At 39.9% G+C, this 144179-nt stretch overlaps 2 protein-coding genes and 1 long non-coding RNA gene across 6 annotated transcripts; 2 read left to right on the top strand and 1 right to left on the bottom strand.

The window, feature by feature from the left end:
- Positions 1-31348: 31348 nt before the first annotated feature.
- On the top strand, positions 31349-32466 carry LOC144022965 (uncharacterized). Its single transcript, XR_013284451.1, has 3 exons — positions 31349-31497; positions 31911-32141; positions 32413-32466. It is a non-coding gene; the product is annotated as an uncharacterized LOC144022965 (long non-coding RNA).
- A 12197-nt stretch (positions 32467-44663) lies between these two features.
- LOC144022196 (prostaglandin reductase 3-like) lies at positions 44664-48587 on the bottom strand. The gene is made up of 2 exons (XM_077526783.1): positions 47597-48587; positions 44664-45774 (listed from the first exon to the last, which is right to left on the bottom strand). Exons 1-2 carry the CDS (start codon positions 47884-47886, stop codon positions 44844-44846), a joined length of 1221 nt encoding a protein of 406 aa, XP_077382909.1. The 5' UTR covers positions 47887-48587; the 3' UTR covers positions 44664-44843.
- Positions 47318-93766, top strand: tshz1 (teashirt zinc finger homeobox 1). Of its 4 annotated transcripts, none has more exons than XM_077526778.1 (3): positions 47318-47475; positions 49348-49870; positions 89022-93766. In XM_077526778.1, exons 2-3 carry the CDS (start codon positions 49831-49833, stop codon positions 92555-92557), a joined length of 3576 nt encoding a protein of 1191 aa, XP_077382904.1. In that variant the 5' UTR covers positions 47318-47475; positions 49348-49830; the 3' UTR covers positions 92558-93766. The 4 variants fall into 4 exon arrangements, with proteins under 4 accessions (XP_077382904.1, XP_077382907.1, XP_077382908.1 ...); XM_077526781.1 differs by having other exon boundaries at positions 47318-47479; XM_077526782.1 differs by lacking the exon at positions 47318-47475 and adding an exon at positions 48091-48207.
- The last annotated feature ends 50413 nt before the right edge of the window (positions 93767-144179 follow it).

Here is a 144179-nt window from a genome sequence, read left to right as displayed (position 1 = left end):
TGGCTTTGTGGGGGTGGGATTTTGTTTTCTTTTGGTGTTTTTGGTCGTTTGTCATGTATTCCTTGTCTCTTCCCTTGTCCCGTTATGTGTAACCATGTTCACCTGAGTGTGTCTTCCCTTCCCACTGTGTTGACCAATCAGCTCCCCAAGCCTCTTGTATCTTGCCCAGGTGTCTGTTGTTTTCTCGTTACCATGTGTATTTAGTTACCCTGCTTTCTTTCAGTTCTTGTTGAGTCATTGTTGTTGTGCCTGTCATTGTTACTGTTATTGTCCCTGTTCCTGTTATCCATGCCATGCCTTGTGTTTGTTTTTGACCTTGTTAATTTGTATTTTTCCATAGTACCTTGTTTACATTTTTTGTTAATTAAACCTATTTTTTACTTGCATCCCTGCCTTGCCCTGTTTTTGTTGCCCCCTGCATTTTGGTCCTGCCTCCTACACCCCCCCATCGTGACACTTGCACACTCAAAATTGCAGAGCTGCCAGCTTAAAGAAACTTACTTCCCGAACAATTCCTGTGATTTTTTTCCCCCCCTTCTCTCTTTATAGTTTTAAATTCATGCCAATCACGTCAAAGGGGGTACCATAACGGTTTACATTCCAACATTTACCTCTTAATATTCTTTACTTGCTGTGAAACGACAAAGTACTGTAACGCACTGAATTGATATTTTTACCCACCCCTTTTACACACTCATATTTCATTAAACTACACATTGCCCTGTCTTACTGATGTACCCCCCCCACCCCCCAATCCCTCTCTCACTCCCACTTCTTCACACTCATATTTTGCTAAACTCGTCCATCTTTAACAACTGCAGTCCTATGAAGCCCTTTGAGTCTTTTTTTTAATGATGAAGTGCACAAATTAATTTGCTTAACTGTTGTACAAATAAATTTGACTTACCTGTTGTACAAATAAATTTGACTTAACTTTACACTTACAACTGATGTAGTATGAACTAACTTAGCATGCATTGAGAACAAAAATAAATTTGGACAATTTTGTATATGAGGTTTTGTGGTTTTCCTTGTACGGTTAGAGGTTTAGATCAGTTGATTTTACTCATCTTTGTCAACTCAGCGTCAAATTCCTAAAGCCCCTTGAAAGTCTTTTGATTAATGGCTACACAAATACATTTGACTTAATGGTATACTTATAATTGATGTAGTTGTAACTAATACTTAGCTTTGGTTGGTAACAAATTAAAATTTGGTAAGTTTGAAATATTTAATTAACACCGCCATTTAAATAGATATCAGTATTTGCAATTTAAAAATATATAATCAAAACACTTGAAGATTACTCATACCCCAAGGGTCTGTGCTAGGTCCTAAACTATTTATACTGTACATAAATGATATCTGTTGTTTCTCAAAAATATTCAAAAGTGTCTTATTTGCTGATGACATAACTCTACTGTTCAGGAGAAAACCTGAAGCAGCTTCTGACTATTGTGGGGTATGAATCGAATACATTCAAAAATTGGTTTGACATGAACAAATTATCATTACATTTATATAAAACCAAGTTCATAGATTTTGGCACGAGACAAATCACTCATCAAGTCAAAATTATGGTGAATTCAAATAAAATAGAAAGGGTGTATGAAAATAAATTCCTTGGAGTAGTTATTGATGATAAATTATGTTGGAAGCCACACATAGAAAATGTCAAAAGTCATAGGGATACTCTATAAAACTAAGGATGTCTTAAACGTGAAATCATTATATACATTATACAGTTCATTATTATTTCCATATTTTACTTGTGTGGAAATCAGGGGAAACGCAAATAAAACAAATACCAACCCTGTTTTCAAGAGCCATAAGAATTATTAATCAATTAAAATATACATATTCAACACATTCACTATTTATTAATTTAAATACAATGGAATTTTATGACTTGTGTGAGTTTAAAATAGAAAAAGTATGTATGTTTGGATAGGTCTGATGCCAGTGAACATTTTGAGTGGTGGAAAGTAAAAGAATATTCATAAATTACTTAGTTATCACACTTAGAATGAGTTTACAATTGAATGTTGTCATAGAGAGGCCTTCGGGCCTCGATTATAAACATACATGTCAAGTTTGGAATTTTTTGGAGCATGTACCGGCGAGTTATTAAGCATATCCTTTTTCATTGCGAACCGTGTTTACAATGTTTGTAAAAATATAGTTTTTTTAATTTTTTTTATGGATGCCTCAAGGGCTAGGTGGCGCTACATATATAACTGAATGTTGTCATAGAGATACCTTCAGGCCTTTACTATAAACATACATGTCAAGTTTGGGATTTTTTGAAACATGTACCGGGGAGTTATTAAGCATATCCTTTTTTATCTGAAAACACAAAATTTGATGTCCCACCCTCATCATATAGTACTCCGAAAAGTCAATATTTTTTCCCCTGTCGTTGGCTCAGGTCTTGACATGGTCCAGGTCAGGTTTGAAGCAAATTAGATGAAACGCGTAGGAGAAGTGGGGAAAAGTATGCCCCCAGTAAATGTGCAAAAATCGTCAAAATGGGACATTCAAAAATTTGTAGCTCACTTCCTGTTCATTTTAGCATATGGGTCCAAGAGACTTTTTTGTAGGTCTTGGGCTCCCTCATACACCTAAAAATTTCTGTAGATCTTGCTTAAACGTACAAACGGGGCTGCTTCATTAAAAATTTCTTTTTTGTAAAAATGGCACAGTCCTCGATAAAATATTGCTCATTTTGCCATTCCAGATGTGTGTGCCAAGTTTCATGTGTTTCTGTGCCAGTTTAGGCCCTCAAAATTGGCGTTGTTTTCTTGGCGAATAGCGCTTAGCCACGACCACAGCGATTCGCGAAAACTGACAAACTTCATGTTGTGACATCATGAAGGCCGAAACCCTCATCTGAGCAAATATGAGGCAGGTCCAGTTAACGTGGTTGGAGAAAAACTTTTAAGAAAAAAAAATCGCCACGAGGTGGCGCTATCAGTAAGCTGAAATATAAGTTCGTAGATGTCTTAAGGGCTGGACTCTCATCAAATGTGTGAAATTTTGAGAAGATAGGATCATTTGGGTCAAGTTTGGCGAAAAGTTACAATATTCGCTGCAGGGCATGATCAACATCTTAAGGCTTTTCTGACCAATTTTTAACTGTATCCCTTCAACGAGCTTGGCACAACAGATAAAAATGTAAAGTATGACATTTATTGTCACCACTAGGCGCGCTATATGTGTAACTGAATTTTATCATATAGATGTTTTTAGGCCGTGACTAGGCCAGGAGCTTGTACATGGGAGTTATTAAGCATTTGCTCTTTTTGGACAAATGAAATTTTGAAGGCAATATTTGATGCTCCGCCCCCGCCATATAGTTTTTCGAAAAGTCAGGATTTTTTTGCCCAGATTTTGTGTCTGGTGTTGAGATGATACATGCCAAGTTTGAAGTCAATCGGATGAAAACTGTTTGCAAACGGGGAAAAAGTATGACCACCGTGAATGTGCCAAAATGGGCCACAATTGGACATTCAAAAATTCATAGCTCATGTCCTGTACATTTTAGGAAATGGCTTCCACTGACTTTTTTTGTGCGTCTCGGGGTGCTACACGTGCCTGCCAATTTTCGTAGCTCTAGGTCAAACGGGCCGGGATTGGTTTTTATTTTTCTACGCTAGGGGGCGCTATAGACTCGCGTTGTTATGACAACTTCATAATATAAAATTTTACGCCGGGCCCGAAGAGATTGCAAAATGTTTAGGCACTCAAAAATGCGATCGTTTGCGGAGAAGAAGCAGAAGAAGAAGAAGAAGAATTCTTACAAAAACAAGAGGGACCTCGCAGCGTTCGCTGCTCAGGCCCTAATAATCCAATCGAAAAACAATAGGGACCTCGCAGCGTTCGCTGCTCGGGCCCTAATAAATGAAAACACTTTTAGATTATAGTTTTTTCAAAATAAAAATAAGCCACCCTTTGCTCTGATTACGGCTTGGCACATTCTTGGCATTCTCATCTCTGGGAACTCCTTCAATACGATTGGAAAACTATTTCAGGTGACTCTCTTGAAGCTCATCGAGGGAATGCCAAGAATGTGCAAAAAAAAAATAAAAAATCAGCGCAAAGTGACTATTTTGAAGAAACTAGAATTTTGCTATTTCACCCTTTTTTTAAGTGCATAACTCCACGTGTTCATTCATATTTTGATACCTTCAGTGAGAATCTACAATGTAAATAGTACTGAAAATAAAGAAAATGCATTGCATGAAGGGTGTGTCCAAACCTTTGGCCTGGACTGTATATATGGGCGAGTACCGATATCAGGTGGTGGTATTGGGCTGATACTCAGCCTTATTTCAAGATTTTGGTAGGCGCGATTACGATCAGGAAGTAGAAATTAGGAATTATAAAAACAGAAAATCAATAAATTGCTATTAATATCATACAATTTGAAAATGTTTCATTGGGATATATAGGTCTTCCTTTAAAATTATCTCTGATTATTATGTGTCACAACATTATCGCTACGTTTAGGAGCTAGAAATTAGAAAAATGCCATAAGTCCAGACAATTTATATATAAATACACACACACACACACATATATATATATATATATATATATATATATATATATATATATATATATATATATATATATATATGGTGTATGTATATATACTATTTCTCAAATATTTGGACCCATTTCTTTTTTGTGTGTGTGTGTGTGTGTGGGGCTCAACCCCAAGATAATGGGACCTGGAGCGGAACATAGGGGATATTGTCATTCTTATTATTTATTCTTGTGTCTGTCAATAAGTGTTCAATTCAATTTTTTTGTGTGTATCCAATCAGGTGAGCAGTGATGATAAGCAAAGGACAAATCATTAAAAACATAATTCAAACAATGCGCGTATATAATGATTGATACACATAAAACTTTTGCCAAGATTATGGTCAAGCAAAACACACAAGACACCATTATCATTGAGAGAACTAAAATCAATAGCAACTTCAAAAGTGCTGCGATTGGCTGGCAACCAGTTCAGGGTGTACCCTGCCTACTGCCTGAAGCCAGCTGACATAGGCTCCAGCACCCCTCGCGACCCTTGTGAGGAATAAGCGGTCAAGAAAATGGATGAATGGAACTTCAAAAGTGTTTCTATGAACAACAATAACTTACACTTCAAATGATTAACATAATGTTACTTAAAAAGTTGTCTTGTGGCCAAAGACCATAGACATAGGGGCATATTCACTAAGAATGCGCTGCGTCCAGTAATAGCACGAAATATTGCACCACAACTGCACCCGCAGTCTGCGCCCAGTTACCAACCTATTCACTAAGGATATTGCTCTAATGATATTCCGGCGCAAACACGCCCACAAAACTGACAGCTTGGAGCAAATTTGTATCTGATTTACCACACATGGCAACGGATTTGCGTCAAGAACTTGGTTGTTATAGTAACAGTTGTGAGAAAGATGACATTATCAGAAAGCGAGGTTGGACCGAGAGTAAGCGTTTAGAGCGCCATTAAGCTGTACAGAGCAGAGAGGACGACAACGACGTCATTCATTCATAAAGTACAAATTATTGGTGCGATCGTGTTTTAAAAATATATTTTCAGAGGTTGGAGTGGGCGTACAGTATGCATCTGGCAGTTAAGAATGATCGTAAAATGCCTCCCCGCCATTGCCGATCAGCCCGGGTTACGTTATGTGTCCTAAACTAACACGGAAATGTTTCCCCCTCTCGCTCTCTTTCTCTCTTCTCTGCTTGATCAGCTGCGCATGTTGTGCGGCAAATGGCATGCACTGCCGGAAATTGAGGTGCGTCAGGTTAATACATGCTTTCCAAAAACGTTATTTGCGTCACGCAAACGCGGTGTGGCTATTTGCGCTGGCGTTAGACACTGTTTGTCAATGAGTCTCATTTGCATTGGGTGGCCGTATTTTGCGTCAAATGTATGCAAATTACCTCATTTACATACGCGCAAATAACACCGGCGCACCGTGACGCAATCTGTTCGGCAGAGCACTTAGTAACGGATTTCCCCAGCTGCGCGTGTTTAGTGAATTAGGCGCTCCCTAGTTGCTCCATTTTTGCCGGTTAGCGCGGTGCTAAGGCGACGCAAACCTTTAGTGAATAGGCCCCATAGTTGTTTAATGATCATTATTATCTTGTGGCGGATACAAATCCATTTGAAATCCAGACAAGTCAAAGGTAAACAGCCTCTTTCAGTCTTTACAAATGAATGGCAAATACACAATGTAATATAGTTCTGTATGTGTTAATTTCTTTCAAACAGAAGCAATCTGGCAAATAAGTCAGATGCCCATCAGTGATGCTGTGACGTGAATTGTTTTTATGTGGACACCAGCTCGGGGAAGGCGGACGCGTGGAGAGCTGCAGTGCTCTGCTGCAGAAGCATCCCTGAGATGATAAAGAGAGGAAAGTGAAAAGTCACATCCTGTCACGTCTCATGATCTGCAGGCTGAAATGCGAGGCCTGCAGGGCCTTGAGGGTGACATCCTCTATATACCAACACGCCACAACGTACACCAGAGCATGAAGGAGGCGGAGAGATGCGTGCAGCTCGGATACTATAGTATATGGAGGGAGTCAAAAAAGAGATGGAGGATCCAATGGTAAATAAGAACGTGTTATGTCAACTGATCATGTCCCTTCCCATCTCTGCAAAAAAAGCTCCACTTCTCTTTTTCTATCTCTCCCTCTCAATCGCTGTCGCTGTGAGACAGATACCCCACCTCAAAGTGACAGGCCCTCAAACGACTTGGCGAGGAAACCAAGCATTAATTAAGTCATTGCCGGACTGTAATTTCCTTGAGAAGTGAAAAAATGCACGAGAAAAGGTTACTGAGACCTTTTCTGTGTCAAAATTACCATTTGTCATGAATATTAATGCACCTAATGAAGACAACCTTTGCTTCATCAAGAATGTTCTGGAGCAGGGTGCCACACTGATAGACTCTCCCTGGCTGTTTTTCTCCTTCAGTCAGAAGGAGAAAGTGGCACACGCACACACACACTCTGTGGTTTACACATATGAGTCACGCACATACATCGTTTTCCTTATATGCTGCACCATAGCCTTCAAATGGAAGATTCTGCATTTGATCAAAAAGACCACTGAAGCTGGAATCCAGTGCAGATGCTGTTTTAAGTCAATAGCGAAACAGAAACACACATTTGAATAAATTTTATAACAATAAACAATAACAAAACAAAAAATTATTCATTTTTATAATAACTTTTTTTATGATGTAACGGAGCTGTAAATGCTTTTTTAATGTTGTGTGGAAAAGGTAACTAACTTAAAATGATGTTCATGTATTATAAGTGATATCTTCAGATATATTTGATTTGATCTAAATGGCCTTGTCTACAGTGCTTAAGAAAGTGATAATACCAACACCACTTATTTGTGTCCATGACAATCCAGCATCATGAGGTGCGCTCATTTTCAATGAGCTTTCAACATTTTACCTTATGAGCAAGTCAAGTCAGTTTCAATTATCAACACAACATAATCTTGAGGCCCTTTCCATTCGGAACAAGTCTAAAAGCACACTGCATGCTTAAAAAAAAACAACTTAACACTACTTGATGAAATACTCTGGCGGTAGAGGCCGGCGGGAAACTACCTCAAAGAAAGAAATCCTTGAACAGGATTAATTTCGCAAAGTGCAGCCTAACCGTCTTCTAGTATATTCCTATACTAGCACAGGTAGTCTTTGCACTGTACTTGTGGGAGTGAACACAGCCAATCAAAATGGCTCCCCTCATTCCTCTTAAATTCAGCACAGAGAGTCACATGGTCTATATGGCATGTGGATGCAGATCAGGGGATGCAAGTAGATTTAAAAGGAAATGGAAGATGCTCTCTACTTTAGGATGATGCAAAGTCATAAAGTGCAGACGGACATTTGGAGACCGTCTTCCACTCCCAATCATGTTGTGTCCAAAGGCCTAGCTGATTTTGTCAGTCCAACAAACATGTCCCAAACACTGTGAGCAGGAAAATGAAGATGTGCCTGTTTTTACACTGAGGGTTGTCTATGAAAATAGGGCCGCTTGACCCGTTGGGTTGAGATGGAAACAGTGAATGGGAACAAATGGTTCAGTGAGAGAAAGATAGAGGCATTAGGAATGAGAAGAACATGTGTTCAATAACAATGGTATATATGCAATAATGCTATGATTACTAGCAGTAATTAGGAGATATTTTTTTCACATTACTGTTATTGGTATTACAAAAATATTATAGGTGATGGCATTGCTGCTGTTGCCTGCACCTCTGCAAGTAATTGCTCCATAGAGTACATTACAATACATAGATGGGGAGGACCCAGCAATGAACATACAATAGCTGCAACTGTCATGTTGTAAAAAGCAATCCATTCATATTCTTCTGCTAGAAGAGAGATGGATGCTGAATGCTGAACTAATTGCAACTAGTAGCTAGTTTACAAAGTACTATCCAAAACTTTAGCTGAAAGTGCCACAAGGTGCCTATAGCTGACACCTACTTGATGTCTCAATACTTAATGCATGTATATTGTAAAGTTGATCTAGCCACTTCCTTTTAAAACGTTAGCCTCCTTCCAGTCATCAAGTGCTGGCTAAATATTCACATGGACTGTGACCGATTTATATACAGACTTACCTTTTTTTCGACTAAAAAATGAATGCAAGGTTATTACCATTTCTTTTGAATTTATGGTACTACTACTCTGTAACGGCAATGATTTTTTTTTTTTTACATATTCAAATAGGACAGGTAGTGTTGAACAAAATAATTTTCATCTTAATCTATCACAGTTTAATCCATTTAGATGAGAAGCAAACAATATATTGATAAAACTGGCCAAAACCCCAAAGGATGAGCACTCACTAAAGAATAGTTTCATTTATTATCAAGATGGGAAACGTGCATGCTGGGAGCATCATTCCTCATATGACATCGTAATCTGTCTAAGCCAGATTGATCAAATACACCTTTTAGATGGATTTAGCGCGGTATCATTTAACTACGCTCCAAATAATGGACCTTAAAACAATCGTCACTCATAACAAGCATGAACATCCCTGGAGATGATCCTTTCTTGTTAAAACTGTGAGTTTATGGTGCCATTTCTTGAATCTTTATGAAGACAAGTTTGAGTCTGCAAGATTACGTTACATTGAATGCTGAACTACAGCAAATCATTTGATATTTGGAACCTGGCAGGTTTTACAGTTTGTATGCAGACGGAAAAACAGATTGAAGACATGCTCACCCCCTCACCAGCACCATCACAAGGGGAGAGATGCACTCATCAACTAATTTTACAACTTGAAGGTACATTTTAACACTCCCATTTACAAGTAAAGCAATGAGAAAGTGTGACTTTTAGCAACACGAGACATACCACAAACTTCATTATGCCTCCTGTTATGTGTGATACTTATTTAAATGTATCATCCATACTCTGCAGTCTATTAAAGAGCCTTGACCACAAAGATAATGAAGATACTTTTGATTAGTGTTGCAACTTTTTGTATGTTTTGCAAGCATACAAATAAAAGCAGTTTTGTCTAAGTAACAAACACTGTGAGATTGGGTCTCATTTTAAACTTGCATGAAGGCTTACTATGTTCATGTTCATCAAATCATCTCATCATATGGATATGTAGTCTTATCCAACAAACATGATTAATGTGTCCACTGACCAGTTAGCTGAAATTGTAATCTGCCGATCACATCGGGCATGACGTCACTCACATTGATTGCTGCCGGTTGAATGTAAACAAACAACTGCAGTTTTCCAATAGCCGTTCGTTAACTATTGATGAGTAACCATACATTCATCAATGATCAATAAAAACAAACAATTTAACTTGAACAGAAATTAATTGTCCCTTTCTGTATCTCCACTGACATGAAAATGGGGAACAAAGTCAGGCAGTATTAATTAATATTCTCCAACAACACATCTAGGACTGAACAAAAAAAGGAAATATATTGCTATGCTTCAAAGTCAAACTGTTTTTACAGAGTGTATAGTATTTAATATTTCATTTCATTCCAATGCCTCCCATTTTGTCTCCATGCCAGTAGTACCATTCGTGCTGCATGTGTGTTGGCTCAATGTCTAAAGTAGGAAACACAAATCCAACTCAGTACAAGAAGTTTACCTTATGCAATTAATAAAGTAAAATAAATATTATTATTAATTTAGTATTCCAAGCAGATGTGATTTCGGTGCCAACATCACGGGAGTTAATGTGTCAGATGAAATTATTGACGAAAAAAATGAAATGTTAGGCTATTAGTTGAGACAACTTACTCGGATTTAGTTTTCAAATGCCTGAAAATACATGGATAAATACAGAAGAATCTTATTTGTCAGCTGCAAAATCTGTGCATAAACTCCCAGATACAGACCAGAGATGGTGAGCAGATGAACATGGTGACAGCAGTCTCATATAAATGGCACCATCAGTGGTTAGCTGGCTGATCAATAAAACCACAAATCAAGAAGTCTCCAATTTGAGAGGAGCGTTTGACTCAGCTGCTTCATGTTGGCATCGCAGAGACATTTTTGTATCTCTATTGTAAGAAAACGTGTTTACAAACAATACAATCCACCCAGAAGTGTAATGTACACAATGTCTACCCTTGCGTTCCTTTTGTGGACTTCAGCTGAGTTTAAAGTTAGCCTTTAGGCCCATTGAGGTTCTCCGTTCTCCCTTAAGTAAAGAAAAATGGATTTTTCAAGTAAAAGTTGCACCAAGACATCCCTTTGCTTGAGGAGTGTGAAAGGGAAAATGAAATGTTCCATCAATTGTCAAAGTGCGACTTTTTGTTTAATTATTCCGTTCATTCTGAGATGCTGTAAGATGGAAAAAATAATAATTGGTCATTTTGAGGTGCAAATAAATAAATAAATAAAATAAAATAAAATCTTTGTTGCGAATCTGCATACCAGTTACAGCCATACATTATCATGAATAATACATCCAGATCTCATTGATAGCCACGGGTGGTAGGGATTAGATAAAGCCCCATAAATAAGCTTCAAAGCTCACTGTATGCCATTTTGTTACACCTCCATGGCGGCTTTGCTTTAATCACAAACGTAGCCTTAACTGGTGCGGCCCTTTTGTTGTGATCGCTGGTGTCGCCATTAGTGCTGGGTGGCACCGTCCGTACACACACCGTCATTTACCCAATTAACACTGGGCTCACACTGGGAGTCAACAGAGAACAAAGCTTGGGGAAGAAGCTTTGCTTCTTACTAATGCATGCCATAAGAATGACTCTGAACTAAAGAAAAGACATTAGCATTGTTTTTTTTTTTATTATTATTAAGATCCATGATGAATTGACAGTCAAATACAAGCAGCAGCTTCATCTTTTTAGTCTGTTAAAAGTTATAAATGTTTGTTCTTGGAAAGTATTTCCTCACATTTGTTGTAAATTATGCCTGTATGCCTTACTGCGGTGAGACTTGCAACGTTCGTTGGGGTGTTATAGGAATGAAATTCTTATTCAGATCAGACACAATTGTCTGAACAGAAACAGACTTTTGCCATCCTCCCGTTGCTTCGAACAAATGACAGCATCGTAACGTGACGGCATAATCCAAATGATCAGTACAAGTCCTCCAACAATAACGACCATTTTGGTCGTTTTACTATGCACCAAAATACGACCAAGTGTTGCGTATTGTAATTTAGCGACCTCTGTCAGCCATGTTAAATAGCGAAAAAATCCAAAACTAAGATTCGAACCCAGATCATCAGTGCAAAAAGCTAACATCTATCTTACTGAGCTAACCGTGCAGAAACAAGCTTCGTGTTCATTTTTAGTTTTGAAATTTACCTCAATTCAACATACTAAAGGTTAGGATGACGTTTTCAGTGAGGTTGTACAGTACATGGTACGTCTTTACATGGGACACTAATGGTTGAGATTAGGAAAAGGCACAGTGAGGTTGTAGACCATTAGAAAACATGTTGTAAACACAAACAATCACTGGACGTTTACATGGAACACTAATGGTGAGATTAGGAAAAGGCAGCTGTACAAGACGTAGTCATAACTAACAAAACATGTCAACAGTAAAACAATCACTGGACAAATAGCTCAAATTACATTATGTAAAAGAAGACTATTATGAAAGGACATTATGAAATAAAATTTAACTGTGTAAAAAAAAAAAAAAAAAAAAAAAAAGTATGACGTTAAAATGATCATTATGAAATATTTAATCAAAATAAAATATGTGTTACATATTAAAGAATAGTACAACACTTTTCATAGTAATATAGTAATATTAACACCTCATTTTAAAATTTAATGGCCATATTACATAATTGTCTGTTATGTATCTACAGGATAGTTATTTCAAAACCTTTTTATTTATTGAATTTTGACACTTTTGGGCTTCCATACAGATCCACCCACCATCACATTTTTTGGTGAACCAAAATATGGTCACTCTACACAAAACAGTTTTGACAAAGAAAGCACAAAGGTCAGTAATGAGGTAAAGTGATACAGTAGGTTTGTGTATTACATCAGAATTGAGCATGTGCTATTTACTAAAACTACATGTTACAACACATGCACATTTTCACACATATTAATTACATGTGGCTGGATGTTACATCAGCAGCCAATTATCACCTGAGTACAGTGAGTCAGTTAGCCTCAGTTGGCCATGAGCTCCCCCCTTTGTTTCTTTGCATGTCTTCCCTGAAACCCATCGACTCCAAGCAAATAGGATGAGGCCAGGGAAACATATTACCACCTAAACACACAGTGGCAACAAATATGCAATGACAGTAATAGTTGAAGTAATCTAGCGGGAAGAATGAGGAATGCAGAATGCACCACGGTCAGAAAGTTGTCGAACATTCAGAGACTGGAGTGGTGAGAGGTAAATGACTGATGTGTTTAAGTTTCAATTGTCCAGCAAAGTGATAAAACAATCTTGGATTAATCTGTGATGGTTGTACTGGAATTGAAGTGGTTTGAATTTCTAACAAGTGAAGAAAAAAAGTACAACCTTTGTGTCATTGATTTTCAGTAGCAGTAATAATTTGTGTTGGTCATTTTGGAGCAGCGCCTCTGTAAATTGTGCTTGGGCGGGCACAGGTGTGAGCAATGAACTGCTCTACGGGTGAGGCCAAATCAGTATGTTATGAAACAACTGTTTGTGCAGGAACTAGAACTTTTTGTTTGGGTCTGGGTTTTGGTTTGGTATTTTTTGGTCATGTTTTCCTTGTGTCCTTTTCTGTCAATGTCTCGTCAAGTTTTATCATGTCCTCCTGTGCTTGTTTTCCCATTCCCTTGTGTTATCCAATCAGCTCCCCAAGCCACTTGTGTCCTGTCCAGGTGTCTCTTGTTCTCTCGTTACTATGTGTATTTAGTTCCCTGCTTTCGTTCAATCTTGTTGAATCTTTGTTGTCGTAACACCCTGTTTCCTGTGCCTCTAAGTCCTGCCCGTTTAGTTTGCTACTATTTCCCAGCTTTTGGTTTGCACTTTGTATTTTGTGTTATACTTTGTTTGTTTTGAGTTTGAATTAAAACATGTTTAAGAGCACCCCTGCCACACCTTTCTTTGCCTTCCTCCACTTGGGTCCACAATCTCCCGCAAACCCTGACAACTTCTTGTAGTATAATACTGTATATCATAAGATCTGCAGTTTTCTTTTAGTAAAGTTGAGCCTATAACTCACGCAAAGGCTCATGGGAGCTAGAAATATGATAATAGCAACATTTGATGTTAAAATGCTTTTACAATGTTTTTTTAATGGTCCACAATTTGAAGAAGTTTTTCAAAACATTGGTATTGTTTCCATGATATCACTGAAAATGGGGTTCTGTGAAATAAGGTTAAGATGAGCATCCTCCAGCAAAGTGTACATGTAGGACTTCAAACAGTAGATCAACTTTTTTTTTTTTTTTTCTCTCTCCCATAATTCACATCTTAAACCCAGGATATAATGATGTATGGTATTCCAAAAGTTTAGCATCGTATTTAGTAAGACTGTGAAGCACAAAAAGTAAAGCAAAAAGTTATTTTTCTTTTAATTTTTTGGGTTTTTTTTAAAGCACAATAAAGTTAACGTACATAGGCTTTGCTGCTTGAGAGTGACATAACTACTGGCTGGAATGCATTTTTTTTAATTTTTTTTTGTCAGGATCACTTTGAGAAATTTTTTTTGTCCGTACATTAAACTTTTCAAAAACATAAATTACAACATTAACTTTTTACTAGATTGCTATATATACTGCAAAACAAAATATGATGCCAAAAATTATTATGGTTATGGAAGGCAATTGCAGTTAATCTGATGTCAACATTTGACCGTAAAGACAATTCCAAGGATGGACTCAGCAGACATTAGCAGGGATAGCGGATATTTTTAGGCAATTTCAGTGAACCTACATTTGCCAGCAGCCTGAGCTCACTCTCTCATAAATGATCTTTGTTGCCCTGGAGGCTGACAAAACAAGTGTGGACTATTTTTGAATTAGTATCTGCCAAAATGCATGTGGCCCCAGGATCAACAGGGAATCTATAGTCTTCACATTTGTCTTGCATTGGTCCAGTTACGTTGTCATGTGTCCATCCGTAGGTTTACACATACAGATCATTTGATGTGATTGCTAGTGTGTGTGTGGGGGGGGGGGGGGGGGCATGTGCTTGCGTACGTGCGTGCATGTGTGTCTGCGCGGGAGTGCGTGCACACATCTGTCTGTATACCTTCATGATGTGTCATGGGAGGAAGAAAAAGATGTTGTATAGAACAAAAGCTAGCCACTGCGTTTGAACTGCTCTATTAAAACAATCTTTGTTTTTGATACACAGAAGGAGAAAACGAGCAAGGCTGATGGCGCACAGGCTGCATGTCAATCTAAAAGAGGAGTTTTGTTGTTTGATTTTGGTTTTCTTGAAATTTAGTTTCTCATTACTGTGCAAGGCCTCACAGAGGGGAGAAAACTGAAGCAGAGCAACAGTGTCTGTGCCCAGGGGCCCCAGGAACCACAGGGGTCCCTACTTTGATGGAGGCCTGAGCATCATTAGAACAGATAGCAAGATGGCGTCCAAAAATATGTAAACCCCAAGCAACTAAGGTTACATGCAGCTTTTATTGTGACTTGTTCTGATATAGAACATTTTTTTTTTTTTACTTTTTTTTTTTACAGCACACACAGTCTGCAAAGACAAAAAAAGATGAATTAATAAAAAGAGTGGGGCAGGAGAATATCTGAAATGAAAAAAAAAAAAAAAAAAAAAAAAAGGAAATAATAATGTCAATCATTGATCTTCTCCAGCAAATTGAAGTCTTCCATGAAAAAAATGACTGCAAGCGCCTCTGTTATTGGCTCAATCAAAAAAAAAAACAATGGTGTTGCATTTAAATTGTTTAATAAAGTGACTGGGGGCATTAAAATAGACTGGCATATGTTAATACTTCCAAGAGGAGCAGGCTGTCCAAACAGCAAAGAGAAGGAACAATTGTGCTTTAAACCATCCCGAGCCCTCAAAGGTCAACCATATTTTTGGAGTATCAGTGTGAGGGCCGACACTAAATCTGTCCAAAGAAATAGGGAGGCTACCAATGAGAAAGTGTGGGCGATAAAATTTGGCGCCTGCCTTATTACCACACTATATATAAGTGGGAGGATTCTGAAGGATTTTTTTCATGTTTCATAGTGTGACTTTATGTGAGGCACTGTCAAGTTATAACATGACATAGAAGGAACATTTGTGAGGCCGATATTTAACATTTTATAAATTGCTCACAAGAAGACTGCACCATAACTAATCACGGCTCAAAGTAGAATACAGAATTCTACACAGGAGGAAAATGAAAAACTAACTAAGGATTAGTCCGACTGGTATTCGTGACAGCAAAAAATGATGGCCCACTTGACTGTGATCTCCACAAACAAATGTTCAGTGTCATAAAATGCAAAAATCTGATATACTCGTTTTGGTGTTAAAATTATTCATTAAGTTATAGTACAGTCCAACTAGAATGCCAGTCAGCAAAGAGAACACCACCAAGAATCCTGAACAAGTGATCGAAAAATTGTTAAACATCGTATTTGCGTTTCTTTGTTTATCAGTTTATTTAGCAGACTACTTCCTGTTTCACGCAGGATGACACCAATGCCATAATTATTCGGCAGGGTGGACTGTTCCATTGATCCCATATTGACTCAAATGGTAAAAATCCATTTCTATAATTATACGTTTGTTCATATTCTCAAATATATTGTTGCTTCTTCTTTGGAAGTAAGTCAATTTTATTCATCTATAACTGCTTCAAACATCAAAGTGTATGTAGTAGGGATAAAAAATGTTGAATTGTTGTAATTGTATTGTATCGTTGTTAATGATTATTATGTAATGTTTGTATTGTTGTGTTTCTGTAAAGCGCTTTGTGACAGTTAAGGATGTTTGAAAGAGCTATAAATAAAGATGACGACTTATATAGCACCTTTCACAGACAAAAGGTCACAAAGTGCTTCACAGGTAAAAAATGATCACATAGATAAAAACAATCAAATACAAAATAGAAGAAGTACTTTGGCCCAGTTGTCACCCTTACAAAGTTTTGTGGAAATGTTTTTTTGTAGTTTTTACCTGTCCTACTATTTATTCATTGTGTGTGGGGGTGTCTGCGTGTGTGTGAGAATGTGAGCCTTTGTAAAGCGCTTTGAGCACTATACGTGTAAACAAATCTGACTTACTGCCGGCAATGCGGACGATCTTCGGAGGTACAGGAGCAAACAGCCCGTATCAGGGAGTCCAGTACCCCGTACTCCAGAAGCACCCCTCCACCCCCGCAGAAGTCCCTGAGGGACACAGTTGAACGGCGTCTCCAAGTCCACAAAACACAAAACCACATGTAGATTGGTTGGGCGAACTCCCATGCCCCCTGGTGGACCCTGCTGAGGGTGTAGATTTGGTTCACTGTTGCACGGCCATGATGAAAACCACACAGCTTTTGAAGTTTCCCAAGTGTCCACTTCCCAGGAAGCCTGAGGATTGAGATCCCTCTGTAATTGGAAATTTGGAACACACAGTCCACCACCCCGGTCTAACAATCTAGAGGCAATGTCCACGCGATGTGGTATAGGCGCGTCAGCCACCACAGCCTCACAACATCCAGAGCGTTTCCGAAAGCCAGGCAGATCTCATCCATCCCGAGGGCCTTGCCATCGAGGAGATTTCCAACCACCTCGGTGACATCAACACCAGAGATAGACTCTGCTTCCTCAAAAGAAAGGCGTGTTGGTGGAAATGAGGAGGTCTTCGAAGTATTCTCCCCACCGACTCACAATGCCCCCAGTCAAGCTCATCTTAACTATATCGTGTTAATGGTGCACTACTTTCCTCTCCTGAGACGCCGGATTGGTGGACCAGAATTTCCTGGAAGCTTGTCTGGAAGTCATTTTCCATGTCCTCGCTGAAGTCCTCTCATGCCCGAGTTTTTGCTTCAGAGACCACTGAAGCTGCATTCCACTCAGCCAATGCCTGTGAGCTGCCTCCATACTCCCAACGGCATCCCTTACCGCTTGCGTCCACCAGCAGGTTTGTAGATTTCTGCCATGACACAGACCACCTTAACAATGGAAACGCGGAACATGGTCCACTTAGACTCAATGTCCCCATGCCTCCCCCCCCGGTACATCAGCTCCGCGAATTTCTGTCGGAGGTGGGAGTTGAAACTTTTTCTGACGGGGGATTCTGTCAGACATTACGAGCAAACCCTCTTGCTAGGTCTACCCGGCATCTTCCCACACCATTAGAGCCACACCATCAGGTGATCTATTGACAGCTCTGCCCTTCTCTTCACTTTAGTGTCCAAAATATGCGGCCACAAATCTGATGACACAACCGCAAAGTCGATCATCAAACTGCGGCCTGTCCTGATGCCAAGTGCACATATGGACACCCTTAAGCTTGAACATGGTGTTGGTTATGGATAAGCAGTGACGAGCACAGAAGTCCAGTAACAAAAGACCGCTCGGGTTCTGATCAGGAGAGGCTTTCCTTTCAATCAGGCCCTTCCAGGTCTCTGTTAAGTCTCAGGTTTTGGGTCATGTGAGTGAGACTGACCAGTTTTGCAAGCGGTACTTGAAAAAAGCAATTTGTTATAGTTACTCATTACTTGCTAACAAAAGTAACTGAGGTAATAACTGAATTACTTAAAAGTAACTTGTTACCAGGCAAAGTAACTATTTTCACTACTTTAAAAAATGTTTACTATAAAATAATTTTGATTTTTATATTCTATATTGTTATCATCATCATTGTTATTTTTTTTATTATTATTATTATTATTCATATTAATAATAATAATAATAATATCATTATTTTCTTTATACAAGGAATTCAAATTATGTCCATGCTATATATGGTGTTTTCATATATTTTTGTGAATATTTAATCACACACATACCTCACTACCATATACTGTATTTTCCACCACTGCCCTTTACTACTAACCTAGCAATAGCCAGTGTACCTCTCCACAGTAATTTTGTCGGGAAAAGGCGGGACATTCAGTACAATAATTCGAACTGATTAGACGATGCGACATTCTACATGTTTGTTTTACAGCCACGGGTGAAAATTTCCAAACGTCATCTCTGTTCATGTCGAAGGGGGGAAATGTTGTGTGCTGAGAGGTTTGGATCCCAAAGGTGCAGACTCAAATAAGATTTTATCTATTTATTCACATCGAGAGGCAGAAACTCAGAGACGCTGTACACAGGAACAGGTGGACAATAACCCGACAAAGAACACATGCTACTCGGACAGCTTATATAGAGAATCTCTCAATCTTATCATAGAGCGTGGTTCTCCTATTGGCTGTCGACCCAAACATCACACAGTACCAAAGATTCCTGACACCACACACATCATCTAAAGGATTCAAAACTAGTTGAAACTAGAGTGGTTATATCACGGTCACATCAGTACAAAACAGACACTTGACCTCACGGTCGAGAACCCAACTTAACAGGACAACTCAAACATCACTTCAGTTGACACTTGATGATGGCCACATAAAACAAATGTCATGACAGCATCATGACAGGAAAAGCATCTTAATATCTAGAAATGCACGTAGCGCCCCTCGCTGTTCAACATTCAACAAGGAAACGGTGAGTCATTCTGCAAGAACAGAATTAATTGCAGCGTCCATTCGTCCATGTTGGATTTGTTTGTAAGCCCCTGCGTCGACGCTGGCTTCCTGGTTTCGTCACAGTTGCATATCCCACCCCAAACACAATATTGCTCCGTGATTGGTCCGAACCGGCGGTTATCTGTTGTAGTGGTACAAGATGTATTCTCCGGAGTTTGTGAACTCACAAATACAGCGAGAATTCATCTTGTGAGAGCAAGGTTACTTTACTACAGCAATCATAATAATAATAATGATATATGGTGATATATGTCACCTTCATGTAATTTTTGTACAGTCATAGCACAGACGGTTAAGAGATATAAAATTGTGGGCTCTATTAATTACACTAGGTGTGGGTTGCTATGTGACTTAAATTTATCGCTGGCATAGTGCTTCTGGAGTTGCGATGTTAGTGGTTGTTGGTGGAACAGAATTGTCAACAAATCGCTCCTCATGGCGGCCGTTTTTCGGCAGATCTCTACTGTTATTTTGAACTACGTCAGTCTTGTCAAAGTTGTCAAACCACGAATGAGTTCCAGGCGAGGGACGTGGACTTGCTAAAACGCTAACATGTTTATTGTGAAGGAAGACACATCGTGACCCGCTTCTTGTGGTACCTTCAAAATTAAAGTCACGACACATTCCAGCTGTCGAGACACCTTTATTGTGACGGGATGTGACAACAGTCCCTCTAACTGTGCGCAAAAGACATTTTCATAAATGGACTTACTGTAAGCTTACTTACTTCGAGGCTTGAAACTAATAAAGAAATTGTAACGCAATGCATTTCACATACAATAACAAAAACGAAGTTTCAAATATGGGGAGCATAATTAGTTAGATTAGTCCGTTGATGAAAAAGAACGGAGTAACCTAATGCCGTTATTCTAAACACTGTTATTCCCAACACTGCTCATGACAGTGGGGTGTAGCATTTTCTCAGACTAAGTATGATTTCTTGATGCGTTCAATAAAGTTGAGCAATGCCAATTCGCCCTTATATACTACAATTTTTCTGTATGCCGCCCTCTGGAAAAAAAAAAAAAAAAAGTCTAGACACCCCTGACTATGAAGGAGAAAAAAAATACCAAGAACTTCTCATTCGATCCAAACTCTTTATTAACGGAATCTTAACGTCAAGTGGATGCACAGATTGTAAATCTAATTTGCTAAACACATCAAAATGGAGTTTTAACTCCAATGGAGTCCCGATAGTATACTGCATGTTTTATTCCCTCTGTTTATGTATGTGTGTGTGGCTGTGAGTATGTTGCCGATTTCTGAAGACTTCTCTTTTTCTCTTTCTTACTCCCTGCGTTTACTAGTATGTGTGTGTTCCCAGTCGGTGATGAGCCCCTGTCTCTGACACGATGCTGCTCCGTTAAGGTCAAGCCCTACAGAATGTCAAGGATGATGACACGCACTGAAAGGTTTCATCTAATCCCGCCGATCCCCCAATCGGACCCCCACCCCCTCCATCTCGGGCTCGCTCACTCACAAGACAGACATATACCAGCCTTCACCTACCGCCTGCGTCAAGACTCGTTGTGGGTGTTTGTCGGCCTGTGTATAAATAGTGTACAGGCAGGCCATCCCACTTGTGAGGGCAAGTCAGCATGTTTGAGCCGGTCTCATAAAGATGCACCCAATACTTTTGACACACCTCACTTTCTTACTATATTCAACCTAGAACTTTGGATGCATGGAAATATTCCTTAGCATACATGTATGATACATGTTTAAATAAGTGCAAATGTCATTTCTTGAATCAAAACACAAATTAAGCTCTGAATTTTCATAGTAATTCACGGACTGAGCACCGACTGAAGCAGGTTTTTATTTGTTGATCCGGCTCAGTACAGAGAGTCCTTCTCAGTCCGTGCACTTTTTCAAGGCTTAATGTCATAAAGCCAACATAAAGCCCCAACCACCGGGCCGCGGACCGGTACTGAGCCGGGGGCCACTTTGGACTAGGCTACACAGTTGATAGAATAAAAAAAACTTCACGTACTTTAGCATTATGGTGAGTTATTCAGGGACTTCAGATTTGTTATGTTGGTGCATTTAAGTAGGATGCTGCTAATATAGTTACAGAAAAATATGGTTTTTGTGTTGCTCGTATCATTCATTATAAGCGTTAGCATATTGAGCATATTAAAGTGTTGCTGTTAGCCTTGTTATGGTTTTTGTGCTGCGAGTACAGGTATATGAAAATACACAGATTCACATTTGTTGTTGCAGCCTTATATTAATCAGCTGCCACAGAGCCATACGTTTGACACCCCTGATTTAAGCAGTTCATACATGTGCTAGACTTACAAACATACGTGATTAACAGTTGCAAGTTTAGCGGAGTGTGTTTGCTACATATTCGGCAGACATGCCCACAGCATCGAATAACTGCAACAATATTTTCACATTTTTTAAGTCCCATTTTATAAACTTGACAATTGTCTATTCATTCAAACTTGACTGGCTTGTTAATAACATGTTTGTCTCTGTGTGCCCTGCGATTGGCTGGCAACCAGTTCAGGGTGTACCCCGCCTACTGCCCGAAGCCGGCTGGGATTGGCTCCATCGACCCCTGTGAGGAATAAGTGGTCATGAAAATGGATGCATAAATGTTTACAACATACAAAATAGGATTAGGGCCAGTGAAGGGGAAAAAAAGGTTGTCAGGATTCTCACTTTATTCTCAAAATGCTGACATTAAAAGTGAGAATTCTCACTTTACAGTCAGAATTCTGACTTTAATCTCAGAATTCTGATTTGAAAGTGAGATTACTGAGATTAAAGTGAGAATTCTGAAATAAAAGTGAGAATCTTTCCCACCTTTTTATTTTTTTTCTTCACTGTCCCTATTCCTCTTCTGTTGTACAAACAATTCCACTCTGTGGTGTGTCAAACTTATAAGACATTTTTATTTTCACTTTACACGGGCTGTGCATGCAACTTAAAATAATAATAATAATAATACAAACTGTTGTATATAAATGCATCAATTATGAGAGACTTGAATTAAAAAAAATGTTAATTGAGAATTTCAAAGGAATTATTAATGAACCGAACATGCATGTATTTGGAATGTGGGTGGAAATCGGAGTAGAAAATCATGCAAGCACAGAGAGAACATGCAAACTCCACACAGAGACGAGAAACCCCAACCTCAGAACTGCTAGGAAGACGTACTAACCTGACTAGATCTAAACCAATTTTGAAGAGGATGTATGTACTAGTAAAATCTCTTTCTGTTTATAAATTCACACAAACATGGAACCAGTCAATTTTATAGCTCTTTGTTTTATTCCCCCGAAAGGTACATTAACATTTCCTCAAAAAGCAACTATCTTGGCACTTAAAGATGTCCACACCATGGCCTCAAACATCCGAGATCTACTTTAGTCCAGGCATAGTTTGGTACAGTGTCTCAATGTTGCTTTGTAGTCTGGTCAAAGTAATGAAATAATGCTAGCAGCTTCAAGATGTCTGGCTTCCTCTGCGCTTCCTCAAGCTGTCATTTATCCTCTCACCTCTGTGGATTGCGTCTGGAACAGTGGAAGGCTGGTGGAGATAGAAAGAGCAGAGGGAAAGGGGGGAAATGAAGGATTATATGAAGAAGCAGCAGCACTTGACGGTAACTGGTTGAGATTAGTGCCTTAGGGGTACAGCAGTGGCTGTGATTTTGATACTGCGCCCCCAGCTAAACGCTGAAGGCCGCCTTGCCTGGAGGAGTCTGCCTTCACCCACAGGCAGTCAAAGATTGTTTTCTTACCATCGCCTCCTCCTCCACCACCCCACAGACACCTGTCATCTTCAATGTCAAAATTCCACTCAGAAAGGAAAAGACAATGCAAAGAATAAACAAAAGAAACATGTTTTTTTGGTGTGTGTGTGTGTGGTTTTAAATGGCACACTCCGCATACAGATTTGTGAGGCAGAGACTTGCAAGAGCTCAAATCAATTCAAGTCACCACAAACACTGCTCTGATGGCCAGGTAAGAAATCTTCATTAACAATTTTAGTTCGCAAAATTACACGAAGAAAAAGAACCAGTGGAAAAATAAAAAGGTTTTGTCAATGCTAAAAAAAAATAAAAAAAAATGTTGTTGTTTCTGTGGTCTGATTGGACATTGCTCCTGTCAGTTAAAGATGCATTCAAGAATCTTTTGTCGCTGCATATAATTGGTTCTCGATCATGTCTATCAATCAGACATAACGACATTGTACATGTGCACATCGAGTGTTTGTAGCATGTAGCCGGTGAGTCCATATTTTCCCTCTGAATAACCATTAAATTAACCATTAAAGCTGCTTAATGTAGCAATTTGCCCCAAAACATCTTTACAATAGCCTTTTTGACAATTTATGACTCAAATTTCATCTAATTTGCAGATTAACACTTTTGCTGTTCACAATGGGTACTCCTGTAAGCTTCTGGCTAATGATTTTAAGACTGGATTTGGGTTCGAATTTCCCACCCTCGGTCTGCAGGTGTGATGTTAAGCACACATTTTGTAGCCTTACGTGCAAAAGTGTGTGTGCAGTTTCATTTTTAAGCCACACGGAGCAATAGTGATTCAATTTTCTGCATTGAGCAGCGTTAACTGCAATCTGATTCCCAAAGCCACAAAACATTGCCTCTATCCTGTAGCATGACTTCATCGGCCGGCGTGCGGGCCACTGAACGACCCCGTCACATCTGGTACCGACACCATAACGTGGGCCACCTGACTGGGGACCAATGCCTCACTCCAAGGTTTAGTCAAAAGTTGACAGCCCTGTCATTATTGTGGTTACACAAAGCAATCGATCTAGATACAGTACATGCACTGTCAGCATCAGCAACATTTTTTTTAATACCATATAAATAAATGTAATATTATTTATTTATTTTTTTTGTACATCAAAATTATAAACCGCCACAACCAAGATGAATTTGCAATGAGTTTTTGATGGTCTCCGAAGGTGAAAATTGTTACCTGGGCTGACTTAAGCTGTTTCGTAGCACCGTTAGCAAAGTCTTCTTTCTCCATTTGCTTACTGAAACGATGTACACCAGCGATGAGAAGCTGAAAGAAAAGACTTTCAACTTTCAAAGAGCCAAAATACGGGACAAACGATAATTGCAATTTAAAACGGTAGTACGGTGTACCTTTTGCAGTTTCAACCCTGTTGAGCAATACACACTCATTAGTGAAAAGCAATTAGTCAAAGTCATTTTTCATTGTTACACCGACAATTTAGATCTTGGGCATGCTAGGGATAAGGATACATTTCAGAAATGCACACATTTACCTCAACTTTTTCGTCACAATGGAACTGCTCGATAAATTCAAATGATTGGGTCACATTTTACAGTCAAACAAAGAAGGTGATTCTCCATTTATTCTCTCTATTAACACCTCACCCTGAGTTCAGACAGAGTTAATCCTTTGATTCTGTTTGAACTGAGGTCTTGTGAGGCCTGCTGATGTCTTGTGCCGGACAAATGACAAGATCTCGGGGGTGTTAACTTAAAAGGTTGTCCTGCAATAACGAACTATTCTCTTATAAAATAACCATAATGATCTGCTATTTTGGTCTCCTCACAGTGCCTATTAAAAATGGAGCTGACTTTTGGTGAGCGAGGTAAAGATAGTAACTCAAGATTTAAGAGCCTGGGCCACCTTGAGCAAAGACAACAAGGCGAACAGAAAGAAACATTTAGGTGATCACGGTGGTGAAATCTTCCTTGCGGATGCGCGAGTTGACGTGACATTGGCAACCTCGCCAGGCGGTGTTGTAGCAGCCAATGGGGGGCAGAGGACACAAGTGAGAGTAATGGCTGCTACATGTCATCAAGCTCACACTGACAACAACACACTGCCATGTTTCCTCTGCTCTCTTTTTTTCTCTCCGTTTTAATTCCTTCTGTTTGTTTGTTTGTCGACCTTGCTGTGTCAGCTGACCTCCCTCCATCCAGGGCCATGAAGAGAGGAGGGGGACGCTGACATTTCTGCGCAGAGAAGGAAAAAAACAGCATATACAAAATGGCCCCCACCCCCTCCCCTTAGATACATTTCCTCCAAAATATGTGCGTGCCTTGGATGTCTGCGGCTGTCCTGATGCTTCTCTTCCGCCATTGCCAAGGAAGTGTCACAGCATTGTGACAACTTCAGCGGCTGCAGAGGCGATGGGTGACCCACGGCCGACAGAGGGGGTTGTGCTGAATCCCCCACCCACCCTGGATCCTGACAGATGTCATATACCTCCTCCATGGGCACCTTCTGTTTCCTGTTCACCTTTCTCCATCCTGCAGCGTTAGGGCTCCTGTCTCTCCCTCGTCAAAGTGCACACACACATAAACACAAAGAGCAAGGAGGGGCACTGTTTTCAAACACCGTGGGGTTTTACTTGTTGGTATGTTTGGATTGACAATCATAACATTGTCCACAAATGAATGAATATTTCCCACTTAAATCATCATCTTGAGTGCACAGCTGCACCACCATATCTTTCTAGTCAACGTGTTTTTGATAAAACACCAACATTGGCTTGATGCTTCCATTTTATTCAGTTCATCTGTTTGCACTGAATCATTTTATTTATTTATGTGTTTAAATACGTGTTTTAATAGACAGTCTTGCGTCTGTGCTCTCTGGCATTCATATCGCCTTCTCAAGGGTCGTTTCCTGTTATTTACCAAAGGATTTTTTACTGAGAACAGTTGGTATTTTAGGCTTAGCACACCCCACTCAAAACCTGTTTGCACAGATTTTCCCATCATCCTTCAGACCAGTTTGACAGAAACACTTCAAAAATATGAGATTCTGCCTCGTTACATTGTCTTATATCAAACATGTTGCCTGCCCACTCTTTGAATAACAAGTCCAACACACAAAAAAAAGGCTCATATTAGATTTCCATAAAGCTTTTGCTGGCTGCCTCCTTGCACACATTGTGCATCATTCACTCCAAATGTGCAGAGTAAATCAGATCATGGCGCTAGATAATGTTCACTTCGCACTCTGAAACAGTGACACGGGTACGAGGTAAAGGGGATCTTGTGACTAAACCATCAGTCATGCTGACATTTGGCACGAGTGATGGATATTCTAATTTCCATTTTCTATACAGGTGCGATGGATGGATGGATGGTGATTACTGGTTGTCAAGGTTATTTTAACTAAACAAAGGAAGAAGCCTCCAGCATCACGGTAAAGCAAGGAAAGTCGTTTTCCTGAGCTTTGACAATGATACCTCACATTTGGGACTTGATTCAGGATTAATGAGCAACTACAATGTAAACATCAGCAGTTGACGAAGGTGTTGCTAACACAATTGCCTTCATTCCGATGGGACCTATCACAAGTTCTACAGTCACCTCTATGATGGGCCTTGACACCCTCACCTCATTTTCACACAACCTGTTTTTCACATGTTGTCATTGTTACCACCTCCATAATTATTTTTCTTTTTACTTTCACTGCTTCAAAGCGCATAGACCACAATTTATTTACAACAGCATCCTCCTCAGGCCGACTCCTCCAACGCTTATCCGTCAAACTCTTCAAAGACAGAGTTGTGCCAGTGATGTGTTTGATGAAATCCTCTGACATATCAGTGCTGTAGGCTTGTTTCGCTATTCACAAGTTTGAACTTTCTTTTTCTCTGCTTGAAACCAGTTTCATATTGGTGAGCTTAACTCTTGACAGCACTGCATGTATAACCATTTGAGGAGGATACAGTACATACAGCATTTCTACTAAACTAAATGGCCTAACGTAGTATAATGAAAATATTTACAGTCCATATAGGGCTGGGTTTAAAAAAAATATATAAAAAAAATAATCAAATAATCAATATTGAATCGATTTTACTTTTCAAGCCCAATATTTATTCATAAAACCATGAATCAGTTATTTTATATATACCTTCTCTTTACCATGAATTGTTAAGAAATTACAATTTTAAAGACCGGTTTATTTTTTTGTATCTTACTGTTTTCTTGAAATTTGCTGCTTTAAAGCTGTGAAAGGGACGTGTAATACTGTCAACTTTCCTTTTAAAACCTCTCAATAAGCATTTGGGAACTAAAGACACCAATTGCTGTAGCTTTGTACATGGATTCTTTCTGATTATTGCTTGATGTACAACTTCAGTTGCTCGATAGCCTTGAATGTCATATTTTGTGCACCACACATTTTCAATGGGAGACAGGTTTGGACTGCTGGCAGGCCAGTTGAGTACTCACACTCTTATACTCTGAAGTCATGCTGTTGAGACACAAAGTTATGTGGACTCGTCAGACCACAGCACACTTTGCACCAGTCCATCACAGATTAGCTCGGGCCAAAAGAAGTTGGCAGCATTTTATGTGTGTTTTGATATGTGGCTTTTGATTTGCATGGCATAGTTTTAACTGTTGACATTCATAGATGTAGTGGTGAACTGACAGTGGTTCACTGAAATGTTGCTGAGGCCTTGAGACAATATCCAGGGTTCACCAATTCTGGTCCTCGAGGTCCGGAGTCCTGCAGAATTTAGATGTTTCCGCCCACTACCACACCAGATTCATATCATCAGCTTATCAGCATGCCTGATAATGATCTGGATCTTTAGTATCAGGTGTGTTGGTGAGTAGAAACATCTAAAACCTGCAGAACTCCAGACCTCGAGGACCAGAATTGGTGAACCCTGCTTTACACAATGGTACCAGTTTTTAATGCAGTGCCTCGAAGGTCATGGGGGATTTTGTCATGGTCGTGGGGATTGGTTTGAAACCTTGCCACTTATGCAGATTTCTCCAGATTCTCTGAATCAATCATAGATGATGATGTTGGGAAACACTGTGGTAAACTGTTGGGCTATTTGCTCACGTGGTTGCTCATGAAGTGGGGAACCTCGTCTCATCCTTGCTTGCTTTATAAATAAATTTGAGTTGAGTTCCCTCTGAAAGAGTCTATAACATACTATTTTAAGCTCCTCCACAGTTAACTATTGGCATATATATGATTATGTATTAGCTTTGGCACAATAGCAATGTCATTTCTTATAAATATGAGATGTTTTGGTGGCTATATTTCTAACCCTAAACTAAAATGCCTGGCTGCATAAATCTCTGCCTCTCGCTGAGTGGCTGCCACGTCTTTTTAATGAAATCGGCCTTGCATGCACCGCCCACGAAACTCTAAAGTTTTGGAGTCCGGAGAGCTCCGGACGCTGACCTGGCACCAGTATTTGGACGGATGGCTCATCCGTCCTGGAGGTCGCTCTCAAGCACCGGGAAGCCTACCATCAAGTGCACCAGCGCCGCCCAAGACGCCCCACAATCCACCCATCGACTTGTCGCCATCCCCTCATCACCGGCCCGTGGATACGGAGGCAGGATGATAATGATGATAAACCTTCCAAGCTTTTGTATGATCGCAAGGACTCACCATTGTATGTCAACTTCTTCCCATCTGCCCTCATGATAGTTTAAAAAGCACTTCTGGTGCTTGATAGAAATGTGTAATAGCCAACCTGTCCAGCTTGCACATGTATCATACAATGCCCCGTTTCGTCTAAGTGAGATGTGAATTCGCTTGAACGCAATGTTGACTGATAAACACAATTTTACCACAGCTCTCCATTTTAAGACCTTTGACTGCATGCAGCCTCTACTATCCTTTGAGCATGGCTGCGTAAACAAATGCACGCAGGCAGTAGTCATGAGACGTCTGGGAGTTTGAAGAAAATGGACGTGTGTGTTTATTCTGCAGGGACGGTACGGGTGTTGTCACTCACTTTTCTACGTCAAAGTGAGAATCCAGTCGTTTTCTTGGATTGGATGAGGCTGGTTCTTAGAGAGCAGAAATGCTCAGTGATGAGTAAATGGAAGAAAACTTTAGGGGTGGTTTTGGTGAGGAATTAGCGTTTTAACATTGCTAAAAGCTCAAAATAGTTGATTTTGCATGATACTGGCCCTTTAACCTTTAAAGATGTGCTTTCTGAGCATCAGTTCACTTTCCCTTTTTTTTTTTTTTTTTTTTTAACCCTTGTTCCAGCTTTTTGAAATTTGTTCAAGGCATCAAATTAAAGATGAGAAAATGTTTAAAAAAAAAAAAAAAAACAATAACGTTCATCAGTTTGAACATTAAATATCTTGAATTTATTATGTATGCAATTATATAGGTTGAAAAGGATTTGCAAATCATTATATTATGTAGATTATGTGTTTTATACAACTTCCCAGCTTCATTGGGATTGGGATTTGTAGCTACATGAGAGAAAAAAATATGAGAAAAAGCTGTCAGTCTAATGCAGCCACAATAGTTGTTAAATTAAATTCACTTTGACAATGTGGATCATAACTGAACATTATCATTTTGATACAACTAAAGTTTTGCATTTTGGTTTTTGCTTGTGATTTGGTGCTCCACAGTACATATTTAATAGTAAAACAGATTTGTGATTTCTTGTGATTTATGTCCCCTAACTGCACTCAGCTCCTTTGGCGGACGACGGACACAAAGCATTTCCTTTGTGATTTCCAATTCATCCTTTCACGGCTGACACTGGACAAGAGCATTCATAAAGCATCCAGCACTTGAGACTTTTCACAATACTGAGATCTCTCTTCCACCTCTGTCCTTCTGCCTCTCTCTCTCACTATCACACTTTATCTCTCACTCTCCATCCATCCCCCCCATCCTGTGTCCAAAGCTGTCCACCCGGCCATCTGTCATGTAATGTTTATGAGGCCTTTTGCTTTTGTGTCTTGATGACCACTGTCACGGAGAGCTACCCATTACCGATGCAGCCTGATGAACGATGTTACCCAAACGCGTAGCTGACACCCTTGTGTCCTTGGCCGCAGAGAACGCTGTCTGGCTAGCCTTCTCGGCCAGTAAAGAATGAGGACAGGGGGACCTAGGGGAACAACTGAGGACCTGTCTGTTATCCTGTCGACAGGATGCTCATATTTCTCTCTTCTTCCCAGCACCGTCTCTCATTTCCTCTTTATCCGGCCAATGGAACTCGAGGGCTGGGCAGCAAGGCAACAGGGATGATGCCGTCATTAATTGCAAAAGTGTTGAATAGTGCCCTTACCTTTCACCTTAATACAAAGTACATATCTACGTTGCCACAGATGCAGTTGGGGAAGCAGACCCCCTCCAGCGGCTGCCACAAGGGTTAACAAAGGGCTAATATAGGTGTGAAAATGATGAATGTGGTGTGCGATTTCATCTGTCGAATGGAATTGTTTGTTTGCTTGTATCTTTTTGCAGGCTGCGCAGCCACTAAAAGCAAGTTTTTATCACACTGTATTGGTGTTATATGATTCATTTACCATGCAGCTGTGGTATATTGCTAAAGCAGTGTTGTGAAAATGCTTTTGCACTTGGCCGCGACCACCCTTGCATCTTTGGTCTTCGCTTTTGAGATTAAGAGGTTCAGACACACAATGCGCATTTTTCAAGCCTATTATCACATTTAATTTACTATGTAGCAGGTAGGTTCGACAGACTCGAACACTGAACTCGAGTAGGGACCGATCCCAAATACTGTTAACACAACTAGTATTTATACATTAAAATGTCCACCACCAAAACATAAAAATTGTAAAGAAACACTATATATAGCATTTTGTCATTAAAACCACCACAATAGGCCAGTATCGGCCACCGTCGTGAGAACACACATTAAAATAAGGCTGGTATCGGCACCGATACCTGGTATCAGTACTTGCCCATTCCTACCATATAGTATTAATATGTATTATACTTAATATCGAGATGATGGTCACTGCCGATAAAAGTCTGGTCAAATATTTGCCAAGAAGAAAACCATAGTGAACAGATACAACTCCCATTATTCTTCAGATAACTACAGCCTAGTTTGATGCTGTCATCGATTAAATTATTTCAATTAAATTCTTCAATAATTACTTTTGTCAAGCTTGCTGATTAATGTATTGTTAAAGCTATGAAATACATTTTGGCTCCCCTTGAAATGCCTGTTTTCTTGCAATAGGTCGCTTGCACATGTCGTCACTTCCGCCTCGGATTTCTCGTAGTCGCCATGCTGGGTGGCCTCCATTTACGTAGCGATTCGGTCTAACACGTATCTATCACGTCTGTTGTCTGCGTTTAAAATGGTACATTGTTGCTGCATCGTTGGCTGTTCGAACAAAGCCAAGAGGGAAAATGGTCGGCCTTTCTTCCGAATTCCGAAAGTAATTAGGAACCAGGGCCTGGAGACAGAGGAGTGCGGACTCCGGAGGGAAGTCGTTACTTTGGGCTCGTGTGTGCAGCGATCACTTTGTGAGCGGTAAGCTTGTTTACCTTTATTTAATGCATGAGGATTAATAACGTTTCGACCGCCCATATATGGGCAAGTTGCTTATGTTTTGGATTCATGAGCAAGAAAGTTCGGTAGTACAAGCTGGCTAGCGGACGTTAGCCGAAAGCTAACATCGAACATTTTCACCCAAGTAGTGCCAGTGCAAAGTGTTTACTGCTGAAATTGGATTGATTAGTCTTGGGCTCTTAATGCCGATGACATGTTTTTTGGTGGCAAAATGTAAACTTGGAAAAAAAAGAGACAGAAGGGGCTGATGCAAGAAAACAGACCCCCGGTAGCCTACACATCATGCTAAATAACTTATTCACGGCCACCCTACTGCGGTAAAATAACCAGTCTTTCCATATTTTATTTGTTTATATATTTGTTTATTTTAACAGGTCGCCCTGCGCCCGTTTTTCTGTCCAATCATCCCGACTGGGCTCCAACATTAAAGTTGGGTCCCAAGTTACAACATCTATGTCTCAGCCCAGTCGGTGCCAAGATATGAACGTGCACAGGAGAGACAAGCAAAGAAAAGACGACTCGAAGTGGCAGAGATTGTTGCAGTTATGCAGCCAGATGGCTCCAGTAACCTGTACCCTCAAGTACTGCTGACATCATTGACTCTGGTATGCCACTCAGAATTCATTACATGATATATTGTATGCATGAGTGAATGTATGTGTTTGTTTGTGTGTGTACACGCACCTTATATTTTAGAGACATTTGGAAGTGTTTATAGAAATAAGTATTTGCCTGTAGCAATGTTCATACATTAAAAAATGCAACAAAATGTGTACATTTCTTTTACACTGACAAAAAAACTATACTACTTTACTATATTAAACCTATTACTGGTGCCGTATTTTTTTTTTATTTTTTCTTTATTTTTTTCTTTAGGGATCTCATGCCACACCGACTTGATTGCCAATGACATGATGGAAACGAAGGCAACCATCAAAGCAATGGAGGAGGACAACATGCGACTGTTTGTTTGGCGCTAATAAAGGCAGCGTTTATACAAATTCTATTGTTGGGTTTGTTTACAAAGCTATACATAATACAAATGACAGGATTTGACTCAATGTGCAATATGGTCCCTCTTAAAGTAATGGCATAAATCTCTATTATTTCTAAAAGCACAAAAAATGAAGTGAATAATGATTAGATGTAGTAATTTCAGGGTTAAAAATTGAACTGTTAATTAATGTAGTTTATTTTAGCACAGGTGCCTACCATCCTGAGATGACGGTATGATGTAATGTTGATGGGGTACGCAATGACTTTCATTATGCTATGTACAGAGGAAAAAGTTGCTCTCTTTTAAATTTGTTTAATGTAAGACAAGTACCAGTACTGTGTTACAGTTTTCCCAATAATCCTTGTTTCACACTTGTCACAAAACCACTGTCCTTTTGGCAGTCTAGATTGGCACACTTCAAGTGATATCATTTGATTTTACAATCTGCTGCAGCACAAAAAACTACTTTATTCCGCATCTTTGAAGTACATGAGCAAGTGGTAGGTGACAGCGGCTGAGCAGGAACACTGGAAGTCCACTGCTGATCTAGTAAATGCTCTCCCGAGCAGTTCAGGTAAGGAGGGGATTTTGGGGAAAAAAAACTCTGGCTTTTCCAACTGGCCAAAACGAGCGATCTGGGTGGACTCGCTCAATCACACTTTGTCCACACCACAAAGTCGCAGAAGTCCGTCCAGTTAAACTCATCTGTGCCTGAATCTGAAAATATTACAAACATTGTAATGAAAATATGAAACATAGAATTAAATAAGAAACTACAAAAAGTAAAGCCATACATACCTGGTAATACTATTGGTGTTGTCGTGACAAGTGATGGGAATTGTTGCCATCTGGCACCAGACAGAAATTGGGTGTTGTGACAGCCTCCTTAACCGTGAGATCATAAGAAAAGCTGTCAGTATGCTCAGTAGTTACCATGAACACGTTTTATTGTACTGGAAACTGAAACTAAAAATACGTCCTCTGAGAGTGGTTAACCTTAACCATTTAGAATAAGTTGATTAAGTAACATGTAACTAGTGAAAGGGTAGCATTAAATTTAATTAAGCCACGGGGAGGCTGTGCAGTTACTTTTTATTCTTATACGCTCTGCCATATTTGCCTGTTATAAAATGATTAGAAAAACCACATCAGGTAAACCCAGCTGTGCATGCAAACACAATGATAACAGGAAGCCTGAGAACAAATCAACATTTTTGTGTGCAGAATTACCAACACCATGTGGTTTACTTACGTGCAACAGCAACCGTTTCTTCTGATGCGATGTTAAAGTTTACACTCTGTATCCACCCGCTTACAAAATAATTGTAAGCCTCCAGGGATTTGTTGGCGTGTTATGGAGCATGTTGTCAACACGAGGTAGGGAAAGATGTCCAGAGATGTCACATTTGGCCAGCAAGCTTTCTCCGTCAAAAAAAAAATCACCCTTGGTCAGGACGTAATTAGGATCAATCCCGCCACACAGAGACACCTTCTGCCTGTATCGTTGTTTTTGATCTTCCGGTAAATCGTGAAAATACTGCGAAAATTACATCAGGTTGATAAGCTCTACCGTGTAACTCGCGAGTGTACCTTGTGAACCGGCGGACACCCAAGATGGCGCCCGAAGGAAAAACTCCCATGATGCATTACGATGTGCAAGCGACCTATATAACACAATCCGCACAATCCAAGAATCCATCTTTTTATTTTCTGTACTGCTTGTCCTTGTTAATCTGGAATCTATCCCAGCAAACTTCGAGTAAGAAACAGGAAACATAGTGACAGGACAGCGTCCACACTCAACTACTCACTTTTGGAAAATTTAGAACGTGTTAAATACAAATCTTAAAGGGCCACTAATAATTTTGTCACTGAGTCAGTTATCGCTGTCAGGTCACATGCAATTACACTGTAAAAAATAAATGTCAAATGTCTTTTTCATTCAAAACCACAACAAAAGTGGGAAGTAAAACAAAATGTCATTTTCATTCTTATATAGGTTATATTAGATTCAGTAGTTGAAAATTGAGAGGATTCATTTCCTGTTGATGTTTGCTTTCAAAAGTGTTGTCCATCACTTCAGTCATTCATATTTTAATTATTTCTTAATCTGAGACAAGCTTCTTGTTCTTAACCAAACTCCACACAACACTATGAACACTCTATTGCTTTTTGTTTTGGTATTATAGATGTGACAAGAATCTTGTCTATTGCTCGATATGATGATTTCAATGTATTTTATTTATGCTGTTCTTAAATATAGAATTTGAGTAAATGACTTCAAAATTCCTATACCTTGTCTTATACTGCAGTTTAAAATTGGAAATCTTCATCACAGCTTTTTTAGTCTCCTGGTATATTAAACATGTTAGTCTTGTACTGGCAAGAGGGAGAATTAACATATTTTCAGTCCGTTTTTCTTTTGACTGTTCACTTTTGTTTTAGCAGCTGACTTTGAACACCTATTTTCACGCAATGTAGGCTCCTACAGATGGCAAAGTGTCCGTCAACAATGCCGATTATTTGAAAAAGACAAGGGAAAGTTAAGAATTGCACACACAACAGTTAACTGTGAGAAACCGGTTGTCTCGTTACATTGAGATAAGTCCCAGGACTCATCTACAAACCCAATTCCAAGAAAGTAGGGACATTATACAAATAAGCGAAGTGCGCATCTCGAATTCAAGGTGCATTGTGGGTAGTTTTGTGGTGCATTGTAGGTAGGCGAAACTACCAAATGTTCATTGAAAATTAATTGGATCCAATGGAATTGGCTCTGAAAGAAACGTTTCAACTATTGGAAAGTTGCTGTTTTTATTAACATGCATAGCATGTGGTTTACTGACATTGGGGAAGTTGACTTGCAAGCTTTAAAGTGTACAGTTACGCAAAGATTGTCACCACTCTAATCTCTACCATTCAAATTGATAAGGTAGTTGGTAGCCTTGTTTTTTTTCCTCGCGCATGCGTAAACTTAATGCGCACTTCGCTTATTGTGAATAACAACTGGATGTAATGATGTGGAAGTGCCAAATTTCCATATTTTAATTGACCATAGATGACATGCGAAAAGTTTAAACTGATAAAATGTATAATTTTAATGGAAAACTATGTTGATTTTAAATTTCATGGTGTCAACATATCTCAAAAAAGTTGGGACAGGTAGCAGTAAGAGGCTGGAGATGTCAATTGCACTTATAACGAACAACTGGAAGACTAATTGCCAATAATGAGGTCCATTGGCCAAATTATTGAATATAAAAAGAGCTTCTCAGAGTGGTAGTGTCTCTCAGAAACGCAGATGGATAGACGATCAATTCGCACAATGTTGCATAGAAAGATAGTGGAGGAATACCAGAAAGGTGTTTCCCGGCGAAAAATTGCAAAGAGTTTGACATTATCATCATCTGAAGTGCATAACATCATCCAAAGATTCAGAGAATCTGGAACATTTTCTGTGCGTAAGCAGGGTCAAAAAGCCGAAAAACCCTACTGGATGCCTGTGATCTTCGGCCCTTAAACGGCACTGCGCCACAGGCTACTGTAAGGGAAATCACAGAATGGGCTCAGCAAAAGAGAATAGAGACCTATAGAGAATATTTGACGCATCATGAAGAGGAAGGTGCAACAAAGAAGGCCCAAGACAGGTGAACAGTTAGAGACCTGTATTATACAAGAATGGGACAACACGTGTATTTCGAATCTTGAGAAAGTTGTCTCTTCAGTCCCCAAACTTTTGCTGACTGTTGTAAGAGGAAGAGGTAATGCCTCACAGTGGTGAAAATGGCCCTGTCCCAACCTTTTTTGAGATTTGTTGTCACCATGAAATTTAAAATCAACATATTTTTCCATTAAAATGATGCATTTTCTCAGTATTAACTTTTGACCTGTCATCGATGTTCTATTCTGAATAACATATTTAAATTTGGTACTTCCACATCATTCAGTTTTTATTCACAATTTATATAATGTCCTGCGATTGGCTGGCAACCAATTCAGCTTGTACCCTGCCTACTGCCTGAAGCCAGCTGGGATAGGCTCCAGCACCCCTCATGACCCTTGTGAGGAGCAAGTGGTTAAGAAAATGGATGGATGGATTTATATCATGTCTAAACTTTTTAGGAATTGGGTTTCTAAATCACATAGTGAAGGAATCAAGGTGCTTACACAATGCCCTTGGATTCAGCCAGACTCAGTGGCATGTCGGCGCAAAAGATACACAATGAAAGGGTTGGTTGGCGACAAAGTACAGTGTGAAAACGTCTTAACAATTTGAGGGTCACAAACAGGCAGCTGATAGGCTGGATGTGGCCTGGGAGCTGCCTATTGAGGGCCACTGATTTTGAGTCTTCAATTAACCTAAAACATATGATGTGGAATGTGGGAGGAAGCAAGAAAGCCCAAACAAAACCCACACAAGCATGGGGAGAACAACAAAACTCCAGACAGGAATGCCAGAGCCCAGATCAGAACCCCACCCTCTGAACTAAGAAAGAGGGAGAGATGCTATCATAAATTCTGTCTGGTTATATCTGAGTATAAGAGCGCGCTCACACTAGGGCCATTGTACCATGCCCAAGCATGCTTGCTGCTAAAGTCCGGATTCTATAGGTAGTGTGAGCGCAATTGATCCGCACCTGAGTATGGTTCAGATCCCCAGTTGGGTTGGCCGCACATGCGCACAGCCGCAGCGAGTAGTCGGTGTGCGAAACGTAACCACATACATACGTATGTATGCGTGACGTATATAGCGAGTGACCAGAACTGACCATACAACAACCAGAGCGTCCCTAGCAAAGAGATGGCAATAGAAGTACGAAAAAAACAAAACAGAATAGCACTTTTGTTGTATAAAATGCCCCCCCCCCCAAAAAAAAAAAACAACAACAACAAAACAAAAACAACAACAACAATAATAATAATAATAGGGTGAGAATTGAGAATCTCGGTCATCCGGGAGGGACTCAGAGTCGAGCCGCTGCTCCTCCCTGTTGAGAGGAGCCAGCTGAGGTGGCTCGGACATCTGGTTCGGATGCCTCCTGGACGCCTCCCGGGAGAGGTGTTCTGGACATGTCCCACCGGCGAGAGGAGCCAGCTGAGGGGACTCGGGTATATGGTTCGAATGCCTCCTGGACGCCTCCCGGGAGAGGTGTTCTGGACATGTCCCACCGGCGGGAGGCCCCAGGGACGACCCAGGACACGCTGGAGAGACTATGTCTCTCGGCTGGCCTGGGAACGCCTTGGGATCCCACCGGCGGAGCTGGTTGAAGTGGTTGGGGAGAGGGAAGTCTGGGTTTCCCTCCTAAAGCTGCTGCCCCCGCGACCCGACCTCAGATAAGCAGTAGAAGATGGATGGATGGAACAACACTAATAAACATTTTAAATTAATCAATCAATCTTTATTTCAGACTTAAGGAAGGTCCATAAAATAACATAAAGGAAACAAACAGAGAATAGGTTATAATATTCCAGTCCATACAAGCACTTTCTCCAGCGCCTCCAAAGCACAGAGGCGTGTGGACCTGACACTACTCAAGTCGTATAAATACATTTAGAATTTCATTTAGTGAGTCCGTGAGTCTCATTAAATGTATAAAAATTAACATCTGACTGTCAGTCATAATTTCACATTATCTTGCACATTTGTATACAAAGGCACATTTTTTTCTGATCTAATTCTTGTATTTATCATCATTATATTGTGTTGGTGTGTGTTCTTATTTCATCTTAAATTATCCCAAAAATTACTTTTATATTTTAGTTTCATCCCCCCCAAATCAGTACCTACTGATTAACTCCAGTGAGCATTGCACAATAAGAGGTCTTTCGAATAGAGGAATTCTTCATAAAATCTCAGTTCCTCATCGAGGCCCCTGTCTTTACATGTCAGACGTCCACACAGATGCAACTCCATCTCCAAACGTCTTTGCTGGCTGCTAAGGCCATAGATCAGAGGTGTCCAAACTACGGCCCGGGGGCCATTTGCGGCCCGCCGTCCATTTTTTTTTAGTGGCCCTCAACATATGCTAAAAATGGCCTTTGACTCAGTTCAAATAGAATAAACAAAACAAAAATGTTTGGAGATGGTCAAAGTAAGAAGGGAGGGTGTCGAAAAACACAGGTGCTATTAAAGGTTATTTTAGTTAACTAAAACTAACCAAATAAACTAAAATTCAAAAAACAATTTCGTTAATGAAAAAATAAAAACAAAAATGTTTTTTAAAAAACAGAAACTAACTGAAATTAAATTTTATGTTTACAAAACTAACTAAAACTTTAATTATAGCAAAAATGTCCTTCGTTTTAGTCTTTGGTGTGATTTTTAATAGATTTATTTTGATATCGACCGGAATAATGACGTTTGAAAGTATGTCACACAGAAGTGACGTCATCTAGCAGCAGCCAATAGAAAAGCACCTTCAGATGACGTTGCTCCCATGGTGTTTTTTAAATATTGTGCATAATACACATTCATACACTTAATACACATTAAAAATAAAAAAGAAACTACTAATACTGAAACTAAACTAAAACTAAGCATTTATTAAAGAACTAAAACTATTAAAAACAGAACCACCTTGAAAACTAATACAAATTAACTAAAATGGAAAATTCCAAAACTATAATAACGCTACTGCCATATTACAAAGAAAATGGTCTATATAGTGTAACATTTTTCTAAATATGCAGAAGCACAAATAAATTATTTGTACAATTTTTAGGACTAAACACAATTTCTCTTCATAACATTATGTGGCCCTTGCATCCTTCTGATTTTCTGTATGTGGCCCTCAAATGAAAAACTTTGGACACTCCTGCCATAGATGAATTCTTATGCATATCGCACAGATAATTATATATCATAACTGTCACTTGTATGAAGGCTGCTAGTTTGCTGAGGAGGAATTTGTGTCTTTATTTATTTATTTGTTGTTCCTTGTGTGTGTTTGTTTTGTTTTTTCTCTCTCTGCAGTGCAGCAACTGTCCCATGCACAACTCTATCAACACCTGTCTGGCCCCGCCTCCTCCAGTCCTTAACTACTCAATCAGGGTGACAAGTTTATGGATGACGCCTTCATTACAATTAATCAGAGGGATTCGATTAATAAAGTTATTTCGCCCCTTCATTAAGACCTACACAAGTGGTGCTTCCACATATTGTAATTTATATCTCACTATGTTTTGGCGCTCATGATGGACAGAGGAACAGACATATTGCCATTTGTTCTCAGACATGTGGAAGTGCATCTAGCAGAAGGGGAAAAGAGTGGCTTGTGCGAGTGTGTGCATGTGGAGTACATACATGGCCTCAATAAACACATTCCCAATCATTCTGTCATGCACAACTCACAGCCTTTGCAGAGTTTAATAAATGACTTTAATTGGCTGTAGAGATGGGCTCGCGAAAGGAGGCTCAAATATCCCATTACGTCTCCCTTCTTGTCTCTGTCACACATGTGCTTGCACACGCAGGAACGCTCCTGAATGAAGCCATCTCTTTACCTTTACTCACAGTTCCTGGGTCTGCTGTGGCTAATTAGTTGAGTGGGGCTTTAGGTTTGGTAATTAGACAGAGGCAGGAGTGACGGGGGCTGTGGGAGTTGGGGAGTTGAGAGGGTGTCTGACTGACTTGCAGGGAAAGAAACTGGACTGTCTGGAAGCACCAACAGCCAGCCAGCGTCCCTTAGGCATCTGGCGGTCCACACAGCAGCGATGATGTCTTTGTTTCGTGCCACATGTTACAGTCGCTAAAAACCTGGCTTAAGAAAAAAAAAAAGAGGAAAAGTAGTAATGGAGAGAGACCTTGTTTTTCAAAAAAATGTATACTACCTCCTGGAATGGTAAATTTGAAAATCATTTACTAATCTGTCTTGTACAGGTGTAACAGATTATACTTTATATACAGTGTAACTAAGTTCCTTCTATATTATATAAATGCTATCCAATGTATAATTCAGGTTTACACTCACAGGAAACATTATGTGGAATAACATATTTATTACAAGACATATATCAGAAGCGTTCTATTTTGCTTAACCCTATAATCCAACAACATTGGTGTCATTTGTGTCCCCAGGAAATTACATGAAGATACAGTTTTATAAAACGCCCTCACATTTATGCGCATTGTGTTTAAAGCCAACATCCAATCCATATAAATGTCATGGCTGTAGTTTGTGTGTTTTTATTAATTTTATTTAGCTTTTATTGATCTATTTTATTCATCTAAAAACCGACACGAAGAGTTTCAGTCGATAAACCAATGACATGAAAAAAAAAAATATTTGAGTTTGACTAATTTTGAGTTGTTCAATAAGTATCATCAAATTTAGTGCTTAAAAAGGAAATATATATATATATATATATATATATATATATATATATATATATATATATATATATAACTACCGAGTTTATTTTGAGTGTTACAAAACTAATTTGATGGAATGGCCTATATAAAATATAAAATTAATAGATTAGGACTAACAGAATTAAGATGTTAACTCAGGAGATTAATTTAATTTCATTAAAGCATTGAGAGAGAGAGAGAGAGAGAGAGAGAGAGAGAGAGAGAGAGAGAGAGAGAGAGAGAGAGAGAGAGAGAGAGAGAGATTGATTGATTGATTGATTGATTGATTGATTGACTTAGTTAACTGTGTGCATCCAAACTTGGATGAGTCACTGGCAGGAAGATCAATAAATATGGACTATAGGTAGTTTTACTTTCTGATTTACTTGCTTGATGTTTGTTGAAGAACTCTAAAGTAATTTGCGCACTTTGCAGAGCCAAATTCAAATAACGTATTAGTTGTACGCCTTTGGCTTATCATCATGGAGTCAGACCAACCATTTTGTTGATTTGTTATTAAAAGCACTTTTTGGAATATTGTTTTTGTTTTTTTATAGCAGGAAAACATTATTTACATATTTGAGCTGTCACAAAAGAAAAAAAAAATAGTAGTGTTAAATTCAAAGTTGTGCTTGAAATGTTTGTTTTACAAAAAGCTGTTTTTCTACGCTTTCTTGTCAGGAATTGGAATTCTGACAAAACTTAGCTATATTCTAACACTGGTAACTAAAGAACAGAAAAAGATAGAAATACACTTTTTTTCTGGTGAAAGACAAGAGTCTAACCTTTCTTTTCCATTTTCCATTTTTATATACACACAATATTCTGTGGGCCTTGCAAGTTCAGTCAAAAATAAGTAAAACGGTTGGTATTGAAGGGGTTGCTCAATCGACAATGGCTGGCTTTAATGAGTTAATTAGTTACAAAATTGTAATTGCTCGACAGCACTAGAGTAAACAAATACATGTAAAACAACATATAACAATGGATACACATTGAGGTTTCTGTGTGTATATTTCTACATGTATTTGAGAAAAAGAAAATGGACGCACACTTTTTTTTTTCTCCCTTGAATTGCCGAGGTATCGGATCAGGACTCGGCATCAGCAGATACTTAAAATCAAAGACTTGGACTTGGCCTGGGGTGCCAAAATCCGATGGAAGTAAACTACAATTCCCATACAACTGTTTGACCTTCCTTCTCATGTACGTTACCGAATAAATAGATCTAAAATCAACCCTGAATGCTCATGTACGATATTGATAAGGGCAAAAACGGAGGACAGTTTGCTATATTTATAGTTAGCTTTATGCAAATGTAAAATTATCTTAGTTATCTTTCAAACATTTTTTTTTTTTTTACATTTATTCCATTAAAAAAAATCTGTCATTAGTTTTCAATAACTATAACAAACCTGCTGTGAATTAACTCTTTTTATGGGGCAGTACTACAATATACAGTATTTAAGTGACAAAATCCAGTGAACTCCTGGAATCAATAAACACAGTATTACCATTGTACAAAAACTCCCTCGAAAGGACTTTTGTTGTCTTTAATGTCTTGTTTACTCCCAACAGCTCCAGGTTGCTTCCCTATGTAGCAGGTAAGGAGCCACTGTCTGCAACACAATCCAATTAAATAAAGAGTGTTGTCTCTCCAGGTTGCTGTGTTCTCTAATTGGGGCTGTGACTGCTCACTAATCAGCCAAGGTACAGGTGGGCCCTGGAGGACGCAGAGACAAGGCTTCTCCTGTTAATTGAAGAGATGCTAAACCTGGCCTCCTCATTGCCATGCAACATAGATGCAAACAGTAGTCAAGCATGCTAAATTTATCTAAACATCCATGTGCATCATCTCCCCTCTCACCTTTCGTGTCACTGTTTTTTTTTTCATTCCATAATGTTGAAGCAACAGGGGTGTTTCCAGAGGTGATTGTGATAATTAAATGATCACGTGTTTGTGCTTTTGATCAACTTATCCGGTTTCATTTCCACCTTATTTATACCCTTTACCCCAGCCAGAAAAGGACAACTTTGAATTGATAATTGTGCATGTAGCTGTAAATGCTCTTAGACCTCAAGGAAACTACAACAGCAATGCCTAATTTGAATGTACCTGTTTCCCCTTGATTTGCTCCACAGTGTTGAAGCAAATTTGGCTCGGTGTGTTTGCGATTTCCTGTCCCATCTGGTCAAGTTAACCACTGCGCATGCTGCGTCACACCTGTAAAGTATATCACACTGGGTTGTACTGTGAGCAGCCACCTGGATGAGGAAATAACATGTAGACAGTACATTAAGGCTAAAGCCATCTCTGCCAGGTTTATTTCCTACTGCTTTGATTCTCTCTCTTTCTCTCTCTTTTTTTTCTTTTAAAGACTAGAAAACTTTTTGGGAGGCTTTTTGAAATTGTCCAGGTGTAACCTAATTAAATTTGAATATTTATGCAGAATTAGTTAGTCCCAGGAAGGTTTGAATGGTTTACTGCTACAAAGCATGGGAATGAAAATAAATGTCAAAGGGCAAGTAGGGCACAGTAACTCACTGTTTTCGGGTTTTCTTTTTGCAGTAGCAATTTTAAGTCTGACTGCTTGTTAACTGGACACATTTTTAGTATGTGCAGCTTTGGGGCATGTGAAGGCAAAGATTGATTGTTTGGATTGTGTTTCTGCCAGCTAACACACAGGCAATAAAATATCAAGCACACCTGGAGCAGTATTCACTTTTGGCATATCCACATAAGCCCCTAAAAGACAAACAATGAAGTCTATAAAACATTTATGGTAGATGAAGTGCCGGAGAGCGCTAAAAGCAAGCAGAGTGAGGCATCTGGTCTGAAATGAGTAAAAGTGAGTATGAACATTAAACACTGAAATCATTTTGCAGCGCTAAATGTAATAAAGTTTAGATAGACATACATTTATGCAAGATTTTTAAAGAGGAAGTCAACATAAAAATAAAAAATAAATCTTAATAATACTGAATGCTCTATGCAGCCCCAATAGTCTAAATGTGGTATTCTAGTTAATATTGTATTAGTGGAATATTAATTACAAAGCAAATACAGCCCCTTTTCCATCCATCTCAGGGGGCAGCCATTTTGCCACTTGCTGTTGACTGAAAATGACACCACAGTTGGTCAGACAATAACCAATCTTGGCTCACCTGCTTTCTGAGTTTGTTCATGTGACATTCGCAGGCCGAGCCACAAGTTACCGGAACAACTGCACAGTCATTTTCAGACAGTTGACAGCAAGTGGCAAAATGGCCACCCCCAGATATTAATAAAGAATGGGTGGCTTTTGCTGCTTAATTCGTATTCCACAAACACATTATCAATCACAATGTCATGTTTAGACTAGTGGGGTCATATACAACATATTATCCATCCATTTTCTTAACCGCTTACTCCTCACAAGGGTCGGGGGATGGGATGCTGGAGCCTATTCCAGCCAGCTTCGGGCAGTAAGCAGGGTACACCCTGAGCTGGTTGCCAGCCAATCGCAGACGACATATTGTAAAGAAAATGTTTGGATTGACTTCCCCTTTGAATGCTTACTATATTCATTTTTCTGATCTTAAGGCCTAAAGCGCCTGGCAAAACATGCCTCTACATTTTAGAGGCGACCATAAGGGGATTATTAAATTACACTGGTATGCATTAAAACAAACAAACAAAAATCACAAGAATCACACATTTTCTAGTCTTTTTTTTTTTTTAATGCAAACCATCATGATTGTGCAAAGTGAAAGTAAAATACTCAAACTGAACACTCAAAATTTGTGATCACTTTTTTTTATTTGTGCTTACACAGTAGTGTAATGTGTATCACAAACTTTTTGCATAGCTGATCTGATGATTTGGCAAAATAGCCATTGCCAGTTCACTTCATTACATGCCATATTTAATTTGTTGCAAATTTTAAAGTGCATGTAGAATTTTATTTTGGCGCATAAAATTTATAGTTTACTATTTGAAATAGAGGGAGGTGTCACTTGGAGCACAACCTTGCCGAGGTTCTTTCCTGCATACATGTAGTCCACAGCTCGGAAGACTGACTCCAGGCCAACAAACCTCCCTTCTTGGGCCAAATCCCCATAATCCACCTCACACACAAGTTTGCCCGTGGCAAACATCTGCATCATACGAGTCAGAGCCTCCCTGTAGTCGCTTATGAAGTGAGGAAGGAAGAAACCTCGAATGCTTGCTGACTTCTGGAGAAGCTTTACGGGTAAAGTTGTCCCTCTGAACTGCGGGATTCCCGACGCAGACTGGTAACCTGAGATGAAGCCAATGACTATTAGTCTGCCTTTTTTCGCCAAACAGTTAACTGCCAGTTCTAAAGTGCTGCCCCCGACTGATTCATAAACCACGTCAATGCCTTTTGGGTACTCTGTCTTTAGGGTCTGAGCCAAATCCTCTGCTTTGTAGTTAATTGGCCTGTCGCACCCGATAGACTTAAGAAAACCCGCTTTCTCATTGGATGAGCAGGTCCCGATCACGTGACAGCCGGCCTGTTTGGCCAACTGCACCGCAAACTGTCCCGTTCCTCCCGCAGCCGCTGTGACAAGAACAGTCTCGCCTTTGGCCAGGTCACCCAGACGCTTCAGGGCGATGAAGGCGGTCGCGCCGCTGACCAGCAGGGTGAGAAACTCGGGCTTGGCCGAAGGGACAGGCACACTTTCCTTGGCGGGAACCACAGTGTACTCTGCAAAGGCGCCGCTGCCGAAATAGGCCACAGTGTCCCCGACGGTGTAGCGGGAGCTGGCGCTGAGGCCGAGGCCGACAACCTCACCGATACCCTCAAATCCAGCGTCAAAGGGAGGTTGCACCGTCGGGTCGTAACGGCCTGCTGAATAATTAATATCAGAGGCGTTGATCCCCACAAAACTGAAAGACAAAAAACAAACAAACATACATTTGGAGATGAAAGATGAGACATAAAATGGTTGTCACGATGATCAGTCTCGAGATACATCTGCACTTGAATTTGTTCTGGAAATGATCTGCTTTTTCCTCTAGAAAAGAGCCACAAGCTGCAGTGACAGGAAATGCTTATATCACACAACGCAATGCATGATATCATGATTCATTGCCTTCAGACACCCGTAACAGACTGCACTTTGAAAATCATACATAGTTGCTTCAGTACAAGGATGACTGTTTTCATCTTTGGCAACATGATGGAGTGAAAAAACATGTGAGATGGATCAAGTGAATAAATAAACTTTATTAATAGCCTTTTAGATCAGCATTTGGGTCTCATTGCGGTGCATGTAGTGTGTGCAGATAATGCTTCTGCAGGCTAGAGATGGGTCAAGGTGATTGAATAACTTGATAGGAAAATAAAACTATTACAACAGACCAAACAGATGTAACAGGATAAAAACAAAAAACAAACAAACAGATGACATAATGACATTCCACTCGATTTAAAAATAAGCTTAATTATACAGCTTTAATCATGTTCCATGGCTACATCTTCACCAATATTTTTTTTTAAATATTTTTTACACATATTTATACATACTACATCTGAAAGTAAAATTAATTGGCTCATTTTATTTAAAAAGCAAAGGATGCCATCGCAATGATGCTATTCATTTTCGGGGGTGCACTGCTATACTTAATGCAGAATTGAGGAGCTCAAACTGACAAAGGTGGGAATGTAAAAAACAAAAAATAAAAAACTGTAGAAATGATACACTGCCATGATCGTCTCAGATTGCCATTATGTACGCTTTCATTTATGTGCAAATATTTTATTGTCCGTAATTATCAGACAAGTTAGATATTTATGTGAAATGATATGATTGTTTTTACTTGTGAAAAATAGCACCATTTATTAATATTGGCTGAAAAACTAAATTTGTTTTTCACTCTTTATGATTAATTAAAACACCCGAGATACATAACTGTGAGATCGCCGCCACCAACCACCGCAAAGAACCTGATGGTCAAAGGTCTTCGTTTACAAGCAAATAATCACAATCCGGTAGGCTATAATGTGATCTTCACTCGGACTCGTGCAAAACTACATTTTATTGGTCCATAAATGCCACAATATAAAACCTAAGCGGTCTGTGTAAGGCAAATTTAACATAAAACCTCAAGTCAAGCATGCATGCAAGCATGCATAATATGTGTATATATATATATATTAAAAAAAAACACTAGTAAAATATTACTTTCAGCGGGATTTATAACTTAAAAGTCAGTTATGTTTAGTCCTAACCACTTTGTAACTCGATTGTGAGGAAATGTATTTAAATTGTAAAAGCACTGTCAGTGACCAATATTGTGCTCCTTCAAATAGGTGAAAAGACAGTGCTGCATCTCCTCCATAATCACATCTGCTGGTACCAGTGGGCCCCCCCATGACTTTGTGTTTGCAGGTCGGTGACGTAGACAGACATGAAGACAGAGAGAGGGAGAGAGAGGGAGCGTGAGCGAGGGAGATGCCGAGATGGATTGATAGACAAATGCAGAGAGGGCGGAACTTGGAATTACAGTACAGCTCTTATTCCTCACGTATTTTGCCATCTTGTGATGAGGATGATTGCTGCTTCTGGTGGACATGGCTGAAACGAGGCAAGTAAGGCTATAGCCCCTTCTTTTATTTACAACTTGTAAGCACATCATAACAACACACACATAGTGAGACAACACGCTTGTGGGTCTGCATTTAAAACGTGCAGAATTGAGAACTTACCGATTTCTGACGAGCAAGTCCGCGTCCGCGGGTGTCGGAACCGGAACAGTTTCCACCGAGGCGGCTTCTCTAAAACTGGGGCTCAGCTTGTTTACGACCACCTTTTTCATGCTGCTCGCTATGGAGGATCCTTTAAAATCAATGAAGTGAGCCGAGTAGGACATATCGATGATGGGGCGCCTCGGAACCGGAAGAAGTCCACAAAGTGAGTCGGTGCCTCTCCGTCTTGAAGCGACGAGCGAAAACAAAAACGCCTTCCGAGCACTTTTCGCCCACATCGAACCGGACATTGCCCTCGAAATGTGACAAAGTTCACGGGCAACTTGAGGTGGCGTTAGCCTGCTAGAGGCTCGCCCTCTGCGCGTACAACATACAGGCCCAGCTTCGCTCTAACGTTGCTTCCAACCGAAAACAAACATTAAGGTACCGCGTAGTTCGAATCTCGTTTTGCATCCGTCCTTACGTGGAGTATTTAACACAAAACGTTTGCTTGTAGCGAAGCCTCGGAGAAGAGAAGCACAGCAGCGACCCACACAAGCAAACTCGTCGGCGTCGTTGGAGTCCCTCCCCTTTCCTCTTCTTCCCGGACACGACACTCACTTCCTCGTAAGGTGAAACAAATCAATCCTCGGTTCCCAACACATCCACACCTCCGTTCCCACACAAAAATAACAACAGCGTGACTCACATGTTCTCATTCAGCAGTCGAATATTAAACGTACAGCGTTTAAACGTCAAGCGACGTGTTTAAAGAGCTGTGTTGCATTCGCGATCACATGTACACCTGTAAACCTTAGCTTGTATTGCGAATTGAATTGGCAGATGTGAGCTTTTTGCGGGTTGGTCTGTATTCTAACCACGGTTTAATCACAGTAGTGTTAACACAGTTCACACACTGACCTGCCAACTCCGGCTTTGAAGCTGCCGTACTTTTATTTTCTATAAGTATGGAGTGGACGTGGTGATAATATTTCAATCTGACTCAAGGTTCTTGTTTGTGCGCTTTTAATGGCTACATGAGAATCTGATGGGCTGCTATTGTCGGGTTTCTTTTTACAGCAAAGCTGGGGAGAGGGAGGGAGAGAGAGGAAGAAAGAGAGAGCGAGTGAGAGAGGGGGGAGTTGGTTGGGTAAAGGGACAAGACAATTAAAAAGATTGACAGGTAGCCTCCTCTGTCAGGGGTGACGCTTGTGGAGAAGGGGAGGAGTAAAAATGTAGCAGGAAAAGCCACTCGATGCGTCTGTCTATCAGTTGAGACTGTCTGAAACAGCTTCTGGATCCGCCGTGTTTCAATTTTTACTTTTTTTTTTTTTTAGGAGGGGAAAAGAGCTCGGATCTGTCGCCGGAGTAGCCCCCTCCCTCGTTTGTCCCCTCGTTCTTTTAAGACACAAACGTTTTAGTAGTCCATGTCGATCTGATGTGTTGGCGATAGCTTTGGATGCGTCTTGTTCGCCTCTCAAGTGATCCCTTCCCTTCTCACCGCATCAAACAGCCACCCCCCAAAATGCGACTCTGTCCTCGAGATGCGATGAGATGATCATTTGCGCCACTCCTAGAGCGTAGGTAAGAGAGCAAGACAATCGTGTTTTATTTTTATTTTTTTCACGCCGAAAGTGGGTTGAACGGGAGAGAGGAAAAGTATCCGCCGGACGAGTGAGGCTGGATCCGGGCGGGCTGAGGTGGCGTAGTGGTGACGGAAATGACATTAACCCATCTAATGCCTGTATGTCTTTTATGTTCCTCTCTTTCAGGGTTCTGGCTTCGAAAGAAACTGAAGGGACTCGTTTCTTACCAAGAAGTGTGCGTGGCGTTAACGTCGGACTTATTTGTTTTGTTTGTTTATTTGCTTTAGTTTTGCCGCGTGTAAAAAGTGCCGCAAACTATCACTAGATTCAAAGACAATTGAAGATTTTTTTTTTAAAGTGAACTTTTCGGGTTTGGAGCTTTTTGCTCCTCTTTCCGACCCGGCCACGAGGGAGATGAAGGACGATGATATTTGATGGACATGAAGGTCTCCCGAGTTCCTCCAGCCCGTTCGTAATTTTTGAGCTCCACGTCGCTGGAACTGATCCAGCTATTACGTCTAAAAATATCCAGTGTGAAAAAGAAGACTGACATTTTCAGCTCCGAGATCAAAACACTCTCCCACCAAAAAGGGATGATTCTTCACCACTGACAGTCTTGAGTTCTTTGTAATTTCTGCATGAGAAACACTGTGGAGGCTGACGGTCACTATGCCGAGGAGAAAGCAGCAAGAACCGCGCCGATCAGCAGGTATAACCCGCCCCTTCCCCACAACCATTTCTCACCCTCTAGCCAAATACACTACTTGTTTTATTTACTCATGCGCTGTATTTAACATTACATTATTTGGGTTGTGATGCATGCTAAAGTCACATGATTTAACTATTGAATTACATTTATTTTTGCTACCTCACTCCTGACTCCCCACTTGTAGAAATTACACGTTTCTGTACATTGATCCATCTCGATTGATCTCTATTGGCTGGGACGTTTTAGGGATGGAAAATTTAACTGAATGTTCCCATTTCGGGGGGATAAAAAGAAGCTTTTGAGACCCAAGAGTGAGTAATGATGAGTGGGAATGAAAGGGGGAAACTGGTGACAGAGTATTCTTTTCTTTTCATTTTTTTTTTGTTATTTTATTAGAGGATTGCCATCCTTGATTTGACTGGTGATTGATCGCCTGTCACATGGCTCTCTCTGATCTGTTCATTCCTGATAAACTTCAATAAATCCCTCTGCAAAGGCAGGCATGCTTTGTCAGGTTTAACACTCAACCCCTCTGTTCTCTCAGCAAGGATCAGAAAAAGTTTTGAATTACAACTGGGAAATTGATTTTGAGGCAGCAAAGTAAAATTAAAAGAAAGGATGGGGTGCGTGCTGGGTGGTTAATTGTAAAAAATAAAATAAAAAATGCATCCAAACATTTGTCACATCAGAGGTTTCAGTCATTTCCCTGACTCAGAAATGTTGAAATTTCATTTTTGTATTCCCATCCGAATTCACCTTACATCATCTCCAACTAGACTCAGTGTAGTATCGGAATCAATATCCAGTGCTGAAGGGGAGTCTAATATTTACTGTGTGGCCAGCTGATAAACCCAGGTGTTGGCAGAAGGCCGACACCATTGACTTCTAGTGGTTTGGATCTGGACTCCCCCCTTTTCCCCTCTCGTCTCCCTGCAGCCTTTAAACAAATGTAAATGAGTGACAGGGGTTTCTACCTCTGTGCTAATGAGGCCGACTCTTTGAAGTTAGGCATTAACAACTCGAGTGAACAAAAGACAGTTACAGAATTTTAAAGAGATTTTGAAATATGAGGTGCAAAGCGGGTCGAAGAGGAGGGCCAGCCGGCGAAGACTTTGAACTCGGCAGGTTTTATCTTTTTAAGCGTAGAGCTGCTGCTGGTGATGTTGAGGAGGAGGAGGAGGATGTTGATGATGTGGAGGAGTAGAGAACGTGCAACCGGTGCTCACATTCGACTTATTTCTGTCTGCCTTTCTAGCAAAGCCGTGTTTATGTGAATTCAGGCCCAGACTGGGAGAAAAAGACTCAGATTTAGATTTTCAGGCAGACTTTCCCTCCCTTGAGTATATGTGTGTGTGTCGGGGTTTGGTTATTTCAATAAAATACCCCCTCTGGAAAAGGTCACCCTTGTTGGAATCAGAGTGACTCTCATTAGCCCACTGCATGAAAACATGACATCTCTTTGACCCCTCCATTCCCCATGCTCCCTCCCTCCCATATCACACACCCCATTGATCCATCGCATTGTCCACTGAGTGCCATCATCTGTTGTAATGGTCCATCACAACTTGGCGTTCAGGATGTTTTCTATTCAGTACTACCGTCGTAGATAATACCACCCTCTCACTCTGCCATGATCCAAATCGCACCAAATCACTAAAATATACACACACACACACACACACACACGCAGAGACGCACACACATTCATAAACACACTCGACTAACGTGAGGCTCCAATGGGAGCAAATAGTGACCTGTGGCTACCCACTAGTACAGCAAGAACAATGCTTAAATCAGAACTAAAAAGTTGAAAACAAATATTAGTGTGTATATATAGCAATGTAAGAACTCTTAATTCTTATTTATTTATTTTTATTTTTTGAAGTTCTGAAGTCCGATGTTTTTAATACCGGCAGTATCTTTTTCTTTTCTTTTGTTAATCATTATTATGGCGTACATTAGCTTGCAATTTTGATCAAATTATGCCGGTCATGTCAATAAGTAAAAATAGTGTATAGTGAATACCCTAATGTTCACCTTATTTCCAGTTAATATTTTGTGTTACTCTTTATAAAAATGTTTCTGAAACATTTTTGTTCAAATTTTATATAGCGGATACATTTATTTATTTATTTTTTTATGCTGTGAAATTTTTGTAAATTCATTAAAATGGACATAAATAAATGATACTACACTATCATTATTATTTTTCTTTAGCTTTTTGTTTTGCTTTTAAATAACTAATATACAAACTTGTTTTAAAAAAAGTACAAGTGCATTATAAAGTCTGTAGACCAAAAAAAAGATGCCAGTTGATTTATTCACATATTCAGAAATGCACAGACTTGTACCATTGTACGTTATTGATAAGGCAAAATAAAAACACATGCACACAAAAAAAAAAACAAGATTACTGCTGTTTTTTACTAAGTGTAAGGTAAAAAGGAGGAAGATAAGTATGAGGAACACATTTTATATTTTTATTTCTGTGGTCCATAATGGTAATTATAAGTGTGTATGTGTGAGTGTGACAGAGCGACTTGTGTGTGTATGCACGCGCGCTCAAAGTGTGTGTACGTTCAGTGAAGGGAGCGAAGGGGGTAAGGTTGCTATACCCGTCGGCTTCATTAGAGAGAGCCCTAATTATCTGTGCATCTGATGGATTTGTGACAGGCCCTAACGATTAATGCTGACAAATTCAGTAAGGTGTCAAGTCCGCAGCTGCCTTGATGTAATCAAGCTGATATTATACAGTCCCCATAGCCCCTAGTGCAGCACCAACTCAATTTGCCTGTGCAGGTGACAAATGGACTTTGCTACCTGACTAATCACGTCAGGAGACAATGCCAGTTAATGACCTTTAGTAAGCCCTCGCCACCCTCACCGCCACCCCTCGTATAACCTTGTAAAAATAAGTCGAACCGGCTACAGCGCACCACATCTTGTTGCTACTTGTTTTGCTTCAAATTATTTTATTTCAAAGGCGTTTTTCAAAGTAAAAGCGGAATGGCATGTTTTCCTTAAAAAAGTGAAGCGGCGGAGCATTTCCAACTGTTGCAAAAGTTTTCATTTTTGTATTAATGACCACTTCCAGCGTAATGATGTAGAAGCCTCATGTGAACGCTTTTTAAAATAAGGAATTCCGTAGACATGTTTACAATTTTACGCATGTCGTGCTCCTTGGACTAAATCACAGCCACATCATAACATTTTGACTGTGTGAAAGTTAAAAAAAAAAAAAAAAAAGCGGCGTCCCGACTCTGAGTTCTGTCGCTGCCTCGCTGAAGGCTTCCAGTTTATTCCCAGCTGGAGGCTCGCTGTGCCCAGGGATTAATGATTTTGCATGCTCGGGGTAGCTAAGATTACACAGCGACCTTTGTGCTCTTACTTGATGATACTGTTAGGCGATATTCTCCCCCCGATATCAACAGCATTTATGTGCCCCTACCCACCTCTCTGTCTGCACCACTGTCCCGAGGAATGTGTCTTCCATAGGTGTGCTTTGTTCCCTTTAGTCGGAGTTTTCCACTCAGATATATTTAAATATTTGTTTCAGCAAAGGAATTAGTGTTTTTTGTTCTTCTAAAATTCACTCGTGATGTAAGGTAACTCCACAATTTAAGAGAAAAGTGTATTTAAATCAAAGGTAAAAATCATTTGTATGTGCAATAGAGAGTGTAAACGAATCCATTCCAAGAGTGTTGTAACAGTGTTAGAGAGAGTGTATCTTAGCACGGACTGGTGTTAGTTTTCATGGAATGAATAACTTGAACGGGTGTAATGGTAACCACACCATGTTAGTCATCCTCTGCAGGAGGATTGCAGGACCTCTTCTCAATTTTTCGTTCCCCCACCGGAGCATAAAAACAACCTCAGAAGAGCAGCTCTACATATTCATCACGTCCGACTCTCAAATCTGTTCACTCCCCGCAATCAAAAAATGGAGCTGGGAAACTGATTGATCCACAACAGCCTGTTTTATTTCGCTGTTTTAGTTGTATCGCGTGTGTGTTCTAGGCATTCCCTCTGCGTGTGTGTGCGTGTGCGTGGCTGTGTGTGGTACTCAGACTCGGCTTGAGGTTAACATAGTTGGGGCAGCATTTCTAGTAGCAGGTGGCATCGATTGGCCTCATCGATAGCCATTTTTCCTCCTGGGCCATCTCACAAACAAATTGTTAAATTTGCATGTGGGATTCGGGCCATTGAAAGGTTAAACAACGTGTTACGTTCACGTCACCAGAACTGCTGGTCTGCTGGCTTGCTGTGCTCGCTTAGAAATGAGTGTGCTCTAAAACTGTTGCAACAGTGATTATTGATTAGTAGTAACTAATAGCTGCTATTAGTGAGGTTTAAACATTGTGTTCTCTCATAATAAGAAAATAAAATGCCCCCCAGCCCCCCTTGTTTGAGGCTGTTCTTAACCAGACATGCCCCCAGGGCACTCTGCCACAAGCGGTTGTGTTGTCCTTGCTGCACTTTACACAAACAGAAAAGGATGCACATGCACGCGCACACGCACGTGCACACCCACACACACCTCTACCTAATGGTTAAAGAGGAGCCGGCAAGGCTCCATGGGAGGTCAGAATGGAGGTGGCTTAGTATGATGGGAAATCATATCATTAAAGTAACCAGATGTGCTTTGTTGCCTGCCTTGCAGCGCATAAAAACAGCAACAAGTCATGGGATCCAAAAAAGAATGGGAAAAAAAAAAAGGCTGAGAGAATCAAGTTTAAAACAGATAGAAAGCTGCCCTCTGGGACTGAGCTGACAAGCAGCCTTATTCCCGATTTCCGTAGAAAAACAATTTCCCCCAGAATAAAGTTTTTCTTTCTTTTTTGCTTCATTTTACAATGTTGTAGCAGCAGAACTGAACACGTTTTTCTTTTTTTTTTGTGCTTTGGTGAAATTAAGATTGGATGAAAACTATGATAAATGCTGCACGCTTGCTGTTATCAGTACTTTGTTCAAGACTGGCTTCTTACAAATTGTTTTCATAGAGGAAATGTGAGATTTAAGGGCAACTAGATCATCAACATTTTCCTTTGGCACATTCTTTAAAGACTGGAGGAAGACAAGAGGGGAATCGTTCGAGAGTAGTCATGCAAGATTTAAGAAGCACAAATTGACATCTAAAATTTTCTTAACTAAAGTATTACATTTTTGCAGCCAGGGTACATTTGCTCTCTTGATCAGTGCCTTTGCCCCTCAAGAGGCTACGTGTAAGACTGCTAGAGCCAAATTTAACATGTTGCTTCTATCAATAAAAGATGAGCAATTACAGAATATTTTGTCTAATAAGTATTTGAATTCCTCAGTGCAAGCAAAAAAAAACAACAACAACAACAACATGTAGCTTACCCACTCATTACATCATTAAACAGGGGGAATGAGAATCAGAGCTTTGATGCCAACAAACAAACAAGATGGGTCCACTACACGAGATTCCTATCCAGGGACACCCAAACCCTGCATGCTCCTCCGCCTCTGCATCATCTAATGCCGTTCTCTTTCTCGCTCTCTCGCCCCACAACTCGTTCACGTACCTCTCATCTCTCCTTTTACCCCTGCACTTCCCACTTGCTTTTTTATTCCTTGCACTTTTACACTCTCCTGCATGTTTATCCTCTCACCATGCTAGATAAATAATTGCTTTCTGACACTCCAAAGCATCAAGAGAATGTGTATGTGCGAGTATGTAAGGATATACAGTACTCTTTTTGCGTTATCAGTTAGGCTCTTGTTTAGTGTTTCTGTGCATGTCATCATGAAATACTTAATCTTCTCAACAATATAGTTAATTTAGCTTTTGTTTTTAGCCTTTAAAATGGATGCAAGTTAAGGTGGACACCAGAAGCATCAAGTCGGGCTCTATAAGGGTTGGCAGGCAGTCAAAAGGGTTGAGGTACAGCTTTTAGGATGGGGATTAGAGCTGACAGATGAATGAGACGATGGACAAATTCTCCCCCAACAGCTGTGACCGCCGCCATTATCCTGACAGGTGTCAATTAAGAATTATTGCTGGCCAAATGCCCCTTCCCCCACTTTTTTCTTCCCCACACATATACACATTTAGTCCCATTCATCCCAGCTCCACCCCTGGCACGTACGCACGCACGAGCACGCGCACGCAGACACACAATGTCCAGCTGTCGACATTGGTGCGAGAAAAGTAACATTTTACCCTTGTCAGTCTTGTCAGAGATCCTTCAGCCTCACTCTTCTTCTTCTTTGAGGCAGCAGCAGACATTGCTGATCCATAACTCGGTGTGCTTGTGATCATGAGGATGGTTGTCTCTCTTTTTTTCTTTTTTTTTTTTTTTAAATCATCTGCCCTCTCCTGCTTATTTAACCAAAGCAAGATGATCAGAATCATATTGGCCAAGTATGCAAAAACAGAAACACACAAGGAATTTGTCTACTCTCACAACCTGTCCAAGAAACATAAAAATAACAATGACCAACAGAGGGAGACAAAACGGGAAGCCTGACGGGTCGCTGTCAGCGCCTTCAGATTCTTGGATGAGAAAACAATAACGTGGGGCGAGGTGGGTGGACAAGGCTCAACCTTTGCAGTACATTTACAGTAAAGGATACTGTAAATATAGGCATGTCCAATGACATAAGCCAAACATAACATTTTGACCACCTGCCAACTATAGTAGTTTGTTACGGAAATCACTGAATGCTAGCTCATTATGCCCATAACACTGATTGTTACGGCTATTAAAAGAAAAAAAAAATCATGCGTCACATTGCCAAATCAGCTTGAAAATGAGCAAAATTACTTTGTAGATAATTGCGCTATATGTTTGATAGCGTACCACGGCCAGGGCTGGACTGGCCATCTGACATAAAGGGCAGATTGTGGCGGGCTGGCCTCTTTGGGGGCCGATGCAGATGATGATCATGATTATTTTCATACATTTTACCACAAGAGACTGGCCCACAATTTGGAAGGGCCAGTCCATTAATCCATTTCGAATATAGAACTGAAACATCATCACTAAACATCAGTGGCAGAGCTACATGTTAGGCAAGACTGGCTGGGCCGGTGGGCCGAAGTCAAAATGCTAGGGCCAATTTCTTTTTTTTCTTTTGTTTTTTTTTCCTTTTTTTTTTTTTTTTTGTGACAGCCCAGCCCTTACCATGGCAGATGCGGCGTACTTTTCCAGTACTGTCAGTAAAGTAATACCTGCTCATGTGCAGTGGAAGCCAGCAGAAGCATCTGACTTTTAATCATATGTTTTTATCTGTTTCTATCTTGGTCCTTGAAAATATGTCTTCACGTGAAAATGTCATTAACAAGTTTGGGTAGCGCTACATGTGTGTGTGTGTGTGTGTGTGTGTGTGTGAATTATTGGAATATCAGTGTTAAGTAAATATTTTCAGAATTTTGTCATATTTATTAATTGCAGTATTAATATTAATTTTAGTCTTAATATTCATTTTTATACCGGTAATTACAATAATGGTTTTCTTACAGTCTCATGTGCAGTCTCTCGGTTATGTTACTAACACAATTTTAAAAATACGGAAATGTAGATGAATTGTTCTGCAAGTGAATTTCCATCAGTTGGCGGCTTTGACTATCTAATGAGATCCAACACAAGAACAATCAGTGTTACTTTAAATTTAACTTTACATTTAAAAAATAAAATAAAAAAAAATACATCTTCTTTTACTGAATTAATAATGTATTTTCGTGAATGTTTCAGAGTAATTCGTGGAACAATTAATCTGGTTGTAGTTTGCACTTGCAGTGGGTATAGAATTGCGCCACATCATACTGAGAGCTTAATTTCCATCAGCGGTTGTACCGTTGTCATGTACGGTATGTTAAATAGTTCAAATTGCAGCTTGTCGCTCGCCTCGATCCTGTTACCCACCATGTTGGTTTAACACATGGTCACCATTATCCTACATTCTCCATATGGCATTCTACATTTTCTAACTTTATTTCTGCTATGGCACAGAGTTTTATGATGTTATGCTTCATCAAAGTGGAGTGAGTAAAAGACCGGCAGAGCAGACGGTTGGCCATAGTGGTTTCAGTGTGTGCGTGCGCGCGTGTGTGTGTGTGTGTGCAACAGATACAAATGAGTTTATTTAAGTAACCCTTTCCGTCAAACTCCAAATTTCTAATTATAGAGCATATCACATGTGTTTGGTGTATTTTAAAATTTTATTGACCTTTTGGCACACTGCTCACACTGTTAGGTTCTGTAATTAATGCACTTTCCACTTTCATTACAGTATAAGCATGAGGCTGCTTTATAGAAGCAGGAAGCAAAAAAAACGACGCCAGTACAGAGAGTTCTCCAGAAATACGCACATGGGTTTGCATGTTCATGTTGTGAGTTTTGGATTTACTCCCTAGAAATAATTTTCTGCACATAAGATAATATTGCTGTTTTTTTCTACTCATGCTCTAATTGCATATCATGTTTTATAATAAGAGAAGCCCTTCAAGCAAAATTCAGGCTGTTTTTCGAAATACATTATTATGGATCACTTTTTTCCCTCAATGCAAACCAATCTCAGTTTTTTTTTGTTTTTTTTTTCTTTTATCTTCTGGCCTATATCTTGCGTCTGAAACTAGAAATGGCCTGTTTGGAGTGATTATCAGACCTGAAAATATTCTCATCCCCATGCAAATCACTTAGCATACATGCTCTCTTATCATTCTTTCTTTGCCCCTGCTCACCCTAAACGCTTGTGTGTAATCAAAGTAAACGGCAGCTAAAGCTAAAAGGGAAATGCTCTTTGTGGAGATGGATGGAGGGATTAAATATTAACCGGATGCGGCTGACTTAAGGCAAGTGTTTTACATAGCTGCTCTTGCCGCAGATGCCGCGCATTGATTCCATCTCCCTGGCGCCTTTACCCATTTGGCTGCCTGTTGTTAATTTTTCACTATCGTGGTGCTGGCTAGGCCTTTAGAAAACAGAAAGGGAGGCCAATGAGCGGATCGCTCATCCACCTCGAACCCCTCTCCTCATCCTGTAGGGGCAGGTGAGATGGATGATAGCAATTTGAAATTTTGTTTGTGCCTGTGATCATCAAGATTGTTTTTGGTATTACCATGGTGTAACGATTGCAGTGATTAATTGAGGTGCATGTGCGCAACTGGAAGCGTAGGAATGGGGGTGACTCGATGTAGCAAGTTCTCAGCCTCACTGCATTTTGCTTGTGAATGTGTTGTTTGTCAGCTGACCTTGAGGTCCAACATGGGTGCCATTGGCCTCACAAACAACCACACACTGCCCCTCTTGTCAAGTCGCTTCCTCATTTACTTATAATGCTTTCTTCCTATCATCCAGCTCTAGTTGTTAGACAAAATCAGTATCGACAACAACAAAAAAGCCATAGTGGTTTCACTATGTAATGTGATTTATGTCTATGTAATATACGTAGATGGATATTAATGGTAAGTGTCTGGTGACAGTGACCATGTGCATATTCAAATGTTTGTTGTCTTCATATGTATGTGGCTCACAGAGGCAGCTTGTTAACAGGGGGTGCATACCAGTGGTGGTGAAACGCCCTGCCCTCTCTACTAAATACGCTCGCGCGCACACACACGGCTGTCGACAGCATTGTGAGGGCCTTCTGGCATCTATAAATGCAGTGTTGGTACTGCTCTACCCTGCAGTCGTCTGACATCGGCACCACTCATCACTCAATTCTCATGATGCCCCCCCCCCCCCCCCCCCCCCCCCCACACACACACACACACACACACACACACACAACCTTACCCCAGCCAGGGAAGACATCTGATGGGGTCGTGAGCAGGGCATGACCTCCAGGTGGCCGCAGTCCGGACAATCTGTGAATTCCTTGTAGCGTTTTGTTTGCGCTCTCTTTGTCCCTTTGGCTTCAGTTTCATCTTCCTTATCAGCTTACTTGGTGTGTATGTGTGTACACTGTATGACACATAAATAACTGTGAAGTGACTTTTTTTTTTTTTTTTTTTTTTTTTTTAAATAATATGCCTTCATATTTATCTGCTATTCCACCAATAATGCTCTATATTCTACCCCATGCTAGCAAACCACAACAAGTCTTTACGGATTGCATGGTTACAATTAGGGCTGCACAATATATCGAAAAAATATCGATATCGCGATATTGGCCCTTGCAATATGCATATCGCAAAGGCATGCAATAAGTTTTAAAAGGAATTTTATGCTTTTTATATGAATTTGACCAGTCAGATTCTAACTAAAATGTGCATCGCCATCCAATTGTTGAAAATTATTAAGACATAATTACAATTAATTAACTAAGATTACATTAAGGTTGCTTATTTTGCCGCATGAAAAATGTTTTTCTTTCATTAGATAATAAAAATGTAATTTCTTTAGGTACATGTTAAATACCGCAGTAATATCGATATCGCTATGTTCAGCAAGTATATCGCATATTGCATGTTTTTCCAATATCGTGCAGCCCTAGTTACAATAAAGGAAAGTTTAGAGTTTATGAAGTGTTACTGTGTATGCTGATTGCTAACTAAATAACATAGTTTTGTTCAGTATATCTTGGAGGAAATGTATAACAGAGATGATAATAACCGGTAAAGTTAGGAATAGAGTTGTTTTTGACAGTTTTTTTTTTTTTTTTTTTTTTCAGTCACATTTCAACTAGGGATGTTCAATACCGTTTTTCAGACGGATACTAGTATGAGTACCCAATTATTGACTAATCGCTGATACGATACCTAGTACAGATACCACTAGTGCTTTTGATACATCGAACTTTCTCAAAAAAACAATGCCAGATTAAAAACATAACAAAAATATATATTATAATATAGCATTTACTCATCCATCCCTAATGTATCTCTTCTCCCACTTTGATTTTGATGATGGGCCGGAGTGACTGACGGTCATCATGTTTGGCCATACATGTACAACTCCAAATTGTTGTATTTTGTGTATCATACTGAGAAACATACCCCTGTCATGCCTGACTCATTGATTCCTGACATATTTCCTTTTTTGGCTGTTAAATCTCCACAGCACCAATGACAGGTCAGCAGTTGAGAGAAAATGTGTGTGTCTCTGTGTGTGTCGGCAGAGGGAGGGTCGTCTGATCAGAGAATGAATAAAAAAGTATATACACAAGAAAAGGAAAGGCAGAGTTTGCTCTTACTAAAGCCCACCCATTGTGTGGGCGGTGCATGCAGAGGAGGGGTCAGTTGGATGCTGTGATAGGCTGTCCGCCAGGGAGGCGGCTGAGGGTTGGCCTCTTGGGAACGGTTCATTGGCTGGATCCTTTTGCACTACAAAATAACATCTCTACATCATAAGTGTTTGCACCGTTTGAAAATTGATGGTGCAGGCTTCTTACTTTTTCTTGCTTTTCAAGTGCTTATGTTTATACTTGCATGTGTGTGTGTGTGTGTGTGGCTTACTTTTCGAAGTTCAATCCCAGTTCCTGTGGGACTGCGTGTTTGTGTGTGTGTGTGTGTACAGTTAAGCTGCATGTGCTCATCCTCCAGTCAAACACATGGATGACAGATGACCCAGTGGGAGACACCAGTCATCCTGCTTAACAGGAATGTTGTTGTCCCCCCACTCCTCGTCCTCCTTTCCTATTCACCTCTTGGCTGAAAAAGAAACTGTGTACTTTGTTTACTTCCTCTGTTTTAGTCATAAATCCTGGGGGTTCAACTCCAATGCAGTGTTGACCCCTTTCCTGAAGTTTCAGCCTGTACACGATGATAATAGCAGCGTGTGTGCATGCGTGCCTGTGAGAATGAACTAGCTTCAACCTGGCTGTGTGCATGTCTCTCTATTGCTGTAGAAAGAGAGAGGAGGTGGGAGCTCACTAGACCAGGGGAAACCTAAATCCTCATATAAAAAGGCCATGCACTCAACCCGGGCTGAGGGGAGGAGGGAGAGCGCGGAGGGAGAAGGGACAAGCGAGGCAGACAGACATTGGGATAAGGAGAGAGAGGGGGGAAAAAAGTTGATTTCCTTTTTCAGCAGAGCCATACATCACAGGGCCTCCCAGCTGCAGTGTCACAAGCTGACAGAATGACATGTGTCATTTATCAAAGGGGCCAGGCGGGGGCCTTGGGAAACGCGCACCACAAAGCCTGAGAGAGTTCATTCCAACACTCAACCCTCCCTCTCTCCCTTGTTCCCTTCCTCCCTCATCTCTACACCCTCAACCCGCCCCCGCCGTTCACTCTCCTCATTTTCTTTCGCTACAATCCCCCTTCCCACCGTCTACCTCGACCCTCCCTGTTCACTTTGCTTGGTGCCAAAAAAAATGGCCCGTCTTCCCTTCAGTCACTACAACTGTGTGTACCTGGTGTACTTTGTGAGTGACAACTGTGTGAGCCCACAATTATAAGAAATTGCTTGTCAGTTCGACGCAAACAATATTGAGAGAACCAGTTTATATTTTCCAGCAGCAATTAGATAATTTACTCCCAATAACACACATCACTTTATTGTTGGAGTTAAATCAGCACGTCTGCTTGAAGACATTTTTATTGGCTGCCTTCTGGTCCCACTCTCCCTATAACATTCTTAGCTTACATTGATATTCTGCATACCTGCCATAAAATGTCATTTAACAAGGAGATTACTGTTTTCCTGGCTGGTTGGGCCTCCGTTGGAGGTCTGAGAGGCACTCGATGGGTCATTAAAGAACCCATGAGATTGCAAAACATCTTGTATACAGGAACACCTGTTTTAACCAGTGATTACAATAGCAAGTTATGTCAGTCCGGTCACGGAATGCTTTCTTCAACTTTTTTGAGTTAATGTCTTAGCACCATGCATTTGCACCTCTTCATCCATCACTGGCTCGCCTTTCATCTGCACCCTTCATCCATCCACATTGTCAGTCCTTACCAGGGTTAACTTCATCCGAGCCACTTCCAGAATCATTAAAGCAGCACACCTGGATACCCCTCCTTTCTTTACTGTCATGAAAAGGCTTTCTTTGTTTCCCCACTTAAATTCATCTTTGTTTTTCTTGTAACTACAGTATATGTCTTCGTAAATGGTCAGGGTTGCTGCATAATTTTTTTCATGAAATGCAATCCTTCATATAAGTTCCGATTCTAGACAAATTATACACAAAAAAAAATACATTTTCATGTTTTTTATTGAATACATTATGCACACATCAGTGCAAGAAAGTTTTTTTTCTTCTGTTGAAGCCATTGTCTTGTTGATTTACTTCTGTGGTTTGGTTGTTGTCCTGTTGCATCATCCACCCCCTTTTGAGGTGCATTTGGCAGACAGAAAATGTCCTGCAAAATGTCCTGATAAACTTAGGACTTTATTTTTCCAACATCAGCAATTCATGCAGGCCCTGAGATAGTAAAGCAGTCCCAAACAATGATTCCTCCTCTACCATACTTAACATTTGACATGAGGTATAAATGGTTGTGTGCTGGACCTTTTTTTTTCTCTCTCCACATATAGCGTTGTATGTTGCTTCCAAACTTTGGTTTCATTTCTTCGCAAAATAGTTTTACAATAGCGCCTTGGCGAGCATCCCAGTGCTCTTATGCAAACTTCCAAACTGGAGCAACATTTTTTTGGACAGCAATGAATTCTTCCATAATGCCCTGCTATGACATCGATGTCGTTTAATGTTTTACCTGTCATAGGTTTGTCAACAGAGATTTTAACATGTGATAGAGATTTCAATAAGTCTTAAGCAGGCATTAGAAAAATAGAATTCCTTGTCACTGCATTGAGAATTGTGTCAGTGCTCTTGCAGTCATCTTTACAGGACAAGCAACAGTGCTGAACTATTTCCATTTCCAGACAATCTGTCTTACCATGGACTGATGAACATTTAGTATTCTTTTAGAGATGTGTTAGTAACCCTTTTCCTGCTTCATGCAAAGTAACACTTGTTAATTGTTGGTCTTCTGAGAGCTTTCTTGTGCGAGCCATGGTTCACATCGGGTAATTCTTCTTGGGAATAGCAAACCCAAAAGGGGTGTGAGTTTTGTACGACAGAGCAGCTTTAACGAACACCTCCAATAATGAACGAATGAATGAATGAATGACAGTAGCAGGTATTCATTTACTACTTTCACAATCCATGACATGCTGTGGATATTATAACAAAATACAGTTCTTTACAACTACAAGTGTGAGTCTGGTCATGACTCCCACTTCAGTTTCAATATGATTTGTTGAATTTGAACAAAGCCACAACCCCAGTTATAAGAGGATATGCATACTTATCCAATCATTATTAAGGTCTTTATTTTTTCGTTAGTTTCATTTTTTAAAGTTGATTTTTTTTTAATTTTATTTTGTTTTCATACAGGTTATAGTTCATATCACCGTACTTTCCGGTCTATAAACCGCCACTTTTTCCACACTCCTGTGGCCAATGTGATAGTGAGGCTAATGTATTGTTTTTTTTTTTTTTTTTTGGTTTTTTTTTGTTTTTGTTTTTTTTTTTATAATCTGTGGATATCCCTTTGGGATGGCTCCCTCTGGGAAAATAATAATAGACAAATAATAATAATGCAAAATATATAATAGACCAAATTAAATGGGCATTACCACACTCATTAAACTGGAAGTTTTAGTCCATCTTTCATCAGCACACTGTTGATAGTGGCCCATACAATTAGAAAGGTGTACACTTGTCTTTTATGGCATTTTGCCCCTCACAAACTCCTCTTAACTGTGTCACACTCTGTTTTTGTTTTGTTTTTTGTGTGTGTGTGTGTCACTCAGGTCACTTCACACCGGTATCCATGCTAAAAACTATACATATAGAAAATCATCATAATACTTGCCTTGCTTTGTTGTGCATGTGCTGGCAACACAGACACATCCGTTAATGGAAGCAGTTGTTTATTCCACGGAATTATGATTGTGTGTAACATATCTTGGGTGAGAATTTCTGTCTTGTAATCAAATACTTTAAAGCCAGTGCCATGTTATATCAAATGTACAGTATGTGGGTTCAACACATATAATGATTCACAGTGAGTAGCAACAATTTTTATATATTTACGTTTGTAACATATCTTACATTAATCATATTTGAATTTTTACCATATTTATTTTTACCATATACCATATTTGAATGAAAGTACACCTTTTTGCACAAGCCCCAGGTAGGCCTACTAGTAAATGTCCATAAAAAGTTATTCTGTGAATTCTGCTTTTACTTGTGTTTTACACCCCCGTGTTGTGATTTATTTTAAGAAAAAAATGTGAGTTGTACTCAAGAAATTACTGTAAGTTTATGTAGAAATCATTAAAAAAAATTATATACATATAGCTGGTAAATCTTCTAATAGTTGATATCTGACGGAAAACCTGAAGAAACTGCATGAATTTTTGTTCAATAATTAAAAATCCAGCTTTGGGCAGCATGAGGTGGTGAGCAGATAGAAAAGGAGTCAGTAATGGGAAGCAAAACCAAAAAAGAAGAAAACATGAGGGAGCCTTCCTGACAGTCTAAATGTTTCCCTTCTTTGTCCATGGGGGTTAAAAGCTGTTATATGTCACTGAGGCGAATATTCAGCGGCAGTATCACAGAGTGGTGACCCTTCCTAGAGGTCATGAATAGTTCATTCCTTTAAACTCTCCCGTCTCAGTCTAGTAAACCCTTCCCGCCCCCTCCTCTGTACACACAGCCCAAGGTGGTGTGTCGTGTAGGAGGGGAGTTCCAACGCTGAGTGTTTCAGCCATACAATGGCCAAGAAAAGCAAAGTGTTGCGTTCAATAGTGAAACTCAAGACTTAAAGTTTTTGAGAGAGTATGCAAAACTCAGGACACTGTAGTCAGCTTATTTATATGTATATATTATGGAAATTGCCCATAACAACTAATGTGCAGCTCAACCCCTCCCAGGCTCTTGCTCCACCCCTCACTAATATTTGAAACCGCCGTTTGTTTTAAGTTTCTCGTCATTCGTCAGCAAAATGGATGTCTGTCAGTTCGCCACTGCCGACAGACTGCCCGCCTCTGGTGTTGTCAGTGCAACAGTTTGGGAGTTTTGGAAGACACCATTATCATTTATCATCATGATCCTTATTCTTGAAGCCAAATGTGAGCTGACAGGTATAAGAAAAAAGCCCAAGAACCAAAAAGCCCAAACACATCTCACCCTCCCACAATGACATCAGACCACCACCCCTTTTCTCCTGCTTCTCCTCCTCCTACCCCTCACCCCACCATCAGCATTTCAGAAGATGGATGTGTCTTTAAAGCAGAGATTGATTGTGGCTATCAGAGTTATGGCACCATACATCACCGCCGATGTGATTCCGACGAGCTGGATTGAACAAAAAAGGTGGGACTCCTCAACCCATGGGTGGGTTTGAGTGGGACAGCATGGACACAGTTTAATAGCTTGGAGATGACAACGTGTGCATTGGTCTCCTTGAGTTTATGCACACGTACTCGCTTGTACGTCCACAAGTCGGCCTCACTTGGGAATTCTGGCATGTGTTCGCGTCTGGCTGTTTCTCATTTTTATTCGTGTGTGTGTGTACGGCTGTCTGCATTGATCTCCAGTGATGTGATCTCTCTTCAGAGTCTGTTCTCATCGGACTCTGATTTACGGCTTCATTAGGATCCTTGCACTACTGCCCCTACTTTTTGTCTGCCTTCTTTCGACAGACACACAAACAACAGAAACACACCCACACGCGGTTGTAGGAAAAAGCAGCTACTAAAGGACATTTGTGTAGTTTGTTTCTGTTCTGTTTGTCATCTTTATGAGTAATCTCTTATTATTCAGAAAGGCTTAGCGCCTCATTGTGACGCAAGTTAAAGCACTGTGGCAGTTTTGGAGGTGCTTCCCTACCCCCAGGCAGCCCCACTCGACTGAAAAGAGCCCTCATTGTGTGCGTCTTCTTTTATGGTGCTATCTGAAAGAGAGGGATGCACTCCAGTCCGCATTCAAATGCACGCGGTAAAGCAGCCAGCAGAGCAGGACAAACACCACAGGTTGTAAATGTTCTGAAAAGGTGTGTGTGTGTGTGTGTGTGTGTTTTTTTTTTTTCGACTGTTGCACGCAAATATGTGTTTTTTTGTGAATCTAAATGTACACATGCACGATGGTGTGCGTGTGTGCAGGATTCAGCAGGTTTGCAGTTTGACTGCACACACTCCTACTTTATTCCTTTCCCCTCAATCTACCTGTTTTATAGTTGCCTGGAATGACTTTCTTTCCACCTCCACTAAGAGATGAAGTTTTGCTTCTTATATTTTTTCAAACCTCCACCATTATCAGACGTCAAGTCATGCAGAAATGTAAAAGAAGAAGAAGAAGAAGAAGAAGGTAATCACACTGTGCTGGTGCTTTTGTCGTCAGTCCGTGATGGAAACGGGTCTAAATATGAGATTAGAACCTGCCGGTGACTGATGCTATTAGGCAGATATGCCATAGACTTTACTATCTCCCATGAAGGATTAGTGCAAATTATACCGGGAGACAGGCCTGATTTCTCCTCTGCTTTTCTCAATGTGGGCATTTGAGGCACTCTAAGTTGACAGCGTCTGTCTCCGCTTAGTTTTCCGAGACAGGTTGCGTGACAGCTGATGCCAAGCGAGGGCTTAAAAAGTGCGTATATGTGGGTGTCTGTTTGTGTGTTTGGTCTGTGTGTGTGCCCGCGTGCTAGTTATGTGCACATATGTGTGGCGATGAGAGTTATTAAATGACGGGAAAGTGTGTTTGAATGTGATTGTGCATCAGTGACATTTTTTACTTTTTTTCCCTCCACATGGCATGTTCTCTTTGAGACCGCTGACAATCGGGGAAGGCTCATTTTAAGCTTGGTGGCTTCCTCTTTAAGTCTACACACTCTTATCTGGCTTTCTTTTTAATAATTAAAGTGCCTGTAAGACTGTCCAGGTGATGCAACATTTATGTAACTGAATAAGAAAGAAAGCTGCTCAGGTGCTGGATTTCAACATTCAATCCATTTGTGGGTATGCCGATTAAAAGGAAAATGTTGATAAAATCTTTATTTGGATACAAACTCCCACTTTACTAAAAGTTCTTTATGACAGTGAGTCCAAGGCATCCTTCATGTCGAATGTAATCAACATTCTTCATCAAATGGAAGTGGTTGAACTACAGTGTTGATATAACTCCTTGCTTTGTTCACCTCTCAGGAATGCTTGAAGAAACATGCAAATGCTTTTTCCCATTTGAGCCAAAGTGTCTCCTCTGACCTGCTGATTTAGAAGGGTGACTTGCCCTTTAGTGTTGGTTGTAAACCAGAGAGATGGATTTATAGACCTATGCCTTGTTTTTTTTCCCTCCGCTGTCTCTGCACTTTTGACAGCCTTCAAAAGATATATTCATGCTCCAGTGGTTAGTTCGGCTTTTTGCTTGGACTAAAGCAAACTTAAATACAGAACAGCAAACTTAAAGTGGAATTACTATTCGAAAATACTCCTTCCCTTGATTGACCTTTACTATGCCATGTATCCTTCCTTTTCATTCTTGTCAGAAATCTGCTCTCACTAAATCGTCTTCTGTACTCCACCTGCATGCTTAGTTGGTGAGCTATGACACTCGGCAGTGCAGAGTCAGCAGGACTGAAACAGGTCAGTAGTAGAGGGGCTCCAACTGAGACAACACTTGATTATGTACAGCTGCACAATCGAGCGAGATCCAAGAAGAGCTACAGTCTATGCAAAAATTGTCAAGATGAATACAAAGATATTAATGCTTTGTTTTGATTAATGTTGGCAGAAACATATTTAAGGACATATTGTATGCATTCTTCTACTTGTAGTTTGCACTGATGTAGTAGTACATCATAGTCAGTATCAAAGTGAGCTGTTCATTTTTTGATGCAGTACAGTTCTTCGCCATTGCAGTCTACGAAAAATAATAAGTTCAATTAATGCCTCTTAAAATTCAAAAATATATTCCCATTGTAAAGGCCTCATGGTACATATTGGATTATGATCTGTTGCACTTGGCATGTATTCTATATGATGAATCACTGTACAGTATATACCAGGGACGGGCTACTTAAATGCTTGGAGGGGGTACAATTTTTCTTCACTACGACTGGAGGGCCACATAGGACCCTGCACTTCCGAAATAGATGTGTGACAAAAATGCTCTTAGATATAGACAAAATACGAGCATATGTGCAGATTACATACTCTTTAAAAATAATTTATTTCTCAATGCATGTATAAAAGTTCCACTTTCCTAACCCAAAAACAAATAGTTTGAACTAAACAAAACACTATAGCTGCATACTATATTTATCTTTTCCAGTGCCAAAGGGCTCTTTTACATAAAAATTACCATTCAAGTATGGCACATAACTGTTGATTAAGAAACCAACATTAAATGCAAGAAGATATTTGTATTTTTTTCCCCCACAAAAATCAGCATACTCAGAATTGTAATATTATTAAGGTACTGTTTGTCTGCATATCATTCCAAATATTATTATCCAAAATATTATAGGGCAGTATAAGACTCAGTGCAAGCACAAATAGGTCATGTTTGCCATCTAGTAGGGATTGGTAATATAAAACTACATCGACCACTTCACAGTTCGGCACACATGGATTTGCATATTTGTTAGGGGTGTCACGATTCGCCAACTCCACGATTCGATTTAAATTTCGATTTTGGGGTCACGATTCGATTTTTTTTTCGATTTTTTTTTTTTTTTTTTTTTTTTTTCCCCGCTCCCCCACTTTATAACACAGAGGCATATGCTTCTGTAGGCTAAGGCTAGTCTATGATCATTGGTTCTATTCATTGTACAGTAAATCTTATTTCAAAAGATCGGCTACATATAGGTGATGCAATTTCCATATTATTTTTGTGTAAATTTATGTAATATATGATAATTGACATTAGGCAGGAATGATCAAATTCAAAGAATTTATTTACAATATAAAGTTAACCGTCTTGTTCTTACTGAAGTGTAAAATAAAAAATAAAAAAACAAAAACAAAAAGTCACAGTGGGTGCCTGCCATCTATTGACTGTTTTTGGTTACAACAGTGTGCTGTGCGTTCCTCTTAAAATAATGTGCAATGTGCAACAACAACAAAAAATATATTGTATCCAAAGTCATGGAACAAATACAGCCTGAACAAACTATATCCCAACATTTACAGTTGCTGGGCATACTGTAGCGTGGTTCAAGTACACTATTTAAATGTTTGAATCCAGCGTTTTCCAAGGCTGCAGGTCTGCTGCTATAAATAGACCTATGGATCTGGCGTTTCGCGCGAGCTGAAGTGTGTGGAAGTTTCACTGTAAATGAGGATGAAATAGTTGGTTGGACCGTTGTTTTCCCACTTCTAGTTGAATTTGATAAATCTAAATCTTTGTGATGCCTGCGTAAATGTCCCGTCATGTTTGTCGTGTTTCCCGTTGTTACGGCTGGCGGCTCGGGCCCGCCACCGGCTCCGCTCCCCTAGTATGTATGTGTGTGTTTGTGTCGGCTGGTGCCCGTATAATGGTACTTCAGTTTGAATGCGCCAGCGCGACACTCTGATTGGAGGACTGTGCCAGCGCGACACTCCGATTGGACGACTGTGCCAGCGCGACACTCCGATTGGACGACTGTGCCAGCGCGACACTCCGATTGGACGACTGTGCCAGCGCGACGCTATTGTGTATCCGTGTATTATACCCCTATTGGTTATTGTTTCTCCTCCGTTCTGTCAGTTCTGTCAAATGCGGTTATTATTTGTTCACCTTCCACTTTCACTCCCTTGTCAAACCCCTGCCTGAAATTTCAATTAAAACTACTCAGATGTTAAAGTCGACCCGTGTTTATCTACTCTATATTTTCTGTTATTGTGTTACTTCCCTTCCCCTTGACGAGCCGGGCGTAACACCGTGGCCGAGTACAGTACGCGCACATAGCATATCTTGCAACTGTGGTCTTTTTATCGACAACGTGAACGTTGTCGACATAACTCACCGGGAACGCAAAATGTTTCCAAACTGGTGACGAGAGAAGCGGGAGCGGCTTGAAGCACCATTGCTGTGTCTGTCCGCGCTTGCCATCATGACTGCAGGAGAAGTCAGCTAACAAGTGCCGTTAGCTAGTAGCTGAATGGCTGCGTCTCATTTGCTTTCCTGGGAGGTGGCGGTGGCGGCGGTGGCGGCGGGCGCGGGGGGGGGGGGGGGGGGGGCATCGAATCGTGTGTCCTCTCTTCTATTTCGATGCTCGAAATCGTGACGTAATTTCGATCGATTTCGATAAAAAATCGAAATCGTGACACCCTTAATATTTGTGGATTTGTTTCTTTATTTTTTTGTTCCAATTCCAGGGCTTTTTCCCTCTTTTACTCCATTCTTCATGGAAAATGTACATTAAATGTTCATCATCATGTTTTGAAGATTTTTCTTTATTTTTTTTGAGGGGAGGGTTGTATAAATAAATAAATGTTTTTGTTTGATTTTCTTTTGAAAATTCAAAAAAGAGGTCACTTTGTATAAAGCATATTGAGTGTTTATCAGCACTTTTTAAGGAATTTTGGGAGTATGACAAAAAAAAAAGGTATATATTCTTAAAAAAAAATAAAAATCTACCAAGGGGCCACTCAGATGCGCCCTCAAGCCGCCAGTTGCTCATCCCTCGTATACTGAAAGGTGAAAATGAATGTAAAAAATTGCTTTTTTTGCTTTCATATTGCAACGGTGAACAACTATTCATTTCTTCTGCGATATTATGTATATGTATTTTATTTATTTTTTTAAATCCAGATTTAAAGGTCTTTTGTGGAGTTTGTCACTTTTTTTTACTCGCAACTGCAGCCTCTGTGTCAAGCTTGTGGATGGTGCACATGCGAGCGCTCAAACTCTTCATTTTGTCAGTTTTCTTGGAGTCTGAGCTGGAGTTTGGGCTGTGCTCGAAGCTGACCTCTTGTTGTTGTTGTTTTTTTAATTTTCAGTTTCCATCCCAATTGTGTCGTTCGCTAACACTAAATATCCGTGGGGATGAGCATGACGTCACCCTCCACTATACCACAACTCTCCACCCCCAAGAAACTGTGGAGTATTCTCCCCGAAAACTCCGCACTGAAGGGAAGATACAAGATGATAGGCATAGTCACAGTTAAAAAGTCGGGGCTCATTTGGGCACTGGTGGAGCATGCCATGCAGGCATGTCGTAAAAGCTTTAAAATTAGCATTTTAAACTCCACAATGCAAAAAGCTTCCTCTACATTGGATGCTACAAATCAGTCTCATCGTCTTTTTGAAACAGTCTGAATGAACCAGTTTAAGTCCTAGTTTCCCTCTGCTGTGGGACCCCCGTGTTCATTTATCTATTTATTTCCACAGTGCTGTTCTTTTTTTCCCTTCATATAAAGACAGTCCATGTCTGAGCGTGTCATAGTGTGATGGATTGCATAGTCCTCTTTGCTCAGGAAGAGAAAGGGGGATGGTGAAAGGGAGGAGAAGGTAGGAAAGGAGAGGAAGAATTCAGTAAGTGAGGAGGAAGGAAGAAGAGTGGCACGGTGAGGTGTAGCAGTGAAGGACATGGCAGCTTAGCGCTGGCCAAAAAGACTGTGCTGAACACCTGCTCCTGTCTCTGTCGCCCCTTCAACCTCCTCATTACCTGTCAATCTATCACAAGGCAGCCAGATCAAATGTCTGCAGAAGCCAGGACAGCCAGGGAGGGAAAAGTAGAGGGAGAGACAGTGACATAGGATTGAGGGAAAGACAGATAATGAAGTAAACAATATTACATGTGTTGATTTCATTTTTATTTTTTATTCAGCTTTGCTACTTAGAGCCCCATTATTTACAAAAGAAAAAGGCAGGATATAAAATAAATAGGAAAATCTCAAGTTTCAAACAAACCAAATAAATACATCTTGTAAAATGTAGATAAATTATACTGATAAATGAAACCATACCATTTTCATGATTAAAAAAAAAAAAAAAAATAGGCAATGCAGCTGTTTTTCTTGTCATCACATGCCAGCCTTCACCACCGTCTGTCCTTTGATTGGCGCCTGCTTATGAAAGAGCTGAATCGTCTGACACAGCTTCAGTATGAGGCGTGGCCTACCGTTTCAGATTACAGTGATAATACTCCCAGTGTAGCTGCAGGTGGACCTTTTTTCTGTGTTTTGCTCGCTATTGAAACACGGTGATGTATTTTCAATAGTGGTCATGCATGGATTTGCCCCTTTGCTGGTGTGTGTGTTCATACTGTATATGACAGAGATCATTTGCACACCAAAGACAGAATGAATGTGAGCTTCAAAAGGCAAATGAATTTGAGCTATTCAAGGTGCATTAGTGCACACATGACCAGTCCAGGCCCACTATTTCTGATCTCCCTCCTCCCCTTTGCTCTCCTCCCTCCCTTCTATGTCCTTGTTTTCCATTCTTTCCCCGGCTCTCCTACCTCTAGCTCCCTGTTAGTGTGTGAGCTGTGGTGATTTACGGTAATTATCCATCGTTGGGTCATGTATCAGGCTGGTCGTTGCTAGGAGATGGAAGCAGCTGCTGCTGGCTGTTGTCTTGTCATGGATTGTGTGTGTGCGAGTAATGCGTATGTGTGTACTTAATGAATGTGTTTGTACTGTGAGATTTGGGTGTGCTTGAGGGTGTATTCGTTGTCTATATGTTTGATTAGGGTGGTCATTTCCATAACGTTAAAAAGGAGGACATATTTAAAAAAAAAATAATAATAATACCTCAGACTCGCTGTGTATTTTCATCAACAATGTTTTGCATTGTTTATAGGTATTGTTTGTGTAAATTGTAAAAAAAATATCAATGTTTTTAAACCACTAAGCAGTGACATGCTTCTGTAACAGTGTAATGTGCCACAAAACATAACTTATTTTGAAAAGTAACTAACAACTCGCCTCTTGCTTTGATGCTTCTCCGTCCCGTGTGACGTTCTATGGCTGCTTTGCCCTGACCACGTCCAGATCACACCGGCAAAGGGTGCAGAAACCATGAAACGAAGTCTGGACTGCTTTTAGCCAGGAAAATGTGCTCTTTTGTCCATTCAATATTAAATAAAAGCTGTGCGGCGTTTTGGTATTTTGCGAGCGCTGTCTTCTTTTTTCTTTTTTTTTTGCTTGCTAGTGCTGCTGTCAAAGAAGGTGGTGAAGAAATGAAGTAGTCAGCCACACGTGGAGCTTTGTTTACAATTTTGAACCAATGATATACAAGATTTTTAATTGAAGCCACTCTTGGCCAATAACAGACCAGTTGTGACAAACGTGGGGTGGGGCTGATGTCAGGTCACAAACTCAACCACGGCTCATTTTCTTTAAAATGGAGGAAAAACCAGCATCCTGCTTAGGGTTGCGCAGGACGCAGGACACATGACTGAAAATTAGGACTGTCCGGCCTAAATCAAGATACCTGGCCACCCTATGGGTAATCAGGTGAAAGGAGTGTCTAGACTAAGGGTGAGATTAATGAAAGGAGGGAGACTTTGTATATGAGGGAGGTCAGAGATTCAAAGGTCAAATGTATTGTGAGAGTTTATATTTTGTTTGTATTTAGCGGGGGCAGTCTAATACACAGGTTTGTGTGTGTGTGTGCATTGAGAGCGAAATCAATCAAGTCTGCAACTTTTAGGTGAAACCATATTCTGTATATTCAGACCAGCAAAAAAAATAAGCGTAGGACTGGGAATAAAAGTCCACCAAGTCAGTTGGGTCGGCCACAAAAATTGGTCGATGCAAAAATGCATGCATCAAAGCTATTTTAATAATTTTAAGAAACATATTTGTGGCGCCTAGAAGTTGCTGGGAGGCCCGGAACCAATATTTTGTGTTCCGCACGGACTCTGATTCACCACTACTAAAAGGGGGCTATAGTTGATTAATTGATAGAATAATTGATTTTTTTTTTTAAAGTCATTACTGACAGCCCTAAATAAGAGCTTTACAATCACTGGCCATTTTAGTAGGTAAACGTCTGCAGTCTATTGATGACCAACTATGATCTTTCAATTCTGAAAGAAATCAACATATTATTAATCTTAACTGATCATTGACTTTTTATTCGTAGACTCAGCAAGACAATTTTTTGTTTTAAATCACATTCATTTCTGTGTCTGCTCCTAAAGAAGTGTCCCAACAAATGGGGAGTTGTGTTTGTGGTAAATAAGAGAGTGAGAGTATGTGTCCGAGGGATAAAGCAGCGTGTATCTCCTACTGGCGGTCGTCACACAGATGGGTGCTGGATCAGGTCCCCTGAGGGACCTCATGCTTCCATTTGCTGAGGTAATCCGCCATAGCCCATTGTGTTGAAGCTGTTTCAGGTTTCATGACCCATTCAAGGAAGCAGACATGAACTCAAGCATATAGGCCACCCAAAGGTCACAGGCACACATACTATAAAACCTTAGTGAGCAAGGAAGTTTTTGTATTGAAGTGAATAATTTACACTATTATATATTTGTATTATTATATAATTGTCATCATTTATTAGAGATGTGAAAGGCAGGTGGCATTGTTGATGACTCAGCACATCTACCTCACGGATGTGAGTCGGTTCAAATCCTGGCGCTTGCATCTTCTCCCATTATGGGTTTTCTCCAAGGTACTCCGGTTTCTTCCCAAATACCAACATGCATGGTATTTTAATTGAGAACTCCAAATTGTCCCTAGGTGATTGTAAGTGTGAATGGTTGTTTGTCTATTTGTGCCCTGCAGTTAGATGGCGACCAGTTCAGGGTATGCATTGCGTCTGGCCCTAAAGTCAGCTGCAGCACACCCGCAACCCTGGTGAGAATAATCTGGACCTCGAGAGAATGGATTGATGGATGTGAAAGACATCTGTATTAAAGCTACAAGTCATATGAGCCACTCCAACTGTAAATACAACATCCACTCTTCCATACCGATCTAATTAGCACCAGTTAGCATTTGTCATTGTGTTTAGGGGGGAGATTAGGAACACCTCTCAATTAATCTGCAATCAGTCTGTTTGTTAATTAGCTAACCTGTTCTAAGTGGCCTTCGGGGCTCTTGTGTAATTAGCTGAGCTGCTGGGAAGCAGGCCTGCATGTTGACATTGACCTGAAACGTGCGTGTGCACGCACACACTCACGCACACGCACGTCCATCCATTCATGCACCGACACCCAACACAGTACACTAACTGTATATCCCATAAGAGAGACAAACTTAACATTGACACATTCTCCCGCTCTCTTCATGCAGATATAAAGATTTGCGCATAGTCATGTTCCCACTGATAAGCTTACACTGATGATTCCTCCTTTCACTTTGCAGAAAGCCTGCATTACTCAAGTCAAAACCTTTCTTGGAAAAAGAAGGAGGACATACATATAATATTCCCTTTACACATATACTCATTTTATTCTTTTCAAGTGCAACAACAAGCCCACCCAAATCGAATCTCCCCATTGGTCTGTCAGTGTTTTTTTTTCTTAGTTCACTTCAAAGCCATTTGTTTATTCTGCTGCCTCCTGCCATTGTCTGTGGTAATTAAAGGAGCGCCCTTAAATTTATGGTTTAATTATACACGCCTTGTTATGCAGAGAAGACCAGGATGGGCTGATATGCTCAATAAAAATAAATAAATTCCTTACGGGGTTATTGAACTCGCGTTCACATAGAGACTGCAATCGTTTCAGATATTCAGGTGTGTGGTACTGCGTTTCTGTGGGTATGTGTGTTTATTTATGTATTGCACTGCTGTGGGTCTGTACACGGCGAGAGTGAGTGAGTGAGAATGAACATGTAAAAAAAAAAAAAAAAAGCCAGATGAATTACTATTGATTGCTGCTGGTTCACGGTATTGATCCTCAGCATGTTAAACCCTCCTGTACTCCGTGAAGAACACTCAGTCAGTGTTGTAGAGCTAAAAAAACAAACACAAAAAAAACAAAAAACTCTTGCACAACTGAGCGGCTCTATATATTGTCAATATCTCCATGTGTTGTTACTGTATGGTTGTGGAAAAAAAGAGAACCATTGTTGCTTGCAGCCACACGCATGTTAGTGGTTGAACTGATTAGTCAAATAGATTTGTTGATTTCATCATCATTTAAAGATTAAAGTTGACTAATCAACAATCGTGGGTGTGTGTGTTTTTTTTTTGGCCATTTTGTCTTCCAATCAAACAATTTACAGTGGACTTTTGAGTTTCCCATGTGTTGTCGTTGGTGGACTATCACACTCTGGAGCAATAAATGGCATAATCTCCATATGTCTGAAAACAAGACTGTTGTGAACAGGACTGGGACTCAGGGCTCGGATCCCACTTTAGTTCATGGTTTAATTAACATACACATTTTTACAGTTATTAGTGTATCAATGTAAAATAGATTACAATTCCTCCCAACCATATTCATGTTTAATTTGATCAAAAATCCAATTTATAATTGAATGCCCTTACAAGTTCATGATCAGTATTTATTTGAACAAATATGTGAACATAAATGGGCAAAAGGACAAAAATCGACCGAGAGGCAAGTGTACATTAAAAATTGAGACAAGACATTTTACATTTAACAAGGCACCCTCGTGAGGATAAGTGGTTCAGATAATGGATGGATGAAGGCACATTTAGTTCAAGCTGTAAGATTAAGGCAGCTAACGCTGTACTCCCTTTTGATGCTCTTATTTTGAAGCCTATTCTCACCACTTCTGGTGCCGAGTGACGCTAACTTGAAGACAGCACCAGTAATCATAGGCGGCTTTCCCATCATGCTCTGTTGCCTTTTCATTTTAGTAACACTTGTGATTGTGGTATGCCGTTTTCATGTGTTATTTTTGTACAGGCAGATGTAATATGGTTGCAGTTTTATTGTTTGTATGTGTGACATTGTGTGTGTGTGTGTGTGTGTGTGTGTTTTTATTTGTTTGTTTTTTGTGCTACTAATTGCTATTAAATTATTGTGACTTGTGAGCCCCTTGGTAACAAAGGGAGGCAGTGAGTGCTGTATATACAATAAAGGCCGATGTTTGAAGCATTGATATTACTGTTGTATGACAGTGAGACTGTTGGAATAGAATGTTATGGACGCTCTATATTTACCAATTTCAAAACAAATCCTGAGCCAGAAATAATTAATGGCCGGGCTGGACTCGTAGCCCAAACAATGTACGATTGCATTCCGGCACAGGGGGAATACTTGCTGCTAGTTCTGTCCAGTAATGACTGGAAACAAATATTCATATCACATTCATAATGTGCACCAACAACATCACACGATATGGTCATATGCTACAACAAGCGTTTGAAAATGTTTGACCAAAAGTGAGACCGGTAGCACAGCCACTTGCAAAATATGCATGTCTGTCCTCAAATACAATAAAAGCATAAATTAAATACAGTCAAGCATAGAAATGCTGACATTTTTGGGGAGCTTCGCTGGCTCCCACATGCAGGGTTCCCACTAATTATAACTCCGTTCAGCATTTTGGTTAGTTAGATTATTAATCATTTGTTTTGATTTGGGGTGGCACGGTGGATGACTGGTTAGCACGTCCGCCTCCCAGTACTGAGAACGCAAGATCGAGTCCAGGCTTCCGTCTTCATGGGTGGAGTTTGCATGTTCTCCCCGTGCCTGCATGGGTCTTCTCCGGGTACTGCAGTCTCCTCCCACATTCCAAAGACATGCATGGCAGGTTAATTGGGCGCTCCGAATTGTCCCGGGGTGTGCTTGTGAGTGTGAGTGGTTTTTATCTCTGTGTGCCCTGCGATTGGCTGGCAACCAGTTCAGGGTGTACCCTGCCTACTGCCCAAAGCCAGCTGGGATAGGCTCCAGCACCCCCGCAACCCTTGTGAGGAGCAAGCGGTAAAGAAAATGGATGGATGGATGGATGGATGGATGTTTTGATTTGTTTCTATTCCTTTCCGTAGAAATGTGTCTGCGTGATCCCAGCCCGTAGCACAAAAAAGGTTAGAGACTGGATATCATTGAATCAACTTTTATCACATTATAGGTGACTACAAAATATCTTTTAGTCATTCAACCCCTTGTGTACATGCTTGTGTGTGTGTGTGCATGTGCATGTGCGTTCGTGTGCACACGCCCTCTGTAATTGAGAGTGATCTTGGCTATGGCCCACAAGCTGATTCTCTGAGCCGATCTTTGAGTTTGGTATAAATAGTGCTTACTCTATAAATAAAAAAAGCATTACCTTTCACACTTTTCTCTCCTGCTCTCACACACACATACATAAACACACGCATGCTAACCAGACTGACACGGATTCCACACCTGAATATACACACGATGCTACTGTACAAAGACACAGCTTCCGTTAATCCATAGCTCACTTTTTAGAGGTCAGGTAGAAGGATGTCTGTGGGACATATTGATGTATTTACATGAGAGCGTGACCTCTACAAGCTTAGCACTGACTTCCTGTCTGACCTCTGACCCCTTCTGCTTGACCTACAGTCATGTATTCCCAAGATTAAGCCCCAATGGATACATTTAGGCTTGATGCTTTTATTCAAGGTGAGCAAGTAGCTAATGGAGGACTTTCCCATAACACTATTATGGCAGGTGGTGAAGCTATTGAACCTGAGCCACCCAGGGAGATTTTTTTTATTGATGTTTTTCTTTGCTTTCTAAAACAGACTTTACACGGTTCTATTAGCAAACTGTTGTTACTGGTGCTTGGCTATATATCTGCAAGTAATGCAGAATTTCTTCCGTAATCCTATTTGCACAGTGCTTATTCACGTTCACACACCACTTTCTGCTTAGGTCCATTATGCAGCACTATGTATCTGCAGAATAACATGTCCCATCTGCTGCTATCTGCTGAGCTCAACTCAGGCTAGAGGTGTTTTGAAATGGACTGGAGAGAGGGGTAAGAGATAAATTGGTACATCGAGTTGGAATGCTGCAGCAGTTATTTAAGGCCCTGTAGGTGCTGCCTAGGCCATATGCTCCCATTATTCCACTTGGGGGGAAGCTCATGTGAGCACGTCTGGGGGAGCGGAAGAGGTTGATGGTATTAAACGAGAACGGGGAGGGGGTGGTTGGAGTCAAAGGGGAAATGTACCAGAGGTGTTACTTGAAGGAGAGCCCCCCTATGGCACGCCGGAGGAATTAAAAGGAAAGAACAACAACCAAAAAAAATAATAAAAAAAAATCCACGGGATACATATAGGGATGTGCACCAAGCCCTGGTACTAAACGGGCCCCGGGGCCGAATTATTCAAAACTGGAGTATTGATAAGCGACACCCTGAACAGTTCTGTTAACAGTTTTGCAGAAATTATTTATTTAGGCGATATGGACAATAAATCAATAAAATTAGTAATACTGCACGTTCGCAGTTGGAGGTGAGCCCTCCGTTATTTGGGTTACGGTGGTGACTCATGCACCGTCCGGGCCCTAGCTACTCTGTTTTGAAGCCATGTTGCAACCGGTTTGGGACCGCAGCGCAAACTTGCGTCCTTCAGATTGAATTAGCTCTGCTGCTACGATAACCTACCATTGGTGCATTTCACTCTCTCGGCATGTTTAATTGATTTACTGTACATTCAATCCAACATTAAGCTCATGTAAACGTTTGGTTATTCTTGGTTTGAGTGGTCATGCTGAGAGAGAGAGAGAGAGAGAGATTACATTGTCTTTTATTTTGCCAACTATAATACTTTTTTTCGTTAGTTTATCAGTATATGTTGATGAATATTAATAATATTATATGTATATATTGACAAATATATGCAGACTGACCCAAACAGCCAGAGACTGGGAGAACAGCGGCAGCAATCGTAAACCCAAAATTTGAAATAAGGCAGGCAGTTGTCACACTTTTAGTAAACAGATTTATTTGTGTTCCTGCTCATGTTGGAATTATGGGAAATGAATAACAGATTTTTATGCAAACTGTGCTCTTAAAAAACTGATACCGTTAATATACATACTTGTATAGGAATTATGGATGTTAAATAATTAATTAAGAAAGAAATTATAGCCATCTGTTTAACAGTGTTAATATTAATATTTTTGTTCAGGTGTTCTTCGAAAAAAGAACAAAAGGGACTGATAAGAATACTGCCGAGTATAGTCTGAATTCTGACTTTACAGTGAGAATAGTGAGAATAAAGTGAGAATTTTGCGATAGAATTGAGAACTTCCCAACCTTTTTTCTTCTTCTTCACTGGCCTTAATCCTATTCTGTATCTTCCGTAGTTAAGAGTAGTAGTATCATAACATCTTAACGGTATCCATCCCTAGATACAAGTAGACGGCTACAATCAGATGAGAATGAATTAGTAGCCCTCAATATCCGGCTCTTTCACTGTCATCTTTGCATAATTCAGCTCATCAAATGTTCAGGTGTGACAGAGTATCACTGCTGAACTCCTGAACTTTTAGTTTGAAAGCTTCTCTGAGATTAGTGTAGTTCATTCATATCCATATCATCAAAGTGCACTCTGTTAGAGTCCGTGACATATTTGTACTTCCTTTCATTGTACAATTTATTGTCATGGCTAATGCAGTCATTATGTAGCAGTAAAAAAAACAAAAAAAAACATTGTGAAATTCTCCTGTAGACTGTTTGCATTTCAGCATTTGAACACTGCAAATATTGGGTCACTTTAGGACTGTGTTTCCCAACCGTTTATGAACCGTAGCATATACTGTATTTTACATTCAAAAAATCTCATGCACAGCACAAACAAAAATAATTAATTGTGTCTCAATTTTCTCAAAAATGTACTGACTCAATGTGAAATCTTGGTGTACAAATGACAACCAGTTGCTACATCTGTTAATTGTACCTTTTGCCAACTAGCAAAAGATCATTTGATGTTTCAACTATATGTCACTGGCATAGACATATGAAGAAAGGTACGTTGTTTGTAATATATAAAGAAAAAGTTGGAATAGGATAATTTCTTGTAGCACACCTGATCATCTCTCACGGCAAATGAATGTTCCATGGAACAGTGGACAACCGCTTTAGGGAGCAAAGCTCAGGTACAGCTTTATGTTTGTCTCTCTGTCCTCTGTCTTTTCTTTGCGATCTCCTGTCAAAATTAGGCCCGTGTTCCTCAGCAGGCCATGGCTCTCATGTAAGCCGTTTCATGGGATGCACATCCCAACATTCCCTCTGACACGCCGGCAGCAGCATTACCATAATTGGCTTTTCTACATGACGGGACAGAGGAAATAATAATGTCATTTTATTTACAGCCCTCTTGTCCCGGTCCGAGAGAAATCACCCCTCCCCTCCAGTCCTCCTTGCTGCTGCACGCTCTCTTCTATCTGCCATACAAAACTCCCCCTTTTTTTTTTTTTTTTTTTTTTTAAATCTCATCTCAGTCTCACCCTCTCTCCCCGGTTCTCTCCGTGCAGTGTGTGTCTCATTCTGCCACAGCGTGTAGGTCAAGCGATGGCTTTTTGATCAGCTCCTGTCCAAAGCCATCAGTGTTGAGAGGCACGTAATGGAGAGCAGGGTGACAAACAGAATCTGGGGAAGGAATAAGACTGCCAGTTTCCTATTAGGGGCCAGCCTAAACGGCCCCGTCCTGGAACCACCCCCACCCCTCTCATCCCGCTACACAACAACCACCTCCACCAGCCTTCTTCTCCGCAAAGCCACTCTTGCACTGCCTAAATCACATGAGTGAAGGGGCCTGTGATTGGACATTAGTGCTGCAAATGACTGCTGTGATTGCCCCCTCTTCCCAAACGCACATCAAATAAATAAAGAAATGTGTGCAAATAAATAGAAGAAGGGGTGTTGGAGAAAAGGGGCTGGTGAAGAGAGGCTGACTGGTTTCATCTCTGTCTTTTCACTCTTGTTTCATCGCCTTTTTGCCTTTCTTATCTGGTTTGTTTGGCTTTGACAGCGGCCAAATGGTGAAGCTCTGCGAGCCTGACAGAGAGTGTTATTGATTTAACAACCAAGCAGACTCTTTGCAAAGAAGAGAGAAAGCAGAGGGGAAAAAAACGGATGGGTGGGAAAGAGATAGCAAAGTTTTGAAAAGGAGTGATGTGTTGCTGCTCCACTACTTGCCAAAATGCAGACGTGTTCTCTGCTTGAATTCAATGTGGTATCATTTACAGAAATCAAGTTGTAAAAGAAAAAGGCACTTTATATGGGGGAGAATGTTTTAAAGATGATCTCTACTTTGGTCAACCATCTTGTCACACTTTGAAGCCCAATTTTATTGACACAGAATGAAGGACGTTCACTGCCAAATATAATCAACTGTCCTTCCTTTCTGCACGGCTGGCCTGCATGCTCTCTTCCTTGGCCTGCTCTTTTTAAGAACTAACAACTTTTTTTTCCATTATTGTTTGAGTAATAATTAGCGCTGTCAAACGATTACATTTTTTAATCAGATTAATCACATCTTAGAATTTTGATTAATCATGATTAATCACTGACTTAAAAAGGCTTCCCCCCCCCCAACTCATTTTGCCCGCTAAATTTGAAGCGCACCTGTTATGTGTTAATTTTTTCAACATTTAATGTTATGAGAATATCTTCAAAAATGTATATCCACTGCACATGCTCATCCTGCTTTTTCTAATCAATTACTTATTTGCATAATTTAAAAAAAATGGGAACAAATTACTTACGGCATATGTAAACATTTATTAAATGCTTTATTTTAAATGCATGTAGTTATGTTTATTGCTCAAACTCGAACGGCTACCTTTAACCTAACCATCCTCTGTTGTCTAAAAAGGATCATCTGCGGTCAAAATTAATAGTGTGATTAATCTGTGGTAATACAATGATTAATGCGATAATTTTTTGTGATTAATTAATCTATTAACGCTTTAACTTTGACAGCCCTAGTAATAATTAGAATAATAATAAAATTAGGCAGTTGAGAAAAGCCACACTTTCATCTTCTATCCTCTTATAGCCATTTAGGCTTTGTTCAATATTTTACACCTTTACACCAGGGGACATGAGAACCAACTTTAAAGCTTTAGAGTGTGTCAATCCATTTGTGCATTATGTTTTTCAAGGGGTCCTTTATAAAATCCAGAGGTGCTACTAAACGTTTTTAGTACTTCACATTAGGATTTACATGATCAAGATATGTGGGGTTGATCAGCAAGTTTGAAAAAAAACAAAAAAACAAACAATCACCAACTGATCAGAAGATGACAAATTGAATCTCTTTAAACAACTTTGATATTTACTCTACATAGCAAAAACCCATGTATAATTGACATTTTATCACTATAAGCGTTAAATTATTTTATATTTTATGTTTTTCTTAAACCCCAACAGAGAAGTACACAACTTCAACTTCAAGTCAATTCCCCAATTTTACACCCAAAATTGAAACACGTGTTTTGTTTTGTTTTTTTGTTTTTGTTTTATTTGTATTTATTTATTTATTTTATTTTTTTATGTTGGTCCTTACCTTACACATTTCAAACACGTTTTTTGTTTTTGCTTCAATTTTGCTATTTTCATTAATCAGGAAAAATACCTGTTGAAAAGGATTTAGTTGCATACTTAAGGAAATAGCTCAAAACAGTTAATTACTTCTTTAATGAGTGACGTCAAGATCAGTAGAAATTGATTTTTTTTTCTCTGTTCTTAAACTTTCTAACACATCACTCGAACGAATGCCTCCAAGAAACATGGAATTGCACTTATTCAAAGCACAATCAAACTTTATAAGTTCATCTCTTGTCAGGTCAATCCCTCTTGCCAAATTTGGGCCTACATTAACAAAAAAAAAAAAAAAAAAAAACTGAATTAGCGAACAATCTTCTCCATATCAAACGGTTTGTTTAACAATATATGTTGGAAAGCCTTGATTTTGACCATTTAATCAGCTCATTTTGAATTCTCAAAGTAACCCTGATGTTTTGTTGTTGTTGTTGTTTTGTTTTGTTTTTTAATCTTTGAAATAACTGGTCATAATCTTCCTTTGCTGTTTCAAAATAGATGTCAGTCTAAATTTATATTTCTTATACAGATATGTTTTTCCTTAGTTCGATTAGTCGCGGTCAATCCGGGCCAGTGGTCTCTGGGATGACATTGCTCCTTGTGGTGGTTGGCCGTCATTCCTCTCAGTGTGGATGAGCTCCTCCTGGGTGCTTTTCCTCACAGGGTTTCTCTGTGCCCCGCCATGTTGCGGTTTGCGTGTGTGTGTTTGTGGGTACGATCATGGGGATATTGGAGGGAGAAGTGGGTTTTTCTTTTTATTGTATTATTGATGTTTTAATTGTTTAGCATCTTGAGTTGCATTTTAATGTATGAAAGGTGCTATATAAATAGTTTGATTTGATTTCATAAATTCCTTGTATCACCCATTTTTCTTTTTACAAGTTTTTCGAAAGCATTTGTTTACTATAGTTTCCCCCTCTTTATCTTTTTTTCCCCCCTCCAAATTCCTTGATTGGACAGTGTCATACATGGTAAAAAAAAAAAATGTTTCTAAAAATGCATTGTATGAGTCGTTCGTGTCCTCTCCATAAACTTCTTGCCAGTCATGATTCATAAGTTCTGCCTTCAAAGCCATAATTGTTTCTGGTGATTTTACTCTGCTTAACTTATGAGTCTGTCCTTCCATTTTTTATGTTATCATCCTTTTCTAACAAGGCAAAAACTGTAAATGGTCACTTACATCAGTCACTAATAATCCACTTTTCTTCTTCCCATTATCTACATTCGCAAAAATATTGTCAATCAATGTTGCACATTCCTTAGTTTTTTCTGCTAGGTTTTAAAATTAATGGATAGAGACTCAAACTAAACATGGTATTAAATTCTGCAGTCTTCATAATTAGATTTCAACAGATCAATGGTACTCACCTCAAACAAATATCCAATGAATTAAAGAGATGTTAACATTAAATAAATAACATACTGTAACTGTTATTTTTGTTTTGTTTTGTTTTTACATTTTCAGACTTTTTATCAGTTCAAAAAATACACAAATACTATTAGTTTGTGTTGGGATGGTTGAAGGCGTGGAGGCAGAACTTCCACCTCTCAATGCAAACGCTTTTTCCGCTCCCACAACATGAGACAATGCTAAAATAGATTAGCTCAGGCTCACATATACACCATGGCAGCACAGAACAACCCTGAAGTGAACGAGGTTGTGCTGTAATGTCTTTTTTCGTGGCTCCGACCAATGATGTCATTGATTGACTGTCAATTATGACATAGGAGTGGAACATTGATTTTGCATAAAATGCAAAATGTCGGCCGATCTCGATCCAGTCGAACATATCGGTGTAAAGTCTGCTCAACATACTTGATATCTCGCGTCAGTAAGCACGTATGAACCATATGCAGAGACGGTAAACGAGTGATACACTGAGATGCTAATATGTCGCTGTTGTTGCGAGAGTGGCTGGTGGCGGGGCTTGATCGCTGCAGTTTGTGACAGTGAGTTGTGGCACTCTCCTGGCCACGCTGCCGCCTGTCTCCTTGATGGCGGCACGTTCCCAAGCAAAAGTGACAAGCGCTTTGGTGCCCATGCAGATGGCCCTGCTCACAGCCATCACCCTCTCTGCAACCCAAACCGCCAGGGATGCCAGCCCCTGCCCACCCGTAGCCCGCCCCTTCCTACTGCTGTGACATTGCATATGTGCGTCCGGGACACAAATGCACGGTGGGGGCCGAAGGAAGGGGTTTAATATGATTGCAAGTTACAAATCACACATCTTCAAATAGCAGTGATTGAAACGGCACGTTTGATGTGTAGCTCTTAATATTTTTACCTCCTCATTGCCAATTCAGATTTTAACATCCTGTCAGATGAGCATTTCAAATGCGAAGCAGAGATCATTTATTTCAGGCTAACTTTAACCGCGTTTCATCACTAATATACATTTATGGTTTGCAAAACAATCTGGATACTGCCTATGATTTTTACAGATGTCTCTCTGCCACTCTTTTGTCTCGGTGCTTTTGATAGCTCCCTCTTTGTTGTTTCCATGACAACATGGCAGGACAGAAATTGATTGACAGGGATCGTCAAAGGGTTCCCTGGCGACCTGCTCATCGCTCGAAGCCCCTCCTTATTGCAGTCTGTGTTTTGTCACTCATCCACATATTTTTCTCTTTCTCTTTTCCACAATATGATTTCTATATTTCCAACTATTGGGTTTTTAGCTATTTTGGGACTGCAGCTGACATGAATGACTCAGCTAGGTTATTCCTACTGTACAATGGGACTGGCGATGAATGGCTAGCCATTCTGCAGGAGGCATTGTATATTAAATGGCTGATATGCATTGACATCCTCATGCTCTGGAAGCAGGTTGGTGCGGGAAGGCACCCGAACAGGAGACACTCTGCAGATGTGTTGTAGAGAGTACATCACATAATGCTAATCTGCTGTGTTAGGGATTTTCAGGAGTTTTAGAAACTGTCTCAGTCTCAGTCTGTCAGTGGGATTGAAGCGCAGCCAGGTTCTCCTGTAGTGCTCTCATTTCACTGAAATCCTGTCAGGCATTTGGGGGGGGGGGGGTAAGTTGCTCATTTGGAGAAGGGTGTATCAGCAGCACACAGAACACTCTCGATTTATAGACAATATTATGGTTGGAGTCTCGTTTGCACTGTAAGAGCAGCTAAGTATGCGCTGCATTTGTGAAGGTGAGCATGCGGGCTAACGTGCATTCCCAAACCGATGCGCTCAAATGCACATCATCACATAGTCACAGAGCATGGTGCAGCTGCTCACTACCCCCACCTCATCCACCCATCTCCTCTCAGGCAGCAGTAAATGGTGCCAGTGTATATATATCAGGTATTATGTCCACTTAGATTATGATATGACAGGTTAGCGTGCCGTTTGAAGCTGACAGCACATCTGTTTCATCAGGAAAGATTGATACTGGCATCTAGGACACACATCTCACCATGCAGGAAGGAGATAAAGGAAGAAGCTAGGGGGCTGTCTTTCCTGTCTCCCTGCCGCTCTCACCCTCTCTCTTTTTTTCTTTCTCCCGTTTCTACTTACTCCCCCTTCTCGCCAAGAAAACCCAACACCTCATGCTTACTACTTCTTCGCTCCCCGTGTCTACTTTTCATTCACGTTTTCCGCAAACCATTTAATGTCATTCTTGATGTTGCTTGCAGTGTGCTTTTTGCCCCTGCCCGCTAGCTTATGTACTTGAATATTTGCTCATTTTTACAATGTATTGCCAGTCTGCCCCACACTCTTCTTAACAATCACGAGCAGCAGTCTGATTCCAAATAACATTGTTTTGTCAGTTTCTGTGCTTATTATCTCAAATGGGAGTGACCTTTAGCTTGGTTGACTGGGTTAGGAAAAGCTGCAGTACCTTCCAATTAGTGTTTTTTTTTTCTCCTCTCACCAGATCAGTTGCATAATCTTAACATTTGAGGAGTTGAACTTCATGGACTGGATGATTGAGAGGCAATAAAGCTTAGAGGATAGAAAAACAAAGAGTAAAAAAGGGAGTTGGATATCCAAGCATGCAGCTGACTAACAAGGTCAAACAGCCAGTCATTTCCCGGGAAACATGAGGCATGTGTGAAGGAATAGGGAGTTGGGTAGGAAAAGGACAACTGTCAGAAGCGCGGTGATTTATATTTCCCCTCTGAGGCTTTTTTCACCACACGCTTTCAGAACCACATGTGTGTAAAATACAAAGTCATGCATGCATACATGGAGACACAGACGTACAATTGCAGCGGTTCATATTAAAAGGGCTACATTTTCCATTTAGTGTTAGATTTGTGTATTTTTGTCACAGTGTTAAAGCCCGTACCCCACTCAGCGGCAAACGTTTGCGAGTGTTAGCGAGGGTAGTGGATATTGATTTTTCATCAGGGCTCATTCATGTTCGCAAACTTCAAAACTTCCTTGCGACAACAAAAACTGTTGGTGAACGTCTTTGCAGCCTTGAACGAACCCTGACATGAAATCAGCATTGGTTACCATCATAAATAAATGATCTTTTGCTTGTGTAGCGCTTTTGAACCTATTAAGGCACTCAAAGAGCTTCACACTGACTTTGCATTCACCTACTGAGAATGCAGCAACAGGAAGAACTGGGGGTTCGGTATGTTGCTCAAGGTCATGTCTACATGGTCAAAACGGCCAGGGATCGGACCCTCTGCCACGCAGCCATGCCATGCCGTCGCAAACATTCGCAGACGTTTGATACGGTCTTAATGTACGATTTAGTTTCACTATTCTTATCTAATTTCATTTCTCCAATCTGTGTCTTCTGTCTGTGCTACAGCATACATGCCTGAAGATGAACTTAAGGTGCCCGCTCAAGAGGAGGAAGAGCACCTCCAGGATGACGGCCTCTCATTAGACGGTCAGGACACTGAATTTCTGTGCAACGAGGAAGAGGAGGATGTAGAAGGAGGCCAAGCACCTAGTTACAGAGACTCTCCCCTCAGCAATGGCACCAACCCCGATGCCGGCTATGGGTCCCCGCTTAGCGACGCCAGTGACAGACTTACAGACTTTAAAAGTACCTCCTCTCGAGACGGTCACGAGAAGGAAGGTACACCCTTGCCCTTCTCGCCCAACAATGGCCTATCTTTCCAAGACAGCTTGGCTCAGATGAAAGCCGTCTATGCAAACCTCATTTCAGATGCCTCTTGGTCCAGCATTACAATGGATATCATGAAATCCAAGTCTGCTGTAGCTGCCAGTGTAAACAGTACCCTCAGCACTTCAGAAGCTGCCTCCTCTGCTCCGGTTTCTACAGCAACGACGACGACCACAAACAAGAGCAATGGGGTCAACATAGTCACCAGTCATCACAACGGCAGGGGCTCCAGCACCGCTGTCAGCCACACTGGAACCACTACTGTTAACACGAATGGCACAGCAGCTAGCTCTGGTAGCATCCACAATGCAACCAGCAGCAGCGGGAGCAGCAGTGGCGGGACTAATAACGGCAGTGGTGTGGCCTATGACTGGCACCAGGCAGCACTTGCGAAGACTCTTCAGCAGACCCCCTACCATCTTTTGCCAGAGCCTAGCCTTTTCAGCACAGTGCAGCTCTACCGTCAAAACAATAAGCTGTATGGCTCCGTATTCACTGGTGCAAGCAAATTCCGCTGTAAAGATTGCAGCGCTGCCTACGACACTCTGGTCGGTTTGACAGTTCATATGAACGAGACCGGCCACTATCGAGATGACAACAAGGACAAAGAGGAGGATCAGGGAAAGCGCTGGTCCAAACCCCGCAAACGCTCCCTGATGGAGATGGAAGGCAAAGAGGACGCTCAGAAGGTGCTGAAGTGCATGTACTGTGGCCACTCGTTTGAATCTCTGCAGGATCTCAGCGTTCATATGATCAAGACCAAGCATTACCAGAAAGTGCCTCTCAAAGAACCAGTGCCAGCCTTGGCCACTAAACTGGTACACTCATCCACTAAAAAACGAGCAATGCAAGATACTATCATTTCCCCTTGCTCTCCAGAGTCTGTCCATACTGGTGGCGGGGGAGGCAATTTGTCAATTGGTGATATTAGTAAAGATGCAAAATCAGCAGCTAATCCCTATGTAACAGCAAACAACCGGTACGGCTACCAGAATGGTGCCAGCTACACATGGCAGTTTGAAGCACGAAAAGCTCAGATCCTGAAATGCATGGAGTGTGGTAGCTCTCATGATACGCTGCAACAGCTAACTGCTCACATGATGGTCACAGGTCACTTTTTGAAAGTCACAAATTCTGCATCCAAGAAGGGGAAACAACTGGTGTTTGATCCTGTGGTGGAAGAGAAGATTCAGTCCATCCCACTGCCGCCTACCACCACCAGACTCCCTGTACCTGGTAGTATTAAGTCTCAGCCAGTGTCCCCTGCCCTCTCCTCAGGCTCAGAGGAAAAGAGGGAAGTGAGTGAGGATGAGAAAGTTGAGAGTGGGGAGCCAGTGGAGAAAAAAATCAAGGAAGAGAGAGATGACTCGGGTGAGAAAGTTGAGACTGACACCACATCTTATAAATATCTTCGAGAAGAAGATCTGGAGGAAACTCCTAAAGAAGGTCTAGATATTCTTAAATCGCTTGAAAACACAGTGTCAAGCGCCATTAGCAAGGCTCAGACAGGCACTCCAACTTGGGGTGGATATCCGAGCATTCATGCAGCTTATCAGCTGCAAGGTGCTATAAAGAGCTCGACTACTGTTCTGCCCCCCACCGTCCAGAGTGTCCAGATGCAGCCAATGTTTAACAGTGGACTTCGAGGGCTTGTGAGTGACCCCAATTCAGTCATCCACTCGCCTCGGAGCCCTTCTTCTCCTACTCCGCTCAGGAGCAATGTCACTGCCATGGAGGAGCTGGTAGAGAAAGTGACAGGGAAAGCTGCTTCTGTAAAGAAAGAAAAGGAGGAGAAGATGGTGAGCGTGGAGCGAGCCCGACCCCCTTCGTCGGTAAAGTCCCCCTCTCCTTCACTGAGGGAGCAGAGAGAGCAACTGCCCTCTCCAAATGACCTCATTGCAGATAAAGCATCTGGTATGAGAAGTACCAGTCCGGGTAGCGTAGAATCCGAGCTTATCTGCAAGAAAGAGCCGAAAGAAAGTCTTGTGGATGTCTACAACATTTCAAAGACTGGACCCGAGGCGTGCCAATCGCCGGTGACTAACGGCAACAGTCTCGGCATCATTACTGATCACTCACCAGAAAGTCCTTTTGTCAATCCTCTCAGTGCACTCCAGTCAATCATGAACACACACCTGGGTAAGGCCTCCAAAGCAGTCAGCCCGGCAGCAGACCCACTGTCCATGCTTTACAAAATCAGTAACAGCATGATGGATAAGCCAGCCTTCAACCCAACACCTCAGGGCAAAACCGTTGAGCCCATCAACCACTTTCCTTTGTATGAAAACAATGACCAACCCATAGACCTGAGTAAAAACAAGTCTAAAACTACCAATAACAGTAAGAGTAACAATAACAACAGCAGTAGTGTGGTCAACAATATTGTAAATGGTAACAAACCTATTCTTAGCATGCCTGAGACAGTCTCTCCTTTGAGAGAGAATGCTCTAATGGACATCTCTGATATGGTAAAGAACCTCACCGGGAGACTGACCCCCAAATCGTCAACGCCCTCCTCAATCTCAGAGAAATCAGATGCTGATTGCAGTGCGTTTGAGGATGCGCTCGAGGATCTCTCCCCAGTGCAGAAGAGAAAAGGGAGACAATCCAACTGGAATCCCCAACACCTCCTTATCCTGCAGGCACAGTTTGCCTCCAGCTTACGGGAGACCCCGGAAGGCCGCTACGCTATGACTGACCTCGGGCCTCAGGAAAGGGTCCACATCTGTAAATTCACAGGCCTCTCCATGACCACCATATCCCACTGGCTCGCTAATGTCAAGTACCAGCTGAGACGGACTGGTGGCACCAAGTTTCTCAAAAACATGGACTCGTGCCAGCCTGTGTTCCTCTGTGGCGACTGCGCTTCCCAGTTCAGGACTCCCTCCTCCTATATCAGCCACCTGGAGTCCCACTTGGGATTCAGCTTGAAGGACCTGTCCAAACTGTCAACTGAACACCTACGGGAGCAGCAGGCTGCCTCAAAGGTGATCACGGACAAAATGACATTCGGCAGTTCCCTGTCAGCCTTGACTACGCCAGAGGACGACATTGGCTCCGTGTACCAGTGTAGACTTTGCAATCGGACATTCGTCAGCAAACACGCAGTCAAGTTGCACCTCAGTAAAACCCATGGCAAGTCTCCCGAGGACCACCTGGTGTTTGTTACAGCTTTGGAGAAACTAGAGAAACTTGACAAAATGGAGTCAGTTTAAGGAGGGTGTCATTGAGAAGAGACATTGACTGACTAGAATTTCATTGCACTAAAACAACATTGTCCACAGTTACTGCACTGGGCCGAACTGAGCCAACAGAAAACGGGGGAGGGAAAAAAAAAAAAAAAAAAGTCTTATTTTCTGTTGTAATGAATGCCTGACTGGACCATATTGATATTTGTTTTGCCAAACTTTTTTTTAAATACTTATTTCGTAAGATATTTATATGCTGTTTGTCTTATCTGTGCATGTATTTTAGTGACTCAAGGTTAAACAATGATTTTAATATTCTCATGGCAAAAACACAACTACTGTGTCAATGATAAAAGTAAAAATGCATTGGAAGAATGGTATTATGTACTATACTTGACGTGAAGAAGAAAATTAAATGTATACACCAAAAATAATTAAAGATACCCCGAAAGACTGAAGTAGCACCTTAGGCTTTTGAATTTTGCGTTTGTAAAAAGGATAATAATTATGCGTTCCTTCATTGAAACGTTTTGAAGAAGAATGGCCTGCTTTATTGTATTAAAAAAGATTATATGAACATTTGGAACAACTGAAAATGCTGCTTCCAGTGAGTCAAAAGTGGCCATTTTATGCAAGTTTGCTCATTAAAAAAACAAAAACAAAAAAAAAACTTTCCTTGTTGTGAAGTATCACCTATTGTTAAATTTACTTACTATGATTGTTTCTTTTTCACTTTTCCTCTTTTTACCGGTGTTGCTTTCAGCTGTTAAGAGAACAGTTGTAAATGATTACCTGTGAAATATCAGTACTCCCATAAGACATATCTCATCATTTGAAATGACTCTGCAGTCTTTGTATCTTAAGGTCTGTGCATTCTCTAACTTTTATATTGTCATTTTATATACTAAAATGGTTACAAACAAACAAAAAAACAGATTGTGTACATAGATATATGCTGTGTAGAGTTACAAAGTCTTTTTTTTTAAAGAAAATACAAATTCAGCTTCTTTGGCTTGGTTTACAGAAATGATTTTAATTATACTTGCATCCGATTTGATGCATGAAATGGTGTGGAAAATAAATAAGCGATGCACAATGACTATACATTTCAATGTTTTATCAACAATATTGTAAAAAACAAACAAACAAACAAACAAAGAAATGTTTTTAGCGCCGGTTAGATTGTTTCTTTTCTTTCTCAATTGTAAAATAAACCCCAAAGCAGTTGTTAAGTCATACATTTGTGGTTGTGTATTTATTTTTCATAATGGTGCATTGTGTACATTAAAATGCTCTGTAGCGTCCTCTTTGCTGCACATTAAAGCAATCACAGTAAAATCCAGTCCTAGCCCAGCGTAATACATTTTTCCACCCGCTTTTTCACATGCTCAATTCTTCCCAAATGCTCTTGATATTTTTTTCTTGTGCAACACATCTATTTTTCTCTTTACAGCATTTAAGAGAAAAAGAACTGATGACAGAGCTGCATCATACCACCAATGATTGTAAAAAATGATGAAGATGAAAGGAATGATAAGCCAGTCAGAGTGCCAATTGTGTGCAGAAACTCATGCTCCGCTTGTGACTGGCCTCTGGAGGGCCTGCTCTGAAGAGCCACTGTTTTATTTATTGACAACAGTGTATTTACTTTAGCCTGTGATGATCCCATCAGATGAGCGTCGCTTTTGCTTGACATCGTCAACATGACTGGTGACGCAGAATAAAACAAACAAACAAACAAACCCAAATATATACAAAATGCTGTTTTTTTCACTTTTAACTCATTCACTGCCAGTCATTATAGAAAATTTTTACATTTCCAATACTCACGTGATATTACATTCAATAATTATATATAAACCGAATCTACCAAATAACAGAATAGACTCCCTACTTTTTGTCCCGTCCCGTTCTTTTATAATTGACAGCAGAAAAATGTAGGCTTGCCAAAATACAGCCATTTCTCCCATGGACTCTGAAACTGTGTTTATTTCCTATAAAATGGGGCAATGATGTCATCTACCGGTGGTTGGGCATCAGTAAAGTTGTTTCCAAGTTTGATATTTACAGTGGAGCATGCTCAGATTCGCCCCCATTTAGCACCGCTCTAAAAAATACAATTGACAAGTATACTTGTCAAAGGCAGTGAATGAGTTAATGTGGTTTTGTGGCAGCCATAAAATTATTAAGAATCAGATACATAACTATTGATACATTCATTTGGTGTTTGAAACAACACTACAGAGTTGTCAGCAAAAACTGATAGTGAATAGAGTTAACACCAAAGACTTACTGTGGGTGTTTGTTTTTGTGCAACTTTTTTTTTTTCGTGTATCAATCTAAAATCTGTTTAAATAAATAGGCATTCTTGTGAATTTATTCTGATCAAATAGCGTAAACTTGTGCATTTGGCAGTGAATTTACAATAGCGTAAATTGAAATTAGAGAGAGACTCGAAACTGTCCATAGTTGTGACAAGTCCAGGGTGTGCCGCATCTCAAACCCATTGTCAGCTAGGATGACTCATGATGAAGACAAGCAGTCCTGTTCAAAATGAGATCAAAATTCAAACAATAGTGAAATACATCTTAAATTCAAAGTGGGTAAAATAAACAAAAAGAATTGCAGAATAAACAAGTGAATGAAGTCGGTTTTGAATAAGTGAGTTTTAGTCTAAAATAAGTCTAAAACATGCGCAGCTGCACGCAAGTTTCTAATGCCACCTTATCATGAAACAGACATCCAGTATATCGTTTGCAATACAGTATACTATAAGCATCTGTCTTGCATTCACATTTGATGTACAGGGTATCTTGTTTATTTTATTTATTTATTTTTGAGGACTCAATTGGAAGTATAGCAGTGACTTCAACATTCAGCTTTAGATCGAGCGGAGCAGGAGTTGTTTGAAACACTGACCTCCCAGTGACTCCTGCCCAAAGCTAGTGTACGTTTTGAAGTTTTCTTCTCGCAGCATGCTCGTAGGTAAACCGTCTGGATCAGGAATTTGATCTCTCATCTCACCCTCATGTCTCAGGTTTCTGATAAAGTGCTTACAGTTGGCAGCCTTGATATGATTGAAAATAACCTGCAGTGTTATGACTTCTCGCATTCACAACTTGTCTCACGTTGGCTCAGTCACACACACGCATACATACACTAACTACTCCAGCTGTTTTAGCGTGAGCGTCTTTGTGCATTTACACACTCCTTGATCGGGCTTCACCTCACTGTGTTGATACAAGGATTCTGTGACAAAGGAAACACAAGAGGGGGGCAGATTAGCCTCGCTGAAGGATTCCGCTTCCTAAAAAAGCGCTGCTTTAGTTGGGTTCTAAAACAAATAAGACAGATAAACAAGCAACATTTGTAGGAGATAGTGTTGACTGCAAAACCTTTGCAGGTTTAATGCACCACAGCTAAAGCTATAATTTTGCTGTGGCGTCAGATAGCTGCTCTTCTTTGCTTTGTTAGAGATCAGGGCAGTGTTTCCTATGCGTATTCTATGTAAATTACATGCGATAATCGCCGTGCGTGGCACAATGCAGGTTCCCGTGGTGCTAGCGGAAACGGCGAGTAGATAACGCAGCCTGGGAAGATTTGCATAGCCTTTTGTGTTTTGGGCGCTGCTGAACGTGAGCCCTGAGGATTGCTGGGGCTTTCCTCAAGGTTTTGTTGAAGTAAATGCCTGCTTCCTCACAGGGCCGTGAGCATTATGTACAGCAGACAGTGCTGGGTGGGGACGGACGGCACAAACACAATAACAAAACTAGCGAGTCTGGTGAGAACATGAGGAATGAGATGAAGTCCCTTTAGGTGTGACTCTTCCTAGAAAGAATTCAGGTAGGATTCAATGCTGCTATTCAGAACGTTATTGGACCCAAAGAGCCATGTAATCTGGTCAAGATAATGCACAAGAAGTGTCACTCAGATGTGAAGGTGAGCCACAGAGGGCATGTTAATCCGTGCCGGCTCTTTTCTCAGAGGCGCTGAAGCTTCAAGGTGCGCATTATCGTTAGCGTACTTTTTGCTCTGAGAAACGCCCCTCTGTTTTTTAAAGTCTTTTCCTTTGGTTTCATATGCTCTTGCTTCTGGCGTGCATATGATAACGACGTGATGATCATTGTCACGATGAAACAAAGAAAAAAGCTCCCACTGAGCATCTCGCTGCATGTGTGCAGTCTGTAAAACCTCCAACTTTGCGCAGAACCCCGACACAGTTTAATACCCTTCCAAAATGCTTCAAACCAAACAAACAATGTCTGACAGAGAATCAACAAAGAACGCAACAACGGCTAAGAGACTTTGTTCTGGATCGGAAACTAAAGTCTGGGAAATCTGTTTGGCTCGTGATATGCTTCATTGTGGAAATTGCATTCTGGGAGAAGTTATCAGTATTCACATGTTCTACCTGCCTCAGTCTATTTTTATGTTGATTTAAGTCAGCTTGTGGACTTGATTCAATTATGTTGCCAAGCCTCGCTCTGTAAAAAATGTGGAGGAGACACTAGAGACGGGCGCGCCGCTGTTTTGGAGGCAAAAAAAAAAAAAAGTGTCTTTGGATCTACTGCACTTGTTTTTAACAGCGTTTCAATTAACTTGAATGTTTTCATTGTAATAAAAGCTTCCGAAACAACAACCATTAAACACTGAAATCATAATACAACCCTCCGCTAAAGTTTCACCGCAACAGATCCTTATTTGACTTAACAACATTCAATACTGCAAGAGACATAATTAATTGCAGAATTTAAATAACATTTAAAACTGTACATCTATCTTAATACGCATTCCAACACCATAAAATGGAACCTCCACAGCGGAATGCTTCTAAAGTTGGACCATTCAAACATCAAATACATCACAAAAGTCACACAAAACTTGGAGGTCAAAAGGTCATCATGCAAGACAACACCAAATCTTGTTTGACGCCATCTAAAAAGATAACTCCTTAAGTCACCAATGTTAGGGATGTTCGATACTTTTTAACTTTCTTTACACTCTTAAAGCCGCTGGGTTAAAGGTAATCCAAACTGGCTGAAATAACTAAACCAGTGCAGTGTAAGCAATACTATTTAATTACAAGCTTTTCCTAAGGAGAAGAGCATCTTTCCCCAGTCATGGGTCACCACAGCAAGTCACTTGCATGATATGTTAGGCACAGTTTTTACACCGGAATGCCCTTCCTGACGCAACCCACACATTTTCAGTGGGCGAGCTGTGTCCAGACGTTTTCTCAGAATGTTACATTAAATTTACTTCAACTTCAGTATCCAACAAAACGGTCTAAAATGGTGACCAGCTTCAGCTCTTCTGTCTACCCAAATACAATCTTCAACCCAATATTCTGGCTCAAAATAATTAACCCAACCTTAGTTAAGTCGTTCAAGTATATCATTAATTCATTATTTATGTTTATAATGATTAATTTATTAAAAGTTTATTATTAATTTACTTATTTCCTTACCTACTTGTGATATTTATTAATTTATTTTGTGGGGGGGGTTTTGTACCTGTTTTTACTGAATAACTGATTTTTGATTCCATTTATAGCACTTTGTAGGTATGCAGCGTTGGTTGTTTTAAAACCCATTCTAATCAAAATCCACAGCTACCCAGAGAGTGGGTTAAGAAAACAAACCAGACTTTTTTTTGTGTGGAAATTTTTATAAAGTATAATATAGAGAGTTATTTTTATCATTAAAATCGCATTTGGACGATGTTTTGTTTTTGAGGGGGCTGAAACAAATTTCCATTCATTTCAATGTGGAAAGATAATTTGAGATTCGAGTGTTTTGAGTTACAAGCTTGGTCGCAGAAAAAAAAAGTCATATCTCAAGGTAGGCTACTGCTCATAGTAACGCAATATGCTTTTTATATTTACTTGAGTTTTCCTGTTAACTCTTTTACTGCCACATGTTATCAAAAAAAAACTTTAATATGACAAAGGTTTTGATCATTCGCATCATTTTGGAAAACGTTCTATTTATCAGATACCGTCATGTTTCATTGTAATTTCATAGACCGGCAGCCCATTGAAAAGAGATACAATGTTGCTATCTGCTGACCATAGTTATTGAGTGTTTTTGATTCCACAACCCATTGACCAGGCAGCGCTGCACTTAGATGTAAAAAAATGTAGTTGGCGTGATTTAACGTTTATGGCGGCATACATCGTGATTTTACTAATCACTATTAAACGTTTTTCGCGGTCAAAGAGTTAAGAAGAAACTAACTTTTACTCAATTACACTGAGCTGCAGTACATTCTGTTCCGCTTTTGGTTGATCAGAGTGTTTCTCCTCAGCTGCTGTTTCAGCTATCCAACGGAATCTCCAGTGACGTTTCTACGGCTCCATTTCACTAATTAAATGGTACCAGGCAGTCACAAAAAAAGTCTTCACCACCAATGTGACTCATTTACGTGACGAATGGTGGAAATAAAATGGAGAATACTGCGGCGTGTGATCCGCAGCCACAAGAGGCACAACAGTCGTGGCCTTTGTCATTCCATGTTTACATTTCCGACTTGGGAAAATCAGGCTCACATTAACCAAGTGTCCAGTGCGTTTGCTTACATATGTTGTAGGGCAATTAAAAACAATTGCAAGACCTAAGCAATTTGGTTAATATTGAACCGTTTATTTTCATAATAACAAATATCACGTAATAATGTGATGCTAAGGCTGATGTAACAATAACAGTGTGATGAAAAATGTTTTCTTTTCTTTGATGGACAGGCTGCAGTTTCTCTGGATGGTGTGTTGTTTGAGTGGGAGGGCTGTTTTGACAGAGTAATGTTTTTCAGGCTTATGGATGTCAGAGATCATTTAAGCGGCATTAGTTCTGATCAGGTCGTGGGTGAGAATTGAGGTGTGTGTTGCCATCCAAGGTTGGACAAACATGGTGTAAAGTGGAGTGTGTATTATCGGAATTATACACAACAAGCCGTGTAAAATGAACGTAACAAACATTCTGTATTAAAGTGGAAGTACTTGGTCTAATGAGATGTCCATAGCTTACAATCATCTTTATTTCAAAGATTCATAAGCTTTTGTATTATTCAGCGTGTATACTGTATGTGCTATTCCATCAGTGACCTCTCAGGATTAGATTTGAATATGAGAACTACCATTTCCCTGTCATTTCCTATTTCAAATCAAAGAGGTCAACATGGAAAATGTCTCCAAACCAATTTGTGTTTCAAAAAGGCCCTAGAGAAATAGTGGCTTGTGTTGTGTTTGATATGCACAAAGACACTTCTCCCTTATCTATCTTTTCTGAGCAAAAGAGAAGGAGATGGAGGGTGAAGTGCTCCAGGAATCAGTGCTGCCTCTATGAGATATGACACAGCTTGATTTTGATCATTGACATTTGCTTTTTCATGCATTCCGAAAAACAAAGCCTGCCTTCCATTAAGGAATTATTCAAATGACCTTCAACAGTGCATGTTTTCCTACAGTTTTGTTGCGGGAATATGAGAACACATACTGACATCTCAATTACTTATGCAAGGCTCAGAGTAGGCCCAGTGGATGCAATCACCGTGTGTGCAATCCTCAGTCACTCCGAATCACAGAGGCTCCCGGACAGACACACATAATTCAGACAAGTCAGACAGGATTTGCATACAAAGACTACACGAAGTAAATAAATAAATAAGTAACGCACCATCTTGAGGGGGGAGAGAAGCGAGATTTTTAAGGGCAGGGGATAGTGATGGAAGAAGGGGAGCCAAGTAAATTGTTTTAAAAAGACCTCAAATGGGATGTTTTTTATGCTACACAGAGATAATATTTGCAGACATAGATATTAAAAGACAAGGCTTGATTTTTTTTTTTTTCTTTGCGGAGCAGTTTTGCGAATCAATGACTTCATTTGAGAAATAATTTAATAATTTTGTGGAGCAAATTATTTTTATTTTCCTGCACGTTCATCCCAGGGACCTAAGGCAAGGGTTTAACAATGAGAATATGACAATATAACAAATAAACTATTGGTTTTCCTTTTTATACAATAAAGTGTTTTTATTGCTTAAATTAACATTGTGCATAACAGCAAACTATATATTCTTGTCTAGAAGCAAAGCTAAATTGATCAAATAAAAATGAAGACCTACTGTACTGTAATTTGAGAACATTAATTGTTCAGACTTCAAAATCAAAACTAAGGACTCTATTGTGATTGTGAAAACAAACAAATACTGACATTGTAAATATGTTATACTACTTGTATATTATTCATTTATTCATTTTCCAAACCACTTAATAATATATTTTTAAGCTTCGGCCATTCCTCCTGGTTGACGTACAGTGTAGTGTAGCGTAATTTATTTCTGTTTCCGGTTCTGTTTAGCACGTAAACTTTCCCTCCGCAGTCCAAACACTTAATTTGCCTGCTATTTTGTTGTTCAAAGTTGGATGTTCTCCACCTTAAAGCCAGATTTCTGTAATGGAGTCAGTCACCACAAACACTTATTTTCAGTATTAAAACATGTTAGCTGACCGTGTCCGTAGCTTAGCAATTAGCAAGGCTTTAATTTTTGTCCTTGTCACCCCTTTGTAAGAATGATACATGTCAGAACAAAAGTATCTTATTCATCACCATGAAGGGGATGATTACTGACTCAGGAGCGAATCTGTAACATGTTTAACCACACGAGGAGCTGGCGTAGCTTGCGATAGCTAGCTGGTTGTGGCGTAAGTAGAACTGAGTTTGCCTCGACGGTCAATCATAGGTGTAGGTGATGTAAGCGCATTGCAGCTACCTTAACAAGCGTGTGTCCATCATAGTGAAGCTTTTTGGGAAAGTCTCCGTAGTTCAGTGATTCTCAGTTTTGCTATTCAATGTGTTTTAATGAGGTGCAAAATCCAAATTTTGACCTGCAAATGTGATGCGAAACCATTTATTTCAAGCCTTGAAAATATTAGAAACTTGGTAGCCTATATGTTTATAGGGGGGAAAAAAGTCAGTGGTCTTACACACCAGACTAGCTATTATTATTGACCATCTTGATTCCTATAAAAACATTTTTTTTTCCCCCTTCAGACCCCTCTGGAGGTGACACGCTGTCTTGTCGCCTGGTGATGGGTAAAGGGTGTTAGAGGAGTGGGCGACGGGGTTGCTGGGGCAGGCGGGAAGACGGGGCGGGGTGCATCGGAGGCTAACCCAGCATCACGTCATTAGCGTCGCGCGACGGAGACGCAGGGGCACCCTGACACATGTCACGGACAGCCAGCCGAGAGCCCACGTATGAGGCTGACACGCTGCGCATAATTTATCCCTGACATGATCTGCATGCCGAGTTGTTGATCTGTTGTGTTTGGTTTGGACATGGGTGCTCTGGCAGGGAAGGCAGGGTGGGTGGGTGTTGATTATGCGTGGGGTGGGGGGCACAAGGAGGAGGGTGAGGGTGAAGAGGTGGCAGGATATGTGTGTATGTGTATGTTTAGCCGGGGCGCTGGGAGCGTCTTGGTGTAGCAGACACTGAAGGGGCGACACGTTTGTCATGTCCACTGAGAAGCTACATAAGCAAGTGAATTCAAATACACTAATACAGACAGACACTTTTTTTTTTTTTTTTTTTTTTAACAAACAGTCACTTTATTCACGATGTTGAGTCACAGCCGTAATCTTGTGATTCAAGACATCTGCTCATGAGTGAGTGACTAATACCGTTGAATTGACCCACTGTCATTTTATTGGATGATTGTTCTCCAATGCTGCAGTGTAGTATTAACACGGCTGCCACCGCTTCACATTATTCTTGCTCCACTGATTCTATAAAGCATTTCACAATAAATGTGAGTATGTGCCGATATGTTTGAGGAAGAAACGCAGCACTGAATTTGCATGACCATAAAGTCAAGGTTTAATTGGAAATGGTGAATGGATGTGGGTGTGTCTAGGTAAGTAATTAACATTGTAATGAGAAGTGGTTATGTTTAGGTTTTAGTGATAGTTGTGAATCACGCTGTTTGTGTGGCTCGCTCATCTATTGGAGAAAAGCTCATCAACCCTCAGCTCCTCCTGCGCCCCTCCTTCTTTTGCTCGTTTACATGAATTATGCATATGACCAGTCTCGTTAGAAAAGCCCCTCCCTCGTCATTCTCCTAATCCCTACTGTTGCCGAGGTAACCAGATTAGACATCGCTCTGAGGTGGAGTACGGGCCCTCGGGCCTTTTTTGTTGGCAGACCGCATCCAGGGAAGGCATGGATAGAGATAGGGAGGTTCTACAAGGCCTGTAGGTCACTTGTCCACTATTATTATGAGACTGGTTGGTTGATGGAGATATGATGCTCATTTCCTCTGAATTGTTTGCCATTAAATGTTGATTCAAAAAATAAATTGAGAAGGAATGCAGTGGCACTATTTGAATGGCGTTCTGCTGTTCATCTCCTGGAAAAAAACAAACAAACAAAACAACATTTAACAGACACAGAGACACCGGCTTTCTACACGCACGGAAAAAGAAAGAGATTTATTCATATTATTTATTTTTATTTATATTTAGTAATTAACTTCAATTTACACTGCACTGTTTAGTGTTTGTCTTTTGTCTGTTTGGTATGGGATCGGGGTACACATTGTAATGCCGCAACAATTTCCTATGTGTTTCTACACAAACGGCCTAATAAAGCAATCGTGAATCTTGAACACATGAATGATAGATGTTGATCAAGTAGTTCATTATTGTGAGGTGCTTTGAAACAATTGAGGCTGTTGACCATTTATGGATAAATTAGTCAGTTAGTCAAGCAAACCAGATACAGTCAGAAGAGACTGCAATAAAATCTATAGAATGCAGAACATGTTTCAAATAAGTAATTGTCATCATTTATTTCCATTGATAAGGTGATTTGTTGTTCGTTCTGTTTGTTTTCTATTTTCAGATTTGCTATTTACTGTTGCTTATTCAATGGTTATTATTTTTGCATGACCAAATCTTTGTGTAAGAAAAAATAAATAAAAATCCCCATGTTGCTGTTACAAAGTACATTAAATGGATAAGTAAATACTGACTAAAGTCTGGTAACATTGTTTATCTGTGAAAGACCCCAAACGTGATATCCATCAACCCATCCATTTTCTTGACCGCTTACTCCTCGCGGGGGTCGCGGGGGGTGCTGGAGCCTATCCCAGCCGGCTTCAGGCAGTAGGCGGGGTACACCCTGAACTGGTTGCCAGCCAATCGCAGATGTGAATATATATTTTAAGAAAAAATAATAATCAGGCAGTTTTGTTCATACTGTTCTTTGTGCTCCAGGACTTTTTTTCCCCCCCACACAGCCACTGTGGCTGGTGGTTTCCTAGAATTATTAGTCTGGCAGCATTTTCAATCGCCACAATTTTTTGTTTGATAATAGGGCTCATGCACAACCATATTCTGCATTCGGTAAAACACGTTGCAGGTTGGAGCAATTCCTTCCAATGACTGGAGGATCCCTATGGCAGGAAAGCAAATGCAAAAATATTCAATATCTATTTTTTGTTTTGCACAAGATGTTTGAAAGAGTTACCAAGGATGACAGATGTCAGGTCTACGCTTCCTTTTAGTATTATAAATGATATGCTGTACATTTATTTAACTTTTGTCCAAAGAAATCAACTTGAAAGAAAACAAAATTTCAAAACAAAATACAATTTTTTTTAAGTTTGTGTTCAGTCTCAAGCTATCGAACGATTACATTTTTAGTCATATTAATCACATCTCAGAATTTTGATTAATCACGATTAATCACTTAATAAAAAGGCTCTTTATCAACATTTTTTCCACCAAATTTGAAGAGAATGTCTTCCACATCTTTTGATCCATCATCTTCCTCTTTTTCTAATCAGTAAATTACTTACACCATTTAAAATGTATAAAAAATGACCCCAATAGTTTGACATGAACAAATATTCTAAATGTCATACTAAAACATTTATTAAATGCTTTCATGCATGCAGTTCCGTTTATTGCTCAAACACAACCTGTGCTACCTTTAACGTAACCATCCACTGTCAAAATGTGTGTTCAAAATTAATAGTGTGATTAATCTGCATTAATACATGATTAATGCGAAATATTTTTTGTGATTAATCAATGAGTTAACTCTTTAAATTTGACAGTTCAGATCATCATCTTATCAGTCCGAAGTTATCAGAGCGCACACAGGAAGTCTGCTAACCTGTTTTTCCGAGTTTGGTCACATGATGTTTGTGTGTGATGTGTTACGTTGAATATGATTAAAACTGACTATAACATGCAAAAGTTCACCTAAACTACACCATTTTAAATGTAAATGACTCATTTGCACACTCAAATAAAGACTAAATACGTGTTTAACGCTACAGGTAATGATCAAGTATTCATCGTTAATAGTAGGTGTGTATATGGTTGCACTACTTTATTTAAAATATGCTTCTTTAATTAAGCTTCGTTCCATGTTTTTTGTTTTTCAACCTCAGCAAGATAAAACTATCAGCCCTGTTTGAGTTTATTTTTATTTATTTATTTTTTAATGCTACCAACTTAACACAAATTGACTTATGTCAAGACTAAATTAGTTTTTACGTTAAGTTAAAAGGTAGAGCCTGAACGTTTTGTTCGTCAGTCTGAAAACACAACATTAGCTAGCATTTATCTTGGATTACCGTAGTTAGTGTTTGTTTGCAAAAAACTACAGACTCCACCTTTTAGTTAAGAAATGTAGTGTTAGTTTATTGATACACGTAACTTTACTTCTTCACACATCCTCACGTAGTCTGCGAAAGGTTGACCTTTCACTGAAGGATGTACATGTTTCTGGAACAGTGTTGTCAAACTCTGCTGACTTTATGAGAGACACAGACTTCACCGCCACTGGTGGGTTTATTAGAAGTCGTCTACTTTGCCCGTTTAATCCCTTTGTGACCGAAGGACATTTGATGTTGTTTATCACATGGGTGTCTTTTGCAGTGATGAGTTTGTTTTGTCTGACCCCCTTTCAGCAGTGAGGTCAGTAAAAGTGTTCACAAATATTTTTTTTGCCGTGAATATTGAACACATTAAATAGTAAAGATTGCTAGCCCTTCCCCTTTTCGGACCCTATTATTGGGACAAATCCACTCCTGTTGTGTGCTGGATGGTTGGATTCCAAAGTGCAGACACAATTAAGGTTTTAACTATTTATTCACATCAAGAGACGTAGAACTAACTTGACTAGACGAGAAACAAAGAGAGTTGCACAGAAGGACAGAAAGCAATAATCCGGCAAAACACACATATTTCGCAGACTGCTCCTACACACAGTGAATCGATCTGATTGGTTGTAGCAATTAAAGGACTAAAGAATGACATCACATAGATCCAGACATCACCTAAAGGGTTAAAGATTGACATCACATAGCCTAAAACGAGTTGAAACTAGATGATGGTTGCATCAGTTCAAAACAGACACTTGACCTCAAACTTAACAGGTCCTGAACTCAAACTCAAACTTAACCCAGGCGTGACCCCAGACATGACAACTCTTAACACAACTCAGACCAAAGGATACATTTATAAGACAGATATTTGTTTATTTATTTTGTTGATCTACCTCTAAAACAATGTTAGGTGTTAATGCAGAAAATATTGTCTGAAAAATAAATGAAAAACAAATTATCAATTTAACTCATATCGTTTTGTGAGATCGTCACGATCCAAAAGTTAATGTATGCCAGTTTGTTTCCTCACATGACCATTATCAAGTGTTGTAGTTATCTAACCTGAAGTATTTGCTTTCTTTTTTGATCAAATAAAGTCCCGTCAGAATTATTTAACTGTGTTGGGCAAAACAAGCCTGGTTAAACTGAATACAATTATTTCAGAAGTCAAATACTTTTATCATTTTGACCGTAAATTATGTGTATAAATAGTATTCCAAAAGCACAAGACTCTGTTTGCCGTACATTGATGAGATAAGATAATGGAATTTAGAAAATAATGCTGCGGGCTTATGATGCTCTAAATTGGGAGATATTTATTCAGACAGAACAGATTGCATATGCTAGAACCTCTGCAAGCCCAATTGTTTTCTTCTTCTTGTTTTTTTTTTTTTTTTTTTAATTTTTTTTTTTGGGGGGGGGGGGGGGGGGGGGTAATAACACGCGCCCAAAGTTACAGCTGTGTAATTATCACATAAGAAATAAAGGACTAACAAAATTGTATATAGTAACAAGTACCCAGTAACTTTTGAGTTTACACCATATAAAATCTGGTCATTTTGAGCAACCAATTTTTTAGTTTTTACTTTTTTAAATTTTGGGTTTCCTTGATGTTGGAAAATTGTTGATATTTTTATGTGCAGCGTTTTATTTTTGACACAAAATCCTGTTTTTGTCAGGAATCCAGTGTTTTAAGTGGGCCGGAACGCACCGGTACGGAGTTCCAGCATTTCACCCATGTCTCATAGGCCTCCTAGTATGCCACATTATTGACTTCCCCACATGTTCTTAGATTCAGATTCTGACCTTTTATATATTGAAGACGGCCCCATTTTATCTCCTCTCTGACTCCGATTCTGATATGGATTTGATTTTCCCGGTCGTTTTCCTACACTGAGTCAGTTTTTGTCACGTTTTTCGTTTGAAGAGTCCTGCAAACCGTTTGCCTCAGACCTTTATTTCGGCATCAGATTGGCCACCTGCCCGGGACCGCCGCGGGGTGACCAATGTAGGTGCCCAAGTAAAGGTTCTGGTTCGCCTCGTTACTCATTTTCAAAGTCACGTCCCACCAAGTCTGTCTTCACTCCACTTCATCCCCCACCATCTTCCTCTCTTAGTTCCCCGCCATTTTCCTCGCCTCATTCCCTACCATCTTCCTCATCTCGTTCTCCTCTATCTTCCTCACCTCATCACGTTTTTTCTAAAACCGATTCTTTAGTTCCTGTATCCTCAGATCCTCGTGTCTCTCCTCAACCTCTATGGCGGCAGGCTGATGAGGCCCAGACTCCTGTTCACACGCCTCAACAGCACCAGGCTCCCATATTCAATAAAATGGCTGCTCTCCCTGTTCATTTTGTTCACCTTTAAACCCCATGTCTTGAATTTGAAAAAAATATACATCATATTTTTCTAATAAAGAAGAGTTCGATGAATGTGCACAGAGGTTAAGAACCATTGATTTAAGGTTTAAAGTTAAAACTATTAATACCGGTACAGTAACTATAATCACTTTCAGGTAGAAACAATTATTTGCAGCAATTCTTGTAGGAGAGTGGTGGTCCACTGTAACTGAACTGTGTGTACGCACACACACACACACACACACCATCCCACAACCCTGCCTATCCTTTGTTAAGCCAAGCTCGAGTTTCATCGACACAGATGAAGGCGTGGAGAAAACACATGCCAAAAAGGCCCCCCTGCCACTCTCACTCTTGCACAGCGACAATGATAGGCTGTCATCACACAGCGATCAGCACTGTCACCCACAACATTGCAGTGCACAAACACGCATACACAAAAGCACACGCATGCACAATCACACTCATAAAGCTAACACACACGTATGCAGGAAGATACACATTCACATGGATACGGCTGTGAAAATCCACAACAGCCTCGACAACACTGACAACCAAGTCACTGCTGTCACTTCAGTTATTTTTACACTGGGACCTGACAACATATCAAAAATCCCTCTCGCTATGGGAACAATGAGACCACTGCATCAAGCCCATTAGTTGCCACGCGTCACATCAAATATCTAATTATCTGCTATTCAATATTCCCAATTAAGTAAGAAATGTTCTCTAAACACATGCAGACTATAATTTACCGCAGTACAGTGGATGGAAACTAACATGATAAGATCTTATTGCATCTGTAGCCTGCTGACAGTGGGCAGGCTTAGCGGGTCCTCTCTTCATTTCTAACAGTCTGACCACAAACAATGAGGAAGAGTGCCTCAGAAAAGCCATTGTACTATTTTAATCCCGACCGGAGCAGGAATAGTTAACTTTTTTGGCCCTGGCTGCTGTCACCAAGCAGAAGGCAGCTATGTGATGAGTCTGATTGGCGGCCGACGGTGGTGAGATCAGTGGCAGGGCTGTGCGATGGATGCCATGTTGGCCGCCTTGTGATGTGCAGTTTGTCGCCCAGGCTTCACTAGGAAGCAAAGCCTTGAAAATACTGCTGGCTGTCACTCAAAGAGAAATGTGGTGTAGTTCCAAAAACCCATTGCAAGCTACCTTTTGTTTCTGCAATTGCTGGCATTCACAGCCCCTTATATGTTACATACGGTCTTCCTGCGTAAAATGATGCACTGGGTTTGCGAGAATCACAAAGCCAAAAAGTTGTCATTGGAAAATAAATGACTTTACATTATTATTAACCAATGTTATCAAATAAAATACTAGATATGTTCACTAGTGTTGTTCCGATACCGTTTTTTGGCTCCCGATACCGATACCCAGCTTTGCAGTATCGTCCGATACCGATACCATTCCGATACTTAAGGTTTTTTTTCCTCAACATGAAAAAGCTGTCCTGCCATTGGTTCAGAGGATTCAAGGGCCAATAGGATATCTTAGCTCAGCATGCAGTGAACATGTCACATACCAGTGAATGTCGTGCACCAGCAAGACACAAGATGCTGCATCCAAAATCCTATATTAGCGTTGGAATTAATGGTATCGGCTTGTTACTTGTGAGTAGTCACCGATACCGATACCACTGTTTTAATGCAGTATCGGCACCTAGGCCGATACCAGTATCGGTATCGGAACAACACTAATGTTCACCCACATAATTAAAATTATAGTCATTGAGAACATCCAATACATTTAGTGACAGTGTATGACAGTATGACAGTGTAATCTTTAGCACCAACTAGTGGTGATCTAATAATTCATTCATTTTAAAAAGCCACCATTGATGTCAATAATATGAAAAAAGAAAAAAGTTCTATGGGGTATATGCCATGGAAGAGGCGGGACTGTTTTTGCACATCAGTTTGTTTCCAGTTCGGTTTGCGACGTGTGGGCTGCGTCAAATATACTTGTGCTTCCGACTTTGTGCCCCTGGGCTGCACGTTCGCAACCCGGACCGGAAACAAATTGATTTGCAAAATCACGTATAATCTTCCGTATAATCATAGTCCTGTAATTGGTACCGGGGTAATTATAATATGTGTCTGGAGCCTCACCTTACAAGAATGGCTGACATGTTTCGCCACCATCTTCCTGCTACAGTTACACAAATGGCAACTTCACGAACATAGTGAGCCCTGCTTCCAGTGGACCTAGTGGGTTGACCGTCGCTTACCTTCTACAGGTGGGGCCTGCAGGTGGTCGTCGCTGAGTCTCGTGATTCGGGCACCCATCGCTGACATCTTCTACTTTGCTCTCACAAGGTTTTACTACCTTTTTTTTTTTTTTTTTTTTAACTAGCTTCTCCCGCTAGCCACTCTTGTTAGCCACTCCTGCCGATGGCTCTAACTAACTCCCGCTAGCCTCTCTTGTTAGCGGCTCCAGCTCGCTCGGTCTTTCTGTCTCACTCACCGGACTTCACATCGGCTACCAAGTCGCCGTCACTCGCCAAGAATTGGTGGTAGGCTTGCAAAGTGTGGTCTCTCTGAGTCATCGTAGTGCATGTGTTTAGAAATGCACGTGCTTCGGCTGCATTCAATTATCTCGCGACATCTAGCCGTGAACTTTTACACGCTGTCACTTTAAAAAATTGTATGCAAAATAAGGAATCACCACATTTTAGTTTTCCATTCATTGGCTAGCAGGCTACTATCGATCAGGGGTTGAATGACTTCAGATTTTTTTATAGTCTATGTTATGGTCATGATAGTCGCGTCTTGACTTGATCATATTATTTATATAGTGTATTTTTTTTCAGTTGTCAACAAAAGCTTGATTCCCCACTTCTCAGTTACACAGGCCCCACCCCACCACTTGTTCATCCAATCACATTCAGATAGGAGGAAGATGATTGTGTGCATGAGTGTAACTGTCTGCGGGATGAAGGGTGCCAGTTAGACGTTTTCTGTTGACAGTAACTTCATTTTTACAATAAAGAGATTATTTGTCTACCACTGCATTATATTCGCTGTATTTTCACTGTTACTGGCGGCTGTTTGGTGAATTTGTTGACAGCTGACATGAAGATTTAAAGTTGCTTGTCAGACACTTGCATATTTTTTAAATGACTGTGCTACCAATGTTATCTTAAGTAAAATATTGACACGCTTGAGGCAGTTTGCTATTCGAATCCACCGCCCTAATGAAGTCAATGAGGAGTTAGTGGTGCTGCCAAAACACGTAAGTGCTGACTAATCTAAGTTATATAACCATCATTGCGGAATGGTCAAGTTTACACATCAACTAGTACTACCATTTGCAGTCATGGGCATGGGTAACACTTCCTTCGTCAAAACAAAAGCAAAGTAAAAGTAAAGAAAATACTCTATCAATCTACAACTCAATCGGCATTTTTATATGCATTTACAACAAAGTTTAAGTTGGTCTTCTCGGCACATGTGCCGACATGACATTCCATGTGTGTGATAGCCCTCCCCACCTCAAAAAAACGATTCCAAGACATCCAAAATCAATAAAAAGCAAATTGATGATGAAAACACGAGGACCACATAATACATGAGGCATAAGACAACGAGAAAACAAAAATCACAGGAGAATGTGGTGGAGGGGAAAAAGATATTAAAAAACTCAACTGCAACTAAGGTAGGTGGATGGAGCCAGTGCTATGTTTATAAACCACATAGATTGGATCAACACATTGACCAATCAGAATCTAAAGTGGGTATATGGGAGGTACTCTGTAGAGTTTGTGGTGTCATTGCACATTCCAATAACAAACTAGAGTAAGCTGAAGTCAAGTAGCCTACGGGAAACATCATATAGCCCTGGGCAATGGACACCGACTACACTACATATTATACCACCACTGAATAAATTGGTGCAACATGATTATGAAACTTGTCTTAAATTCACATTGAGGCAAGTAAGAAGAGTTTTTGATGCAACTGGGTAATTAGAAGATTTGTTTAATGTATTCAGTTCGTAAATACCTTTAAACTATGTTAAACACAAATGTTTCATGTCATTTTTGTAGGCCTAACTTCAAGACTTTTACATTTCTAACTTGGGCTCAACTCTCCAGCTCAAGTTCATCCAGCAAATAGAACAGCCCACCAAAGATTCTTTAGTACGAAAGCTACACTGAGAAGCAACCAGTTTACAGGTGGTGTTGAACAATAATCAAGTTTTTGTAATGTAATGTGATAAAAGTTGAGTCAAAGGCAATTTGATAACATCATTGATATTTTCTCAGCACAATACAAAAATCCTCAAAAAATTTACCCCTCTACAAATTCGTCTCAACTCAGGACAGTTTTTAAAAGACCAGCATAGAAGCAAATAAAAATGAAGGACTAAATGTGTACTTGGATGCCCTGATGGGCCAGTTCTGGCCCACGGGCCGTATGTTTGACACCCCTGGGTTAGTTGAACACTCAATCATATTAGAGCTTATGGAAGGACGTATCACTGTGCGGCGCCCTGCATACAACTGATAGACGTGCGCTAATCTACAAGTTGTTTGTCTTTTCGAAGTTATAATTACGGCGGAAGGCGCGCCTGTTAGCTGTATGCAGCGCGCTGCGCAGTGATACGAACAACCAGAAAAATAGTGCCCGGCGGTAATGGAGTCTGACTTTTTTTCTAGCTTGAAGTTTTGTGATGAAAATGTATCATTCTTTTGAACACAAATTGTTTTTAGAAGAAAAATGCCGGATTACTTTCCTCTCGACCAAAACCGGACCAGAACTCATGTCACGGAACTCTGTCAGGGGTAAGTCAGCGCTGTTTTCACACCATTGGAGGTGAGGATGCAATACAGATTCATGTCCAAAAATCTGAACTATTCCTTTACGTGACACGTCTTGTACTTGTGCACGTGCAGTGCCAATAAAAAAAGATGCATGCACACTTAATATATACATTTTATTACCTTATCTTGAACAGCTCATTGTGCTGTCTTTGTTAGTTTGGAGTCAGAGTGCATGTGCTTGTCCACCATTTTCGAAGACAATCACTTTTCATGTGAAGACAGCGATGATACTGTGGTTGCTTGCAGAGGTTTGTGTTTTTAGTCTTGAAAACACAATAATCATCATGTCATGTCAGACCACCAAATGGCCAAAATAACATAGTGGAAATGGTCCCTAAGTCAGCTACCCCATTAGTCCCCCAAGGAAAAACTGTACACAATATGGATTAAATAAATAAATAAATAAATAAATAAAATAAAATAAAATAAAATAAAATAAAATAAAATAAAATAAAATAAAATAAAATAAATTAAAATAAAATAAAATAAAATAAAATATTTATTTATTTATTTATTTATTTATTTATTATGTTGATGTTGCCACTTCACTTTTGGTGTGGGAAAAAGCAACTAATTAGCAAGGACTCAGCACTTCAAGGAAAACCTGGAAAACAAACCCCCCAACTCGTATCACCTAATCTTTCACCCAGCTCATCCTACCCCCATTAACCCCTTGTTTGACTAGGATTAAACACAGTGTAAGATGTTGCACTTCAGAGAATCGACTCCTATGAATATAGCAAGAAAAAAAAAAAGAGTAAATGGCCCATGCAGCCTGCCCCATCACCACCTCCACACCCCCGGGCAAACACCCAACCTCCCCCATTGGATGTTCATAGCCTGAAGCAAGGATTGACGATTCATAGCAGACAGTTGGAGGAGGACAACAGGGTCAGCTTTGCCTACAGGCGCTGCCCCCCCCCCCCCCCCCCCCCACCACCACCACCACCCTGGTAGCCACAGCAGCCGCTCATTTTAACCCTCAACAACACAGACAAGAAGCGAGGCCTCGACTGCTTCTCATGACCAGGAAGTTCCACAATATCATCATCAAAGCAAGGCAGATGTCTGGGAACAGCTTGTTTTTCTATTAAGAGTCCATGTTTAGTACATTTCTGTAATGTGATCAGATGAATTCAGCTGTCACACATTGCATACAAAATCTAGAAACAATTTGACTGCGATATATGCCCACTATTGACAAAAATCCTTTTTTATTCCCCTCAAAAGTACAAATTATACAACGTGAAGTTAGCTTGAAATCATATCGATTTTCTTCTCATTTTATTTTTGTATTGTTGCCAGCTAGTATAAAACTAGACAAAGGGCATATCTATATGACTTTGGATCTTAATGAGGCCTGTTCTGTCTTTTAAAAACCGGAGACAAGGTCCTCATCAGACGCTTTTCCCCAGGGACTGTCACCCTTTGCGGAGTGTGTTTCCACGTAAGAGAGCTTTCTCTGACACAAAGGCATCTCTCGTCTATCTGCAAAGCTTCTTCAAGTGTTTATCCACTAGAACTGACAGAGAGCTGACTTTAATTAGCACCGGCTCCCTTTGTACCCCCGCTCAACACCCTCCCCATGCCTCATCAGATTGCGTAATTCCAAACCGAACCATATCATATATTAGGGTTTTAGTCACTGATATTTTTGAAGGACCAGTTCACAGAGAGAGTGGGATCGAGGCGGCTGTTCTCTTCATTTATGGCACATAATTAAAACTAAACGAGAATTCCACTCTGCTATTTAATTAGCCACTTTAGATAGCACGAACAAACGTATGTGCAGAACACTGAAGAAACGCATATACACATCGCTCGCAAGTATGCACATCCGTGTTGACTCACTGCATACACACAAACATACACCCCAAAGTCTTTTCAAAATGGGGCATTTCTGACGTAGATTTGTAAGCGAAAGCTGCCCCTCCCTTGACACCCTTTTGGCGGTGAGGTTGTCAGTCAACGTGACACCTTGTAAATAATCTTTCAAGCTCCTGTTTTAGCTCCCCGTCGCCCCACCCCCCACACCCCACCCCCATCCAATCATTTGTGAGTTTTCTCAGTGTTAATGATGAAGGGTTTAATTCATCATAACAGTATTCGCACAACCTCTAATTAGCAGCAACACTCGTACAACAATGCCAGCATTATCTCCTCATGGAAATGAGCTCAGTCTGTGGCTGTTGCTAACTACAGTGATAACCACGCGCCCTGTGCTCATCATCCTGGCGTTTAACCCTGGTTTTCCACTTAATCTGCCATCCATACCAAACAAACAGCAAACAGTAATCCTATTATAAGCTTGAGGATTCATCGTTTTGTATTTGACTTGAATCCAATCGCATTCACATAACATAGTACACACCAAAAATAAGTTGTTGACTTGTATAGCATTGTGATATTCATGCTAAATTGACATTATCTATAGAACAATTGCTCACAATTGTCTTCAAATTCTTGATAAAGTTCAATAAATACATGAATGATGAATGCTTGTTTACTTTTCACACAATTAATAAATGTAATTAAATAAAGTGTGATAGTCATCTTTTGTGATTTTCATGTTCCATTTTATTTTTTTTTTTTACGTGATTACCAACACCTTACACTGAAGGAGCAAAATGATGGACCAGATTTTCACCACTATAAATTAGGGATGTCACGATAAGGGCAATATCGTGATATTAAAACTGACACAATATCGTCGTCGTCATGCTCACAATATTGAAAAGGAACACATCTGTTAAAAAAAAGTCAGGTTGATTTCTATTTGTGCAGTTCTAGCACCCTCTAGTGGTTATTTTATTAGTGTAATTTATGTTTTTCATTAGGGATGTTTTGGCCTTCTATGTTTAAAATCTATGCTAATTGTCAGATGAAGGGGAACCAAATTTGCTTGTGAAGCGATCAATGTGTGCTTGCATTACCAAGTAAGTGCTTCAATATTGTTATTACAGATTGTAGGTAGTTTATATGCATTGCTGTTATGTACAAAAGCACAATATTGTGCTTTTTTTTTTAGTATGAGCTCTCTTTTTTTTTACAATATTAAGATCTTTTTTAAATATCACCAACACCCCCACAATATCGTGATAATTAGCGTATCCTGACCTCCATATCGTGATATCGTATTGTGATGTTTGGATGTCGTTACATCCCTACTATAGATAGACAGAATTATATCATAATGTCGCTTCCTTGTAATTCCAAATCACTGACTGACAAATCATCATGCTCGTGATGCAGTTGATTAAACAAATATATTAGGTGTGCAAACACATGATTGCTTTATTGTGGACAAACCAATCAGGTTTGAGCAACGCAAAAATGCAACGGGTAAATTCACCTGCTTTTAAACAAGATGGAAGCTGTCAGATAAAGAAAAGTGAGGGTGAGAGGGGGAATCGTCGAGGACGAGCAGGAGGTAGCGGTCGAGGAAGACCTGAAAATGGAGGAGAACGTCCTCAAAGAATAAGAGGGCCAGATTTGTCAAATGAAATTTGTGCAACACTAGTTGATAATGTCATCAGCCATGAATTGACGCTGAAGGAGGCTAGACTAAAACTTCAGCCAAATCATAGCACATTTACCTGGCTGTACCTTTATCCGTCAATAAGGACCTGCCAACAAGAAAATAAGTTTAAAAAAAAAATTAAAAAAAATCTCATTGAAGATATTACCTACAATGTTGATGAATTGCGTTGGTCAGATTCTACTAGTTGATTTATTTAACTTATTTTATCCATCCATTTTACTTTTACTATACCTTTAGATAATTATTACCAAAGCATATGTGTCGAATATTTCATTTACCAAATCTGGTCCTCTTCTTCTTTGAGAACGTTCTCCTCCTATTTCAGTTCTTCCTCAACCTCTTCCTCCTGCTCACCCTTCATGGATTCCCCCTCTCACCCACTTTTCTTCCTCTGACTTCTTCCATTTTGGTTGAAAGCAGGCCTGGTGCATTATTGTAGTTTTCAAACCTGATCGGTTTGTTTACAATAAAGCAATCGTGTTGAAATAGGAAATATGGTTGTGTTTAATCAACTGGTTCATGCGTGTGATGATTTGTCAGTCAGTGCTTTGGAATTGCAAAGAAGTGACATTATGACATACTTCTGTGTCTAATGTATAAAAGTGGGTTCAGTGTTTTACAAATTATTGTGTGTGTTGTTCTGAAAAAAATTGTGAGGCTTACTTTGTTCATTATGGTGAAAATATTTTGCTACTTCAGTGTAACGTGTTGATAATTATGTAATTCTTTTGTTTTTAGTGTTTATGCAATTGTAAAAACTAATGGAAGTCCATGTTTTAGTTATGACAGTATATTACCGTGAGTTTAAATTAGAGCTGTCAAACGATTACATTTTATTCAGATTAATAACATTTTAGAATATTGATTAATCACGATTAATCACTTAATTAAAAAGGCTTTGTTTTTAGACTTAGACTTGACTTTATTGATCCGTTTGGGATGGCTCACTCTGGGAAATTTACATGTCCAGCAGCAATAAGAACAGATAATAAAATAAAAAATAATTCAATCAATTAATAAATAAGTTTATTACACCAGAGATTGAATTAATAATAATAATAATTAATAATAATAATAATAATAATAATAATAGTAAATTAAAGTACAGTAAAGTGCCATATTTGTGAAGTGACGTGCACACACGTGAAAAAAATTACCCCGATATTTTGACATGAACAAATATTCTGAATGTCATACGGAAACATTTATTATTTACTATAATGCATGTAGTTATGTTTATAGCTCAAACACAATCTGTGCTACCTTTAACGTAACCATCCACTATAAAGATAAAAGATCATCTGCGGTCAAAATTAATAGTATGATTAATCTGCGTTAACACATGATTAATGTGTCATATTTGATGCATATTTTTCTACCTATATTGCTATTATGTAAACCAGAGTTTTTATGTATGACCTGAACAAACCCCGACTGACCATGATGAGAAGCGTTGAACCATGCCAAAAAAAAAAAAAAAAAAAAAAAAAAAAAAAGATTTCAATAACATTAAAAGGTGCTGTTCATGTTATCAACTTTTCGGTACCATCAGACAGTAATTATATAATAACAAGCCAGTTATCTGTCGGTAGTATGTTTGTCATCATTAGTAGCACTCTGCAGTATTTCTCTGTCATTGCTTGTTGAGGTGAGACCTTGTGATGATATGTCAAAGCAATGGTGTGTGCGCCTAACTGGGTCAGACTAGACAATTACAGGGCTTAAGGGTGCTGGTGTCAAAGGGTGAGATGTTAAAGAGGGAAGCGATGTAGGGGGAGGGGCTTGTGGGTATGTCGCAGGGTATCTAATGAATTGGTCTAGCGCTGATATAGCTTTCGCCGACACCCGTCCTCACTCTGAGCCCGCCAGCCGTTCCTTTAAAGATTTAATGACACATCATAATTAGCATAATGTCCCAACTTGTCTGCTGATTTTGGCTGTCACATTGTATTTGTTTGAGTATGGCCAATTACAGAAGTGATGTGTGTAAATGAGTGTGCCGGGGTGGGGTGGTGCGGGGAGGTTCACTGTTTTCTACCACCAAAAGGGGGATAATGCACTGTTTATAACACAAGACCATTCAGCACTGTAGTGTACATTTGCATTGGTGACTGTACTTGTGATTATCAACAGGATTTGGTCACAAATCAGATTGTCTCATTACGGCACTTCACATTTTCATTACATACGCTTGTAGCGTCCATTCGTCCATGTTGGGTTTGTTTGTTGGCGCTGGCTTCCTGGTTTCGTCACGATTGCATGCCCCGCCCCCAAACACAATGTCGCTCTGTGATTGGTCCGAACCACTGAACGGCGGTTATCAGCAGGAGCGGTACAAGATGTATTCTCCAGACTTTGTGAACTCACAAATACCACGAGAATTCATCTTGCGAGAGCAAGGTTACAGATTTGCCGTCTCGTTTCAAAACTGCTCCAACCACGTCTAATGTCAGACTTGAAGTCAAACAGACTTCCAGTTGATTAGATGTTTACTCTCTTGTCGGACCATTTCATTGTCTATTTTTCTTTTTGTGGTTATTTTGTTGATTTGGACACATGTTACCGGTCATTAGCAGTGTGGCTACAGTTAACTTGAAAACTTAGTTACTCTAGTCAAGTCAAGTCATCTTTATTTATATAGCGCTTTCATGAGTACGAACTCGTTACTTGGTTAGAAATTAACCGAGTTAAATTACTACTACTATGATACTTTATAAGTTACACTGAGCAGCTGCAAATGGCAATGATTGTGAGGAGCTGGTTATTGGTTTCTCTTGCTTCTATTTTGTGCTTCTATTATAGTCAATGGGCCCTGTGTTCGTGCCCAGTGCAAGTCTGCGCAAAGATTTTGCTAGACTAGCGTAAGTGGAAGAGGGCGTTTGTCCCACTGCGCGTCGTTGGGGGTGGAAACACAACCAAATTTCGGTCAGTCGGAGCGACTGCCTGCATGAATCCATTTACACTGAGAAGCAAGAGACGAGGATTAAATACTTGCAGATAACGTAGTCGGGTGTGCGTGTGACGTGGGCAATTGTAGACCGCCTTGCATCCCCAATCGTGTGTTGGCGTTACAACCTACAAAATCACCATGACTGTGTTTCATCAATCATTGAGCATTTGGCTGCCTAATTTCAGATTTCTTTCCCTCTTCTGTCTCTTCTCGCAGCCTAGTGTATATTAGGGATGTAACGATAAGGGCAATATAATGATATTGTGATATTAAAAATGCCACAATATCGTCGTCGTCATATTCACAATATTTAAAAGGAACACATCTGTTAAAAAAGTCAGGTTGATTTACATTTGTGCAGTTCTAGCACCCTCTAGTGGCTAGTTTATGAGTGCAATTTAATTTTTATAAGGAATGTTTTGGCCTTCTATGTTTAAAATCTATGCTCATTGTCAGATAAAGGGGAACCTAATTTGCTTGTGAAGCGATCAATGTGTGCTTGCATTAGCAAGTAAGTATCTCAATATAATTAGAGATTGTAGGTAGTTTATGCATTGCTGTTATGTACAAAAGCACAATATTGTGCTTTTTTTAGCCCTTTTTTTTCAATATTGTGATCTTTTTTAAATATCGCCAATATTATTGTGATAATTATCGGATCGCGACCTTCATATCGTGATAATATCGTCAGTGATGTTTGGATATCGTTACATCCCTTGTGTATATCTCCAACAATGTAGCCTACTGTCAAATGTTTGTTTTGTTTTTTTTGCGATATTTGAAAGTTTTTTCAAAATGTCTGCTTCATTACCAATGAATTTTGCCCACCTTGCATTTTGTGCAATTATGAGGGTAATGTCACAATCCCTTTTGTATGGCAGAATTCTGACTCAGAATCAGGCACTTCCAAGTTCCATGAGAATTGAACCCATGCTCTCTGCACTGACGTCAGGCAAGTGAACTCCTAGAACTACTAACTGCTATTTAATGCAGTGGAAGAAAAATGAATAATTTTGCATGTATCGTTCATAGTGACATGTTTTTATTGTGACAACCATCTTGTTAAGTAGGTAAATACATCCAGCGTGTCAGAGGCTGATATTTTTCTATTCGTTAGACTTGTTTAATCCATCTCCATATTCTTCCTCTTTCCACTGCACATCCAAGTCACAGCAGCCTTATTTATAATGCATCTGAACAGAAAAGAAATGGAGCTGACAGAGTCAGTAGTTACTATGATCAAATATCATAGCTGCAGGCTAACTGGGCATCAGGACCCCCTGACAGACACAGTCCACAGGGACCGAAGGGTAGGGACAGAAACGGAAGGGAAAGTGTTGGAGAGATAGGATGGAGAGAATAGTAGGTAAAGGATGGCCACATGTCTTAATAAATCACCTTTGCAGAGACTAATCTCTCAGGATAAATGCTTTGCTTATATATCCAACACGACTCAGCCTCCGACACTCATTGGGCACGCTCGGTAGGCACAAGGCCTCTGTGGGCATGGTGCTTGCAGCCCCTAACCCATCCTCCTGCTCTTCTAAATTATCACTCACACTCATCTCTTTTCACTCCCTTCTTTCAACACCGAGACGCTGGCTGGGTGAGATTGAAATCGCATTTCTCTGAATTGCACATGGTCACATGGCATATGAAGAAGGTCTTTCTCATGAAGTCTTTGAAGATCATCTCTGAACTGCAGGCCTTTTTTTTTTTTCTTAAACTAAAACGAGAAGATGTTTTGGACAGCATCATTGTTGATCTGTAGTGCTCCTTTTTGAAGGGGATCTGAACACGACATCATCTTTAATAAATAGGGACGTGCAGATTTGGCTTCGCTTATTCTGCAAAGAAGGACTTGTTGAAAGACCTTTTGCAATTTACTCATCATTCAGCCTGTCCTTTTCTTGTTCAAAAACCTTTCACAGATTACCCATTATTCACTTTGTCCTTCTTCTAGACAAAACATAAAATTACTCTCAGTCTATTGTTTCTCCACTCACAGGGAGCATATCCTTATTTCCGCAACACTTCACACTCTTCTCCAAACCCTTATGTTTACCATCCATGTTATACATTTTATATTTGAATGTCCCCCATTTCACCCCCTTCATCTTGCTGATGGTGATATAACCTCCCCAATCACATTGTCTCTACCCCTTCACCGCCACTCTTCATCCCTCCCTTGTTCCCCGCTCTGTAATCTGGCCCTGTCGTAGTCGTAAAGGTGCGGCCTGATTGAAACAAACGGTTGCTGATTGCTGATCAGCCAGCTGTAAAGCCTGGCAACGATATGAGCTAATGAAAAAATGGACCTGATTTGAGAAGCGCGAAGTGTCGCTCACCCTGCTGTTATCCTCGTTCCTGCTATCTCTGCCTCGTCTTCCTTGCATGACCCCCCTCCATCTCACCTTGTCTGCCGATCACTGTCGTTGAGCATTATTGCCAGAAAAACATGCATAGGATGAACTGGTGCTAATTGCAATTGACCACCAGGCTTATTCTTGTGACTGGTGCAAATCTGGTGCAGTCTAAATCAAATTTCGCTGCCATATTCAGAAAACGGGCACTTCATTCATCATCCATCTCACATGGAGACCTCTCTGTGCAGAACAAGACACAACGATCCGTGCATTACCGGAGCATTGTCACTTCGCTTGGCTGATGTGGCAACAGTAAGTGGGTATCCTCATTCAATGATTATCACTGGCGATTTATATATGTCCCATTTTCCGTGGGCCCAATGTATCTCTCCCCTCCACCGATCATACGTGTGCCATTCCTCCCATAGATCAACGAATTGAGTTCTACACTGAGTTCTTTCATGCCCGCTGTTGTCATAGGAATGAATGAAATACGATGACATCCACACACATGTCTGCAAGGCTCAGAATCTGCCTGCCTGTGCCCAATGTAATTCACCCAAATTGCGTTAGACCAGTTTAACAACTTTGCCAGACTTAAACACGATCCCTGCAGGCGTATAGTTTAGAACTTTCTGCCACCAAATTGTCAGATGCGGGCCCATGTCAAAGGTCACAAACCCTCGCTATGCCGGAACGTCCATCAAGGAGCAGAACAGTCTACCAAATTCCCAACCAGCTATGCCATCATTTCCGCATGCCCTGTCTATGAAAATAGAGCCCCAAGAATCAAAGCACATTCCAGTGTTGCTCCCACCTCAACAAGGAAAGAAGGAAAATTGCAAATGGCTGTCCTACAAGTCGCTTGTAGTCAAATTGTCACCTTAATTTATGGATTTTTTTTTTTTTTCACAGTAGTGGGTCATATCTATCTATCTATCTATCTATCTATCTATCTATCCATCCATCCGTCTGTTTTACTGAAAGACCATTGTTACTTTTAACCCAAGAGATTATTTTTCGTAAATTTTGGAACTTTTTCAAAACGTTCAAAATTGTTTCTCACATTCAATTTTAATATAATGATTTTGAGGCACGTCTCACACATTTAAATTTACATGTGCGCCTCCAAATATGGTTCCTAATTGCTTCCATCTTATGAATAAGCAAGTCTTCACAACACAATAACTCATATTTTTAACTGCTTTACAGATTTTAGATCAAATAACAGATTTTGAAATAAGTGGTGTTTAAAAAAAAAGCACACAGAAAGAGATGAGTGTACATAATGGACCACTTATAGACCACAATGAACATCTTGTTTGTTTTACACTTTCTGATAATTTCCCTTCCTCATTTTGAAGCATACAAAGGCACAAAGTAACATACTCCGACCCCAATCCCATCTTCTGGGGTCAGTGCTAAAGTGAGCAATAATTACCAGTGGCAAGTCATTAGAATTGGTGATTTGGTAAAAGTGGAAAAATAAAGGTGGCACACAAATAAATGCATGCAGATTCATGATGTGTTACACAAACGCATGGCACTCAAAGAAGTTCTCAAAACACACAAACACACACGCACACGATCAATTAAAATCTCTATGACACTGTGTACACAAAATTAGCCACAGGGCCAACAGACCTGCATTAGAGCAGTGCATAGTAACAGAGAAGAACCCTAATTGGCGGTCATTATTTAAGCCGGGAGAGGAAGTCGGCTGAAGACTCATTTTCACTCCTCTTCTCTGACTTTTCTTTTTTTTCTTTGACAGGCGCTGTAAATTAAGAAAGTAGTGATATTTAATACCTTTTAACCTCCCTGAGACAGTTTCTGATCAATTACTAGAGCAGGCTGTAATTGTTAGGCTGGATAATGATTCCACATATGAGAAGAGGAGCCCTAAGATGAAGCCCTGAGTGCAATTACCTTAAACCCCTCAAGTGCACTGGTGTCTTGAGAGGACATTATAGGGAGGGAGATTTAGTAAGACTGGCAGAGAACCTGTGAAGAGTCATATGAAGCAGAAGATGATGTGAGATCATCCCACAATGAGCTATAAGCCCTTCTCATAAACATAAAACAGCAATGCACACTGATCGCTCAAGAGTAATGCAATGGAAATCTGCTTTGCCACAGAATGTTAAACGTGTTGTGTAAAGATGAACGGCAAATGAAACCGATTGGGGAAAGTCTAACATGTAGAAGTCAAGCGTGCCATGTTTTAATGAGCAAATATTACATTTACTTTGATTAAAGTGAAAAGGGTGGCATCATTATGGCTGCAGCTTTTTTTTTCTGCTTTTTTTTTATGCAACTATGTTCAAAAGTATTTGCAAGTACTGTATGTTCGAACATATTTTCAAAATTAATGCCACAGAGTATTGAGCGTACGCAGTGGCATTATGGGAGGAAAATGCCAATCAGAAACCATGCACTGCATAATATATCATAAAAATTATGAATAAACAATCCCTTACAGTTCATTGTTATTTACTGGCAACATTCTTAACATTGCCTTGCTTGACTGGCTAGACTTTTTTTTATTTTTTTACTACTCTATCTTTACTTTCATTGGCTGTCACCAATGAAGAAATTATGAGTGTCAACAGATTTTAAAATTGGATTCATCTGAAAACAGTGTGTTTGTGGTGCATATCATTGTTGAGATTGTGTTGAGAGGCTTGGAAAGCAATGCAGTTGTGAATATTCATTATGAGCAACTGAGAAATGCCACATTTCTCACTTGAGTGCTTCACTGTGATTATTACGGGGCTTAAAAACTGGAGGCTACACTGTTTTTATAGGGGGGAAAAAAAAGATTTTATTTCAAATATTGAAGACAAAGTGTTGCAATTCCAAATTGATGTTTTTGGTTTGGTTTTGAATAACTGATTCCTCACCGTTGCGGTAATTTATTAAGTATAACACTTTTTTTTTTTTTTTAACAAAATCATTCAAAGTCAAGGGAGAGTATTTAAAAAAATATATGTGAAATTGGTAAAATTTGTTACATTATATCATGTAGTAGTCCCTCAGGGTTGTGAAAAAGTATCTAAAAACTATCATTCCAATATGATATTTGTCTCATTTTACAAAGAGTTACCAAGAATTCTCCCATAATGAATTTGTTACGAAAGAAGCCAGGTGAGGAACAAGGAAATAACCGACCAAACTGTTTGCAAAACTTCTCTTTACACTTCTCTTGTCTTTACACAAAAACATACAGTAAGTGTCTGAAATCAAGAAATCCAAATCTGTGAAATTACTATGCAGATAATACATTTAATTTTTTAGTTAATCGGGCATGTATGACTACAGTACAGAGGGAAAAAACACTTTTGAAGGGCGATTTGTGGGTTGTTGGGGATAATATACGGTTTCCAAACATGTTTCTGATGCAAACTATGAAATCTGTTCCTCACATTTCTCATACCAAACAACCATCAAAACAAAAGAGCTTTTACTCTTGTTTGTTCATGTATTCAATTTTACCTTCTGCCTTTGAGCTACACTGTTTTGCTCACAAAAGACCTCTCCGAGGAGGTGGACTGCATACAAACAAATAATGAAATTCCAAACCAACGGAATGCTTGATTTCTTCAAATATTGAACAGTTGGTGGTGTTATCTGGCTGGTGACCCAGCACTCACAGCAAGCAGGACGGAGTGGCGTGACCTGACCTCCTGTCTTCACCGAGGCGGGCTGGCTGCTGAGGAGAGAGAGGGAGAAAGAGGCGAGGAGACGGGCAGAGAAGGACGAGGGCAGAAAAAAAAAAAATACCAGACGCTCGTGTGGACAGGCACACACAAAACTAAACTCGTGTGAACCTGCTGCCACACTCCCAATACCCGCACATATCACATACTTTAGGGCCATCTGTTTTTTAACACGGGTAAACAACAATGCACTATCAATACCAACAAGGCCTGGTTAGTAAACTCATTTCATATTAAGAGCCTAAATAAAGGGTTTTCGTAAAAGCTAAAGGGCTTCCATCCACAGTTTCTTGGTGTTGTAACCTCTTTCTTGTGTAATTTTAACAGAAAAACGTCAATTTAACAACACAATTTAAAAAAAAACACAAACAAAAAAAACAACAACTCGTGTTCTGGCTTGTTCTCTTTTCACACCAATGGAGTTTTGGTGTCATAAGAGCAAACATTCTGCTTAAGCATTTTCCATCCACCTTTCATGTCTTACACCATCTGTTATTTTTCAAAAACTCATCACAACTTAACTTTGCAAAACAACAGCGTCTTCCCACCTCAACCCCGTTGTGACATGTAAGGTGTTTAAGATTTATGGCATATCTTTATGTCAGGTGAGTTAACAGGTACTCTGACGTCTCCAAATATAAACCAATAACTTGGGCTCATTTTCGGCAAGTATCTCATCATTATCCGTACTCAAAGGAAAATCCTTATTCGCTATCTACTTATGTATTTACTCTTCAGCCTCTGTGATTGGCCAGTTACACACAGCCACCGCCGCTCCCTTGACAGATGTGCTGCAGCAAAAAGAAAGCTAAATTCTAAGCTTGTTTTGTAAATATTCATTCATAGTTATGGGTGTCCATGTTCTTAAAAAAAAATTAAAAGGCATAAAAACATGATAAAAACATCATTGAATCTCTCTGTTCTGTAAATACTTATTAATATAATATTCTTATTATATATTAGATTATAATATTCAGCGTCACTGACTCTAAGGTCAATGACCTTTTAGTACAAAGCAGAACTTTCAGAAGAGTTGAAGTCTCTTGACTCTCTTGACTTTATAAGAGAACCTGACAAGCATGATTTACCTTCACAGCCACTGAGATGATGCGCACAGCAGATGTTTTACACTTTCTGACCATTTATTTGTGTGCGCAGGAAACGGTGGGGGCTTTGGCGGGGTATAATTAGGATTTATGGAGTGAATCTGCCGAGTTGCAAAGGCGACTGATGAGCCTTCCTCCAAGAAGTGCCTTTGTCTGCTAGGTGAGGGATAACGGACGGTTCCATGTTGACAAGGGCAAGGACAAGACGCTATATGTTTTTAGTGTCCGTTATGTGGTAGGATAAACACATTTGTGCCTGTGCAGTGTATGCCACACAGAGAATATGGGCACATAAACACACCCATCTATTTAAAACAAGGCAGTACTGGTGTTTGTGTAAATCTACAACATTGAGCATTAGCATGAACAGAAACATATGCATTTACACCTACATACAGTATGTTCTTAAAATGTGTTCAAGATAAATTTACATTGAAATGCATATGCATACCATCACTCACTATAGAAGCACCACTTGTGTCTGCCTGATCTTTGTATGGATCTCTGTAAAGGCAGCAAATGAACATGATATTCTTGCACAATAGAGGCTAACATTTATTCGGGAATCACACGGGTCATGGGAATCCCGCAGGATTCCCACTGGATGGGAGTCAACTTTACTTTTAATCACAGGATTGGGATGGCACAGGATAAAAAGGTGCAGACGGGAATGGGATTCATTCATAACAAGTCGGGGGAGAATAAAACCTACACAACCTAAACCTAAAACAAATACACACTTGTGCAGCCATTTGTATTCTCTTCCCATACACAGAAATTACACATATATGGGCATATTCACTAAAGGTTTCTGTCGCCTTTGCACGGGGCAAACCCGTAAAAATTGAGCAATTCGGGAGCGCCTAATTCACGAAACATGCGCAGATGGGGAAATCCGTCACTAAGTGCGCTGCCAACCAGATTGCGCCACGGTGCGCCAGTGTTATTTGCGCACATGTAAATTAGATAATTTGCATACATTTGACGCAAAACGTGCCCACCCCAATGCAAATTAGACTCATTGATATGCAGCATCTAATTCACTAACGCTAGCACAAATAGCCACATATAGTTTGCGTGACGCAAATAACGTTTATGGAAAGCATGTATAAACCTGACGCAACCTCGATCCCGGGATCATGACAGCAGTGCATGCCAATTATGGCACAACATGCACGGCAGAGAGAGAGAGAGAGAGAGAGAGAGAGAGAGAGAGAGAGAGAGAGAGAGAGAGAGAGAGAGAGAGAGAGAGAGAGAGAGAGAGAGGGAGGGGGCCTTTTCTATGTTGTTTTAGGACACATAACTTAAACCCGGGCTGATCGGCAATGGCGGGGAGGCATTTTACGATCATTTTTACGTGCCAGATGCATACTGTACGCCCACCTCTGAAAATATATTTTTACAAAACGATCGCACCAATAATTTGTACTTTGTACTCTGTACAGTTCAATGACGCTATAAACGCTTACTCTCAGTCCAACCTCGCTTTCTGATAATGTCATCTTTCTCGCAACTGTTACTTTAACAACCATGTTCTTGGCGCAAATCCATTGCCATGTGTGGTAAATCAGGCGCAAATTTGCTCCAAGCTGTCAGTTTTGTGGGCGTGTTTGCGCCGGTATATCATTAGAGCAATATCCTTCATGAATAGGTGGGTAACTGGGCGCAGACTGCGGGTGCAGTTGTGGTGCAATATTTCGCGCTATTACCGGACGCAGCGCATTCTTAGTGAATATGCCCCCTAGATTTATTTATTTATTTATTTATTTATTTATTTATTTATTTATTTATTCATTCATTTAATTTAATTTAGTTGACCTATAATGAAATCAGGACGGAAGTGGTAGTCATTCTGAATGGGAGCAGGATGGGACAGGATTGTGTTTTTTTTTTTTTTTTTTTTTTTGTGACGTGATTGAAAATTAACTCCCATGTCACCCCAAAGACTACACACTATTTACTCCTGTTTTCAAGTTACTAAACTTGAACACAGTTGTAACAATTACATTGACGACATTTCTATTATGAAATATTCAACTGAAGAATCACAGAGAACAGAATAAGCAATTTGCTGAAAAATAATACAGTATAGGCCTACTTGAAGACGATTCCTCATACTGTTATCTGTTCTCATTGTAGCAGTTAGGGAAGGAAATCAAAAACCGATTCTGAACCGTGAACCGGTTCCCAGTTATCAATTCTAGTTGTTACGAATAACATCACGTTCCACAGCACAACATGCATGGTGACATTACATACTAGCGTGGTGTTCCCTGATCACAGTTGGCCTTGAGTTGATTGCAAGTGAACCTCTGAAGACCACACTGTTGGGTTTGTAAGGTCATGTTACTATTAAAATATATCTTGTTTACAGCTACAATTAAGACATAAAACAAAAGTGGATGCTCATCTTATTCTCTGTTTTCTCCAAAAAGTATTGATAAGAATTAAATCATCAATTAAGCTTGCTCTGCAAGCTGAATTCTCACGGTATTTGTGAGTTCACAAAATCTGGAGAATATACCTTGTACCGAGCCCGTTGATTTCCATCGATCCAAACCACTGGTGGTTTGGACCAATCACAGAGCAACGTTGTGTTTGGGGCGGGAAATGCAGCTGTGACGAAACCGGGAAGCGCCGACACCGTAAGAAACAAACAAACCTAACATGGACGGATGTACACTGCAATTAATCCCGTTTCCTTGTTGAATGTTGAACAGCGAGAGACGTTTCATGCATTTGTAGCTGGTAAAGATGTTCGTGCTACACTACCCCCACCTTCCGACGAGAAAACAAAAACGACATTTTCATCTGTGGCCGTGATTGGTCAAAACAAGATGCCGCATTGTCCCATCAGCTTGAGCTATTGTACACAATGTCCCACCTTTCCCAAGCAAATTATCATTGAGCAGTCCGACATTGAGAGTGTGGAGAACTCCCTTGAGTGAATCATAATTGTCAATCTGGCTATTGCCAGGTTAATAGCAGCACAAATAAATAGAAGTTAATTAAGGTCTCTTTCTATAACACTTACTTCACATAACAGGTACCATAACATTTACTTTACATTAAAATATATAGGGGCCTATTCACTAAAGGTTTGCGTCGCCTTTGCACCGTGCTAACCGGCAAAAATGGAGCAATTAGGGAGCGCCTAATTCACTAAACACGCGCAGATGGGGAAATCCGTCACTAAGTGCTCTGCCGAACAGATTGCGTCACGGTGCGCCGGTGTTATTTGCGCGTATGTAAATTAGGTCATTTGCATACATTTGACGCAAAATATGCCCACCCCAATGCAAATGAGACTCATTGATATGCAGCGTCTAATTCACTAATGTCAGCGCAAATAGCAACACCGCGTTTGCGTGACGCAAATAACGTTTTTGGAAAGCATGTATTAACCTGACGCACCTCGATCTCCGGCAGTGCATGCCATTTGCCGCACAACATGCGCAGTTGATCACGCAGAGAGGAGAGAAAGAGAGCAATAGGGGGAAATATTTCCGTGTTAGTTTAGGACACATAACGTAACCCGGGCTGATCGGCAATAGCGGGGAGGCATTTTACGATCATTTTTACGTGCCAGATGCATACTGTACGCCCACTCCAACCTCTGAAAATATATTTTTAAAACACGATCGCACCAATAATTTGTACTTTATGAATAAATGACGTCGTTGTCGTCCTCTCTGTTCTGTACAGCTTAATGGTGCTCTAAACGCTTACTCTCGGTCCAACCTCGCTTTCTGATAATGTCATCTTTCTCGCAACTGTTACTATAACAACCATGTTCTTGGCGTAAATCCATTGTCATATGTGGTAAATAAGGTGCAAATTTGCTCCAAGCTGTCAGTTTTGTGGGCGTGTTTGCGCCGGTATATGATTAGAGCAATATCCTTAGTGAATAGGTTGGTAACTGGGCGCAGACTGCGGGTGCAGTTGTGGTGCAATATTTCGCGCTATTACCTGACGCAGCGCATTCTTAGTGAATATGCCCCATAGTGTGGTATCATATTGTTGTCAATCAAATGCAAGGTTAAGTATAAGAACATACTGTACTGTAGGACACAACCAGGAAATCACAAGGGCAGACGCATATTTCTGAAGGCAAGGTTCTCCACGGGGGCAGCTCCTAAATTACGACACAGTTACTATTTAACACGAAAAGTCCTCATGTTCCTCCCACACCCACACACTTTTTTTTTTTTCTTTTGGCATGATTTAGCGTTTGTCATCAAAGACGCATGCCTCCAAAGTTCAATGGAGTTATACCAGATGACTCAAATGTGTGCCTTTGTCTCCCCAAGCCTCTGGCCTGTAGCCTGGTGCTTACTGGTGGTCATTAGATCCCCCAGAATCTGTTTTCCATAGCCCTGGCCAATGTTTGTTGGTTTAAAAAAAAAAAACAAAAAAAAAACAAAAAAAACCTCAAGTGAAACAGTTAGTGATGTGACGTTTGCTTTCTCCCTCTTCTATTTTTAAATGGTCAATTGATAAGGAGTGGTTTGGTTTGTCTAAATGTTAGTACTCTGGAAGAGCTCCACAGCTGTGGGCACCTCGATCACATTGTAGGTTTCACTGCATAATCATACGCATACACGTCCACACACACAGTACTCCCCCACTCTGACAGGCAGCCATGTTGGGCTGGCAGCCCAACAACACAAAGCTTTTATCTGTCAGTGGTCAAGCCTGACTGAACCCTGGCTACATTATAGGCACTCTCAAACACGCAGAGATTTTAAACACACACACAAATGCACACACACCTTAAAAAGCCATTTCTATTTTTTTCCCCCTTTTAAACCTGGCTCAAATCTGCTCTTTTCCGGAAATTAGCCATCTGTGCCGTCCATGAGTGACAGAATGTTCATATCAATCCTTCCAGGGGATGATGAGCACCCCGTCTGCACAGGCAACACGCACGCACACACATGGCCAGATTTCCAGGAGCAAGTTATTGGTGGCGTGGTATAAATTGACTTCCATTACAGATGAATTTTTAACAAAAAGTAATGATCATTAAAACAAATCAAGTACTTCTACTGAAAACATTCACAATTTCCACACAAGATAGGGGAAAAGAACGCACACTCATCAAAGGTTTGTGCAAGACAAAGACGGCTGCTGGTTAATGAATCTTAGTTAATGCTATTAGATTGAAAAATGAGCGCTGTCCGAAGGCACCTTCCTGTTTAGTTTTTTTTCCTATCCTAGTTCTGGTTGGCTCTGTTCGTCTGCCTCTATTTTTTACGCTTGAATTTCGACGAATGGCTTTCATCAGCAAAGCGCATCTCATTAGCGGCGATGATGCGCCGTATGTTGATCATCATCATTTGTGAGTGGACTGATGAGCGATGAATGTCAGTCGGAATGGAAGCGACAAGGCTGCATCCCGTATTTCCCCAGCAACGCACTCGCACTAATTACTCGATACGGCACCGCAGCAAATGGCTGCAGTGGCACCACTCGGAACAGAAGTGGAAATGACAATCATAATGAACCATATCAGGTGCATCAGTTCACTGAACGCAAGCTGTGGCTCTGTTTGATTTGAAAAAAATAAATAAATAAATCACCATTTGCAATTTGGGCGAACAAAATAGAAACGGTGAGGCTGATTTACTTTCTGGGACATTGCATTGATTTGACAATTACTATACCTGAATACACCTCACATGATGGAATATGATTGAGTATATAAGTAATACAATTACATGCACAAATTCAAATAGTTTAAAAGAACAATTTGTGAATAGATGATACCCTCTTTTTTTTTTTCTTTTTTTTTCTCAATCATTGTTTTGCGCTGACATTTGGTAGCTTTCACACACAGCCAGGACTTGGAAGTCACAGGATGAGAAGAGCACACATGTCACATTATTGTGATGAACTAAATGAGCAGCACTGAAATGAGGAGGCGTGATTGTGGATTCTGTTTCAATCAAATCTGCTGGACTTGTCATTGTTTCTTGTGCAACAGTTTTAACATCAATGGGGTCTGGCGATAGAGGTCACCAGACAACTGCAAGGCAAATACAATGATTAAATCGTCAATTATTTACACCTTTGGACATGTTTTTTGGAATTTGTGAGGAAGTGTAAGTAGCCGGAGAAAACCCACACAAGAAAGTGGGAGAACATACAAACTATACATCAGAAGGCCGGAGCCAATCAAACTTCAGAACAGTGAGGCAGACATTCCTTACTCACTATGCAAAATTCAAAATGTTGGTACCCCTGTAACAGACAAGGGAAAAAAAAGGCCAATGAAATAATGCTTTATATTGACAAGACAAATTGGAGCTTTTTGGTAAGTCACAATCATTTCCTACGACAAAAATGAAACTTAAAAGGAAAAGAACAACATGCCTATTATGAGATCTTAAATTACCAGTTGGTTTGTTTGAACTGAATTCATTACAACAGGGATGTACAGATTAAATGATGGCGGGGACTACAATTTTTCATAATTTTTTCAGGGGGGCCTTATAGGGCCATGAACATCCTAAACAGATGTATGACAATAATACCATTTTAGATGTGTGCAAAATATGTACTCTTAATATACAGGGAGTCCTCGGGTTACGTTGTACGCGACCTACGTCATTTTGACTTTATGGTGCCCGTACCTCGTCTGTAGCACCTTTGTTTTCCTTAATTTCCCACAGTAACCACGCCATTTTTAAGTTATTTAAAGCTGTGTTGTTGTTACTTCCAGCAATGGACGTCCATCGAGCAGGTCGGCTCGCCATCAGGCGAGTCACATTTCTATGTTTAAGTTTCCATTATTCCATTATTCTTTGCCATCCGTCAGCAATGAATGTCTATGCGGAAACGCGAAATATTGGCTCCGGCATCTTCCGGGTGGCGTAATTATGTTTTGTTTTGTTTTTTTTAATTACTGTGCAAAGTATTTTGATGTAATTGTCTTTAACGGGTTACATCGCCAAACAAACAAACAAACAAACAAAAACACATACTGGGATTGTTTTTTCCACTAATAAGGGCTCTTTTGCGTAAGAAGAAAAAAAAAAAAAACTTACAAGGACGGCATCCACAAATTCACATATTGGCAGTTTTTTTCTTTTCCGTTCATTTATATATATATATATATATCTATATATATATATATATATATATATATATATATATATATATATATATATATATCCATCCATGTTCTTGACCGCTTATTCCTCACAAGGGTCACAGGGGGTGCTGGCGCCTATCTCAGCTGGCTCTGGGCAGTAGGCGGGGAGACACCCTGGACTGGTTGCCAACCAATCGCAGTATATACATATATATATATATATATATATATATATATATATATATATATACATATATATATATATATATATATATATATATATATATATATAAATGAAATAAATGTCTGTATCACAGTCACATCACATGCACGTGGGGTTGCCAAATAATGTTTGTCTTTGTTTGAGGGGGTTGCGGATGTACCTCATGCTAACTTGCAAATTATCGAGCGTCATGGTAGTCGTATTGGCAGGTCACATTAGCACTTGAGCCTTTGTCCTCTCACCATTTGGTTATTTGTGCTGACACTGTGATTCCTCACAATGCCACTTTGGCTTTGACACAAACTGTCAGCCACATGGAAAATCACACCTAGCTTTACCTTGAATATGCGTGTGGGGCATTTTATTATTTTTAAACAATATATATGTTCCATATGCAGTTATTTCTTCCTTTTAGGAGGCAAAATAATGCACTTCTGTATCGGCTGATTGACAGAATTTATTCTGAAGATCCAAACATTTCTGTCCATTGTCTGCTACTTGAAAGACGACTATTCTCTTCAGATCTTTTACTTAGTGGCTTTCACAAGTGCTTCCAAAAGTTGGCAGGCCTTCCTAGCATTGTTTAGTCTAACCTGCAGTCTGCAACTTCTGTGAGAAAGAGACTTGGAAAGAAACAGTGTGCACCTCTGCTCCAGTTTGGAGAGATTTATGAGTGGACCAAACCAAAGAGTGTGAGATTGTATACTCAGTTGGAGTTTGGGAGGAGAGATTTACGATGCTCTGTTGCGGCCATAATTCAAAGTTCATGCTCACATATATCACATTTGGAATCACATAGATTATGAGAAAGAACAGATTTATCATACGCGCAGGTAGCACATGTGCCAGGTCGAGAAGGCAGAGGAAAGCGAAAAACAGCACAACATTGCTTCCCTCATGTTTTTATCCTTTTCCCTAAAAGTTAACACAGTCTTCGGAGTGAAAATCGTGATTTGATACTTTACGTTTGATGCATTTGTTTTCCTCTTAAAATACAGAACAACTTTTTATCAGATGAAAACAATGGTATGGTGTATGCTAATAAACTTTCCATCGTTTCATTATTTTCACTGTTGAAAAAAATGAGCTGAATGCATTAATGCCTCATCAAATCGTTTTTTTTTTTGGTACAAGTCTATCCTCCTAAACTTTAGTTTCCTATTTTCTGTGATTTACTGTTTGCAGTGTGTTAAATGTTTCATGCACCACAGAGGCCACTCTGCTGAAACCCATTCAGCGCTGAACACACAAACCATCTATTTCTGTTCCTGTTTGTTAAATATTAACCACACATTCCCACTGTCTCATCCACTGTGTATAGTTGCATGGATGTGTGTGTGTGTGTGTGTGTGTGTGTGTGTGTCTGTATTCCTTGCCAATAGAAAGAGCTCTTTCTTGTGTCTTTCTATTTGTGCCATGTGCATGATTGTGTTCCTTACGGTTCTTTCCGACATTCTTTCAAGAATATCAAAGTACATTGACAACTGCATTGCCACGAAATGCCATCATCCAGCAGTGGCACATTGAACAATTCATTTTCAAACATGTTGGACATAACTCAGGATTGAATAAATATTGTTTATTTGTCCTTTGGAAGACATGTGATAATGCATGATTTCCTCTTTATCATGCAGTTAAGGGACATTAGAGTCATTAATGTATTTGATCAGAAACAAAAATGTTTCACATTAAAGTGCTTGACTATTCTATACAAAATGGCGTTCAACCATTTTTTAAAATTTTTTTTTAACAACTTCGTTCATTCAAAAATATGATTCTGGTTTTATCTATGAGGTATTTACTATGGTTTCCCCCTTGTTAGATGAATTATGGTCGCCTCATTGTCTTTACAAAATAAAAAAGCCTTATAAGCTACATTGTTTTAAATGTGTAATTACTTGAATACTATAGAATTATTGATGTAATGATGACAGGTTGGTATTGTTTGGACCTTGGACCTCAGCACATCAGCCATATATGTACATTAACATTATTTCACATGATGATGATTAGACATTTGCAATTTCTGGATAAATTGTGTGTGAAGGCTGAAAGGTTGAATGAAAAAATATTGAAGTATGTGGGATGATTTGGAATTATATGGATTGATGTGGAATGATATTGACTGACCTAGACTGAGCTGAATTTCATGATCCTGCTCTCAGTGCTGTTTGTTTTTCTCCTCCCCAGTTATGTGAGTGGGCGTTTCCTCCAGCACCACACCTGGGGTGCATTACCTAATCAATTAGTGGACTTGAAAAGGACTCCTGGCACAGCAGTCCACTGTCGGATTATTCCTTGCTCACTGCTTCTAGCGACAAGAATTCTCTGCACCCTTTTTTGATGCATAGCAATGTTCATAGTCTTGTTTGATATTGTTTTTGTATTTACGTGTGTATATCCACTACGCTTTTGGTTATAATTGATTGGTGGCATATTTTATTCCCTTGCATACTTTTTGCAAGTGTTTTCTGTTACTCCTTTGCACCTTGCCTTTTGCAAGTAATTTTCCGGTTCGTGTTTTCCTCCAGCCTTTGTGCTTGCAATTTTTGTTACTTATCCTGGTTGTGTTTGCCAGCGCTTTCTGTTAAAGTTTTCCACGAATTCTTCTGTAAATAAACTTCTAAATTGTATTTTCCTTTCTGGGCCTGCCTTTTTTTTGGGGATCCTCTTTCTATCGACTGAGGTCGACCTGACACTGAATATGTTGAAAATGGTCAATATATGTAGAAACTGGAGGTGAATATGTAAATAATTTGAATTTGGGGCTTTAGAGAATGTTAATTTTGCAAATGGGAATAATACATGTGATGCTTGAATGATCTGAAAATGTTGAAGTAGAAATTGTTTGAATCGGTCAAGTGTGAATGATGACTGAATAACGTAGAATTGTCCTAACATGGACATTTTTCGGGGGTGACAAATTGTATGTGCAACATTTTTGCATGCTGAAAATCATTCCCGAGATTAATTGAATTCGTTAAATGATTTAAATATAAAATGTGAACGATGTAAACGTGTAATGTGCAAAGTGCCATTGGCAAAGAATTAGTTAACTTTTGGTGGAAAATGTGCCTCGTTGGGAATGAATGATGAATTTTTGGGTGAGAAAAGTGGAATTTCAGAAAAACTGTAAATATTTGGAATGAGAAAAATACTTGTTTCAATGGTGTGAAATTTTGGGATATGTTGAAATTGGATTGATGTTTATCGGATGAATTATGTGGACGTAGATGCACATGAAATAAAGTAGAAGGAATAAAAAAAGAAGTAGGAATAGAAATGTTGGCTACTGATGCAAAGGTACACAGATTCAAGTCAGTTTTACAGTACCAGAAGTGTTCCTAGAAGTTTGGGAGAATGTGGTTTGATTTGTGTATTTTTGTAATAATTACATGTAAAGACTTGACACAGAATCTTGATGGATTATATGTGGTACTCTAATTTTACGTTCCACAGTTTCACTGGATGCCACTTATGGCATAAAAATATTTATTTAAATTCAGTTCTTTTTTTTTTTTTTTTTTTTTTTTTTTTTTGCAGTTACATAATGTGAAAAATCCTAAGCAACATAAAGCACATAAAGCGCTTAGGCCAGAAAATGCGTTTCTTCTACTTGTCTCAGGTAAAAGAAAACAACAATAATTTTCATTTTGATGATGCAACATTACTTTTGCTTGAACCTCCTTCTAGCCTACGTGAGACAATTAATGAGTGTGTTTTGTTTTCTGGAGGCTCAGTTCTTGTAAAAGTCAGTGTGATGAAGCTCTTGTTTTTTATCTTGACCTTGCTGGAGCCTCCATCACCCTTCCAAATTAATATTCAGAAGCCTTTAATTAAAAACCCGCCACCCCGTCTTTCTCTAGAGCAGGATAAACAAAGCTAGGCCTGTGTTTGTTCCCTTCTGGCCCATCCTATGCTCTCTTTTTAATGATTTCTCTTCAACCTCAGAAGAAAAAGGCAAGATGGCACCAAGCGGCACAATGTGACATGAAAAGATGAAGACAAGATATGGCTCGGGGTGAGTGAGAGAGGTGTTGGCAAAGGGGGTGTACTGTATCTCAGAGTTGTAGTTAATTACAAAAAGCATTAATGTTTTATTAACCCCTTATCAGCAATTACTCAAGGGTCTTTGATGTAAAGTTGGGCTTACAAAACCAGCAGGGGAAAAAAAAGGCCTCATCCATATTAGCCCATTAGGCAGGGTGGTATATGGACCAGCCTCGCTAACTGCAGAGTGCAGGACAGCCTCCGCAGGCATTAAAGCATTTGTTTTGACAGCACTGTTTGTTTTCTACTCCCAGAAGCCATTGCAGTGCACCTCCAGCTCCCACCAGTCTCTCACCACAAGAGCCAGTTTGCATTTCAAATATGATGGAGCTATTGCATTGTGCACAAATTTTGCAATGTTTCCCATTATTAACGAGCATGTTACAGCTGACTGGCAAACAAGATTTTTAATAAAGTCTTGAATTATGCATGCTGTCTTTTCACTATGACTTGACATTAGTTGGTTTATGTGCAATATTACAGAGGAACATGGCCAGAATTGCTGTATTCAGGTATGTTTGAGGAAACCCAAATTAGCTGTAAGAAATACTTATTTAAAACAAAAAGTGTATATATATATATTAGGGCTGTCAAAGTTAAAGCGTTAATAGATTATTTGATCACAGAAAATTGTCACATTAATCACGTATTAACGCATATTAATCGCACTATTTTTTTTTTACTGCCCTTGAGCCTTGAACGTAACCGCGGATGGTTACAATGAAGGCTGCGCAGTTCAGTGATTAGGTCAACGCACGGCATTTCCTACACCTGTTGTTCCAAAATGAGCGGGGTGACTCCAGTTGATTTGCTCGGTGGTAAATAAAAAATAAAAAAAAAACACCCCGACGGGACTTTAGATAAAACAAAAGTAATTAGCATTAAATTAATGAATAATTGCTGAATTGCACCCAATTGATATGATGCTGTTACGTTTTAAGCAATGCACGCATGCATGCAATTGCGTACATGCATTTAATCAATGTTTGCAAATGACATTCAGATAATAAAATGCATTAATGTCAAAATATTACGGTATTTTGTATCTTATATTACGCAAGTAATTTAGCTGATTAATCGTGATTAATCAAAATGAAAAAGTGTGATTAATCAGATTAAAAATGTTTGTCAGCACTAATATATATATATATATATATATATATATATATATATATATATATATATATATATACATTTATATCGGTGCCAGTTAATCCTGAAGCAAGGGTTTTATTAGCCCCTTATCATACAAGCAATTTTGCCGAAAATGCTTTAAAAAAAAGTTGCATTCAAAGTAAGTTTGAAGCTGTTCCTGAACCATTTAGACTATCAGCATAGTTTATAATTTTTTTTAAGAATGTTTGCCCGCCAGAGACCATTCGAATTTTAAGGGGTTTTAAACAATATGACAATATAACAAAAGAACAATTGGTTTTCTTTTTTTTTAATACATATAATCAAGCATTTTATTTCTTAAATTCACATTGTTAATTGCAGCAAATTGAATTTGCTTTTCTATTAGATCTCCTCTAATGCAATTTGAGAACATTTATTGTGCAGACCTCAAAAGTCAAAATCAAAACTCAACTCAACTTTATTTATAAAGCGCTTTAATTTGCGTTGCTGTATACGAAGTGCTGTACATATACATCAGTTTTGCAGTAAACAAGAACAAAGCAAACATTTTGAAGTGCAAATACAGGTTGTTTTTTTTTATTACAAGTAAATTCAAAACTCAGGACTCTATTGTGAAAACATTTACACTACTTACATATTATTATTATTATTATTATTATTATTATTTTATTCTCAGAGTCCATTCCTCCTGGCTGATGTTCAGCGCAAGGTACCCGTAATTCATTTCTGTTTCCGGTTCTGTTTTGTGAGAACATTTTCTCTCCAATGTCGAGACACGTTTAATTTGCCTGGTAGCTTGTTCTCCATGCACAGTTTGATTGGATCCAATACAAAATAAGAAGAGACGATAATGTACGAAACAAGTAATTGCATTTATTTTGGTAGCCTGTCATTTATTCTCCACACAAACAAATCCCTCAGCTAATTAATTTAATTTAATCGATACAATTAGATTCTATTCCATCCTTTCACCGCTTCAGCCAATATTACAAACTCCTATTGAACAGTCTTCTCTAAATGAATGTATATTTTATGTATTATAATCATAATTAACATTTTTTTTAACATCACAGTGTCTGGCAAGAGGCCACTTTTAGCGATATAGTGAGAGATGATTGGTCACATACGGAATATTTACAGTACTGTATGTTGGGTAATCTGTGTACAAAAGAGGTTTCCGTCATGGGGTTGTCTGTGGGGTTATCCAGAGGTCATGGGGGAGAAAGAGGTCAGATGGAATATGATGGGGTTAGCTTGAGGTCAGTCATCCTAAAAAAAACAAAAAACAAAAAAAACAAAACACTGATGCCTACAAGTCTGTGTGTGTGCATAAATGTAGGGGTGTCATGATGATATTTGTTTTCAGTCGGGTCAGTTTGCTAACATACTCTGAGCTTGGTTGTTCATTCAGGGTCATGTGATGGTCGCTGCAAACATTATTGCCTGTTCATCAGCTATTACGGGTAGTTGATACATTATAATAATTAAAAATGCTGAACTGACCTTAACATTTGCTCTATCTCACGCACACAAACGCAACAATAAACATAGCGCTTTTCCTCTTTTCAAGCTTATTCTCTTCTCCATGCCATATACCGGAGGCCATGATGCTATTGTTGATGATGTTTTTTGTTATTGTGCCTGCCCCTGTTGATTAAATTAGGAAATTCTTTAAGTCTGCAGAAAAGAAGCAAAGAGGGAAATGCTGTTTTAATAATAAAGAGGAAAAGCGGTAAACGTTGTGCTGGTTAATGAGAAGTACAGCAGAGTGCTTGAGGACTCTGCAATTTCAATAACATAGCACATGCTCCCTCCCACCCTTCCAACATTGCAAAGAGGACAATACTACAGCCCCCTCCGCCTGCTTTCCCCTTCCTTGTTTCCCTAGCTGGCTGGGCAGATTCGCTCTGCCGTCTAAAGAGAAGCAGTTCAATAGCCTGGAAGGTTTTTTGTTTTATTGTGGCCTCTCTTCTTTTTTCAATACAGAGTAGCAGTGTTTGTTCACAATCGCATCATATATCGTTTGAGTTGGATTATTCATTTCTTGTTAAATAGCTTGCGTCTTCAACTGCATGCAATTAAATTATGTGTCAACTGGTGTCATCAATTCAATATGGCCCTTTGATGAGTTTTAAGAAAGCAGCATGTGTTTCCAATGTGGGTTGGTGTCATTGTCAGGCCAGGCGGTTATTCTACAAATATTTGACATCATTGGACAGTTTATTTGCAAATCGCTGGCAAACTGCCCTCAAGTCCTAAGTCACTAAGCATATGCTTCTTCATGAGGACAAGCAGTATAGTTGTACTTGAAAAATAGTAGGAATTCTTCATAAAAACAAGAATTTTAGGTTTCAATTATATTTTGTTATCATTATTTAGCAAAAGTTTGTATCATCATTGTGCTGATTTAATCATGGCTGAACAGCAATACAGTACATTTATTCAAACATCCATTCACTCTTTTGATCCTATTGAATTTTACTGCGTATATCCAGTGTAGTAGTTCTTGTGTATCTTGTGGTCAGACTCAGGGGCGGACTGGCCCTCATGAATTTCGGGAGTTTCCTAAACGGCCAGTCCATTTTCAGGCCACTCGCCGGCACATGTAAACGACCATATCAGAATAGATCATGTCACTTAACACTTGAACAGAGATCATCCGTCGGAATGATTTAAATCAGAATGACAAAAAAGTCAATGAGAAACCTGGCTAGTGACATTCACACCATTGGACATTACATGCACGTTTTGAGAATGTGTGAGGAAACAGAGAAACAACCACTCAGGCAACAAGAGAAAATGAAAACTCCACATACGGTACGGATAGCCAGACTCAAGATTTGAACCGGAAAAATAAGCACTGCTTACTTACCAGGGTCAATTTGTTTGTGTGTGTGTGTGTGTGCGTGTCAGTCCAGTACTGCCCTGACCCGGATACGCAGTATAGGAAATGGATGGACAAAAAATAAATAAATCAAAATACAAATCTCAATACAAATCAAAGGTTTGCTTTTAGAATTCTCCACGGTGAAGACGTTCCAAACCTCTGCCTCCTGTGCATGCAATTTCTTACAACTGTATATTAAGGAATGGAGGCACGAGAATGAAGTGTTTTAATTGCACTTTCTTTTGTCATTCCACAGCATCACTATCAGTAAAGAACATAAAGGTCATTCAAAAGTCCCCTGCATGACCGCTCGGCCCTGCGGTGACCCAACACCCTCACATTGATCAGTGCAATGTATTTGCAGAGGTCACAGAGGTCACCTACTCTTCAAAGAGTCAGAAAGCTGCCGCCGGCCATGCACACCGACAGATGATTGTTCCTCGAAGGCTGATATTGCTGCCTAAGCTTTCGTGTCCAAGGTCCCCATAGTGACAGATAACTGAGAGAAGTTCAAACAAAATGCCTGATTCTGTCTTTGTAACGCCAACATAAAAGAAAATGCATTTCAGTGATGAAGTAACCATTTTCTTAGCCCCTGTAGGCGTCGGCAGGCTATATACTATTCCATCTCCCCTGATCATTAAAATGTGTAATTTACAAAACGTTGCTAAGTGACAATATTACAGAATATTTGTTGCTTCCTGGAGTTTCAGGCTGACAAATCTGTGGAGGCCACAACTTGACCTTTTGACTGAGCAGAGCCTTATGGGTAATGATGATACTGATGGCCTGACAGCCATCTTGCCCAGTGGCCATCTGGAGCAGCTGTCATGGTGGTTGATTGAGAAGGAGAACAACCACCGGCCAAACATTGATTTTTGCCAGGAGCCCTCCTCTCCTCTCCTCTCAGTCTCCATCCAGTTGCATCATTTTACATTGTGCTCACCCTCAACTTTGACCTCAATGAGAGTGTATCTAGAGGTCATTGCCAACGTGCTTTTGTACCCACAACTGAACTGGCTCACAAAAAAAAACAACCAAAAAAACAAAACAATATACTTCTATGCGAGAATCCATTTGTGAAACAAGAAATCCAAATATACTGTCGGTGACAACTGGCTGCTTGTGTGGCCCGTCCACTACATTTTAATCATTTTCTGCCTAAGCTCGTGTGTTTAAGAAAACTTCCTCAGCTCAAGTGTGTTACCACGACTCAACCCATAACCAAAGTTTATCCATCCATCCATCCATCCATCCATTCATCCATCCATCCATTTTCTTGACCACTTATTCCTCACAAGGGTCGCGGGGGGTGCTGGCGCCTATCTCAGCTGGCTCTGGGCAGTAGGCGAGGGACACCCTGGACTGGTTGCCAGCCAATCGCAGGGGACACAGAGACGAACAACCATCCACACTCACAAGTACACCTAGGGACAATTCGGAGCGCCCAATCAACCTGCCATGCATGTCTTTGGAATGTGGGAGGAAATTCCACCCAGGAAGGCCGGAGCCTGGACTCGAACCGGAGTCCTCAGAACTGGGAGGCGGACGTGCTAACCACTGCCGCAATAACCAAAGTTTAAAGATTTCAATCTATCCATCTGTCCATCATCCATCCACCCATCCATCCATCCATCTTCCATCCAACCAGCCATCATCCATCCAGCCATCCATCCATCCATCCATCCATCCATCCATCCATCCATCCATCCATCCATCATCCATCCATCTAATCATCCATCCATCCATCCATCCATCCATTCATCTAACCATCCATCTACATCCATCCATCCGACTATCCATCCATCCATCCATCCATCCATCCATCCGTACCGCTTATCCCCACTATGGTCGTATATATGCACTCAGCACTGGTCACCAAGAACCACAGAGCAATCATCCATCCATCCATTTCCTTGACCGGAGTACCCGGAGAAGACCCACGCGGGCACGGGGAGAACATGCAAACTCCACCCAGGAAGGCCGGAGCCTGGACTCGAACCGGAGTCCTCAGAGCAATCATTCACAGTCACATTCACACCTATAGATATTGCAAAATTGCTTGGGGACGTGTCCATATTAAAAAGAAAATAGATGCCCATTCCAGAAGAGTAACTTCTCCAGCATACATTGATACAATTGAAAATGCAAACGAGTTTCATTACCCTGATCCAAAAATATGCAAAGACAGTTTTTGGGCCACCCTGGCAAAATAAGTCATTCAAAACTGCTACGCAAAGAAGAAATTTACTTCAAGTCATATAAATGTATAATGTTTCATTTTTTTATGTTAACTGAAATGGTTTATCTTTATTTGACTGGCAACCAGTTGAAAATGTACCCTGTCTCTTGCCCAGTTAGCTCAGCTAGACTCTAGGTCAGCCGTGACTAGGCCTGTCACAATAACAAAAAATGTTCAGATTTTCCACAAATCCCCAGAAAATCACAATAAACGATAGTATGAATATTGTTTTTGTTTTTTAAGGCCACAGATATAGTGATTACTGATTACAGCAAAAATGAAGTGTGATCCTTTTTAAGTGCAATTATCTTTGAATCCTCAAGGATATTGCACATTTGTATTGAAAATTAGAATAAAATATTATATATATATATATATATATATATATATATATGAAGCCTCAGTTACAAAAAATGCACTTCAACAAATAATTAACACATCACAACCATATACTATTTGTACTGT

This window comes from Festucalex cinctus, chromosome 7 (genome assembly GCF_051991245.1).
Source record: "Festucalex cinctus isolate MCC-2025b chromosome 7, RoL_Fcin_1.0, whole genome shotgun sequence".
NCBI lineage: Eukaryota > Metazoa > Chordata > Actinopteri > Syngnathiformes > Syngnathidae > Festucalex > Festucalex cinctus.
The sequence above is the reverse complement of the archived record's forward strand: the minus strand, read 5'-3'. Positions and strand labels throughout refer to the sequence as shown.

Coding starts and splice junctions, on each gene's coding strand:
- tshz1 (XM_077526778.1), top strand. CDS start 49,831: ATGCCGAGGAGAAAGCAGCAAGAACCGCGCCGATCAGCAG. Junction 49,871..89,021: donor AGAACCGCGCCGATCAGCAG/GTATAACCCGCC, acceptor TCTGTGCTACAG/CATACATGCCTGAAGATGAA.
- LOC144022196 (XM_077526783.1), bottom strand. CDS start 47,886: ATGTCCGGTTCGATGTGGGCGAAAAGTGCTCGGAAGGCGTTTTTGTTT. Junction 45,775..47,596: donor GACTTGCTCGTCAGAAATCG/GTAAGTTCTCAA, acceptor TTTGTCTTTCAG/TTTTGTGGGGATCAACGCCT.